This window comes from Diadema antillarum, unplaced genomic scaffold (genome assembly GCF_040938485.1).
Source record: "Diadema antillarum isolate AM-2024a unplaced genomic scaffold, OU_Dant_1.0 seq00000447_RagTag, whole genome shotgun sequence".
NCBI classification, from domain to species: domain Eukaryota; kingdom Metazoa; phylum Echinodermata; class Echinoidea; order Diadematoida; family Diadematidae; genus Diadema; species Diadema antillarum.
In genome coordinates, this window is record NW_027271421.1 from 535497 (window position 1) to 658981 (window position 123485).

Genomic DNA, 123485 nt, shown 5'->3' on the forward strand with positions numbered 1-123485 from the left:
TGATGCCTTGTAGGTTGTAACAAGAATCGGGATATTGAATGATAGAAATGATCAGACTTCAGTGAATAAAAATGAAGTAATGATAACAACAGTAACAATGGCGATTTCCTATACGAAAGCTCGATGTTCTCTCTGGCCTTGGTTCTTCCTCCATTCTATCCATTGTTACAGAGGAGGAATGACAGACATGTATCCGTTGCCATGAGCGACGGAGACCGGCTCATTGATGGTATCCAGCTCCTTATCGACATGGAGGATGCCCACAAACCACGGCTTTGGCGGGAAAGACACCCTGATGGCGGAAAAGAGGTAAGAAAATAGCCGATTCATGGGATCTTCTCACTTGAGAATGACAGTATGGGCTTATTCAACCGCATACCTCGCTATAGTGTGTACGTTTTAGTGATTCTAGTTTGTAATCAATTTGAATGCAGTATACATGTAAATTTTAGTTTCCTTTAGAGCTTCAGGTGGAGTCCACAGGTGGAGATGCACAATTTTGAATCTAGTTTCATATAAAATCGTCACGTCAGTTTATAACATAAACGTATGAAAGTTGTTTGTAGTAGAGGTGACGAAAATTTAGCTGGATAAACCATGTAGCTTTTCAAAAGAAAGTTTAGATCTCTCTGATAATGTTGACATTTGTTACTTTCTTGTGAGGATATTTGCTCCTTTACGGAAGCATTGCTCCACATTATTTTTCTTGAAAAAACAAATCACATCGGGATAAAAGTGGCAGTTGGAAGAAGTTCATAAGATATGTTGTTATTTTCAACCCAACAGGCTTACATGGTGGTGTTTTACCCAGAATTCCAAGTGAGTGCAGTCAAGAGCCCGGAAGTTGTCATTATGTTGGATCGCTCTACGTCAATGAAGGGAGAACCTATGAAAGACGCAAAGAAACTCGTTCACATGATCCTGGAAAATCTACCCCCTGGAAGTCGTTACAACCTCATCGTCTTCGGAAATGGTATTTGACATCCCCTAATTCCTGATCAAACTATTTGTTGTACCTTTTATTACGTTGTTGATGTACAGCAATGGTACATTTAACGCAGTCTTCCTTGATAATGCAAGGTGGATTAAATGATTTTCAAACGAGTTCAATTTCATTCCAAAGAATTGTTCATTACAGACTAAAAAAAAAAAAATGAATAAAAAAATTTGATTAAAAGTGTGTATGACTGAACGACACTTATCCTGCAATACATCCCCTGTGTCACAGATTTCGAAGAGCTGTTCCCCGCCAGCGTGGTTGCCAGTGACACAAATATCCGAAACACGGAAACATACCTGAAATCAGTCAGCTGGGAACGTGGGGCCACTGAGGTGTGGCGCCCTCTACGGGCAATGGCTCTCTTGGCGTCGGATGATGCTCGTCTCATCCGGAATGGATTTCTCATCTCCGATGGTCACGTGAGTAACGAGCAGGATACCCTAATCGAAGTGGCCACCAACCGACACATCAACCGTCTCTTTACCTTCGGTGTCAGGTAAAGGATATGGAATACGACTACTTAATATATATGATACAGAGTGAACTAAATTACATGTATATTGTTATAGAATAGAATAGTTTATCATTTACTCATTATTTATCTAGCGATCCACGTCCGACAAGCCTTGCTTCTTAGTGGATTACTATTTTCCACAATCGAATTTATTTTCCGCTCGCCCACGAAGTATTTATACAGTGTTTTTCCTAATTATTGTATATATATGTTGTTCTATAATTTGTCTCGTATATATTACATGAATCTTTTGCAAACGTTTGAACAATATTATTTCATCACATGTATACTTTGTACTATGTTTTTGATTTTCGATGATTGGAAATAAACTATGATTGAATTGAATTGAATTGAATTGAATTGAAATTGTGTCCAGGTCTACCGCGGCAAGGTAATTGTATAGTGAATCCAATTTTGCGTCGCTTACATCCATCACAAGCAAAAGGAAAGTTGCTTCTAGTCATGTAGCAAGAGAAATAAGTGCGGTATATAATTTGTCTTTTCGCAAAAAGGAAACAATGTCTAATAACTGATTAAAAACAAGAACTCTCAACCAGTCCTGACAACAGACAGACTCTCATAATCTTAGAACATGGCGAAGGCTCTAGACTATATGACAAATTTTTAAGGAGGTTGATATTGTCATCATTTCCATTGCAAGAATCTGATGCAGCTACATTGTACGCCTCAACTAATTTATTCAAGATGGAATCTTTTTCGACTTTAATATTGTAACGGACCAATGCTAAACACTTTCTTGGATGAAGCTCCTAAAATGGTATATCGAAATTCTAAAACGGAGGTAAGCATTGGTTTTTTATCCTGAGAAATCAAAGCAACGACAAAAGGAATAAAGTTGATCTTTTCTTAATCAAGAACTTTACCCAAACATGTTTTTTGTCTGTGTTAAGAATATATGGAGCAAGGCTGATTAATTTTGAGAGCATTTGAACCTTCTTGAGCTTATTATCGTTTCTGCTATTTAATAATTTTTACTCATTTCATTTCCTATTTCTCTCATTTTCATTATTATCATTATCATTATCTTTTTATATAGACCCAGACTTGCTAATCATGAGTACATAACATAAGGGGAGGGGAGATTATCCATTCGTGAAATCATTTTTAGTGTTGTGTCATATTGACATGGCAAAGTATGTTTTTCTCACTTGAATATCAATTAGTTTGATTATTTTCTGTTGTCGGTCACACTGATACTTCACATTGCAGCTCTGATTCTAACCGCCATGTGCTGCGAACCCTTGCCGACACGGGTGGTGGAGCCTACGAGCAGTTTGATCCGAGGAGCAAGTCAACTTGGGAAGCAAAAGTAGGTGACCAACTCACCATTCTATAATATGTTAGCATTAGTTTCGTTGCTGTTTCAATACTGTAACTTCCAATGAAAGGGAACATTTCATCAGTGGAAACCAAATGTTGAGTTTTAACTTATTGATAGTATTACAAGTTTTTGGAAACCATTTGCAGTCATGAGACAAATTCAATCTGTACGAAACGCTCCCTAGCAAACGATGTTTCATATTATCAAACAAAGACAATCTATACAAACCACGTGCATTGGAAGAACACAGGAGTCTACCGTATCGCTATAGGCAACTATATGCAACTTTGACGCTTGTTTGCATCCGTAAGCAGCGTGAATAGGGTGAGCTTGATTGAGCCATTGTTCATCATGAAAACATGAAATAGACCTGTGGTAGTGTAGGCCGATATACATAAGGTACAACGTCACAAACAATGACAAAAGGAGTCCCCTGAATACATGTACTATACTAACCGAAAATGTCTAAGAAGGTTAATTTCGCAGCGGGTGTTTTTTGTACAGCATGTTTTCTGCCCAACCTCTGGTTTACATGAATGTACTGAAGAGTTCTGCGAATGATTTTCTCAGGTGAAGGCCCAGGTGCGGCGATCGTGTCAGCCAGCGGCGACGTCCATCAGAGTTGACTGGAGGGCAAAAGGGCCGGAGAGTCACGTGACCCTGACGAGGAAGCAAGTCATTCAAGCCCCTTCACAGATCGCATCTCTTTTCACTGGCACCAGACTTGTGCTCTATGCTCTGGGACCTGACATTGCTGAAGTAAATAAAATCCTCACAGATGCTTATCACTAGCTGTTTATTCTTGATTGAACTCGAACTTGGGAGGGGTTGTTAAAATGTCAAAGATTTATATGCGATCATAAGAACAGTGGTATGGTTAGTTCATTCTGAAATATCGACCTGGGGCACGTTGCATAAAAGTTACTATTATGGTAACTTTGCCATCCAATGGTAACTTCCATGGAATTCTTGATTTTGATTGGCTGTTGAGTATTGTTACCATGGTAGTTACCATTGGATGGCAAAGTTACCACAATAGTAACTTTTATGCAACAGGCCCCTGGAAGAGGCATGGTGCACGGTGATTAATGGTTATATACCTGCCTACATAAGAAGAAGTTTATCTTTATGTCACGAACCACTGAAGTTGGACGATGATTATGAAAGCTAAAAGCCCAAATCTTGAAAGCAACTCGTTGTAAGTTCGGATTTCTATGGATTTCTTTCGCTCTAAATTGAAATATGTACACTGTATATATATTTTCTATCTCAATGAATAATCCATGATGAAGATTATAATTCAGTTGCATTTCCACAGTAGGTAATATCTTCCATAGATGTCAACCAGGATTCTTTTCATCTCTTCAGGTTGTTCTTAGCGCCGACATTGAAGGTCGAGAAGTAACGTGTAAGGTGACGTCGGAGAACTGCGCCACCAACGCCGGTCTGGTGAGTATATTATGCTATGTTTAGAAGCTGATAAGCTCTGTTGTCAGCATGACGCTGTTGTAGGTTTCCTCAAGCCAGTTTGACAAAAAAAAACAAGAAAAAAGGGCACACAAAACACTATTACCACCGCGAAAAAAAACAACCTACAATCGAAACGATCAAGACAAAGACTCAATGTAAAAATTTGGAGAAACATTTGGTCTTATGTCTTTCAACAAAGACATGAAAGAGTTGGATTCTGTACACACTGACGAGAGACAATACACTATAATTATAGTAGTTGACTTTCAATATTCGGCAATGGTAAAAGAAAAGAGGAAACTTCGTGTGCTCTAGAATCATTGAGAATTTAAATGTTTTGGATAGTGTAATGTGCTATGTACATAATGAAAAAAAAGAAAAAAACACTAGGTTGAATAGTTTACACCTTTATCTAGGCGTTAGATATGTATGCTATACCAAATGTGACTGTTCAAACACATCTTAGTTTGGTTACTACCACTGCATTTCAGTCATTCGCGATAGGAAATACGTGGTTTTAGAATGATCACATTAATTAAAAAAAAAAAACACGTAGAAATGAGTGATATTAAGCGGGATCTTTCTTGATTAGATCCCGTAAGTTTCTAAAGTAAAGAACCAGAGGTAGAGTTTACATGTCTTGCCGTTTTCCCTGTATACTAATTACTGTACAAACATAGCTAGCATCCACGTTATGTTTTCGTCTTCTGTGAAGTTTTAAGTGTGAAATTACCATTGGCAACATGCTCGAAAATATTTTGAGATGGTATTTACCTTCCAGGGCAGTTAAAAACCGACAACAATGACAACAACGACACAGAATAGTACATATAGCCAGTTCAGACATGTAAATGCATACTTTCTGTATAGCACTGCTGGACAATCGGCTTCCATTGCTTTTTAGACCTGATATAAATGATTAAAGGATTGCATCGCTATCTCCGCTGTATCGTTTATATCTGGAAGACGCTTCATCGCCTAGCAACGAGGGGAGTGGTCAGGGACTGGGAGGTTGGATCTGTGCACGCGGATAGGTTGGAAAATGACGCCATGATGGATGACGTCCGGCGAATGCTGGTCCAACTGGGCATCGAGTTCAACATCATTTCTCCTCTGACGAGTTTTGTCGCAATTGAGGAGCGATCTGAGGTAGAGCACGTGTAGAGACCTACATATGAAGATCTTTATCACTCTCTCTTGTTTGCGCCAACCTGATTTATACCGTACTCACATCGAGGACATTTCGTTTATTGTTATAATTCCCTATCATCTGAAATCATACTTTTACAATACATTACGTTATTAATGAACATCCCATACTATTTTTCCTAATTTATTTACCGTATTTATGGATATACATAACACACCATGATTTGCCATGATTTAGTCAATCATAATAATGCTCATTTTTAAAGTAATAAAGACAATATTACGTATACAATAATCATAGATTGGCAACAGTATTGGCACAGTATCTTTTCAATCGGCTGAAATGTCGCCAAGTAACTTCGGAATTCGAAGCCCATTATGCTGCATGAGGATATTCAATAGCCTATATGAAAAGACAAGACACAAGTTATTCTACTCATGGTTTATAGTTTGGTAATCTAGGGCCACCTTTCATCATGATGGTAACATCAGGCCCAAAAGACCAAATTTTAAAAAAGTGAAAACTCCGACAAAAATAAGGCAGATGAAATACAATGAATATAAAGAAGCAATCACAGTAACTGGTAGTCTATATTTATTCTGACAGGACGACACAAAGAAAGACGATCCATCGATGTCAAGTCTACTGGCCGAGATGAGTCCTGGGGGCCGTGACACGCAGCATGGAACGTGGCACAGCCAGCCTGCCTCCACGGGCACGGAATCGGTATGGTTACCATAGCAACTATGGCTCATCTTCCTCCGGGATGAATTCTGCGTCTAATAATGAGCAGTTCACTGGAAAGAAAGGGGTGCCCTTCCGGCTTAAAAGCTGATACAGGCATCGACTAGAAACATGAAATGAATTTGGGCTGAAGCAGGTCGAGGCAGTCAGCGGATGATCATTTTGAGGAGGAAATTTAATGTTTTATTCATTTATTCAAATATTTTGGGATTTTCAGTGAGGATCTTGTAAAATAAAGTATGCACATTGCGCGATAGATTGGATAAACTTTAGTTCCTGCTATCTCTGTTAACACTATTTCTTATCCTTCGTCATTACTAATGATATTAACATTATCGTTGGAGATATCAAGGATGATAGATGTTGAATAGATTTTTTTTTAATGATCTGTCTCAGAGTACATTGGATTGTAGTGATAATTAGTAGAGATGGGCACATCACACTTCTAAAAAGAATCGTAAAAACGTGTTCAATTTCCCCGTTGACATTGTAAATTAGATTATATGAAATATGTTTTTCTTGTAACTTTGGTCCTCAGAGTGATGTTATCACTAGACTGGAGGATATTCTGTCTCGAGCAAAGGGAGCCCAGAATACTTTCTCCTTCGTGACCGCTGAGAACCAATACCAGCGTGCGATGGAGCTCGCCTCGGAGTCTCTGCCTCCAACGCACCCTTGTGTCCAAGAGGTAACCCTTTAGATGAATTTTTGTCGTCATTTTACCATACAATTTCCACAAGAAAGACAACGAACACAGAAAATTGAAGATAAGGTAAATAATTTAATTTTGAAACAACGGTGACACGGGAAACCAAATCTACATCATGGACCCTGACCCGCTAGCCTGGTGACTCCATGAAGTGTGAAGGCTGGCCCGGCTATACTCGGATATATTCGAGAATTTCCGTAACGATCGACTTGTTTTAAACTTTATCACTAATCTCCATGTAAGTAGGGCTTACACACACAGCCAAAGAATCTCGGCTCAAGTTGACTATTGCCGATGAGCATACGCTTCGATGCACATATTCGCTGACTAGCGCTATTCGTGGTTTTCGAACGTACCCCGGTGGGTATTGAATGATTTAATTGGGCCATCCATTTCTTCCCATGTCTAAAACCTCTGCAAAAACCATCGTCAATGGCTTTTGTGGAGCATTCTGCAAATAATTTGGATCAATGTAGCGTTAGGAAGACTCGAATACATCCTGATTTAAACAAACTTCATTGATAGTGCAACGGTATGAAAGACGATATAAAATTTCAGCCATTCATATCGCACAAGGCTACTTATATGATCACATTAACTGAAAAAAAAAATGCTGAAAATAATGGTGCGATTTATCGCCATGAATGCATGGTTGTCTTATTACATGCAGGCATTCCTGGCAGTGGCTAACTTCTACCTTCACATCAAAGGCGAGGCGACCAAGGCTAAGGATGTTCTTGATGACATCCTCCAACGAGTCAAAACGTCAACATCCGCTGAGATTGATCGAAGGCTCCCTAACATGTCTAAGATGTTAGTATTCGAGTTCTGTGAGAAGGGGTGAAGACGCATGCGCAATATTCAGTTAAGCAGTCTGCTGTAGCAGCTAAAATATATGACGGCAAGCTTCCTTGAGAAGCCTTTGTGTTATCTTTTCAAATGATTGTGTCGATAAAAGCAGATTGCGGTTGGAAACTCCATAGAACATGTAGAATGGTTATGCAAACTGCCGGTCTGCCCGTTCGTAAGTTGATTTATATTTATATCAAGAAACACTGCTGTTTATTATGCTCTCTTTTGTTCCTTACGCTGTCTCGTAGCCTCTGTAAGATGTACCAACACCGCAAGCGTACGTCTCATACAGTTTGTTCGATTTCTGCGCATTGTGTATTTAGTAAAAAGGAGCAACTAAAGTACATCCAATTATTGGTGGCAGATTTAAGATGTGGTTGTAACATCAATTGATTTCGAAACCCCGTCCTAGCTCTTTTAAAAGTTTTATTCTGTTCGCTCTTCATCGCTAATGAACTGGCATAATTATATTTTATTGTTGTTATTTTTGTTAATCCCTACCACAGATGTCAATGTGTCATTGATGAAGGATTCCAAGGGAAAGAGCGGCAGCTCAAACCACCGGGTGAATCACAAAAACACGATCGCATGGTTCGCATAGAATCTCGAGAAACACAGCAGCCCTGCGATGCTCCGATACCATCGGCTAAAGCCATGGACGCTACACGGACTCTAAAGACGGAGGAGCTAGTTTCCCCAACACTCCGAGATGTTGATATGGATCAACTTGCAGATCAGCTGGAATTGTTGTCTCCAACGGAAGACACACAAAAATCATTTCTTGCACATGCAGAAGAGGCGTGTGCGCTCAAGGAATCACCTGTCGACGTCATGGAGCTTTCGGAGGAGGTTTACTCTGCCGATGAGCCTGAACCTGCCTACATGGTAGAATCTATTCAAGAAATTCAGCTAGTTGAAGATGTAATGTCTCCTGTCCTCTGCTTAGCTGAACCAGCTAGTAGGTCGTTGGCCTTTTCATATGAAACCGAAGCTGCATACCTTGAGCCCATGGAAGAACTTCAGATCTGTGAGGAGGTACAGGAAGTGTTGTCTCCTGTCCTGGAATCGAGCGTTGATTCGTTACCTTTGATGCTAGCAGAAGTTGAGTCTGTCACAGAGCTGAGGAAAGACGTGGCAGAACCTATGAGATTGGAGCAACGCATGGAGAAAAGGTTAGAGTTGGCAGAACCTGTAATGCTTCAAGAACGAATGGAGACACGGGTAAAAATGGCCGAACCTGTTATGATGGCGAAAAAGTTAGAGTTGGCAGAACCTGTAATGCTTCAAGAACGAATGGAGACACGGGTAAAAATGGCCGAACCTGTTATGATGGCGAAAAAGTTAGAGTTGGCAGAACCTGTAATGCTTCAAGAACGAATGGAGACACGAGTAAAAATGGCAGAACCTGTAATGATGGTGCAACACATGGAGGAAAAAATGGCGTTGGCAGAACGTGTGATGATGGAGCAACATATTGAGGAAAGTTTAGAGTTGGCAGAACCTGTAATGATGGAGGAAAAGTTGGCGTTGGCAGAACCTGTAATGCTTCAAGAACGAATGGAGACACGAGTGAAAATGGCAGAACCTGTAATGATGGTACAACACATGGAGGAAAAATTGGCGTTGGCAGAACCTGTGATGATGGAGCAACATATTGAGGAAAGTTTAGAGTTGGCAGAACCTGTAATGATGGAGCAAAAGTTGGCGTTGGCAGAACCTGCAATGCTTCAAGAACGAATGGAGACAAGGGTAAAAATGGCAGAACCTGTGTTGATGGCGAAAAAGTTAAAGTTGGCAGAACCTGTGATGCTGGAAGAACGAATGGAGACACGAGTAAAAATGGCAGAACCTGTAATGATGGTACAACACATGGAGGAAAAATTGGCGTTGGCACAACCTGTGATGATGGAGCAACATATTGAGGAAAGTTTAGAGTTGGCAGAACCTGTAATGATGGAGGAAAAGTTGGCGTTGGCAGAACCTGTAATGCTTCAAGAACGAATGGAGACAAGGGTAAAAATGGCAGAACCTGTGTTGATGGCGAAAAAGTTAGAGTTGGCAGAACCTGCGATGCTGGAAGAACGAATGGAGACAAGATTAAAGATGGCAGAACCTGTAATGATGGTACAACACATGGATGAAAAAACGGCGTTGGCACAACCTGTTATGATGAAGGAAAAGTTAGAGTTGGCAGAACCTGTGATGATGGAGGCACATATAGAGGAAAAATTAGAGTTGGTAGAAGCTCCCGAGTTGGATCAAGTACTTGATGCTACCCCAGCTTTGGAAGCCGATGACATCCTGCCAAAACAACAGAAGCTCGCTCCAGCCAAGGAAGATCTCGAAAAGACAGAGGCCTTCGACATAATCACAAGAATTTTGCAAGTAGGGCATCAGGTAAGGAGCAAGATTAGTGGAAAAAAAATCGATTTCAAATTGCAGAGTATATGCACCCATCTTAAGTCATTAACATTGGAACAAACAGAAGCAGAGCTAGAAATTCCTTCATGAATTGTATATTCCTAACAAGAATCAGTTCACGGAATAACCGTCATACTTTACTCTCTGTACGACCGAAACAATAACCATGTAACCATCTTATTCAGTACCATGGCTCACTCAGTGCAACTCAGGCTCCCATAATCATTCCTGAGCTGTTTTGTTTTGTTTTGTTTTATTTATTTCAATACGGTTTAAAAAAAACTATCAGCCTCAGGGCTGTTTTTCAGTGAGTCCGTATATATCAATATACATGGTATAAAACAACCAAAAATAATACAGAACAAAAGATAGCATACACAAATACGACAAGAAACATATTCACAAAACATCACGTCTGCTTCGAACAGCAAATGCTCTCTAAATATTTCATGACTGCAGAGGTTTTCCGTTTACTGCATATAGACAGTGCACATAATCTTGAATGAAAATACGAATCCAAACTTGATTATCCTGTACCATTCATGCAGAAGAACGTGACTTTATGTATAACTTTCACCACGTCCCGTCACTATTATCAGGACGAGCAGTCCCGCTGGTGTTGGGAGGTCGCTGACATCGAAGGAGAATTCGGCATCGACTGCAGCAAAGTGACCGAGGCACTTCAGCAGCCTGACCAATACCTGGACATGGATGACACGCTGCTTGAAACTTGTAAGTTTCTCTTCCCGCTTCTTCCCCTGTTAACTTATCAAATTCAACTGGGTCCGAGTGTCCGAGAGAGGGAGAAATCATGGACGAGTCGTTACAAATCAGCGAGTAGTGAAACAGGATCATATGAAAAATACAAACACACACACACACACACACAACACCACAAATCATACATTTCATTGAAGACTGCTGGGCACTTTCAGCTTGAATATAGTGTTTGTGGTATAGACTCTAGACCCAATAGCTAAAATAGACGTAAGATATAAGACGTTGTTCAAATGCACTTATCAGGTCATAACTTGAAAACGTCTTTTTGTATGTGTATGGGAGAATGTGGTCTTCCAAATGTTGAAAGCGACACCCTCCAATAAAACTGATTCACATTAGACTATGAAAGAATTTTGCCCTTAGTCTCACTACTGATCCACTTTACATTGCTCGCATGATTCGGCAGTCAACAGGTGACAAACAAAATGTACCATGATGTTCTTCCATCCTGTTTCATTGATAGAGCAAGAAAGTCATTTTGCCATAAGTCTGACAAGCGTCTTGGGTAACCTTAGCAGCAAAGGGTGACCAACTGTTAACTCCAAGTTTGACTCTCTGTTGTCTTCGTCCTGCTATAGGGATGTCAAGCCTCGGCCTCATCAAGAGGATTGTTGCAACTCTCCTTGTCACCGCCCTGCTCTCATGCCTGGAATCGACACTCCACTCAACCGACATCGACGTCGACAAGGTTCGTTTGTCGTGGGAGAAGACTTACCAACCGCCGTCTGAGTTATGTACCCTGGCTGTGAAGTGTGGTCTGGACGTAACCTGGAAGGACGCCCTCACCGTATTTCAATTGGAGAACGCCCTAGATGACATCGTCAATATAGTTTCAAGTTAGGCCTTTAATTTGGAAAAAACCGGCTTCCTCGTAGAAGGCCGATATTCTTATTTTTTTCTTACGAAGAACGTCTTGAGAGAAATAATTTTATGAAGTCAATGTTTTACATTCAGCTTTCTTGTAACCGTAGGAAGAGGTAGTGTAGTAAATATAACGCCACAAAATGCGACTATAAAGTAAATGTTGCAATTATGCTGAGTTCAGCTTTTTCCCATATATAATGTAAGATGTATATTGATGGACTGACATTGCTACTGCTGCTAAAACAATATGCATTGACATGATTCTGAGAATCTTCAGTTCAGCCAAATATAATTATTTTGTTTGGTTCTCACAACTCTGACATACAGATCCCAAGCATTTAAGTGTCTAGATTTATCACGTCGAGAGAGACAAATAAAGCCTATTCAAGGTAGTGATGTAGCAGAAGCAGTATGAACTAAATGACGTCATTTACTCGCATTCATGATGTCACATAATAGATCTAGGGATAGCATTGTTGAATCTTTGTCTGTTTAAGTATTGAAATCGTGCAACTGCTAAGCAGCTTCAGGATCCAGTGTTGCGCTGCTGATTTTCACATTTTTTCGTTTGTTTTTACGTATTTGCGATTCAGTCAGCATGATTCACAAAAGAGAGAAGGCAAAGGAAGGATGATACGTTGTACTGTTTCATACATCGTGTAATAGGACGTCATATATGCGTCCAGTCCAACACAATAATGAGGTGGATATAATATGCACCCAGTCTCTTTACAAATCTTCCCTCTAACCAGCATGGTTGGTCTTTGCTATGAGATGGTTAATTACAGTAGTACCGTATCTAGGTCATTACTGAAAGAAACGGTATACGCTGTACAGTGGACTCCCGTTATAACGAAGTCCTCAGGACCGGTAATTTTCTTTCGTGATATCGAAATTTCGTTATAATGGAACAAATAAACAATAAAAAGCAGAGAGAGGATAATGTTGCGGCCTGAATTTTTCTTTCGCTGTAACCAGAATTTCGTTATAACCGTATTCGTTATAACGGAGTGCACTGTATGCAAAACAAAATAGGACAAGGACTTGAAGAATGATCAAAGATATTTCAATGGCTGACCCAATGTTTTGTTGAAACTCAACTTATTGGTTGAAGGGAAAAAACACGTGCTGGACGAAGAAAGCTGATGGAATAAAAGCTAGCAGTACAACTGTAGCATTCAAGGAATGGGATCAGATCAGGAATCGTTTAATCGAATATGAAGAGAGTTTAAGGCAAGCAATCTTTGAATTTGCAACGAATCTTAAAGCATTTCGTGCTAGCATATTGCCTTGTAGCGTTTGAGCACCTTTGAATGCAACAAAATGTGTGACGTTTACACTTCGAGAGATTTTATCATAAAGAAGAATCTTCGAGTAATGTAAAGAAGGTGGCAACGTCTCGTACTCGCATCCACATTCCAAAGGAAACATGATTCCTGCATTTATCACTTATCGATGATTATCTCATTGATAGGAATGTCCTTGACCTTATAAATGACATTAAAAAACATTTCACACATGTCAATGATTACGTATATTTAGTTACTTTTCTACCCGGATTTTCTTACTTTTAAACCGTTACATTACACTGATATTGAATAATGGTGAATTCTGAATTGGCTGGCCTGACAGTTGAGAATTCAACGGAACTAAGAAACAGTGAATGGATTATCAGTGAATTCCTTGATTCCAGAAACAATGTTAACTTTAAATTAACTTTAAGCTGAATTACTATGGCCCGAAATTGACTGGCTACTTGTAAGGTAAAGAACCAAAAGAATATGACAATTTGCGTATATTGTGAGGGCTGGCGAAAGAAGAAAAAAAAATGTGTACAGTGTATAAGATACTTATTTCATTACGACCTGAATGACACTTTGATGATTTAGAATATATACTTTAATTTTGCTTAACTGAACATATTTTGCATAACAGCCACATCTTTATAATATAAAAATATAAATATGATATAATACATCAATTTATAAAGCGCAAAACCTATAGCCATAATTCTTCTGCGCTGAAAGCGCATCATTAGCAAGATTTGGATTTTGCAATTCCGTAGAGACGATTAAGAGTGATTTAAAGAGTTTGAAGCTAATAGAGAAGTGCAAGCGCGCCCGAACACTTCTGTCTTTTTTTTTTCTCTCTTTTTTATTATTATTATTATTATTTTTTTGGGGGGGTGGCAAAATCTCGACAGGGGCACATTTATGTGACGATGTGAGATCCTCAGTGAGGGAGCGAAGCGACCGAGCCTGGGAGGGTGTGGAAGGGGATACCCCCCCCCCCCCCCTCCCACGGTAGGGACTTTTTGTAAAAACAAAGTACAAAAGTCGCGTTAATAGAGCATTTTGAATTAAATTTCTAGGGAATAAAACATAAAAGAAATCACTGCAAAGGCATGGAAGGACTATAATCATAACTTAGGAAAACTATTCATTTTACTATAAGTACGGGCAGAGCGAGCGAGTCACTTTCACTTTGCCATTCGTCTGAAATGCATTCATTAAAAGCTTAAACGTGATCGCATTGTTCGAGCAATAAAAAAATATTCTTATACTGCTAGAAAGCAGAGAAGAAAAGGAAAAATGTAAGGATTATTAAAGGTATGTTTCAGCGGGCACTCTCGAGGACACGAGGCTACCATGTATACACTAAATTCACTCGTAAGGTAATATTAGTGTTTACACATATGTAATAATGTATATGTATATATGTTAGTGTAGTGTATTTTTTTTTTCGTTTTGCCCCCCCCCCCCCCCCCCCCTTTCCGGCGCCCTTGGAGAAGTGTGCCTCTGGATACTACCATTGGTCATACGTTCGTTAATGGTGATTGAAAAAAATAAATGTCAATTCAATTTCTCATCGACGTCACCTGTGAAGAAGATAATGAGGAGTATGATTTTGCTGTCTGTGATAAGATGAAGATGATTACAGTCAGTTATCTGAACACTGTGGTAGAATGAACGAGAGTCTTGACTCTTGAACAGGTTCAAATTGGTCATCCTAGGAATATCCATCTTGGCCCAGAGTTTCGAATACATGTACTATATATGCGATGTTCGCAGAGTGATAAAAAACAAACCCTTCAGGCAGAATTCTACAAGTAGCACGAAAGACGCTACTTAGTGAGTCAGACCATGTTTTTCATAATGATATCATTTGTTGTGACGAGGATAGCGGAGACGAAGGTGATATAATGATCGATGTGAGGTTTTTAGAGTGGACAGTGTGGCTTTCTGTGCCAATCGGAAAAGCGCGCAAAGGGTTAAAATCAACAGATGCCATTTTCCCCTTGGCCACTGTACCCACACTGATCTTTTACATCTATAACTCTTCGACGGAGACCACGTTGTCTACGAATTGTCGTATTGTGGAGTGGAAGTCACTACATACGGCGTATCTAATAGTGATACAGGTATCTAAATATGAAATTTTGCGTGCATTGAATAAGTGTGCTTGTGCGTGTATGTATGGGGGCTTATTCCTTTCTTTTTGCGTTTAGAATGGCGGCGGTGACATAGGCCCTAACCGGTATGTGTGTGTTGGGGGGGGGGGGGGTGCATGTGTGTATGTATGTGCGTGTGTGAGTGTGTTGTGATTATATGACTGCATTTTTTTACTGTATCAACAATGAATGGTGTGTGTAATGTCCCTTAACCACTGTCTCTATATTAAAATACCATTGGCGACTAATAAATCACCTGCACTTTTCTCGACGGCTACCATATTGTTATCTTGTCATTATCTCCGAGTGTTGTTCTTTAAAATGTTGCATCATGTCAAATATGAACACTATTGTCTTATGTATAATCAAAATACGATTTATCCCGTGCTTGTATGTTATCATAGGCCTACATGATTTCCACTTATTAAGGATAGTTATTATTATACATGTTATGATATGTCATTACCTTCTTAAAATTTGTTGTTGTACTATTAGCTTAACCCATAATATTCTGATAGGGATATCAATCACTAAATGAAGTGTTGAGACTAGAGTTTGCGTTGCCTCATCTAGACTGGGGTTGTTTTTTTTTTTGCAATAATTTGTTTGACCTCGTAGTAGTTCCTATCCTGTTAAAGAATACTGTATTGTGTGAATAAGTATAATGATGTTGGTATTCTAAACTGTCATCTAATACCTAGAGCGTCTGTTTGCTGGCAGTGGCTTGGTCGAACTTGCGAGAGATAAACTGCCGTGATTTATTTCTTTGGTAGGATTCCAAATTTGACTTTCCGAAATAGCAACTATCGTAATTGGGTATGGAGATTCGACCAGGAGAGAACACTCAAGCTGTGCAAACTTGGCCCGCTGCGGCCGGTATATGAACGACTGTCGGAGGTGTGACATCTAGCGGCTGGGCGAGAGAAACGGGAAAACGTCCAAATACCGAGAACTCACGAGGCGCGCCAAATGAAAATGAGGGTGTCTGCTAGCTGGAGATCTTAGGTTCAAAACAAGGCTGCATTATCACGCCGCAATAAACCAGTACTCTGTCTTTGACACTATTGATAATTTGCACCATATTGGCACAAATTTCGCACGAAGGAAAGTGTCTAGAGAAAGCACTTTCCGGTTTCAACGTTTTATGTTACTGACCTCAATACCACACAAGTCAAAATTAAAGAAGAAATCATAATATAGAAGTAAGACAGAAAGACAATTTGTATCTCATTACCAAGATATATATATATATATATATATATATATATATATATATATATATATATATATCAAGAGTAGAAACAGTTGTATAAACACAGCAGGATAAAATGAATACTTATTTATATAGTATACTTATCTAAACGCTTTGATAAAGGTCTTTGACCGAAACGTCAGTCCAATTTTTTGGCTCCTGCGGTGTTTATACGACTGTTTCTACTCTTCATATTTTGATGACTGTATATATATATATATATATATATATATATATATATATATATATATATACATGACTATATGACTATATATGACTATATGACTATATATATACATAGATAAAGATAAAGGTTTCCCTCTTTTGATCCTTAATAGTTCAAAAACTATATATCAGAGGACACAAATATTGATATGAGCAATACCACCTGAATAGTCTACAATTTTTTTTTTGGATGAAATGTAAAAATGAAAGCATAATTTAGTTTCCTTATTCAAGATTTATTTTGAAGTTAGGGTTCAGATTTTGCTCTATTTTCAATCCTCTGTACAAAACTTTAATTTTGCACAGGGGTCAATTGGTGTGTATGGGAGTGTGTGGTTAACACCCAGACAATGGTCCTGAACAATGGCCAGCCGGGTTTGAATGTTCTATTACATATTCATGAGAAATTCCATTATCACAGCTAATCTGTATTCATCCTGAAATGCAGTGTATGCAAGCACATGAAAAACATTATATGCTTAATCTTTTCTTGTCAATGCATTTTACCCTTTACCATGAATTCAGACTAACAGTGCCCAGTGTCCTGTGTAAAGTTCAATTTTGTACAGAGAGTTAAAATTTGATGAAAATCTTGAACATAACTGTAGAATTAATCATGGATCTAATGAAACTGATTCATGCTTTCATTATCCAAATCACCTCCAACTAAGCTGTGCTCTGTTCACACTTTTCAGCTTGTACTCATATCAATGACAGTGTTATCTGATGTATAGTTTTTGCACCAAAAGTGGGAAATGTTTTTTTGTAACACCAATACCTGTACACATACATGCACGATTAACCCAAGTGTAGCATACCGTGGTATCTGAAAATCTCTCTTTAAAAAAAGGGTGAGAAAAAGATACACTGTAATACATTTGAAATTCTCTCTTTTATAATACGGAGTGAAAGACATTATACCGCGTATACAACACACACAAAGTCGCAATCACTCTTTGGGGAAATTATGAGAAGGAAACATCTATACAATCTGAAATAGCTTGAATAAATGAACAGTGGCTTTCGTTCTCTACCCTCCTCAAAATATTATATAACCACGAAGGACTGAAGAAAGCGTTAATGCATTTTGAAGTAATGTGCGCGTTTTGGCGCCACTCTTGCGTAGAGCAGGCATATTAGATAGTGTAGAATATCAGATAATGTATGTACACAAAAGAGTCCTCGACCACCATGATTGTCGCCTGATGAACTCCCCCCCCCCCCCTTCCCTCTTCCCCGTCTTCTCGTCACTAGCTGGTGAATCACATCACTGTCTTCCCGCCTTCACTTCCTGGCCCTCATTGAAGACTGGACGCCTGACTTGGCACGAAGCTAACACGTTGGGATGATGCACCTGCCGTAGCTCACTCCTACCATTGATCGACTCGTCCGCCGATATGTAGCTATCTACGGCAGCTTGCTTCATGTCGGGCGAGGGTGCGGCCAGAGGGGACCGTGTGGGCGAAGCTAATCAGAAGGCTGTTGACGACTACGGCCAGCGTTACTCTTATTTTTCATTATTTTTCCCCATTCCGTCATGGGATTCTCATTTGGGTCATATTTGGTCTAGTATGATTAAGTTTCCTTTTCAGTCGCGACTGTCCTCTGCCTGTAAACTCATTCGCAGAGCTTCCTATGCGATACTTCTAGCATCACCCTGAAAGATTTCTGATTATCCCGTCTTCCAAATTTTCATGAGCAATGATGGATGGAAACACATGGAAAATGATGAGAAAAATATTGTTATTTCATTAAAAATGTTGACATTTATTTCTTAATCTTTACTAAGTTTTTAAAACAAAGCTATACATCTAAGGCACACACACACACACACACATTATACGTGATGTTACAAATCTATATTTAAGCATATCATATACAGTAGTATAATACTTGTACACTAATGTATTTTCTATATAGATCTAACACGTTTAATGTACTCTTCCAGTGGATTGATTAAAGGAATCAATTTCGCATGTTATAAAGTTATGATATTACATCGTGATTGCTGGTGATTTCTCGATTTTTAAGAGGGTATTCTGTAAGCTTACATGTTGGATGCGCATTTAAGGAGACCGCAAATGACAAACAAGATGAAGGGTAATAATTTACTTCCAAACTAATACTGGTGATATCCCTACCAAAAACATGATAACAAAACAGATCAGTATTGAAGGAAGTGAAAGATGTGTAGCGGATGCTCCTCTAGTCCCGTTCTCCTCTCGCTCCTTGTCGCTATTATAAAGCATATTATGAGTTCTTGGGACCCTTTTCTTCTTGGAACGTAAAATATAAGTAGTTACTATCGATATCATTACCGCAGCTGCGTTATCATTATCACTTATTTGAGATGTGGTATTATGATTCTTCACCGCGTTTTCCTCTAACAGTAATGATTAACTTTTATATTCTTTGACGTACAGTTTAAAAACACATTTTTACTGTCATTATTATCTGAATCAGTACAACCGCTATTTTAAGCACACATTGTGTATACTTAGAAAGTTTAAAGTTTAAAACTGTTCTTTTTTACATCTTAAAGATCAGGTTGATGAACTTGAACCACAGGGCACACTCTTTGACACTGTCTCTATCAATTGTGAGAGTGAATAACAAAGGGGGAAAATGTTATAAGTGATATTATTATCGCGATGTCGTTATAGACAATAGGAAGAGAGTTGCTCCAGAATGGAATCCGAAGTGAACTCTGCAAAAGACATGAGTTGGCACCTTTCAAAATCTGTTTATAAGTCGGTATATGATCATATACTACGACAGTGGTCTATTCCAAGTCCACATGAGTTTATTTATCTATTTATTTATTTATCATCCATTTCACATTTAAAGTACAGAGAAATATATATATATATATATATACATGTATATATAAATATATATATATATATATATATATATATATGATACATAAATCAAAGAAAGATTACAAAATGGATGGATTGCCCATTTCAGATCCATTTTCACAATGAAGTGAATTGTGTGAACTTTAATTTACCATAAAACTTGATCAAGTCATAAGAGATAAATTTAGGGTAGTCAATCGCAATGTGCTTGAGTTGATACTTTACAAAATTTATTGCACACTAATTCCTGTCAAAATGTCAGTCTGTGAATGCCCCCTATTGATGCATGTAAACTGGGCGAGCAGAGAGCCATTATATGCTTAATCCACAGCATGTCGTGTGTTTCTTGATACCAGTTATTTTTTTCGAATCTGTGATGCGAAAGGCTTAGATAATGATTAAGATATTTAAACAATCATGCCCGAAATCCAAAGGCAATTTCGGCACCCTCATGAGAATTGAGAGGTGAAGGGTAACAGTCATTTGGATTTCATGAACCAGTGATGTCACCTTTAAAAAATGTCATTCCACAAGGTGTTTTAAAAGCTCAACTTGCACCAGTACATAGATAGATGTTGTAAAAGGGTGACAGTCAAACATGTTGCGAAGCTCCTTAGAATCAGTCTAGCCCGTATGGGATTAATTGTCTTAACCTTTGAGGAACAATTTGAATAGCCACAAATTTCAAACTGAGATGGCGACAATCATCGTTATGTCTGGTTATATTTTTTATGAGTTTGAATACAAGGGATATAAAGAAATCATAACTGAATTTACCACTGAAAAAAAAAATCCTTCAAGCCAGCCCACCAAGGCGGACCCTAATCCTTCAAAATGTCACGTAAGATAACTGACCTAGTTTCTTCTTATCGGGATCATGATGTTCTGTAATTTGTATTCACGACTTAAAGTTGTCAGGCTTAATCAAGACAATTAATCAGTAATTACTGGGACTTTAGAATGAGTAATATATTCGAAATAAAGAAAACGTTCTAGTGTTCCATTTTGAACATATTCATCAATGTCGCCATGTGAGCATTCTAAATAACGAAAAAAAAACAACAACAACAAACAAACAAACAAATAGATGATGGTTGTGTTTCTATTGTTCCAATATTTACAAGAAGATGGTTACATTGACTTTTTATGACTTTCGGAATGGATGAAAATACTCTTTGGCGCTAGAACAGTTTACAAAGAAGATACAACTACAGTCAGTTTTCATAAGGTCATCCGTAAGTTTTTATCTTCGGTTTAATTCTTTGATGACTAGCAATTATATGACTAGTGAGCCGAAAAGTTCAGGCTAAGCCAGAATACAAAAGTCTTCAATTAAGTCCTAAAGTACCATCGAGAAAACAATGGATGTGTGCATTTTCCCAAATGTAAAGCCTATCGTCTTAAGAACGCCACAAGCTTTACTCAACCGCACAGACTTTTGTTGTAAATCATTTCTTCCTTTTTGTACAGTGATTGGCTGGTGATATTACAGATAATACAATCCCACATTTAGTCCCCTCCCACCCAGTTCACGCAGCGCGCATTGGTCCCGTTGCAACTACAAGTGAGCGAATCTTGCCACAGTCATCACTCCGTTCTGATATTTTTTTTTTCACGAATATGTTAGCATCTAAGTCAGATAGCACCAGCGGAGCCAGCTGCTATATAAGCCGAGCTCCACTCGACCAGCTCGTCTGTCTTTCGCCTAGCGAGGGTACAGACAGGGCGTTCTAAGCAGCGGTCGAGACCACCACAGATTAGCATCAACTCGTGACGACAGGAGCGGGACAAGCGACAGGTCTTCAACACACTATAGCCGGTGGTGCTAAGAAATCCCTATTCTGATTGTTTAGTTCTCATTGCAACACGAAACTTCGCGCTTAATTCGAATATTTTTAAGAATGCACGTAATGCGATAACATCAAATATATTCACGCATACTGGAAGATCATCTAGACAACTGATAAAGAGCACTGACAGCTAAAAAGTAGCTAATGAGTCCTCAGTAAGTAAGTTACGCCAAAGTTAGATCTTTATCGCGAACATTCTCCGCAACTTATTTCATCTGTACATTTCCAGCTGAAAAGGTGCATAAGGAAATGTCATCGATAGGAGTCTTTTCTTTCTAGGTCCTCTTAAAGACTCGCTCACTCAAAGAGGATATCATTCAACCTCAAGATAAGGACAGAGACAAAATTGAGAAGAAAGACAACGTTTTTGTTTTCTCATGTAACTCTCGGAGATCGACACAGCGCTCGACCATGGACGCTGAGGAATATCGAAAGCGAGGTGAGTTGCAATTCTGAATAGTCTCTACTTATCTACTTTCAGAAACAATGAAAGCTTTAACATTTCATCTGGTCTGCGGATCGCCAGCGGCATTATCATGTTTTTATCCTACTTGCATTCTGTCAAATTGTCTGTGCATTTCTCTCAGAATATCATATTGGTGTAAATGCATTTTCGATTCCTCTCTCCTTTTTTTTTTTTTTTGGCAAGACTGTTGAATGCAATGAATAGTTGTTGTTGTTATATAATTCATCTGCATTTGAAGTTAATCATTAATCACATTTGTTTGTTACACCTACTTTCGATTTGCGACATATGTTCGCAATGGTTTGATAGTACAACAATGCGGGTCTGTGAGATACAAAAGAACTGACGAAGTGTATAACTGATAAGAATTGATATTCTCTCTACAAGTTGGAAGGGCGTATTTACAAGCACTTCAAGTGAGTATTAATTATGATGTATGCCTATATTATAAACTATTCATACTTAATGAACATATTAAACATGTAACACTGAGTGAAAGCATGGCAGGAGTTATTGGTGCCCTTAAGTCTTCAAATTGAAGGAAACACTGCATGTGCTCCACTGGATTTTTTTTTCAGAATGAAATTTAGGATCTAGTGTTTCTTACGTCTGGACACGTGGCTGGAAAGTGAGAGTAGATGCTCTAAGGGACAATCCAGCAAACCATAGGGCGTGAAGCCAAGGTAGCCGCTCATGCCTGATAAAACAAATGTCGTAGGGAGGCGGGTATGAAGGGTGATCAATACCAATGAAAAGACCGTCAGCCAGCCAGCCATGTTAATGCTTCATACTCATATATCGTATCCCTACCACTCGGGGATTGCGAGAGCTGTTTGACACCCTCTCTTCTTGTAGCAAACTGTGGCTGTATGTGTAGAAATAAGATGACACAATTGCAGTTGAATAACTTGGGAAGCATGGTTTACATTTACGGTCTATGTCATGCTATGGCCTCCTTATCTTTTTTGTTCCACTGGAAACTGATCATGAGCATCTCGTACTTCGAACTCTCGAACTAAGATATATCACTTAGAAATGTCCTCGTTTAGGCAAATCATAGTGCCAACAAATATTGGTATGTTGTGTTTTGAGAAATTTCACACTCATGTAAGTCATGACAAAACTTTCAATAGATCTTAAGAGATTTTAACGCACAATTATACACACCGAAGTTTTTATCACGTATTCTCTATAGCACATGAGTGATTTATTCTCCCAGAAATATGATCATGTGACTGTCCTCATGTCGAAGTGTGATGGAATTCAAATTGTACTCACACAAAGGAAAACTATTCGATAGCTTAACCAATCCATTTCTCAAAAAGAATGGAATTGATCAATAGCCATCACCACATTTTATAAGACACAGTCCATTATCAATAAACAGGTAATTATTTTATAGGAGATTAGGTTCCGATATAGTATAGTTGAAGATCTAATTGTATCTAAATGGATCAAAATGGCAGGAGCACAGGATATGATTAATGCTTCGGATATGACCATGCACTTAAACGTTAAGTGGTTTAAGTGTCTGAAGGGCAACGTACAATGACCGAGAGTTATGGAGTTTATAATTGAGCACCACAACAACAACAACGAAAAAAGCAGAGCAGTGAAATTTAGAAAAAAAAATCGGAAGGGTTGTGGTAATCTGAATATCATGAGTGAGCTAATGTAGCGTCGAACATTACATTTTAAATGAGTCATTGTAGTGAACAGCCATTTTGTTAAATGACACCCCTAATACACTTCTTGTAAAAACAGTCTCTCTTTACCTTATTCAATTTATTACATTTCATATTACATAGTAATTGCAAGCCTTGTAACTTAAATTATTTTTTTCTCTCATAGACATTGATTATCATCTACGGATCTTATCTGTACTATCATCAGATAGATAGCATTTGCAATCATGAAAAAAACAACAATGGAAGCACGAATAAACCTCCTTAAAGTTAACAGGATGTGTATGGATCACTTTCGGAATATTTTTGTGATATTTTGACTGTTGAATAGAAAAATAGGAAGGGAGGAATATATAAGATTATGCACCTGTTTCCGGTACCCCTGCTACTGCCTTCTCATAATATCAAAATATGTTCAATGACTGCTGTTCTAACATAGATCGATATGTGTGTATCATATGACATTCTTTCTTTCTTTTCTTCCTTTTCACTCCCTCTCTCTACCTCCTATATTATTTCCTAGTTTGATACATTTAAGCGAACACTAAATGACACTAGATGTTATAAATCACACAATTTCATAATCAAATGGCGCCAAGGGCGTTGTGTATGAATGAACGATACCTGCATTCTGTGCGCGATTTATACATGTTTAATTGCCTTTGAATGAACAATACCTAACTCATATATCAGTGTGTGTGTGTTGTATGTGTGTGTTGTATGTATGTGTGTGTGTGCGTGTGTGTGTGTGTATTTGTGTATTTTAATTTGAGGATGTTACTTGGCATGCAGGCCTGAAGATTACATGCTCTAGCGATACGCCAGAATATATGCTGCCAAACATGAAAATTGCCTCAAATCAGCTTTAATCTGCGATCCTAAATCCACTCGGACGCGGTACGACTAATTTATGCTGAACGTCAGTCTGACGAGCTTAAATCGGTAATCTGTGTTAGGTTATAGGTCTCCCCCCCCCCCCCCCCCCCCGCCTCCCCCCCCCCCCGGTCGCAAAACGTGTAATAAGGGAAATTTATAATTGCACTTAAATTAAGTATGTATGAGTGTTTCCAAAAATGAAATCGGAAGTCACAGTGCATATCCAAACACTGATTAAGATACGAGTAGCATCATCCGTGATAGGACGTGGTATCGGCCTGAGGATATATCCATCTAATATTAAGGAACACAGATATAGCTCACAATATTTGCGATTAAATATAAATAAGCATATTGAGAAACAAATTGTGTACGTTGTATTCTCGACACCGCGATTTCAGTTGCTTCATGTTCAAATCTAACCAGTCTAAAATAGTTGACCATGATAATTCTTCAGTCGCCATAAGCTATCCCGCAAAATCGAATCCCCTCCTTGAGTGACCCTACCACGACATCCCACCCTTCCAGGTCTTTCGCCTGCATCCATGTAAAATACATTCAAGATTTTTTTTTCTTTTTTTTTCTTTTTTTTTTTGGGGGGGGGGGTCACTTCTCTAAATCTCAAGACCTAAATCCAAAGATGCCAAGGTGGACATTATTTGATATTACTTCGTGACTGCCTTCGTCATGACATTCACAACACGCTCATAAAAGTGATTAACTCCTACCAGATACCAACACGAAGACACATAATTCATCAAGATCGATATGACATATGATTTCTATATATATGTATAAGTATATATATATATATATATATATATATATATATATATATATATATATGTATATATTTCTCATAAGAAGATCATATGAAAGAAAACTAAGGAGAAATCAGTTGGATACTATAGCTTCGAGGAAACAAAGTTACACATCGTATACAAAGGACTACACCCCCCAAAATTTTGCCGCTGAATAAAAACGTGAACCATCAGAATGTGAAATCCATCGGTCGTAAGGGATTGTTTCAAAACTACAGCTGTACAAAGTATTTCATCTCGTCACAAGACTATTTAAGTCGACTGTTACAATACGACTTTAAACGAAGTGATAGAACTGGCAGAGTAAAATAGATGACTGAAATGACAGAAGTAGTGGCTATACGAATCGGTTCCATGACGTTGCTCCTGCAACAATTCCCATGAAATAAGATCTGCATGCTAGGCCAAACCCACAAACATAACCCTAACTCAAATCCTCACATCAAACTAAACCTCAAACACTAACACAACTCTAACCCTAAGTGCTTGGAGAAAGTAAGACTGGAGCAATTGTCGCAGGAGAATATGTGTCGCCGTACGAATCAATGTCATTGTTATATGCGTACCACCATCATCTCCATCAATATAAACAATTTACTCGTTGTCTTGAGCAATTTCTACTGTCCTCTGAGTTTTGGATTGATCGATGCTATAAGAGTACACAATAGATAAGGGAAAATGTATGGCTGGGAAGTTCAACGAGGTAACAAACACTGAAAGGTCCTTCCTGCTCTGTGAGTATATAGAAGAAGACTTCCATTTGTAAGTAATCATGGTACCCGATAGAATGATTCAATGTGAGGGAAAGGTTTATGTCACCTACATGGCAGGGACTGACAAAAAAGGGCGGTGCCTTGTGGTTCAAGGGCATAAAGTTTCAAGTTGATAAGCTGCTGAGAAGAATAAAGCCTTAAGGTAAGAGTGTAAAACATTGAGAAAACAGAAATCAGTCAGTTTTTCATCTTTGAAAGGTTGTAACTGATTCTAACATATCATGATTTAGTCATCTTCGTCTGCTCTTACCGTTGCGACAGCTATAGCTTTCGTAATTACATCATAATAATGTCATGGAAAAACTTCCGTTGTTCACTGCATGATCCCATGTTATACGTTACGTAAAGCTCTGTGAATCAGTCACAGCATGGTGCTTTCGTTAAAAGGAGATTATAACTGATTTTAAATAAGGTGCTCTCATTTACTGCTGTTATTACTGGTACAACCGTAAGCCCTTTCTTGTAATATCATGGTAGGTCATGGATTTTTTCCCCCTGCATGGGGCACTGATCCCATGTCGGATATTCGGTAAAGGAGAATAAGAAGATGGAAGAATCTTTTATGCGCATCAGAACCATAATGTTCAAAAAGTAGCCACTTGGACAGGTCCTTACACGTGCTTACGTCACTCTTTGAAGTTATCTTGATCACTACACTGCAGCAGAGGAATCTCTTGAAAAGACTCATCATACTAAGTGACTGGATGTTTGCTTGTAAAGCTGGTGGTATTTTATTTCAGTTGGCACTTGTAATATTGACTATTTGTGATGCCAGTTTCTACATGTTTTTTTTTTATTTTTGTTCTTGTATTAGCCAGTTCATTCCAATTGAGACCTTTCAGTCAATCACTGTCAATGTACGCACACACCATACTGTTGTTTGTTCGTTCGTTCGTTTGTTTGTTTGTTTGTTTTCACTTTCCATCTGACGAGAGGGCTGGGTATCCCATATTCAGCTGCATTAGCTGGTCTTCCACGGGGTCCAGTTGTTAGTACTTGGGGCAGACCACTTCACCGAATACACACACACACACACACACACACACACACACACACACACACACATAGGATATATGTATACATATATAAATATGTATATATATATATACATACATATGTTTGTAATAATAACAATAACAATAATAATAGTAATTGACTGTTCTTATATAGCGCATGACACAAAGTGATACTGCCCCTATATATGCGCTCAATGCTAAAGAACGCTATTATAGAATTTGTGGGAGACAATCTATGCTAAAATCATAATACACATTGATATACATGGTATTTCTGCAAGTATGTTTTGCCGTTCAATATTCTCAAAAGCACATGGAATAGGACATAACTTTGGATATTTGAAAGATTTTGTGAAAAATATGCATGAATATAAATCTTAACCCTCAGGGAAATTTGTAATTCACAAAAATTTTTCAAGATATCCTCTAAAACCGCAGAAAAACAAGATGATACACGTTATTTTTCAATAACAATTCATATATAGGATTTCACTTTTAATGAGAAAATCGAACACTGCGGATTAAATGGATGCAGAAAGATTAGTTTGAAGAAAATTGGATAATAATTCCGAAAATGATGATTTGTTCAGGTTTTGTCTAAAAGCAACTTCATTAAGTTTTTATTTCATAAAAGAATTCACATTCCCTTGACTTGCTAGAGAGATATAATGAAGAAAGTGTGTGCTGTTTCAGTGTCCTAGAAAGACAAAATTTACTTTATTTTTTGGCATTCATTGAGTTGACGTAATTATGTTTGGAGAAACTTAGCCTTTCTCTCAAAACTCAAGTGACGCTCAAATGACCATTTTGACATATGGCAAAAGCGGTATGGATGGGAGCTCTTTATTATTTCTGTGTCAATATTCTTTTCATGAGGGTAAACTTTTCTGTTGTTTTTGAGATTCTCACAAACTTGAATTTATGCGATGTGATGGTTTGATTTGTTATGCAACTTACTCATCTGGTATAGGTCGACTCTGCAAAGATTTTTTTTTTGCTGTTGGTGTTTCACCGTATTGATCCAAGCTGTTGGTATTTCTCTCTGTAAAGACAAGGAATACAATAGAAGGACTGGTCAATGAGTGTTTACAGCGGGAAAATATTACACAAAAATCGAACATTACTCTTCTCGTCGAAAGATGGCGAGATACAAAGTGTATTCGTTTGGTTGCACCATTCTTCAGAAACAACTGTCAGTTACGTTTACCTGTCTGTCTGTCTGTCTGTCTGTCTGTCTGTCTGTCTGTCTGTCTGTCTGTCTGGCTCTCTGCTTCTCTTTCTGTCTCCCATCAAGAATCCACGACTTTTGCTATACACGCTTTCCCCATGACTCTCCTATAAAGTGTCAAAGTTCACCAAAAGACTTTATGGACTGCTCTCCATAACAACATCTGAACCAACCAGCATCTCTACCTGAGCAGTGGGTGGGGTGGGTGTTCATGCTCATGGTTGGTTGGGTCAAGGGTCAATATTCCTCTAATTCCCCCCCCCCCCCCCCCCCCCCATGGCATTGCAAGCAAACATCACCTGCTGACTGTCGGCAGCACTCATGTTATACTTCCCTATGAGATACAAGAATTTCAGAAAAGGCCGTCCTCAACTCTCCGGAAATAACAAGGCCAAAATAAAATGTGCCGCAAGATGTTGCACCCGTATCTTTAGAAATGTTTCTTTACATTTTTAAACCGATCAAAATGCCATTACGCTGTGTTTTACATATCATTCATATTTCAGATTTTATTTTTTTTCTCCTGAAATCAGCTCACTAGATATTGCAAAGACTAAATAAGATTACAAAACCCATCACTAAAATTTACTACTAAGTTAAAAAAAATCACTTCCTGTGTCATTTTAGATCAAGATGTAATTTCATCAGAAATACATAGTGAGGAAAATTAGATTTTTTTTAGTGATATACATGTATACGCTGTATAAGAGATAATAACTGCACACATTAAATAGACGTTCATATTTCGTAGGACAACTAAAGATCCAATCTCTATCTAATTTGCATTTGCATATCCAGATATCTAAAAAATCAGATATCCAGAAAACCCATCTCTCTCTCTCTCTCTCTTATTTACTTTCATTCGCCACATACCTCTAAGTTTTCGTCCTGACAATTACGTCGCCGAATCGTTAAAGTGATGCGCTACAAAATTTAGCAACTAAGAGATCAATCGAACGTCATATTACCAAGTATACTTTTTTCTTATTTCCGGGCTGCCGTCGATGCAAAAGTAACTCCACCACTAGTAGGGCACCACCTTCCAGTTTGATGGCATTTCATTACCTTCCGAGATCATATGGACAGTCATAATCAAATTAGTTTTGAAATTTGCTGCTGCAATAACCCAATAAATGTATCCAGTTTCTCGAGGATTTAAGATAAGGGAATCGCACTTTTGCAAATGAAAAAGTGGAAAACACTGGAGGAAAATGCCAGCACAACGGAAGAAATGCGGCGGGAGGGGAAAAAATAGACAGCTGAATAGCTGGAAGGATAGGAAGATGAATAGCTGAGTATATGTAACAATATAGATTAATATGAAGATAGAGAAATTGGTATAATTGAAGGGAAACGTGTGTTCATTATGCGATGATGGCCGAAAATCAGAAGGAGGATACAAGAAATAGGAATTATTCTTCCAAAAGCTCGTAAGCCTGCATTGAAGCAAAGAGACAGATGAAGTATGATATAACACTTTGACGACTGTTAGACGGACTCAGCAAGAACTATGATCAAAAGTAATTGCATTACCATGGGGATGTGACGTAACGTGAGCTTAACGGTGTGAATCTCGCCAGAGCATATTTTGATTGCTAATTATGCGTACAAAATAACTGTATTCCCCTGAGCTTTGATTGTAGGAGTTTAATGAAGACTTCTGGCTATTTTGCATGTAATTATGTGCACGTGTTCCAGTTTAAATTCTCCCAATACAATAAACTAGACTTAACAGTGGCGGATCCAGAGGGGGCGCACCGGGCTCGTGCCCCCTCTTTATTTTTATTTTTTTGCTAAAACAAAAGAAATACAAAGAAAAAATGGGGGGGGGGGCGTGCGCCCCCCTTTAATTTTGTAAAAGCGCCTCCCCATTACTGAATTCCTGGATCCGCCCCTGCTTAAGTACACATATTATGACCACTGTCAGGAATATATTCACTTTTTTCTTGCCTACTCGTAAAGACAATTCAAAGAGATACGAAAGTGCATGCAAACACACAAACCTTTAAATGTGATGTCCTTTCATGTAATGACGATAAGAAAAACCCTCATCATTATTATCAAAGCGAAGAAGGAACATGCATGTCTGACACGAAAAGACGTTTTATGTACAAACAGCTATTGTATTAGTTCAGACCAAATTATCACTTAGGATTGGATGTGACAACTGATGTCATCTTTATGTGTTATGTATACACTAAGAGATATATATATATATATATATATATATATATATATATATATATATATACACTGGCGGGCCGAAAATTTTGTGAATAAAAACCTTGTTGGAACTACAAATGGCGTACTTGAGACTCCTTCTTCTTCTTCTTCTTGTTATATGTATATATATATATATATACATGTGTGTGTGTGTGTGTATGTATTCGATGATGAAGGACAAACAAAACGTTATTGTTTATTAGTGCATTGGTCTTTGTAATCTAGATCATTCCATTTACGTTAGATTATCACCCAATGTCCCATTGTGTATCTTTAGTTCCAGGCTGTATTACAGTAAATCGCTCCTTTGGGGCTAAAATTGCGTCTTGAATAATGAATGGTTGGATTCTAATGACTGCGATTTCCTTGCCCCCGTGTTAACGGCAAGAGCTCTCTCTAATTACCATCTTTCCCCATCGCATCGTTGTTGCTCCGTCCCTCGAGATGTCTATGGCGACACTAAATCCCCTCTATCCAAACACTGATCCCACGGAGGGTAGAATCAGAGCCGACACGAGGTTAATACTCATCTTCCTCAAGCTCAACGCAAACTCTGGTCATCTACACTGACTTACCATTTGTACAATAAAATGATTGAAAATGATGACTGTGAGAAGCAATGTTAATCTGTTGTAAGCAGCTGTTAAGTAATCCAAGAAATGATTCGTTTTGGAAAAAGACATGATTAAGCGTAAGCTTATATGATACAGCCTTTTTTCTGCAATTGCTCCCCTTATTGTATCTTTAAATGATTTTTCTTTATTAACAATGTACCGTGTAATTTGTATTGAATAATTGTCAATATTTTGTATTCATGGAGTTTATAAATTCTTCTTTAAAAATCCTACGATTTGTACAAAAGAAAAATGTATTTGTATATTACGCTTGTCGTAAAATTGCAGAAAAAAATAGATATCAAATATCAAAATTAAAGGTTGATTGACTATGCAAATCTGCTTCATCAACCGACTAAGATACTGAGTGCAGTTAAACAGCGATAAGATAAGACAAAGTAAGAGACGATTTAATGGACCAAACCATACGAAATCTTTACTCAGTGGGATCTGTCAGGGATCAGTGTTTCAAATTTCAGTAGAAGTATTTACATTTTGTGTCATATTCATACCATTATGCGTGCTTGATGTAAAACACACAAAAATAACTAACTGTAATGAGAATAACTTAGAAAGAAAAAATTGCCAGGTTCTTTCGTAAATATTTTCTGTGCCCCCACCCAAGGCCTTCCCCGAGCGACCTCCCTGCGAGCCCAAAATTCATCAGGCGGTATTATTTTGTTTTGTTCACTGAAAATTGATTTCAACTGTACTAGCTTCAAAATTCATACATCTAATCTTTGCTTGGGGTATGTCGCTTCCTGTATATAGCAGTTATGTATTCAAGTAGTCCACAATTTCTATTGCTTCTATACTGAACATGCGAATTGCTTTATTTTTTGACCACCTGATTTCTTCTATGTTCACATTCAATTCATTTTGCCCGTTGCGAATAAAAGTTTCAAATAATCACTAACTACGTTATTGATCGTTGAGCTTTTGTCTTCATTTTGCTACAAATCGTAGCTCTGTCATGAGATTTCCTGGAAGAACATGTTTTCGAGGAATACATACAGGCATAAACGAAGTCATATAGGAATACACATCACATAATTTATCTAGCTTTTGTGGTAATGCAGGAGTTTATCAGTACATTGTCACTCATTGGCTGCACTGTGTTACTTATACCATGACTTCACCGAACATTACCACAATTTTCTATCATCCTCCATAGAAGTAATGTACATAGATGTATATACATATAATGTATGTGTTATGTGTGAGTGTTGATGAACTCTAACCAAACTGAAACGAACCTTCCTAAATGACTGCAGGATCCCATCCATGGAATTGATATTTTAGCCTTGTTTCTGTTATTGATATCCAGTTTCATTTGGCACATCAAATCCTTGCTTTCTATAATTTTATGCTACATCCACGTTGCAATTTTTAGCAGAGCAGATCATACAAATAATTGTATATCATCCTACCCACAGTATCCTCCCTCCTACTTTCATGCTTAACCTGCTGGTACCTTTACGGCATGTAGCCAGTTCCATTATTTTTCTCTCATCCATCAAATCCTTTCCAGAGAGTGGGAACCCATTCAATCCATTGCGGTGTTGTGTTTCACGGATTAATTAGGCAAGAGTATGAGTTTGTCAGATGTCAGATTAATTACGAAAACAGATAAGAGGTAATTGAGAGAAAATGGCGCTGTTTCTATAATTAGCTCGAATGCACATTTCCAGCGACAAAGATTGCAATTGGACATTTAGAGATTACAGAGCCATTTATTACGCCATTAATTTTCAAAAGCACGTTTTTGAAATAGCCACAAATTGTTAATTTGCCTGCCGACAGAGAGGGGGGTGGGGGGGGGGGGGGAGGGAGGGAGAGAGTAGCGTACTCAGCCAAATTAGAAACATAAATCTCAGGCATCTACATTTTCCGTTGTAATAACTAAATTCATGTCTGTACTTCAGGAAACCAAATTTTTAAGCGGTGACAATTCCACTCGATTGAATCAATAAACCCGTTAATCTTGTGAAACTTCATTTGATTTGAATTTCACTTTACTTATTTGATTTCAATTCTAATTTATTTGATAAAATGTATATTTTATTGGCTGCTTCAGCTTCTTTTAAATAACGATCGTCTTCAAATGCCATGGCGAAGAAGACTAATGGTGTATGTTGACTCCCTCCCCCCCCCCCCAAAAAAAAAAATAGTGAAAGGATGATAGGCAAAATGCTAGCAATATTTCATTACGCCATACTATTATTGTTGGATTTATCGAGTCGTTCTTATCGCATGAAGATACGACCACAGCTACGCTTTCGTTGATACGATTTGGATGGGGAAATTAACATTTTACACAAAAAGGAATCAGCAGACTGGATATCTCGATTGAATACAGTCATAAGACTTGAAGAAAACATTAAAACACTGCCTCACGTAAAAACGAGAATTCTATGAGACAGAAACAAAAGAAATAGTTCAAGTGAAAATTGAATTATATTAGATATTTGCTGGGAATTTAAGTCAATTCCCCTTTTATTTTTTGTTAAAACAAAAGAAATAAAAAGAAAAAATGGGGGGGGGGGAGTCGTGCGTCCCCTTTAATTTTGTAAAGGCGCCCCCCTTTTACGGAATTCCTGGATCCGCCCCTGACTCCTAATAATCATGATCAATCTCGTATGCCGTTCAATTGCGAAAAGAAATCTGAATAGATTCCCACTATCTGACAATGATAATGTTATTATCATTATAAGAATCATTACTGTCCTTTTTGTTATTTATATCATCGCCATCATCATTTAGCAAAAGGACGACAATGAATAATGTGATGTAATATAACTACATCACATTTTTAAAGCAAATTTTACAACTTCTATTGCTTTTGCAGCTTTGATATATGGAAGGCGTTTAGGCGAACCTTATCGTCAATCCTTTCTTTCCCTGGAAGCCAATGCAATGAATATATCAAAGTAATGATGCTAGATAATTACGATGATGTTGATCGAGTAGCTCATACTGTCATACATTATATAAATTGCCCAACTTTGTAAGCTTTGTAATCTTCTTAAATGCATTTTTGACATCTTAGTCAAGAGACCGTTATGTAACAGATATCTAATCGAGTGATTTGAATAGAGGGGTTATGAGGTAGGAAAGCTGTAACCCTCTTAGCACAGATTTCTACAAGCTGAATGGTGGTTTAAAATCTGTATTTGTTTTCTTTTTTTTTACTGACTAGTTCTTTTATGGGGTTAATGGAAATAATGGATGGATGAATGGATGGATGAATGAAACGATAGAGGATTGGAAGGGTAGTAGGGTAGAAATATTATACAAAATATTATACAATCTATATTATACAATAATGTATAGTGTGCGTATTATCAGGTAACATAGCTAAGACTTCTGTTTTCACGTAATTATAATGTTCAATTCAATTCAATTCAATTCAGTTTTTATTTTCCATCCAACAAAGAGTGAAACAAAATATACTATAATATCAACCATGCGCAAAATGATCACATTGTTTGATTACTTACAATCAAAGAAGAAAGAAGTTGAGGGTGCAAGGGACTTTTCGCTTCAAATTCTTCCAAAAGCACCAAATTTGACAGACATGTAGCCCAGACAGCACTATTTCAATTTTTGGTGGTCGCTAAGAAGGGCACCCTCTGGGGGGCCATATTGGATTTAACCAATATGGCCGCCCCTGGAAGCGCCAGTTTAGGCGCCCATTAAAAATCGAAAAAGTATGACATAAATGACCTGTGGGTCAATTTTGGTGCTTTTGGAAGAATTTGAACCAAACACCCTATATTATGCCCTTAGGCCCCGACTAAACGCAATGTGAATCGCAAAGTATATATACTTGTAATATGATATGATATAAGTATAATAACCAATAACACCTGTGCATGCTTTGAAGGATAACAAAGAAGTAGGTATGGAAAAAGAGCGGTCCACTAAAAAGTAAGGCTCGTAATACATGGATTAATCAAAACTAAATTTTCCATAATTTCTGAAAGGTTTTGCTAAGATCTCCCTTATTGTGTGTGTGTGTCATTTTATTTTGTAGTTGTTGTTGCTGCAATTACTCGGAAAAAAAAGTTATGTTTGTGTTTTCACGAATTTTACATGACTATGAAAGGAAACGCTAAAGGTGCTTATGAGCAAGCTGTCACGATACTGACGACTTATATTTAGTCTGAAGGACTGTCGAAGGCAGCGAGAATAGAGTGAGTGCCTTGACTAGGTCACAGCCGCTGTCATGATGGAGGACGCGAACCAGAGACCCCACGATTTAAGACCCATGCATGGTCTCATCTCCATATCCATGAAAACGGCTCAGTACAACCCACTGAGAGTTATGTTATGATATGTTATGTTATGTTATGTTATGTTATGTTATGTTATGTTATGTTATGTTATGTTATATTATGTTATGTTATGCTATGTTATGCTATGCCATGTTATTAGTATGCAAGGATGTAAATGTGAGAAAGTATGAAAAAGAGCTGTATGTAAAAATGATTTACTGAATGAAACTTTCATGGGTAACAATAATTTACTTATATTTTCAAATAATCTTCTTCATTATTTAATTAGTTTCTTCGTGTAAAGTGGGAAGTGAGGGTAATGCTATGAACATTACTTTGACGAAAATGTTCACAATTTGTGTGTGGTTGGAATAGAGAACGACGGAATGTTGGAACTGATTCTTCGCATGTTTTTGTTTTTCAGGTAAGGAGATGGTTGATTACATCGCTGACTACCTCACGACGATTCGATCAAGACGTACTTTACCTGACGTACAGCCAGGTTACTTGAGAAACCTCATTCCAGAAAACGCTCCCATTGAAGGCGACAGATGGAGTGACATCATGTCAGACATCGAGCGGGTGATCATGCCTGGGGTAAGTCTCCAACTAAGGGATGTGATATGTTTTTAATGTGGATGACTGCATGTTGTGCAAGTACATATTATGTCATCACATAAAATATATATGTAATAGGTACACATATATTCCCACATACACAAATAGATATATTGAGCGGATGATTAGAATTTTTAAAATCTGGGACGGTATCATAAATATGCATTCATATACACATTACGATGACATTACTCTTACACCTCTCACTCTAATTTCTCTTGGCATCGTTCTACAATCTTAAGGACTACTGTAGTATTACCTTGACATGTACCCATGGGAGTATTTTCTTTGACTTCCTTAAACGTTTGCCAGGAGAATCATTTCGTGTCATCCCATTACCATGCCCACCCGCCGCGGCTTTTCCTTTATGCCAGGTGGCATTATTTCCCTTCCATACATAATTTAACGAAAGATGTTTCTTCTTATCTGGCAATAACCCGGCTGTTGGCATCATGCAAGTGGAATTTACCCACCAGCCTTATCATAAATCCCCCTTTTGGGAAGAAGTTTGGATCAGTCTGAACTCACTGCAGAAGCCTTCGTCATTCTTGGACGATCAAATCGTCGATGAATCGTGGTCGTTGTGCAGAGTGCTTCCGCGATAAATTGACGTCAAATTGAGAAGACGAGGATCGGTATGGTATCCAAGTCATCTATCCCTACCGGAGGAAATGCATCTACAGCACGGATTAGGGGCGTGATATCGGCGATGGAGGTTAGATTGAAAATATGAAACAATGACGTCATGCCTCAAAACGAGCAAAGTAAAACGGCCTTACAACATCGTCACATAACATGAATAGGGGAAGAGGCAATTTAACATTTACCCTACCTTGTGGTCCCTGCCTAAAGGTTGAGTAGCATCTCATGTCGCATCATTTTCATCACTTCAACATAGCATGGCTGGAAGAGAAGGATGTCAATGCAAACGAATAATGCTAAAACTTGTGGTAGCATTTAAAGCCTGTTTTCCTCTTAAAAGTGACGACAGAATTTAATCTAGTATTTGTTATTTTTGGAAAATTCTTGATGCCATTTTTCTAGATGATGGAAAGTTACCTTTACCCTTTCCTTTCTACTCTATTGGAGGGAATGGGTTTCCGCGCTGGTTGCAGACACACATAACAGACTTGTCATATTCTTGCGCACAATAATACGTATATCACAGTGCGCGCCTGACATCAGACAATTCAGAAATCTATACCAATTTCAACGATATCACTTCATTTATGTCATTCGCTTTCAATTTAGAAGTCGAAAGTCTGAAAGGCAGTAAAGAAAAAAGTGCAGACAAAAAAATCATTATATCAGTCTCCATGACGTCATTCAAATTGATTCAATCTCACTCTGCTAACGATTATTGAAGCCAAGATTGCTTCAAACACAGCATCATTCGGCAGATTGGTCCCGAGAGAACAGAAGAAAACTTTGATAATCTGTCACATAACCAACTGCAGTTTACCCAACAAATTTCTAAAAAGAATTCGTTCCTCTTCGTACTTTTTATTCTAAATGATGTCCTGCGGATAAGTAGAGGATATGCGGGAGTATCACTAAGATTAAGGTTGTATCGTCGCCAATGGCATGTGCCCACTGTCCTATTCTTTAGGTAATCTGGAAGATTGGTTTGTAAGTATTCCACTAGAAGATATAAACATAAAATACGAAATATTTGCAGACAACGAACGGATGTGCGATGGTTTTAAAGTCCACTGACATGCAAAAAGTGCTAGTAGAAAAAATCCCTTTTATCATTAAGTCTAGCATTTATTCATGCATATGTTAACCAATAATCAAAACATGTATACGTTTATTTGAATTTTCCAATAAATTTTGAATCTTATTCTGAATTTTTATTTTGAATTTTTGAAATCTTATTCTTCATATATCTAGGAATCACCAGTCTGCAGAAGAAGAGTATATAATAATAAAGAAAAGGATGGGAAAACTTTAGGAGGAAACAAATAGAAGAAAAGATATATAGAAAGAGAAGCGGAAAAACTGGCTAATCTGAGAAATGGAAGATAAACATAGAGAGAGAGGAGAGATGAATGCAAGTTTACGAATGTAAACAAAGCGGAAGATGTAAGAAAAACTTAGGAGAATGATAGACATATAGACAGGAGGTCCTCTAAGAAGTGAACCCTGTTCTTGCTTTGTCAGCCTAGTGATCGCCACGGGTTTCCATTTATGGGACCCTGTTACTATTTTGGACGAGATTTTCGACGGTGTATTCTGAGAGACAAAATGGTAATTGACCCCAATCACTATCAGCCTACGAGTCACCTTTCCTTCTTTCTTTAGCTTTAAGTACTGCCGGGCGTTCCAGCACATTACCGAGCTAATTTCCTGTGGTATCGGGGCTCTGAATCCCATAAGAGGTGCTACAATTACTTTGGCTGCCTATAGCAGACATGACGCCAAGAGGTGTAGCAGCCCAGGCATCGAAATGAAGACCATGATAGGAATGCTAACTCCAAAATGTGAGCCATCTCTTTGCAGGAGCAGTACACTGTCCTGGCGACACTGAGCTTCTAACTCACACCTTACAGTGGCTAATCGTGTTCATTTTGGCCTCATGGTGGCCAGTACGACAGACCAGAAATCCGTTCACCACCCACCCGGGAGACGTGCCGTTATTCTGGCATTATTCATGGGACAAATTAAGTACATTAGCTACTTTCTTGATAAGTTTGTGACAAACATGTACAAAGCTCGTTAGTTTTTGCAACCTCAGTTAAAAAAAAAAACACACCAAGAAACTCAATTTTTGATGATGACGTGAACAATGTTAAAAGCATTGATAGAATCATGACTACACACAGGAGGTTCATTTCATCAGTTCATCATTGACTTTATTTGGAAATAACATGTTTATTATGTCTGACATGTTACAATATAATGCTTAACCCTCTGTGTGAAACGTTTACTTCCGGGTCATAGGTTTGTGTGTGCACGTGTTGTGCACATTTAACTCATCGGCGCAGTAGAGTTAAAGCTTCTTTGCGGTGAAAGGCGATAAGATGAATATATAATCATACATACATATTAGACGAGACTTTTTCAATTACTGCAAATAGCTATGAAAGTCATACAGTATACTTAAAAGAAATTTACAAGAGCATTTTATGTGCTTAAACAGATCTGCATAGCACTGTTCTTATTTGGTAATTTTGGACGTATCATCTAGGTCACGTCGTTGAAGGATTTTTTTTTAATCCTTCCAATTTCGTGCCAATTTTTCTTTCAATAATTAATCTTTTGATGTGTGTGCACACTTTTGGTTTCTTCTTTTCCGCAACTGCATTATCAAGCTTGTATGCACTATATACTGTACAGTTTTAACTTCACTAAAATCTTTAAGTCAATGAAGAACAGCCTCTGCCGGATTTGAGTGGCCGTGTTGAAATAAATAGAATTATATGTATATATATATATATATATGTATATAATATATATATATATATGTATATACATTCATATATATATGTGTGATAAAAATGTGATAAAAACTTTAAATGCCATTTTAGGTTTTTATCACACTTTTATCACACATATATACATGTATATATATTAACATACATATATGATACATTCATTTACTTGTTTATCTACGAGTATTTATCTGTGTGTAAGCCAGCCTACAGAGTCATCACCTTCCGTGTTTGCTTGCTGTCCACGCCCATCCAGATTACTCATTGGCAGAGTCCTCACATGCACGCTTACTTCCCTGCTCTGACGTCATATCCGTCCATGCTTGGAGATATGTTGGCTGACGCGATTGGCAACTTGGGCTTTACCTGGGTACGTATTCAACATTTTTTTTTTTGGTTGATGATTTAATTACACCTTTGAATTAAAAACATCAAGAAGAAATAAGCAGAGAAGCAAGTGGATGAAATTCGCGGAAGGCCAACAGATCACTGAAAATTACACGACAATGTACAACACTTTGTTGTTACCACATCTTGCCGGTGTAAAGTATAAAGCATCTGCTGGCCTTCCTTTTCACAATCATGCCGTGTTGCCGTGTTTTTGTGTTTATGTCTATGTCTTTATGGGGTTTTTTTTCTGCCCTGTTTGTTCTACAGGGTCTTTATTGTTTTGAATTACCCATATTTTCTTTTCCATAAAAGTCGTTTCACCGTTTTCACGTTGATTGCATGAGATGTCCACAGTATACAAGCACTGCTTTAGTGGACCCTCATTTTTTTCCTCAGAAAATGGATACTGTAACAAGTTTGATTTGAAACTACGTAAAGATGCTTTAAATTTGTTAATTAAGTCAAATTTGCATTATACAGTCAACCATTGTGTACTCATATATATATGCATATATATATATATATATATATATATATACATACATATAAAGACGATGAAGACAAACAAGTTGACATAATGCATTAGATTCCAACTTCATTTATTTGTAAACCAAATTTTCGACCCTTGCACGGGTCTTCCTCAGGGTAACAGTGATATTTGTATTTGAAGCTCAGCACAGAAAAATAATAATAATAACAAAGAAACGACAACCAGGCGCGTTTCTTTGTTATCATTATTATTTTTCTGTGCTGAGCTTCAAATACAAATATCACAAGCAGGAAATCCTTTGCCAGAATCCGCACGCGTTACACTTGTTATTAAAAGTCCTTAACGAATTCCGTAGAAGCGTTTGTTTCAACTCATTTTTTTTACCTAAAGGAAAGCTAATATAGATTTTGCTGCGTATATCATTACACACATCATTATTCTGGGAAGAACTTCTCACGGTACCCCGGAAAATAGCGAAAGGAAACTGTTCTCTCAAAGAGCATGTCAAATTCTTATGGCTCCAAGGTTTTTACCCTCCCTGACAGGTGTTATTTGGTAAAAAGGTCAGTTATCCCGCCAAGTGACTAATGCTGACACAGAAAAGTATATCTCAAACCCTGTTCCAAGATAATTAACGACGGACGTGCCCGTGTGACGTGGAGATGGATGGCTGAGGGTTATGGAAAGAATAAACCTGATGAATAACTAATGAATCGTAGAGAAATCTTGCCTCTTGTGAGCTCCAGCGGCATCAATAACAGCTCACGTCTTTCCAACTGTTCTCATCTCATATTTTATGATACTTTATATCATTCGGTGACATAACTTTTGCTCCGGCCTTGCCCCATCCCCCTTTCAACCAATGTCTTTTGAAACTGTTGAAATTCATGGTAAATCCTTGCTCGTTTGTGTTTTCTTTGGAGTTATATTGCCATTCCAATACAGAATTTGTGCAAGAAAACACTAAACACGTTAGTCATAATGGTGGACGGTAACAAGGAAACATATTGCCTAAATGTCTAAAGACATGGCTAAAACTGCCAGTACCTTTGTTTGTTATCGTTAATCAATCCATGGAGTTGATACACATATGGACTGTTAACGAATGTCTTTCTTTAGTCCCATCATCACCATCACTACCTGATCAATATGCATCTTAATGAGTATATTCAAATGTGTGGACAATGACGATTGTCAATCGTGCATCGTCACTGACAAAAGAACAATTTCCCTCATTTCCATCATTGATTATTTGGCTGAGGTGCCTTTTCAAGATCAAATGCTTTCGAATAAATACCAAACCTCAAAACATTACAAATTTTGTGTTACGAAATTGGAAGTTACTAAAATGTACACTTGTCGACACACATGTAATGTTGCTTAATGTTAAGACATACATGTCTACGTTTGCTCTGAAACAATGTGCGAAAAATGTCAAAATTAGATCGCAAATTACAATCAACCAGCCAAAATATTTGCTTTGTCTTGTAAAGTACGTGTATGTCGCAAATGAGATTGGTTGAGCAATGATTTCCAAATTTATACTTCAACTGCCCATGACTATTTGTGATTTAAGAAAGTTATCATCTTCTGCGCATGTAGTTTCAGAACTACATGCCGTCTTGTTTCTATCCAGGCATTCTGTCGGCGGTAATGATGAGATCAAAGCAGGAAAGCATGCTTAAAATTATATAGTGACTCTTTTGACAGAAACAGGTGCATTAATTAATTAACTGAATGTCCATGTAAAATAAGTGCATGGTCAATCATTAACATCTCCAGTTACATAAACGTATCGTCGAGAAAAGGTTGACATAGAAAAATGCGGTTTATTACAGGCATCGAGTCCGGCCTGCACGGAGCTGGAGAAGGTGGTCATGGACTGGCTGGGTAAGTACAGGACAGACAAATTCATCAACATATCAGTGGTTTTCTCCACTTCATCTTTACTTTTCCTTGGTTATCTGTATCATATACATGCAGCAAAACAGACAGTATCTCTAGCAGTTCCTCATTTCTTCATGATAATATTTCGGATGTTACTTTGCATTGTTAAGACGTTAAATGTTCCGTTTGGTGGCGGCATAGTTGCAGTTATTCGTGAAAACCCTACCCTCACGCTTTTATCTCAGTTACTGTTACATGAATACATTGATGTCATGTGATACTTGTGTTTCGCCAAATGTTGGTTTTTAATCGATTGTGCGTTATTTCTCACTAAAGCAGCAGAGAGAACGATAATCGTCTCCTTACGTTCTCTGCATAATTCACATAATATGTCTTTAATGGTTATTGCCATGACAATTTCGAATGTTCGAGGGGGCTTTAACCGAATGCTTTACACGCATGCACAGTTTTATAGTATACAGTATTCTATGCTTAATCGTGAACATTGATGAAAGATGTTAAATTTTTTACACAGGTGTGTTTTGTCACTTCTTAGCTAATTAAAGAATAAAGGACAGGTGGACAGAGAGCAATGCAAAACAATCATTTCATTAAAACGTATACATTATAGCACGTTTCCCGATCGCCCGCGACATTACCCCCCCCCCCCCCCCCCCCGCCTCAACGTTAACAACTTGCTTACGGGAACAAGGCGTGTTATGTTTAACCTCTTTGAACAATGATATTAAGTTTAAAAATGAAAATTTTCATGAAGATAAAACCTTATATGCTATCTAAGACTGACGAGAACTTCTTGGCTAAGGAATGCTTGCTATATACCAAGTTGTGATGGAAAAAAAAAGATACGCAACATGTCCACTCAGCGCCTTTGGGTAATTCGGACAAAAGCAAAGCAGCGTAATTATGCATTATGCAATTACAACGAGTGGACATTATTGGTCAGTTTCACCAGAAATCATGCAATATTTCTGAGGTGGATGTGTAAGATGCCCTTAATTGCAAGGCATAATTTGTTCGAATCAAGGTACAAAACAAGACGCGACCAGCTGCTAGCAAATCGTGGGATCATGCAGGCAACTCAAGCAAACTAATTTGGCCCGAGATCCTTTGAAAAGTTTAACGTTCAAAAACGTGGCTCCACATTAACATTTCATCATCTCACCGTAGCATTTTTTCTTTCTTGTTAAACAAGGTTAACGAGTTCACCCAGAGGAATTCGAAAACGTTTCAATTTCTCATTGGTCTGATATAGAAGACAGTCACAATACAAAATTAGAGTAGGCTACATGATGGAAGGCTCTCATTTCTGGAAATCAGTGTATCGCGCTGCATCATTCATTGTCTATACAGGGACTGTTTGCAATCAATTTACCTCGGTTTGTCCTCTCCGTGGTCTCCATAGACTGCATTAACAGCAATTTACTTGTCACTAGCACATGACGTATAGCCCCGAGGTTTCGTCCTTTTCACTTCAGGTTTAGAAACCCTTTTAAACTTACGAAACCTGTATTAATTTCTTACGATTATTTTCGTGATTGTGTGTGTATGTGTATGTACGTGTTTGTGTGTTTGTTTGTCTGTAAGTGTGGTGTGTGTGGTGTGTGTGTGTGGGGGGGGGGTGCGCGTCTGCATCTGTGTGAGAGGAGAACGAGAGAGGAATGGGACATGCAGAGCGCACAACAATTTTACATATGTGATTGAGGATGCTGTGGAATAGTGGATAAGGTCCTGACTCCCTGGCCAATCGGAGGACCCAAGTTCGATTCCTTCCCAGTGCTTATATCCTTGGACAAGACGTTTTTACTCCCGACGTCTTTCGACCCAGGTGTTTAGATGGGTAATTACGCCAAAATATATGGCGTAATTCCGAAAGTTCGTTTTTCTTAAGATGAATTAATCCGAAAATGAAGTAAGGTTCGTTATTCCTGAGGTTCAAAATCTAACTTGATTTCGTTTTTTGGGATCAACGAACCTTAAAAAAAAAGAAAGATTTGATAAGTCGAGCTGAAAAAACCAGGTTCTATTTGAATATATTATGTATTACATCTGCAAAATAATGTTCCTTACACTTCACAATTTGTCAGCAAAGGTTTTTTGGGGATCAACGAACCTTTAAAAAAAAAGATTTGATGAGTCGAGCTGACAAAAAAAAACCAGGTTCTATTGAATATATGTATTACATCTGCAAAATAATGTTCCTTACACTTCACAATTTGTCAGCAAAGGCTTTTCGTGGAAATAAAACAACCGCACAAGTAAAATGTTTACGCAGCGGTGAAAATTGATTATTTGTCCGTTAATGAATCCCACGACGCAGACGAGTATTGACAGAATTTCAAACATCACGGAGACATCGCTGTTTACTCACATAAATGTTCTCCCACATAGAAATTGAACGGTCAACTTCATTTAATTTACATCTGTAGGTGGGTATACATTTCCCACCTTATCGGCAAACGTCTGTATAAACTATATAAAATGGATTTCATTCTAATCGAATGTGCTTGACTTTCATGATATTTGGCACTTGACACCTTGCATAAAGGGAGTACCAATCTGTTAGTGTATCAAATTTAATGCTCTTCATTTCATTTTTAAACTTTTATTTCCACTTTAAATGTATAACGTATGAACATTAATCGAGATGCCATACCATTTAACGCGTATCAGTCCTGTCAAAAATAGTGACATAAAAACCGAAATTATGTACAGTATAAAAACAGCAACGTTTGCAATAAACAATATACGACATATCAAAGCTAGTAAAGTAACATTAGAGAGTCTCCCCATATCACTGTGTGTATAGTCTTTGATATATATATAAATAAATGAATATATATATATATATAGATATATATATATATATATATATATATATATATATATATATATATCTTTAATCATTGTGCAGGTAACAGGTGTTGAGTGATCATGCAGTAACCATGGTAACCATAAAATTTCACACAGTAAAGAATTAGCTGGGCACCTATAGAGACAAAGAACTAAAACAAGAAATTCTGAAAAGCAAATGATTAAAGAGTCACTGAAAGCCATTAGGGTATGTTTCTTGAGTGGAATTATCTTTCGTCTAATAGAACATAGAATATGGAGAATTGGATGAATGAATAGTTGCTCTTAAGCAACTATTGTCAAATACTTCTCTGATCTTTTACGCCTTATGTTTTCTTATTTGAGACCGTTGTTAAATACTGATAAATTCAAATATATTTTTTAGATAAGTAATTCATGCGCGTCCGTTTTCTACAACTGACTTCTAAAATCGTTGTACACTGCAAAAAGTCCGGTGTTAAATAGTGAACACCGAGCTGGTGTTAAATTTTCGGTGCTCATTTATGGTGTTAAATTAACACCCCCGGGTGTCATTTCCAAATTTTAAACTGTTTTTTGAAGAGTTTCTTAGTAACTGCACTTCTTGTGGATTTTTAATTTAAACAAGACGATCAAGAATTTTACATTAAAATACTAGATTTTTGAAAAAATGTGAAAATGAATTTACACCAAAGTAACACCAGCTGGTGTGGTCTCTTATTGAAGCTGGACGGGTGTTAAACCATTGATATTAACACCAACAAATATCAAATCAACACCATGTGGTGTCATTTTTGAATTAACACCAGTACAGTGTCAAAATAACACCAGGTACAATGTCAAATTAACACCATGAAGTGTCAGGTGAACACTTTTCAACACCATCACAGTGCATTTTTAACACCTGTGGGTGTGGTCCTTTATTGAAGTTTGATCGGTGTTAGATTTAACACCCGTGGTGTTAAATCTAACACCGATGTTTTTACAGTGTAGAAGACAAAACACATAAAATCATGTTGGTATGTTGAATCATTCTCTTTTTGAAAAATAAATCCCAATCAATAGATGCACAGAACTGTAGTTTTGGTCTCCAGTATCATCATTACAGGAGAAATGCTGCGTTTAGGGAAATTTACCTACAGTCATTTCAATACTGCTTTGAGATGCAAAAAATATCTTGCGATTGGTTGTATCAAATTTCCTCCCGACTCTTTTAGACAACACGCTCATTTACGTGTAACTCAAATCTAAAGTGCCTCAGCTCTGTGCGGGATAATTCAGATAGTGAAGCGAAGTTGATGCAGTTTTGTAGTGAAACATGGCGAGAAGACGCCATGTCATTTTCCAGCTCTGCGACTTAACAAGGTTACGACAGGCCACCGCGTACCCCGTCTGTTGTATGGAGTTATATCTAAGGCCAAAAGCGGCACTGAGTTTAGTGCGCTCTCGTGTTCAATTGAACTCGACCACTATCCTGTCCTCAATCACCTGCATGCCTACCGAAACAAAAACAACGAGCGCTTGGTATTTATAGACGGAAATTGTTTCCTCGTCCATAAGTCGATATCAAATTAGGGAAGATAAGATGATGAAATAAAACCTTTCCCTGTGGTCCAGATCTTCTCTTGCATCATAATACAATAGTTTGGCTGCAAGAGTTGAAAATGATTTCCCCTCCATCGACGGGACGGTGAGCTCAAATGGTCTCTCAGCGCCGCATTCATAATGAGCGTGTTCAAACATGACCACGATGCTATTCTGAAAGGAGTAGAGTTGTGGGACCCAGTAATCGAATAATCTTTGACTGTATACAGACGGGTTATATTTCTTGCAGAAGAAGAGAAATTAAAACCGGCATTGAGAATTAGGACTGCTCCTTGCTCAGCGCCTCTATTTGTTCTGGGAAAATTTGACTGGGCTAATTATCTTTGTCACTTTTGAGACTAACTTTAGTCGCAAAAGTCAATAAAGTCAATAAATAGGGAAAGGAAAGGAAAAGAAGGAAAAGGGGAAGAAGAAGGAAGGGAGAGACAGAAAAAGAAAAGCTTTCCGAGTCCTACCGGTCCACTTTGATGGCAAATATCTTGCCTTTCCCTTCCTGTGCCTATGAGTCAACATATGCACAAGTTTTACACACAAACCTATGGACATGAAATCACAGCGGGTTAAGGGATGTCACCGATGGCTAAGGCAGAGGTTTGTCTCTTAACCCATATCAGTTCAGCTCTTTGCAGCCCTTTGCATCCTTCTTGCGTCATTTACAGTCAGGGGATCTTTTCCTGTCAAAGAATCCTCTTCCAATATAAAGTCGACATGAGGGCAAAATGCCCCATTACTTTTAGAAACGTTAACAAGGCAACGCACGACTAAACCCGTCGTTAAAAGAATGTTCAGTACTAATCTTCCCGACTGCCGGCATTGCTAGCTCTGTGAGACGAGTCAGATGCATTTCAAAGATTTTAAGGATTTATCATCATTAAAGTCTTGAAGATGTTAAGAGGGACAAACTATAGTTCAATATAAACTGATGCAATGGTCCTCCATTGATACCCCTTTCCCAAATGTATCTTAACATCATGCATGAGTGGACACGCTACTAAAAATTGAGTTCACAAACCCTGAAAAAAAAAACACCAAAAATGCGCACTTTTATTTTTTTTTTTCACAAGGGCCCGTGAAAAGACGCCGATAATCGTCATTTTTACTGCATGGCGTGCATGAAAAGGTGACCTTTTGACTGCGCATTGGAAATAATCCGCATTATTTGCATCCACATATTCCAGGTCCGCAATTATGCGGATCGATTGCAGCGTCGAAGTTGTGTGGGTTTTACTCTGATCCCACCCCGATTTCACGACCAAATAAAGCGGATACTATCCGCATAACTGAGTTTGTGAAAGATCAGAGTTCTGTAGAAGAGTCCATCGATATTCCAGCCTGTAAGTATTTTCGGATATGGTTCGTTATTCCGAATGCTAGTTAATCCGAAAACGACATATGGTTCGTTATCCCGAAGATTCGTAGTTCCGAAGACTCATTAATCCGAAAATGTAATAAGGTTCATATTCCGGTCTTTCGTTAACCCAAAAATAAAACAAGGTTTGTCATTCCGAAGGTTCGTTATTCCGAGGGTTCCCTCGTTTCCCTCTCTTCCTCCTTCCCTCTACCTCTCTCTCACTTTCTACCCTGAGCTTGACGGCAGGCACCAAATGAATTAATGGCTATACATGTTACTTTTTGTGTCTTACTGATCATATTCTTGTGATAGTTTTAATGCAACAACAGTTTATAGTGTAAATACCAAAGTAGGCTTTATATACAAATCATGTTCTACTCCGGAAACCAATGATATCTCTGTCACATTAATGGTTCACATTTTAGTATAGTTGTTTTTCCCTTCTTTTTTTATCACATAGGCATACCCCGCTTTTCTTATTTGGTACCATTATCTTCTATCCGTTCTCCGTTTCTTTTTCACAAACACTGATTACTCGGGGCTTACAGCCAAACAAGCTAGCTTTCATGTAGGTCCCGTCATACTTCTCTTTGTTCAACCCCATTTCGATTTTGACCAGTTATCATTACAATTACTGTGTTATTACCATGTATATTGTTTGTTTTCTGCACATTGTTTACCAGGTAAAAGAACTTGTATTATTATTTCTGTTGCAAAGTTCATAAATGAGAAGTATGAAAATAAATGAATTGAATTGAATTGAATTGAATTGAATTGAATTGAAGGTGTATTAAAACGCATCTTCTTTCCATTTTCGGATTAACGAACCTTCGGAATACCGCCATATAATGTTCTGATTAACGAATCATTTTTCATTTTTGGCTTAACTAACATCTAGATTAGGAATTTATGTGTTTTGGAATAACAAACCTTCCGAATAACCAATATATCACCCGCATTTTCAAACAAAAATGGGTCTGAGTCATAGCACATAGTATGTGTAAAAACTATCAAATCTATGGCGGTAGCACAAGGACACTCCCCGTTTGTTTGAAAACAATTTAAGCAGAATTTATCTTCTCTTTTCGGTCTTTATAATAATTACTTTTTTTGTTACCATGACAAAATGTGCATTGTTTCTTTTGGTTTTTATTATAATATCATATACTTTTAATTGCGTTTGATGAACTTTCTTTATCAAATGAATGAAAGTCAATTGACAACTTGTACCGCTTTGAATAATGTTTTTGTTTTCTTTGATGGAAATAAACTATTGAACTGAATTGAATTGAAGTTATTATCCTTGCGTGCGTGAACACTGACCATTGATTTATTCTATGCTTTAATTAATTTCAAAGTAGCGACACGTTGGTACCAAATAGTTTTTTCTTCTTTCATGTACATTTGCAATTTTGTCAAATGATGCCATATAGGTAGAATACACTGGTCGAAATCCATTTCTTTTAATACAATGTAGATTTTAGACATAAGTATGACATCAACCGCTTGTAAAGAAGCTTTTCAAATAGCTTAGAAAATGCAGATGAGATAGAAATATGCCTGTAGTTAGGTGGAATACGAGTGTCTCCCCTTTTTATGAATAGGAACAATTTCTGCAATCCTCAATTAATCACATAGATAATCACTTTGTTCAAATCAGAGATTAAAAATGCTACACAGAGGAGTGGTAAGACAATGGACAGATTTTTTAAAAAATCCTTCAGAATCAATGTCATCATAACAACGACGTTTTGCTTGCTTGAAACTCGATAGCAATCTTAAGGAGCTCGACTGGTTTTGGGGTCTTTGAAAAAAAAAGAATCCGAACAAGTTCTCTTTGGTAAAAAAAAAAAAGAAGCCAAACAAACAAAAGACACGCGCTTGATGGCTATAAACTTTAAGCAATAGGCCTATAAGCTTTTTTTTTTTTTTTTTGGGGGGGGGGGGATATACGGTGCCGTAACTGTCTGTATAATTTTCCAAATTATCCATTTTCTTTGAAACAGCATTCAATGTGTTACTCACTTCCTGTTATGCTGAAACTTCCATCACATGTGCCGTACAAGTGTTGCATTTTATGTAAAATGTAGAAATAAAGGTTAATTGTTAAGGTATACATGTATAATATTGCGTTCATGTTAAAGGGGGGGGGGAGGCGTCGGTGGGGCAGGAGACATTGCTAATCAAGAGGTGTATGTGTAACATCACACGAAAGACCTGCTGCGTATTACATTCCAGTGTGTCTGTAAGACAGAGCATAGTGCCAGATTAAGAATAACATCACGCTAGTTCGGTGCGCTAAACCAGCTGATATCGGACCGTCATGGAAGCCAGGTATTGCGTAGGAAAAGAAAATCCTAATGCGAGAACGCCAACTCCACTCAACGCTGCACTACACTACATAGAGAAGAGTCTGCCACCTGTGCGAATGAAATAAATCTGTCTTACCAGTTTCTGAAGTACGATGACTAATCATTTACAAGACATACCAAAATTCATCTTTATCATTGTTGTCATATTGTAGTTTGAATGAGCTCAACAAAATTACATCTTTTCAGTACACCATCACTTTTCCTTTTTTTTTACCGCTGGTTATTTTATTTCAACGCTAGGTTTGTAACTTGCCTTCATGCGTATTTCCGAGAAGCCTTTGCTATGACGTAAATATCAACTTTAGTTTGATTGGACCGAGTCTGCAGGAGTGACTAAGGACAGCAGATAAGAGGGAGAGAGAGAAGAAGAGACACAGGCAGAGTCAGCGCCTCATCCCTGCAATATCATGACGAATATTGTCATTCGCTTAATGCGTACACGGAGACGAGCACTCAACGACCCCCTAATCACATAGAGGCAGCAATTTCGGTCAATCATGATTCACGCTTCCCATATTTCCTCTCCGTTTACAGGCAGTTTTTGCCTATTTCAAACATGGAGTCAATCGTGGCTATTCCATGCTGGCTTAGAGCAAACATAATAGGATTACAAAGCTCAGTGCAAAGCGAGGTGACGTCATAAATTAACTTCATATACGACGGGATAGGACAGGGATCATTTTACACTCAGTCATTCGGAGAAAAACAAACAGAATAATCATTTTAGCTCATTTCACAGAAATCACAGTTGGCATCCAGATGTATTAGATATATATTCTGATTTTCACTTTTTTTTTCTGATATAGCAATTATAATATTCTATATCGATTATTTGAGAATGATTTCGAAGAAATTTCATATTTTGTAATGCCCAAATATTTTGATTATAGAAGATAAAGAAGGTAATAAGAACTTGTTGGGTGATATAACTGTAAATCATGATTCAAGATAAAATTGACAAGAGTATATGTTTATGTAGTTATAGTGTAAATTAGCGTTATAACGCATTCCTGTTACAGCTGAATATGAGAAAACGATGAATGTGTGGTGTGGTGCAACATAAATTGTTGTTGGTTATCTTTTTTTGAGGGGGCCTGTACATTTTCAATCTGATCCACATTTGAAACAAAATGATGATGCAGGAGGTATTTCTTTCAATTCTAGAATGGAGCATCATGGCACACACAACGACCTGAATAATATTTCATTAGATTTATCACTCATAAAATCCTAAGCACAAAGCAATAAAGGTTCCTTATAAATTATAAGTACTCTATAGCACAATAATCTTTCCCATACTTCAACACCAGCAAATATGAAATTCAGAAAAGCATTCAAAAACTCCAAGCTATAAGACTTTTCTACTCTTCCCTGGCAGTTTTTTGATTCCTAGTGAATCTCATTAAACGTGTAACATATTTCTTTTCATCACTTTTTGGTATCAAGTTTAAAAGCATGAAACATCAGTTTTGCCAGTTGTTTTACTTACACATTCACGTACACATACATGCACATTCATGAAGGGATGCTACGGTTGAGATAGGGCTTCTGGTTTCCAACTTTTTTATGACAGTTTGCTGAGATAATGAGAAACCTCTTGTGAAACATGAAAGAGCATATCATTCTAAGAGGAACTCAAAGTTTATTTGATGAAGATTAGTTATGAAATGGCCGAGATATCCAAAACAAAGCGATCTAGATAAAAGGTGAGTCCCACCTTTTATCAGGATTGCTTGTTTTACATTGTTTTGGGATATTTCAGCCATTTCAAAACCGATTTTCATCAGATAAACTCTTAATTCCTCTTAGAATTGTATGCTCTTTAGGATTTCATAAAGTGGTTTCTAATTATCTCGCAAAAAGTTCAAAACTTAATCCTCACCTCAAGCAATACTATACCATCCCTTTTAGACTTGAATGAAATAGGATATGCACTCTGAAATAAATTCTAAACCTTTTTAGTTCAATGAATGAAATCCTAATTTTCTACTTTTGATAGCAGCATTTTTTTTTACTTCTACTGTATGTAATTTTAATGCTGCTTTAACCTCATGCAATAAAAGCATGGTTGATGCCAAACACAGGCAAACACTCGCACATAAACACTTACGCACACACGCGCACACGCGCACACGCGCACACGCATGTAAACTCGTTTATAACGAATCTTTCTTTTCAATGTCATCCATGATTTCAAAAACAAAGGGTCTGATGTAATAGTATTCTACCACGCTTCAAAACTACCTGTAATCAGTGTAATGACCATGTTTTCAGACACATTACATAAATGTCTAATTCTAATCAGGTGTTGTTCTACCAGTCATTTATTTTAAGCTTTCTTATTAGTCAGGTCATTTCCAAGAGACACGTTACGGAGAAATTTGATTACTTATAATTTGTGATGTTGCAGAGCCTACGTTTTATTGTAAGTTGATCGTCAAAGAGTCTTTGTTGTTTCTGTCATCTATATATTCATGTTTATGGTATCGCGAACCACTGTGAATGTATTGAGTGTTGCAATAAATTCAAAAGACCCTTGTATGATGCAATATTAGCACAAATTTGTTTGCTCTCTGCAGCGGACCTCATCGGATTGCCCAGCATCTTTACACATCGTGATACATCTGGACCGGGAGGGGGTGTCATTCAGGTACAGACATTTAATTATTTTGTCTTCAAAGCTGTTGGTTTTCCACCTGGGAAAAAAAGAAGGGAAATGCTATCATTTTAAAGACTAGCGAAGGGCTGGACGCTATGCTGTTTGACTTCAACAGGATGTAGTCTCAACATTGATAACATAATATTCTCCAAGAAATAAGTTTGCGAAATATCTCAATTGTCAATGTTATGTTTCGATTTATTAGAAATAAACGTAATGTTTTCTAGTTTGAAGCATTCTTTTTGTAAGAGAGTCTCATGCACACGTCAGTTTTCGTCACTCTAGCGTGCGCATCGCTGACGTCATAGTACATGACGATGTTCCCTCTCAGCTATCGCATTCCCCAAATCAGCTGCCGCTCTTACTTGTATCCATTCAATAAATTGAGTCAAGGCACGACAATGCGACAGGATGAGGCAAGAGAGAAAAAAAGCCTTTTACCCCATACAACCATCCTCTAGCGGAAATTAACTGCCGAAAGAAACAGTATATAAATACCTTGATATCTTGGCTGGCGAGATTTGTTCATTTAGCCGTGGGAATAGGATAGAAGTGTATTGCAACGGTTAAAGCCGCGGAGTATAAGAAAGAGTGGGTTAATCTGTAGCAAGGTGTTTCTACGAGGGTATTCGCTTGTGTAATTCCACCAGCTGATTCTCCGGACATGGAAAGGGCGGCTTGCCCGCAGGCGTACGGGAATGACGCGGCTGCGCACGGTCGATATGTTTAGTGCGGCTCCGCTGGAATCGCTCCTTCTATAAATTCAACAATAGTCTCATCTCATTTTGTCAAAATTCTATGATGAAATAAATGATGAATACATCACAAATGTTTCGATGTATGCACAGAAAAAGCAACACGCAGAAAAGCCCATTATCATAAGTGTCCATGGGATATACTGTACATGCATATACCCCGACCGACCGAATGATAAGCGAATATCCTCGCAAGATACATGGCATCGTTGTGTGGGGATGTTGTTTCCTCTTCTCATTTCAAAATGAGGTCCTCTTACCTGAACATTCAGAGCTATATAGATTTGCTGAAATCTTCTCCGTATTTCTCTCTACCTATAAACCCATCCATAACTTTTTACAGTCATCTCTCAAGCTATACTAAATAGACGAGTCAGGTAACAGCAACACAGAATTCAAAAGGACATTCTTCTCGTGGCTGTTGTACCTACAGCACTCTGCTCTCAAAATATTGAAACCCTTGATTTCTTTTTTCTTTTTGCACATTTTCAATCTAGATCGTTTCCTCTGCACACAGAACCCAAATCATTCAAACGTAGACTAAGCAATTGGAAAACACCAAGATTTGATACTGCATGAGAGCAGGTGCCGTGCCATCTATAGGGTTTACAATACCTGTAATACATGCAATATCAGTGCTTAAGTTATAGTTCAAGGTTGCGTACCACTTATGTCTTGCTTTTTACCAAAGAGCCCATATGAGGAGAAAAATCTCTTTGCTTTATGCACACTGAATGTTTACAGGGCACCGCGTCAATTGATTAAAGTCATGCGTCGAAAATTACAATCCTTTCAGCGGGTAGTTAGAAAATGTATAGTGATGGTAGAAACATTATTATGAATAAATGGTGGGGAAAGAGAAGATTGATTGCCTCAGAATCGGAACTTGTCAATTTGTTAATTATATACTGCTTTATGTACTGTATCATTGAAAGACGATGAATGATGTTTTGCGCATTTTTCCCAGGGCACAATGAGCGAGGCAACACTTGTGTCCATGTTTGCTGCCAGACGAGAAGCGATTACACGGCTCCAAACCCGCCAAGAATACCAAGACATGGAAGAGGCAGTGATATGCTCCAAGCTAGTTGCTTACTGCACCGATCAGGTAGGATTCGACACTTTTCCTGTTCCGTTTGTAGTCCCTGCGAGTTTTATCTTATGCCTCCCTCAGAAGTGAAATGAGAAATATGTTCATAAATATTTATACTGTATGTATCATGTACATATTTCATGTATATACGACATAAATAGGGCCTACATATAGATAATGGGTTTACGTCCATGTACTTGCCTATAATATGTGATTTTGTGTGTGCGTGTGTGGAGACAGCGAGTTAAAGTGAGGGGAAGAGAGATATAAAGAAAGAAGATGTAGTTCATGTCAATTTAATTATCATTTATCACTTTTGTCCCTTTTGTAATCATTGTTAGACGATGTTATCGGTACATTGCACCTATTTCAACTTCCCACCATTTAGTTTCAATCGACTGGTTATCAAAGTTTGTCAGAGATAACTAATATCGCATATCGTTATCCTCCAAGCTTCATCTTCTTCAGTAGTATTCCTGACCCTGAATTTCCTGCATAGCTAATTAAGTTTTTGTTACCGAGCTTTATCATTGCAGCTTTTTTAAACTGTTACATCAATCGTCATGACATATACCATGGAATGTGAGAGTACATTAAAATGTACGAGTTTTGATTTGTGTGTTTTTTTCGGGCTTTTGTTTTGCTATACAATGTTAAAAAAAGTAAGTACTTCTTTATCAGTCTATGAGGTCTCCGTCTCCATAAAACATCAGGTAAACAAGCTCCATTTTTTTTTTGTAATCCTGTTCATATTTCTTTTTTGTTTTTCGGCGCCCCAACATTCCCCGTCATTTGTCGTTGGTACTAAGTTAGAGTATAATACTATGTTGTAGTGTATTTGTTATTCTGATGTATCTTCGTAAGAGAAATAATCAATTAAATGAATAGGAATGAGCCAACATGTTAGAGATATTGTAAATATGGCATGCTTTTTGAAATTAAAAGTCTTTTTTTCATAATTATTTGATGCATTCAATGACTTCTTAAATAAGTGTGTCCTTCCCACTACCGCAGGCTCACTCCTCTCTAGAGAAGAACGCAGTATTGGCGATGGTCAAACTCCGCCACGTTCCCTCGGACCAAAAACTCAGTCTGCGCGGTGAAGCGTTACGTGCTGCAATCTCACAGGATCGAGAGCATGGACTCATTCCCTTCTATGTGAGTCGACAAGGCCTTGTCACAATTTTTTTCCCCTTCTCATTCTAATTTTAACATCAAGGCCCAGCATAGCTTTAATTACAATTGACAAGATACCAAGGCCTCTGACGTCATCTTGGCAGAAAACAACACCGACAACAACAACAAATTTCTCTGTATGTAATTAAATGTAGTATTTGGGGTTAATGCTATTCAAGTCTTACGTGAGGTTATGTGCATACAACAATCAGAACTGATTTCTGAATGGATAATCTTGAAGGTAAGCAGGAACAATTTCCATCAGAGTTCTAGCTCTTCCATAAGTTCCATTAATTAAAGCAGAGGCAGACACGTAAGGTCAAATTTTACGCCTTTCATGTAGCGTTACTGAAAATTTGTTGCTTTTCAGCTGTGAAAATGACAGGGTACAGTCACATTATGTTGTATACCTACACGTATTGCCAGAGACAACAATCCTGTAGAGAGAACTGTGCTCCCATTTCACCTGATTTGAAAGTAGACGTCGTTTAGGTTAATAAGCATGAATCTGGGGTGGGTGAGGCACCCTCCTTAGCCTAACCTAACGGACAAGGATGATCTTCACACAAGTAACATAGATTGGCCTAAATTGATTGTAAGTGCTACGTTTGTGATGATGCCTGAAATCGCATCTGTGTCATTTTTCGTTATTCGTATCCCATTCTAGTGTGGTGGTCATAGTGAAGGTTATGAGAGGCTTGTAGGGTACATTGATTGGCGATGTCCATACCACTTTGGATGCACTCTTTCTCCCCTGTAGGTCTGCGCCACGCTGGGGACAACAGGTGCGTGTGCATTCGACAACCTGGAAGAACTTGGGGCAGTCTGTGAGTATTCGTCTGTTTTGTCCAATTCAGTTAAATGGTTTCTTCTTGTTATTGTGCAAATATGAAATAACAATCCATCAGCTCAAAGGCTGATACGGTTGCTTTACATCAGACTAATAAATGATATCAAAATAACCCTGATGATATATACCTACATGAGAATAAAATACGTGATATTGATCTTGAACAATCTTTCTTTACCTTCCACTTTCAACACGCCTCACTGGATGCATTTTCGTCACTTGCTGATACCTGTATACATTATTTACTTTAAAAACAGTGCATCAGGTACACTATATCGCAGAAGATATTTTACAGCACTGTGCTTGAAGGATTTGTGCGACTGATAGAGGTGTTGTAATAATGTACGCTTTTGTAGCAAAAACTGGAAATTGGTTATTTTACCGTGCAATACATATATATATATATATATATATATATATATATTACATATATATATATATATATATATATATATATATATATATTATATATATATATATATATATATATATATATATATGTACACATATATATATATATATATATATATATATATATATACACGGAAACTTACGTGCCAAAAAAATTCAGTATGTGCTCCTTCTACTTCCCCCTGGCCCGGCCTCTTACAACGCCTGTGGCTCATACTCCGCCGCCACCCCATCCCCATATCTTGGCACGTTCTTTACTGACCGTCTTTCCTTAACTTGGCTTGCTTCCCGCGGAGGAAGGTTGTGAACTTGTGAAGTTTTCACCGTACAGATGATTTGGCAAACTCTTTAGTAGTAGCAAATGACTGAACTGAACTGAACTGAACTGAACTGAACTGAACTGAACTGAACTGAACTGAACTGACCTGAACTGAACTGAACTGAACTGACGTGACTGAACTGAACTGAATTGAACTGACTGAACAGAACAGAAGCAACCATGTTCCAATTTATCTTTTCGTAATGTTCATGTTGCGTATTACTTTGGGCAATTAGAGAGAACATTGGCTGCTAAATTGTTCCTTCGTGTGTTCCGATATTAGGAGTAGGAATATATCAATATGTAATGATATAGTAATAGGCCTATATGAATACAACTATAGGGCGCAGTTGTAAAACTGAGCTTAAAACATGTGTGTACTGTACGAACGGTCAGGGTTAGATCGTCTAACAGTACAGGCAATTTCATAAAAATGTCAATATTAGGTTCTAGTCACACATAAACGAATGCCTGTCGCCGACCATTCTCCGACCTCTGAAATCACTGGTTGGGAGTTGGCTGTAGCGCGTCGTATAATTTATCTTTTTTTTTTTTTGATCTTTTTTTTTAATTGGCAAATGGTTGTCAGCGGTCGGTCGGCGACCGGTTTTGGTCGGCTAGATGTTTTCTATAGGTTTCATCGAAAACCTTTGGTCGACAAAAAGTTTTTATGTTCAATTGGGTCGGCAACCGGTCGCTGCCCGGTTGCCAACCTCTTAAAGAAGAAATCCAGTCCAAATATAAGTTAGTCTGATAAAAAAAAATAGACAGTTTTACGAGTTCAACGGTAAAAATTTGACTGAAATCAGATGAAAATAAGGAAGTTATGACATTTTGAAGTTTTGCTAATTTTTGCAAAACAATTCTTGTACAATGGATATGAATATGCAAATGAGTGAGCTAGCAATGTCATAACCTCACAATTTTCCATTGACCCTGTACAAAAAATGACGACAATTCAATGTCATTAAAGTCTGAAACATGACGTTATTCCTGGTTGAATAGGACTTGAGCCTTGGGCATAATTGCTTTTGAATGAAAAACTGAAAATGTCAAAATCTTATGTACAAACTATATGGTAAGTTGTCAGGGAATGACATACTCACTTTGCCATTTGCATATTCATATTGACTGTTCAAGAACTGTTTACCTCCAAAATTGCGAAACTTCAAAATGTCATAACTTCCTTATTTTTTATCCGGTTTCGATCAAATTCATACTGTTGAACTCGTAACATTTTACTCTTTCTTAGCAGACTAATTTATACTGCCTTTGGATTGGGTTTCCCCTTTAACGACTGGTCTGCAGTGATTTCTATCCCTTGTCATGAAGAGTTGTGGTCGGCAACCAGTTGCCGACCAATTGCCGTCCAAATAGAATAATCGCCGACCATTTGCCAAGTATTTGCCAACCAGATTACATGTATGATAATCACTTCTAAAAACATTTTTCTATAACAGTGGCTGCATCCACGTGCACACATTTTGTAATCCTGTATCTGTTGCCGCGCTGCAAACGAAAATCAGCAACCAATCGGCTTTCAATTTCCATTGGTCTTCATTAAGTCGCCAACCAGTTGCCGACCAGTTGCAAATCATTTGCAAACCTTTTTTTGAGCATTTGCCTATTTATTGTACTTTTTAGTTCGCAAAAAGTTCTCAAAGTGCTCTCCGAACGGCCGTCAAATTGTCTGCAAATGCAACGTTGGGCAACCAGTGGTCATGCAGCAGCCAGTCCCCGATCAAAAATTAGGAGGTTTGGTCACCGATTGGTTGTCGACGGCCGCCAAAAATTTTTGATTGCTAGAGTTCGGCGACCAGTCCTCGCAAATGTGTGAGCAGGCTCTTATCTGTGCATAATAGGTGTCGTTAACTTGTTCTCACCATCACAATACTTTAATAGTGAGCTTTGACAGTATAACTCGGAAAGCATTGTGAGGCTAAAGTTTTACCTAGGATGGGTCATCATCATTTTTTCTTTCTGTCTTTCTCAAGTTGGATCCGGCTCGTCAGGTATATGTAACTCGGTTCTCAAAGACTTTCATTTTCACCCATTTCCATTGCACTAGTTGTTGCGTTGCCCCTGTTGCGGTTCAGTCGAAAGTGTGGGATTTAAGGGGGACAATGCCGAATACCTATAGATTGATATTCGGTTGTGTGGTGTTCAAAAGTAATGATTGTTATTTGTTTTAATAGTTAGATATATAAAAGATATTGAATATCATAAACGGAGAATTTAATGAGAAATGGGGTTTTTGCCGAACAACTGCAAAGGAAACCCGGAATATGAACAAAACCCAGGAATTGTGCTTCCAATGTGAACGCCCCTATTTTGACAACAGTTAACAGATGTCTATCATTTCATTGGACACAACAGGTGAAAGTGGAAATGTTCCACTTCTCGAAATTATCCGGGAAACATCGTCTCCTTTTCCATATCCACGACTGCTTTGTCCTATTTGACATGTCAATTTCCATGCATCCACTTCTATGTAGGTGAAGAAGAAAATCTGTGGTTACACGTTGACGCGGCCTACGCCGGGACAGCGTTCGTCTGCCCGGAGTTCCGGGGCTATCTCCGCGGAGTCGAGAAGGTGCAGTCGTTTGCTTTCAACCCCAGCAAATGGCTAATGGTCCACTTTGACTGTACAGCGATGTGGTAAATAACGACTAGACCCGATCAGTGATGCATTGGGTTATGTACTAGACAACTTCCATCTATTTCGAGCTGTTTGAGACACTGGCATGAATGAGGTCGAGAATTCAGACGTAGATCGCAACGAAGTTTCATTCATAACGCATTAATCGCTGGTGTCATAATCTTTCCCGTTCCATGAACACGAAAGTTTCCAATCATGCACTTTTGCCCTGAAGTACTCTAATACCAAATCACTCGATGGGGACAGCTAATCATATTATGTTGATTCTGACATCAATATCCAGCGCTTATAATAGCGAGTTTTAAATCGGAGACGCGAACGATAAGACGACGCTAATAACATTCGGCCAAAAGTGGTGTTTAGCATATGCGCGAGACAGCTGTTTCCATCCCAGGAGGCTGCGTCGACTTAGCGTTCGCGTAGCAGATCTAAAGCTCGCTAATATGGCTGATGCTCAAATTGTGTTGACCAATTCAAACAGAAAGGACGGTCCTCGAGTAGGAGGGACTCAAAAACTGATATTGAGATGACGAAACTATTCTATCCTTCCTTTCTTATCAGACTCTATGACTGTATCATACAAAGGATTTGGGTTTTGTGGGAAGAGTAAGGGGAATAATGTGAGCCATGATTCGTATCACAGATTGTTTTTTCTCATTATCACGTGACCGTGTAGGATTCGTGACGGAAAGACGCTGGAGAGGGCGTTCTGTGTGAGACCTCTCTACCTCAGACATGACAAGCAGGGTACTGCTATCGACCTCATGGTGAGAATCACGTTTGCACAAGCTCTCATTTTATTCATTCCTTATGTAAGGAGTAGTCCTTACAACCTCTCTGCAACTTTTGATATGTCGTCAACAGCCTTTCCGAAAACAAGCGCCTTCCTGGTTGGAAAGCATCATTATGATAGATACATGTATGGCATTCAATGGGCTGTCTCGAATTCACTGTGAAGCCAAATTCTGCTTCCATACCTGTGAAGTGCCAGACGTACACGTGATATGTCGAAGTATAAAAGGCAAGACCAAACAGACGCTTGTCTTGTAGGAAACGATCGTTTGTTTGTGCGACAGTCTTTTATGTAACATTATATAACGGACTCCGCCTGTCTGTATTTAAATCAGTGTGGCTTGCCATGCAAAATCAGTTTGGACTGCTCTGGATGATTATGAAAACGTATTCTAATTCTTTCCTCAGCATTGGCAGATACCTCTCAGCCGGAGGTTCCGTTCACTGAAGCTCTGGTTCGTGCTCCGTTCTTTTGGCGTCAAGAAGCTACAGGAACACGTCCGCAGGGTATGTAACGAGTCACGGCTTACAATGCGCATCCTATTTCAAGCTGGGCAAAACACAACAAAAAGTTCAACAAAAGTTAGGCAAATATGTCAATCCTACGCACCATTCTAGAAATATTTGTACGTTTTGTTTGAGAATGGCCAAATTAGATTTTACTGGTAATAAACCTCACTATTTTAGATGGAAACCTCACTATTTAGGACAGTAGAACACCGCATGTCAAGTTGAAGGACACACAGACAATCTGGTCCATCCACCGTAAGAAGAGTGTACTTTTTTTTTTTGCATCATCTTCAAAAAACAGCGCGTAAAAGAAGTTAAAAGATTTTATACAAACCATTAATCCGACTCAGTAATTTCTTCTCTCGTTGTTTGATGTGCTAGGGTGTACGAAGGGCGCGCTACTTCGAAGAGCTGGTCTCTAACGATGCTGCGTTCGAGCTTCCTGCGGAGAGAATTCTGGGCTTGGTCGTCTTTCGATTGAAGGTAAAATGTCTTCTTGTCGGCACATGTAGGACTACTAGCAATCCATCATTTATAAATCTAACGATTATTACGTGGAACAGCGGTAGTTCGGATTCGGGACAATCACCTGGGCCCTGTTTCATAAAGCTGTTCGTAAAGTTACGAACGACTTAAGAACGACTGGTGATAGTTGTGATGTGCTATAATTATACTTATTAGAATTTCCATGTAATTCAGCACAAGAACTGATTAACAGTCGTTCTCAAGTCGTTCGTAACTTTACGAACAGCTTTATGAAACATCCCCAGGTTTGTCAACAGTGTGATGAAAGTCCTGCCGTAACTCGAGTGTAAATCAAACTTACAATATGTCACACATATCCTATTGAATGTTCATAACGAGTCATAGCGTCTTTACCTCTTGTCTCAAAGGGTCCCAACGCTTTCAGTGAGGAACTCCTTCGGCGCCTGAATCTAAGCGGCAAGATCTACGTGGTTCCTGCCTCCATCAAGGGTCTCTATGTCATCAGGTTTACAGTCACGTCTACCGAGACCACCGAGGATGATATCTTTAAAGACTGGCGCCTCATCCAAGGCACAGCGCGGGAAATCTTCGTCACCACGGACATCGTGGCCAACGTGCCTACCCGCATGGCTTCCTGGCCAGGTGCGCTAAATCTCACTGGCGGCCCCAAACAGCCTCGAGTCCAGAAACTGCGCTGGGAAAATAACAACGAACCAATCGAAAACGATGAAGAGAGGAAAGCGCCCTCGGCGGGTGAAAACGAGGAGGAGGAAGAGGAGGAGAATGAAGAAAGAGCAAGGAAGGATGTTGGACCAGTTCTCATAAAACCAGGCAAGCTGGAGGCCGTGGTTGCATGAAAAAGCATAGTTGCTTTAAAGCAGATGCACCCCATTCCCCGTACGTTTTGTTTCATCATTCTACCCGTCAATTTTTACTACTGTCTTGTGCGTAGTACACCTCGTTCTTATTTTGTTTTGTTTTTGGCTACCGGTACAGTCCTTACAGGAGATTCCTCTGCGTATTTGTGTGCCTAACCTTGCTTAGTAGATTTTTCCCCCTACACATTGTCTGGCTAGAAAGATGTGAAGACGGCCTTGTCATAATTACGATTTCCCGTTAGATGTGTGAATATCCGTTCAAGGCAAATGGTCAATTGAATTCTACTTAAGAAATAACAAAATACAATAGACTGCGCTACGACGATATGTATTCTGCATAATACCAAATGGCAGTTTGCTGAACACTTATCCGTATCTTAAAAACTGAGATATAGCTATTTTCGTGTGGTACAATACCAGGTCTGCATTTTATGTTTTCCCCTTTTATGCAACACCCCTAGCACAATGTGTCATTTTAGATGTCAGTTCAGTCTTTCCACCTTTTCTTGCAGAGCAAGTTGCTTTCAGAACCGTGTGAGACTATTGATTTTATTCATTCATGCGTGTTGGTGCTTTTATTTTCATTTTTCGTGTCTTCTAACTTTCTGAGAGACTGCTCCATCAGTCTTTCAGTATATGAATCATTTCTGGACGTGTGAATTTGATTTTTGGAAGACGAAAATGTTCTTCAAGAAAATGCAATAGTACCTATAAACAAGAAAATAATGCTGCAACAGGAAAATGTGATTCACTTTCAGGTCTTTCTTACTCGCTACTCTTGGCCATATCATATGCACCCAATTTAAAGGTACCTTAAAAGCAATGAAAAGTGATAAACTGTCTAGAAAGTTAACGCCCCTCATGATAATGGCAATGATAGTGATAATGATAATAGTTCTATAACAATGTATTGAAAAAATGGTAATAGTGATGATATCGTTTATAGTAATAACATTTTTTTTCAGTTTTCTCATTAAAATGTTGAGTGTTCATGAAATAGATTCGACCACCGATAATTCTCGTTCTCAGTGTTCATTTCATCCCAACAAAACATTATTTCATTGTTAAACTGACAGGTTTGGGAGATATGCAGCATCATACTTTGTAAAGTTGTTACATTTTCAGATTTGTATTAAGCACCACTTAATAAGCCAGTTCGTAGTTCCAGTTTGCGCATGAGCAGAAAAAGGTCATTTGTACCAAGAGGCACGTTGGTTTTTAAATTCACTGAGATAAGCATCTGTCATATAATGATTATTCATGTCACCCTTGTAAATGTTGCTTGTCAGTACATCCACCTAACAGCAAACCTGGTATTTGGCAATATGAATAAAAACAGTTTTTTAATGCATTCAAAGCAAAACAATGAAATAGATGCTTCCCCGATGGCTGATTGACGGACCATTCTGGTCACCTGGTCTATGCAAGTTCATTTATTATTTGAACACGAATTCCATGAATTGTTACGTCTGGTAAGCTTCCCGGTACGAATAATGTCTCTTTGAAAACGAGTAAAGTGCCTAACCAATTGAGAAAAAAGAAAGGTCATTTGTACAAACGTGCCCATGAGCTAATTACGAACTGGCTTATTGTCTCTGTAAGCACTGCATTGGTGTACCATGAAGTTTCGTGGTTGTCGTGTTTGTATCCATGTGATTCTATTTTTTTTTTTTTTTGCTATTACAGAATCCTGCAATATTGACTCATTTATTTTGCAACACTGTTTCTTCATCCCATGTGTGCTTTATAGATGTATGAATCTAGATGCTAACCTCGTGATTCGTATGCATTTCGTTGCACTGATTCTTAAATGAAACCTTTACAAAACTGAACTGAAACTTATTTGGGGTAGAATCTTTACCCTCTTCAATGAGACTTGTACTGTTGCGGAAAGCGAGGTTATTCAAGATGTAAAAGACCACAATCGATTACAAACAAACACACGCGTGTACACACATACTCTCACAAACACGAGATAAAGAACACACACGGAATATCCCTGGAACTATAAGAAGAAATCAATTGTCCATCATATTTATACTGTATTGATGTCCTCAATCTTGACGCACAGGGCGCGAAAGGAAGGGCTGCCTCACCAAGCTACTCAACTACCGGAAGAAGATGGGTCGTCGCGCAATGTCCGAAGAAGCGGAGGGCTATGGCTACCCTTTCAACGCCTACTACAGCTTCGAAGATACCTCAAGTGGTTTGCCGTCCCCCTGTGAAGATGACCCGGGCTTCGAAGTCGACGATGAGGTGTTTGGGAGCAACAGTCACATCCAGAATGGCTGTACCAGCAGTGAGGAGGCTCAGGAGGAGGAGGAGGAGGAGGAGGAGGAGGAGGAGGCAGATGCAGATCACAATGAAGAAAACCATGACGAAGAGGCTAAACTACCCACTGGCCCTGAAACAGACGACACCGGCGACAATGCCACCAAGGACAACGAGAGAGAAGAAACCAATCCTGAGGTGCAAAACACCGACCAGGACATCGACCACAAGCTGCAGCCGAACGACATGGAGAATACCAACGCACTTCACACCAAGCTAGAATGCGTGACGGCTAACGGCCAAACCCAGCCTGTTTCCATGGGAACGGAGAAACCCGTCAACGTTGGGGTGGCCAGTAAAGGTCGTTTTGGTGCGTTGAGTCAAACGAAGGAGAGCACATACAACGGTGTGGTTAACATCTGCCACTATCGCTCCACCAAGGGCTCCGTGGTGAGCCAAGGGGACGGGGAATAGTTCTGAATGCAGAAAACATTGCTATCAAAAATCTTAATTTGAAAGGAAAATATTTATAGATAGACATAGAAACTAACAAATATTCAATGTGTTACTGTAATCTCTTAGTATATCTACGAGCAAGATTACGAATTTACTTATTGCATGTCAACCCGAATAGTTTGATCATGTTACTATTATCAACTTTGTGTCTAGCGGTCCCTCGTGCGCTCCCATAAACATTGATTTTCCTGGCTGTATTACATATCTCTGATGGCCACTGTTGCGTGAAACGTCTGTTCTTATTTATGAAACGTCGAACAGTCAAATATAACTTGGTTTTGATTAATGAGAATTTAGCACCTAGGGATTAAATTTGATTTCTAAATTTTGAGATCAAACTTACTTTTTTCTTTATTCAGCAGGGCCAAACTTATTAATCTATTTACCAATAATCAATTGTTGGTAAGTTTGTCAGTACGTTTATCTGAATGGCGTCTGTATAGTTTAAATAACTCTGTCACACAGTAACACTTGAACGAGAATAAACTTGGATAGCTTAGACAAATTTGCGATAAAGATATCCTTTAGCTTTATAAATAATACGAGATGTTTAGTTGGATGGAAGCACTATAGTCATCCTGTATGTTGAATGTTTTCCTCGGTGAAATGGTGAATGATATCATAATTATTTATTACTTACTTTATCGGAGTTATAGCTTAATAGTCACTTCAGCTATCAAACCAGAGTATGTTTACCTTACCAAAGTAAGATTTGAAGCTAACTTATTTCCATTCTACTTTGTTAAAAAGAAACAAAATAGACGTAATTCAGACCGAGTCGAAGAAATTGAGGAAGATACAATCTAGCTACTCCATACTACCCGACTTTGGCATTTTCAGAAGATACATAAAGGCTTAACAACAAAGGTTAAAATAGGCTTCAGATATTTTGGGTTCCACATGAAAATGTGAAATACAGTGCTAACGTTGACAAATGCTGATTCAGATATTTGAATGAAACAGAGATACGTCAGTCAAATCAAACATTGGTTGTGGAGGCGAACAAAATTCAAAGTATTTCTCTTCGACTGTCACTGGGTTCTGCCGATTCATGTTCTCTTTACGACCGTCGAAGAGCGACTGAGAAAATTCTGTACGTTTTATCTCATCATCAGCGTTAGGTACAACAAAGTACATGATAAAGATTGATTGCAAAGAGAACAAAGACTAGTGTAGGACTGACATTGATTTTTTGTTTCCTTACACAAGGTTTGACAAGAGAATTACACGTGGAATGGATATTGGGAACTTCGAATCAACTTCACTGTGTGACATGATACCAGAAAAATATATGAAGAGTAATAATTGAGTTCAACATCTCTTTCAAAAAGAGCGAATACACTGAAGGCCTCATGTTCAATACTTAGAATCATACTTCAATATCATGATTTGTAGTTGTGCTCTGACACTTCAAATTTGTTCAATCTTGTTAATAGAAAAAAAATCAGACAAATACAAGTTATCAATTCTGTCGATTATAAGAGACGAAATTCTGGTACACGTGTATTAATAATCTCCTAAGCCAATGGTTACTCGTAAGCTAAGTAAAGATGTGTGTGTACGAAAGGCATTCAACCACATGGACGTAACCAGAAAAGGGCTAAAATAAAGTTCACTTTAGTACATCAGATATATTGGCGCAGTGACGAGTAATTTTTATGGCTAGTTAAATGTACCAATACCTGGAACACTTTACCAAAACTCCGTCTATGTGATACACAAGAAACTTTGAAAAAAGAACTTCAGGACAAATTGTTCAAATCATGATTGATATGTTATCGTTTATGTTGTAACGACGCTCTGATCAGTTGGCTGTAAGAGCACTTGGTAAGAAACAGCTTTTTATTGTTATTATCATTATTATCATTATTATTATTATTATTATTATTATTATTATTATTATTATTATTATTATTATTATTATTATTATTATTATCACTACTACTACTACTACTGCTACTACTATTATTATCATTATTATTATCATCATCATCATCATCATCATCATCAATGGTCGTACTACAACCAGATAAAGGGAAGTTGTGGTTGGCCCTAGGGTCAATTCATTATTTACATATATAATATAATATATTCTTTTTTCTTTCTCTTTTTTTTTTAAAAGCAGCGGCATGGTTGGTCAGGTCAACTAGAGTGAATGACCGAGCCTCTCTCCGTCTACATTTTACCTTCTCAAGGCTGATGACCGAGCCTCTCTCCGTCTACATGTTACCTTCTCAAGGCTGGTACAATGTCTTCGACTGATATCCCACTCTTCATTCTCTCTCCTCCTCTCACTCTCCTCCTCTGTAACCTTCTTCCCTTTCTCCTCCTTCCTCTCCCTTACTAGTCATCCTGTCTCTCCTATCCTCAATACATGCACCTTCAAATCTAAACCAAAGACCTATTATTTATCCAGCAACTTTATGAATGATGTGTGACACATTGTGGGAGCTGGGCGCCTTTGAATGTTTCTGCAGATAAATGCCGCTATATAAATGCCGCTATATAAATGCCGCTATATAAATGTCGTTTCATCATCATTATCATCTCACATTCTTCATCTTCTTCCTTTTTGTCACTTCCCTCCTATAACCTTCCTCCTACCACAAGGCAGAAACACAGATACCTACACAATGAAAACATTCCGTCAAGCTTGTTTTCCATACACAATTTCTTAGCAGAGAAGGGATGGCACTTTAAAACTCAAATACAGCTTCATGCTGATTACAATAAAGAACATTTTATTGTCATTCAAAACGTACAACATTGAATTTCCTGTGATAACATAGCATGAATATGAATGATGGCATCTCGAGAAAGAGAAACAATTTTGATTTCATCTTTCAATACTTGATGAAATGTGTTTGACAGTACATTAAATCCGTATCGGTTGTGGAAACAAAAGAGACTATACGTATATTGTTCTTATCTTGCACACATATTGAAAACTTTTCCAGACCATTTTCCTCAGTATCTGATGTAAAATCTCAAAGACCCAATCAGATTGTTGAAGTAAAAAGGACCTAGGTCTGTGTATCAGGAATTTGTGGGAATTAGACAAGACTAAAAAAAGAAGATCTCTTGTATTTATATTGCTGTAAAAACAATGAAAAAAAAATAGAAGAACCAAAGCTATATGTACCTCAACAATTACATCTGATGTTTTCCATATTTAACTGCAGCATACTTTTACTATCTCGACTTGCTTCCTGTACGTAATTTCTTCTTCTCAGTTTAGTCATCCCCAGAATGTGAACAAGAAAAGAATGTCATGATGACTGAAGACTCAAAATTAAAGAAAAAAATCCACTGAATTTCAGCAGCACCATGCATGCACATCATGAACATGGATGGTAGGTACACTTTTTGAGAAGAGACAAAAATAGCAGCTTTATCCTACATTGCCACAGTGACACATTCATTATGACCCTTGAGTACTGCTACAAGTTTGTTTGTACTGATAATACTTGGCGGCACTGTGTATACTACAGTTACTTGTACTCCAAACATAGCTGCTGATACATGCAATAAGAAGGAAATATCAATATTACAAAGACTTCAATTGTGCATCTAAAACATGGATTCTATCTTACATAGTTTTGAAAACGAGTAGCTCAATGACCTAAATTCAATGGGCACTATAACAATCTAGTGAGGAAGATTGATTGGTACTTCCCAAGAGTTGGTTGATATGGCAACACTTACCACCGATATGTATTCAAAATACATTTACCATAATGAAGATCAGATGTTGCTAGACTTTGGTTTTCAGCATTGCTGTTTTTCCAAGAGGAAAGAATCGGATCAAGCACAGCATGGCAGCACGCCTGAATAAAAATGTCTTGTTCATGCACAAAGTGTCTCTCCACTGACCCCTGAGTGTGCTTTCTTTGTGTTTAGGATGATCCCTGGGTAAATAACCATATCATGATACTTCATCCTTGTACCAAGACTACTGCACTTGTGAAGGCAACTCTGTGAGGTATCACCCATTATGTATGAAGAATGAAATAAGTAGAGAAGAGACAGAGAAAACCCAAAGAACTGCGGGGGGGGGGGGGGGGGGGGGGGGGGAGGGGTGTTACGAAAGGAAATGTAAAGAGAATCAAGGGTATTATACACAAATAAATCAAACATTTATGGGAATATCCCTTCTCAATCTAAGACTGCAACCACTGCTGACATCTTGTAAACCAGTTAAACCCACTGACAGTGTGACATATACAGTACACATCCTATCCCCACTGAAACACATGGCCTCACTGTTTCTTCCATTTCAAATAGTCAACACCTTTTCTGGCACTGCATTTTGTGATATGGCTGTGACATTTGTGCAACTCTGAGAAATCACATATTTAGCACAGACCTTGGCACATTAATATTGCTGATTTACAAGAAAGCCCAAATTTAACAATGTTTCTGGAATCACCAATTTGCCCTAGTTACAGTCGCTCTCTCTTGTTCAAGAAAAAGACATTTTCGAAATGTCACATGGGATGAATGGGTGGACAAAGTTATATAGCGGTCACATCAAGATTGTGAGATCATCATGTGTATCAAGGCATTCATGTCATTAAAAGAATAATGCAAGTGTCTATAAAATTAAGTGAAGAAAAAATACTAAGGGCTTAAAATAGGTGTTCTTATTTCCTCTGAACATTTGTTAAATGTATAGTATATAATGTTTGCCTATGAAGGTGTACAGTGGTTAACAGGATTTGAACATTAAAAGTCTCCTTGTAAAAAATTCACTATCTAATGATACAGTTCAGCAGTTTCTAAAATGAATGACTCTCTAAAGGAATGTGAAAGGCCATACCATAACATTCAGTACCACAACCTACACTGACATAAGTGTTTGACACACTTCTTCCCTACTAGATCATTTTATTTAAATTCATGAAATTCTTCCGTCGAGATGTTTTCATTGCAACTGATTGACAAATTGCCCTACATCGACGTAAATAAGCACTGAATTGATCAGTGTTATCAGTGTTTTTTTTATCATGGCTACTACTAAAACACTGATCAATTCAGTGCTTATTTACGTCGATGTAGGGCAATTTGTCAATCAGTTGCAATGAAAACATCTCGACGGAAGAATTTCATGAATTTAAATAACAAAGCAGTACCCGCTGCATGCTATAAGGATTAGAACCAACACTTGCTGTCGGGCGAAAGCTCGGTGGTCTAGTGGAGATGACGCCTGTCCGGTGATCAGGAGGTCGGTCGTAGGTTCGAATCCTGCTCGAGTATGTACGCCCATGTTTTTTTTTTTTTTTTTTTTTATCATGGCTACTACTAAAACACTGATCAATTCAGTGCTTATTTACGTCGATGTAGGGCAATTTGTCAATCAGTTGCAATAGATCATTTTAATTTAGCTACATTCAGCAATCCAGTCTGCAATGCATGTCAAGCAAAATGTTTTAAGCTCTGAAGAAATCCAGGCAATAGTGAAACGAGTCTGCAGCTATAACCTCACTACTTGTATACCAAACCAACAAATAAACAAGTGTTGGGGTAGGGTTTATGATAATTGAGAATGACCTCACTACAACAGTAATCTTGTTATAGCCATGCTTGCTTAAAGGCGGCTGTTCTGCTGTAGGATAACGCTGCAAAGGTTGGCAACATCTTGTTTAAAAGTAACTCAAAAGTGAGCTGATTATAATACAATTGAATTGTAGCACCACCTTTCCACTTTGAAGACACTTCACTCTTTACACGGTCAGCAAACAAAGAGTGCATAACAAGAACAAATAGCATGATGAAGCATTTCATTTGAGACTACACAGAGAAGAGAACACTGAATTACTGTAGTTATGCTCAAACTGCATTAATGTTAGTAATCAAACTGACTTTCGAGTATCATAAGAGGGGAAACCTTATAAAGCACGCTCAGGATTATATCATTCCAACAGGCAGCAAAGCTCAGCACTGAATATCAACCATGAGCTGGTGAAAGGACCATCAATCATGCGAGAATTCCCTATCATGATATGACAGGATGAAAACAACACTTCCACCTTATTGCAGCATTTCCACACTCGGTGCATTGCAAAGCAGTACTATTGCATCTTGTAATCACCTTGTCTACTCCAAAGCCAAACTACAACAACAGCCACTTTGATTCTGCAAGTTTCTCAAGTTCACTAAGTTCAGTGAAATCATTCATGAAAATAAGCTAGAAACAGAAAAAGTTATGATCATAATTGCTCAAAGACATTTTAACATAACTACAGCAATTCGACTTCAGCAGGCAGTTGACTTGGATGCCTCCACTTTATCACGCATTCACTATAAAGTCATAAGTACATGGCTCTTCATGGCATTGAGATGGCAAAACAACAAATCCATATCCAACCTCATTTCCAGTCACTTGAGTTTGAAGTTTCGCAAACCTACAGCTCTTTTTCTGTTTTCGTTCAACACTTCATATCATACCCTAGAAGGACCAACAGTAACAGTAATAAAATGCATGTAAATTGATTTCACTAGACCCTTTATTTTTAGAATAATTTGCATTTAATCACGTTTTGCTGTCTCAACATAACCACACTATTGCCATTGATACGGCAAAACAATGTAAGTCTCGATCACTGGCACGCGCATAATGTCCTACAACGTAAATACAAAAGTGTATGTGCACCCTTCTGCAGCCGCACGAGGCGCGCAGCCTATTACTGCGTAAACACGTAGGTCTATGGCAAAACAATATATCGCATGCAGATACGTTGTTTTGCCAAGTCCATGCCCGACGTGTGTTGAGCAGGGGCAAGCGTATCGCTGCTTACATTGTTTTGCCAACAGAATTTGAACAATTCCCACTAGGAGGGATTGTCACATCTCAGTAACGGGACGGGTTCTGATTTCAAGATCTGGTCAAGAGTTAGATACTCAAATGCTAAAATAAGTTGAAATATGTGACTACATCAGTTTTCATGAATTTTCGACATACGTTGTTTTGCGATCTCAAGGCTGTTCATTTGCCTTTGAACAAAGGTCATCCATCTTGATCACTAACCAAGGATTGACCCTATCTGCACACATGCAATATTTGCCATCCATTTATGTCCATAAAACAAAAATCACATATCACTGGACTTACAAATAAACAGTTATTGCCAAAGTATTACATCTGTAGCCAAACTTGTGTGATGATCTGCTAGTTATCTATATAGTCAATGCATCTACAGCTCATGTAGTATACCAAACCAAATTCTCAGGCAATCTACAGAACTGTTCCTCTTGAATCAAAGAAAAGAGACATGGCACAGAGAGACTGACAGACAAGCCACCCCAAAAACATAATAAATGCCTTCAACACTCTTGGGGCGGGGACATAAGATAGATGCTTAAAAGTATTTACTCATTGTTTATCTCATATTGGCCCCAATCATCATAAAATCATACATAACACATGAGCAACAATGCTATCAAATAGGATTTCTTCCAGATTTTTAAATTTTTTTGGGTTAATCTATTGATGCAAAAATTCTATGAACAGAAAAAGAGAAAAACTCTATAGAATATCTGACACCTTGTCTGTAGCTCATATACAGACTACAACATTTTCTTCATCTATATCAATGAAGAAATGACCTCCTACTGCACTTTTTTTTTTTCGAATGGCACACACACCTTGGTGATGTCTTCATCAACTGGCATAGATAGCCTGGAAAATATTTGTCAATAAACACATATTACTGCTCCCCCACCCCTATTTTGTGGCCAGAACCTTTCTGTTGGCCTGAGAAACATTGCTACAATTAAATGGGCTCGCTACCTTTACAACTAGGTCCATTTTGGACGGATAACTAAGAAATGCTGAAAAAGCTGGGGACGCAAAGAGATAATACATTGTTGGGTAGCATAATAATCTACTACATTGGCAATCGGCAGAGTACAGGTATATTTGGAGGTTGAAATTACAATGATTTCCTTTCAATGCTTGTGTAATCTGTAAAGAACAATACAGAAGAAATATGTGTTACCAGTACTCAAAAACTTTGCCTGGAACAATTACATGTTTAAGCTTTGAATATTCGAAAGTCATGTATTAGAACTTTAATACCAACCTGTGTCTTGTAAAAGAGCAAGAGTTCGATAAAGATTGTCCAAACGTGAGAGACGTAACAAAAACAAAAAGACACTCAGTAGTAAGTGTAGAATTCCTGATATTCTCATTTGTCTCACAAATTTTGCTGCAAAACATGAAGAGTGAATATGCAAAAACTGCCAGCTCTAGTACAAAAAGTCTCCACATTAACAGCTGAGCAGCACTCCTATCAAATTCATCAAATTATCCCTCTTTTCTCTTTGTTAATGCCCACGTTACTAGCTGCAATTTGATTGCCACTGCTACTGTACAGTCATAATTTACAGCATGTTGACAAATATTTGTACTACATATGTAAATTTATAATTAAAATCACATATTTACAATGCTCTCTGTTTAAGAGCAAGCAAGTAAAACTGGCAACATACTCCCAGGAGTAAAACAACAAAACTCACAAAAATAGATTTCAGAAAATCGATGGTGAGACTGCATTGATAAAACCCACAAAATATCATACAGTCAAATCAAATTTCCAAAGATAAACCTTTACTTCCAGCAGCTACATTACTTCCTCCACTTAATATCATTTCCACCGTTGGCTAAATAATGATGATGACATTCTATAAGACATCAGTCTGCACAAACTATACTAACTTTAATTGAATTTTTGTTCTTCATTGATACCAGTTTATATCAAAATATAAACCAGTAGACCAAAGATTGAAATCACCAAACTGATCATGTGTTGAAGGGCTGTCTACAGTCAAGCTGTGATACTGATATTGGGAACACACTTGTAACATGAAGTTTATGTAAGAAGACAAGACCAAGTCTTGAAATCAGAGTTAAGTTTCTACTCAGGGCTCCAAACATGATGCAAACACATTTGTAAGCTTTGGTAAGCAAGTTTGTCACAGTGCCTTGTCATCCACAGATGTTTGCACTATGAATTCATTTCAATTTCTCCTCTCTGCTATTAAGATCAGCTCGGCAGTACTAGTTCAGAGTATGACTGTCCCTGGAACTCCAAATCCTCTGTGACTGACAGCTTCCCGTCCACTTGTCATGACAAATCATGTTTCTCACCACTCTACGATAAGTGGCCAACATAGAGTCAGGCTATTTTATTTACGTATTTCAGATCCAGTAGAAATCACAGACACCTGAAATTGAGTTGCGGCAGTGAGAGCACAGGTAGGACCCTACTTCCCATATCGTCGAGTTGTGTAGTTTCGGATGAAGTAGCCTGGTGTACTCCAGTCACTGGCTGGTGTTGGTGTCTTGTAGTATCGTGAGACAGCACTATTATAGATTGGTAGTAGCTCTGATGCCTCACTGGACAGGACCTGTATGGGTTTGCACACACATAATGGATCCCTGGTAAAGTATGTCAAGCTAACATTGTAACACTTTGCATATTCTGTGTGTGTGTGTGTATATATATATATATATATATATACATATATATATATATATATATGTGACCGTGCACCTCAAAACGAACATAAAGTCGCACACACTGATTTTGCGTGAGGACTGAAAATAAGTGAAATGGGTCAATCTAGCCGAACTTGACTTTTTCATATTTTCTGAAAGAGCGGGTCTTCTTTTACATAATGTTAAAATTTGGTGTCATAAAACGGGCAGGAAAGTGTGTTTTTTAGCAGTTTATCTCAAACATTTTTGGTAGAATAGTGTGACTAGGTGTGTCTTTAGAATCCCTTTTTCATTTCTGAAAAACCTTGTCCACACTCTTCACTTTCAACTCTAATAACTTTTGAAAGGATAGTGCTACTGCTTTGAAAGTTGGCATTAATTATTGACAGAATGTGTTAATGAGACATGCTCAATTTCAGTTTAATCTAGTAATCCCTTCATTGTTGTTACTCTGGTGGTTTACTTCCTGTTTTTTGTCCCATTCATCGCACAGCCAGCACGGTTTGGTAAAGCTTAAGCGCTTGAATAGACACTGTACTTCAGAGCCTCTTTTCTCAGTTCACGCTTTTCCTGAGTTTGTGCTTTCTTTCCAGTATTTAGATAGGTTAGGAGATTCCATTTGATTTGGGTTATACATCATTTTAAAGCTTGAAGTCTGCTCTTTCAGAATATGGTCTTAACTAAAAATTCATGTCTGGCGACTTTTTGTTTGTTTTGAGGTGCAGAGTCACATATATATATATATATATATATATATATATATATATATATATACAATTATGTTGGTGTGTCCCTGGTTTGGCCATTCATGTGCTCTTGCTTAGGACAACTGATGGTGTACACACCTGTTTTGGATTTAACAAAGACTCACTATGGACAATCTTGAAGGCTGGAAAAGCACAAAGGCTAATGATCATGTAGACATTGGAATGGGTTGTTAATGTTATAAATTCACAAGGCTAGGCATCAGCACATACACTGTACCTAATTCCCTAGGCTTTATTCAATATGTATCCTTTATGTTCACCATTAGGTGCTTAGGAACAAAATACATACAAAACTTAACGACAGATCAGTCAAAGCTTAGAACTTTTCAAATATGTGACCACCCAGCTCAAAATTCGCAGAAAGTAAACCAAAATTAATTTCTACTCTTCTAGTACATTGTTTTAAAGATTGAGCTCTAAGATTTAAAATGATATACATGTATATCTTTTTTAAAGTGGATCATCCTAACTAACAAATTCCCCCCCCCCCCCAAAAAAAAAAAAAAAAAAGTGATCAAAATATAATAGAGTTAGGAGGTGCAATTTCACAGAAGCGGGGGAAAAAAGATTTAAAGATTAGGGTCACTCAGGTGTGCTGTGCAGAAGTATCAATGAAAACATGTTCTATTTCACAGTGAAAGCAATTCCTGTATGAAAAGAAAGAAGTATATATATGGTATGGACAAGAAAAACTGCTAATATCTTGATGTCAGTTTTACTTTAAGTCACCAAATTTTGACAGTAGGCAGAGAAAAGATCACTCTCCCAGATAAAGACAAACTTACAAAATCTGCATCAGTCACCCCAAGTGACATATTTTGGTCCATTACAGAGAATCCTTAACATAATTTTTGTGGTTTCGAGCTGGATGGTCACATATGCTCATTCTACTGCACATGACTTGATGTGGTTTCTGGTCTTCACATGATTCTATTCATTTGTAATACTTCTCTCTCATTCATGGAGGAAGTCTTGAGGTAATTTACAGAAGCTGACATCGCACACAAGTACATGAAACAAATAGTTCAATTCATCATGTCGCTTTACAAGGGTTTATACATCGAGTTGGCAATCATGCTAAAGCGGACTAAGCATTTCATTTATAAAAGCCTACAATACAAACCATTCACCATTTTTTTCCTCTTCTATTATCTCCTAATCAAATGATATTAACAGCAAAATGCTTCCCTCTTTAAAACATATACCACTCACTTTGCCAAGAGTAATGACATGGCACCATTTCAATGAACTTTGCTTATTCATCAATTCACAAACAAGAGTATCTTTGTACAAACTGTGATATTTCCTCAAATGTTCACATTTTACCATTTCCACAATCGTTCAGCCAAGCGTGAAAAAGTAAGATTTTTCAAGCTACTAAATATTTCATGTTCACAGTAGATTGTTGCACAAAGTCTGGCTCCTTAAGTTCTGATCCCCATTGCAGCAGCTTTTTTTTTTTTTTTAAACCTAAGTAATTACAAAAACATCCTCTTTTCAGAATTCACATGAGTCATGCAAATCATACCAGAAACTTGTAATATCCTAGAGCTGACAAGATGTTCAATATCAACGTCATACGGTAGCAGAATTAAATTTGTATAAGTAACACCATACTAGTCAACATAGGCAAACGTGTAATCACATATCACCGGAGGTAGTTATTGAACCCTTCCTAAATCCACAATAAGAACACTTGGTGAAGGGCGAGAGCTGGCCTCGAAGAATTACTATGAAAATCATACAGCTGCATCCTTACCTTGAGGTAGACCACAGCATCAGTGCCATAGCCATCCATGGAGGAAAGAGTCAGGTCGCCATGGAAATACTTGGCGTACAGTCTTGAGATGGGCAAGCCATATCCATAGCCAGCCTGGAAAAAGAAGATTATCCAGGTCAGTCATTCTCAATATCTACACATGGCCTGGTTCTCAATCCAACTTTAATCTATAAATGTGAGGAACAAACATTCCCTGGGAAGATTAGGAGGGTTTAGTGTCTGTTTGATAATTGTTGTCATTTGGCATTATTTTTCTTTACCAGTTTTAATGGATTTTCAACCTTTCATTGTGTTTAAAATTAGGGCAGATCTTTTGCTGTCAAGTTATCTGGTCTATGGACTACTAATGTGATTAAGCCATGATACTGTCTTTACTACTTCAACAAATTACAACAGATAACAGCTAATTTGTTTGTCTTCCTCTAAGAACCTCTTTAAGACCATAACATTCCAAATACCGTCAAATTCAGCTTCACAAGCATCTCACTAGGCTGCAAGTTGTCTGTTTAGCTATACCTTCTCAAGTTGTCTGATTGGCTATGGGTGCAGAAATAGCACCAAAAAGCCATTGCCATCAAGTGTGTTTTTTTTCTTTCTTTCTTTTTTTTTAAAGATGATATCAGATTGCAAGGAGTCCAGTATACAAGACATGCTTCACAGCACTGAGTTACAGTTTGTGTCATAGGTTCAATAGTAATAATAATCCTTTAATGTATTCATGTACAGATGTTCTTTATGTCTATGGCACATAATCAAGCACATAACTGTTCTGATGTTAGCCCTTAAGGTATCATTTTTCTTTTTCACTGCCTGTTGTAAACACATACAGAGTGACTATTTGATCGTCATGTGAGTTGTACCTTTATAATACTCTTAAACATATTTTCATCTCTCTTTCACTCATAGACCATTTTGGCACCTCCAGTCAAATATAGCACGCAGCAGAATGTGTTGTGCTTTTACAATGAAAATAAGAATACAAAAACAGCTCAGAATCCTGACTAGGCATGCACTTGCACTACATCTATACGTACATTGTATGCATAGTGCATGACACAGAGTAAAGCTAAAGCAACTATAATGGAGCCTATAGTTTTCATGTGACCTCAGTGGTGGTATTTACAAACAACAGCAAACCCATTGTGAGAGAAGGCTACGCCTGAATCAGAGTGAAAAGCAGGCATTGTCATAAATCTTTTTGAATGCCCATCTCTGCCTATGTTAGTACCAGCTGAAAAGTTCTCAACAGACTATGGGCTAGGGCATGCATCCCCCTAATGAGATATGACTGGATAGCTGCCAAACTCTGGGTGACTTACCAGGGGAGGGATAGTGCTAACACCAGGCTTAGGGGGAGTCGGTGCCGTTGAGTACATATAGTTGAAAAGCTTATCAATCTCACTCTTTGGGATTCCACCCCCTTCATCTGTCACCTGCCAAAAACAATGACACATCCAAAGATTAAACTGTGTTGACTCAACTTTCCTTATAATGAAATGTTTGGCCCTGCATGCAAACAAATTAAAACTTGTTTGTGTACAGTTGTTGCAGGTGCTGTAGTAATGTTTTGACACAAAAGGTAAGACAAGGATTTGTCTACATCACTAATCTATTCACGTAATCAAAATAACATATAACTTATAAACCTAAAAGTTATCTATGAAAAAAGATAAGAAACAATCTGAAAGTAGGCAAGTATATACTAGCACAGCACAGTGGAATATTCTCAAAATGTATGTTCCCAACTCACTAAAGTGGCCAACAAATGCACAGTATGGTCATACATGACAAGTCATTCAAATAAATCATAACTGAACTTTAATACACGAATGATTCACTTTCAATATGATATGGAACACTGTACTTTCTTAGAATAGCCCTAGAATGACCACAGATAGGTTCTCCCATCTCTGTATCTCATTGAAGAAGTAATCTGCATAGTGGAGGAACAGCTATACAGATCTCAGTATCATAATCACAAAAGATGTGGAGTGGTTGTATAAGAATTGTTTTTTTTAATATGTGTAAGAAAGAGTTAAGGCAAGACTGACAGACATATCAAACTGTGTGCTTCACATTTTGATTTTATGTTTTTAATAGCCTGTAAAATCACATATTATATATGTATATATATAATTCAACTTTTGCAACACATGACTTTAGTCAATAAAACCACTTCCACTAAAGTGTACATACACTTCCATGTATAAACTCTGATAATGCTTTTTTTTTCTACATACCTTGATAGTGACGTCTTCCTTGCCTTTTGTCACCAGTATTCTAATTGCTGGATACTCGCTGGCTGATGTGCCTCTGTGCTCCATCACTGCACGCATAGCATTCTGGAAGACAAAGTGAAGACAGTAGTCTCTAATATTCAGTCTTAATAGGGACAGTGATTTTAAAGCATTTTTTTTTCTTGACCATCATCATCATACACAGAAAACAGATTCTCAGCAGGCTTGAAGAGGAAAGCTGTCAAATTTTCTGAACAAAGGATTATTCTGAAACCACTTCATTATGGTAAAGTCAGTGATATAATTTCCATGCCTTGAACTTGATGTGCACTAAGGAAATTGTTGACAATCATGTGCTTTTCTTTCTCATTTTCTGCCACAGTTTTTTTAAGAATCTCCCAATGACAGGCTCATGGTACAGTAAGAGTTTTAACAAACTCACGTTGTCATGATCGCAGACAGCCAACATTTAGTTTACATGAGCTATGTCAGGTTATAGTTACGAGACACACCTGCGAAAGACTAAAAATCACTGGTACGTATCTCCATCCTCTGTGAGCACAATGAACTGATTGGCATCGAAAGATAACCATTTAAAGTACTTGGAGAACGTGTAGTGATTATTAAGTGCAACTATTGCACTTTGCATTGCAAAAAAAAAAAAGAACAAAGTAATCTGAACAAAATCCAAATATTATGTTAATATTATGCTGCTGTGTACGAAACAGGAATTCTAGTAAAAAATGTGAAAAAAAAATGGGTACATAGAAAGAATTATCAATTATTGATGTTTTGCGAGTAAGAAAGATGGGAAACTGTGTGATGTGTGTGTTGAGCAGCTCTACATTTTTTTGAACACAAAAATTTCTTGAATTTTCATTTTCTCACATATTAGAGCACAGAGAAAACTTAGCGGTCGAGATGTGAAAATTTTCCTATGAAGCAAAATTAAATTAGATTTAAAAAAAAAAATAAAATACAAACTGAATGGAGCTGCTTTACACCTACATAACATTGAGTTGATAATTTGTATTCCTCTCCAAACTTTGGCAGTTCATAACTTTGTGTGTCTGATTTTACCCCAAATTTTCATTGATCTATTCTATATCAATCACTACATGATAAAATGGAATTTCCCTTCAAATATTATACACAAAATGTAAACAGCAGCATATTTCTGTATCTGAGGTAAAGTTTCTGGTTTCTTCGCCCTTACACAGCATTGACTTGACACACAGTCTCATCTCCCATGACACATGACTCATGCCAAGTACAGAACCTGCAAAAGCTTTTTGATAATCACATGCCTCTATTATGTGTTAGCTTCAAAATGGGTCAGTCCACTCTTTCATATCTCTTATCATTGACCTCAGCCTTGATGTCTGGTTAAATTCTCTTACCTTGAGAAGCTCAAACATGATGTGGTAGAGATGGGAGGGTACATACACCATGGTGATATCATCACTCTTGTCCCGAGCTGTGTAAAGTAAAACAAAGACCTTACATTATCAGACTTACTCCATGACACTTCACTCTTACAAGAAGATGGATGAAATTATCCAAGTTGAGTATTTTGAGCATCAGTGCTTTAGGAGAAGAGTTTAAGATTCAGAGTTATGCCTTATCATCATCTATATAGGACATTTTAGCGGCGAATTAAAAATGCGTATTGTTGTCCGCTCAATTTTTATCATTCAATATGAGAGCATATTGAACAAAATGCATAGGCCAACGTATTAATTCTCCATAGGCTACCATTGTTACTTGCCGTTCAAGATCACACCATATTCAATTCTGTCTCGTCTATTGCGCGAGCGCTTGCTGAATGCACAAACGCTTGCTACTAGTGCGCATCATTTTGTTACGATTTACAAGCGCGCACACATCTTGCTAGTTGCTTGTTTCATACGCAGTTTTAGGGGCTTCCCCTTTTCAGCGCTGGGATGTGACTGCCAAGTCAACTTCAAAGACGTGTAGAAGCCCGGTAATTTTGAGCAGTTTATGCTTGCTCTACTTAATTGTATAGATGATAATAATTATATTGGATGGCCTTGATTCATGGAATACCAGGGAATATTGCACTCGTTAGAGTCAATATTGCACTCATCTTCGATTCGTGTAATATTGGCCTCGTGCAATATTCCCTGGTATCTCATTCATAGCCATCCAATATAATATAAATATCTTTATCCATTGGTGTACTCTGGCAAACGTTATATCTATCAACAGCCTTGTCATACCTTGTACCACATAAATCCTGATATTCAACTGACAAGACCAACATAGAATTGATTTGAATACTCCTGGGCACCGTTTCACGAAAGTTGTCAGCGCTGAAAAGTTGTCAGCGCTGACAATCACCATAGTAACAGTCAGTGACAAGAGCGTCTCAGCCAATCAAAACCGAGGATTTTACTGAAATAGTCAGCGCTGACTATTTTGATGAAACTCCCCCCAGATCCTCCCCAGCTGTATCCCAATCAAATCAATAAATCTAAAATGATGGTATCATAATACTTCATGTTTCACTATGTTTCACAGAGCATTTCATCACTATCACCCTTGCAAAACAAACTCAAAGCATATATACGTCTGGGCACGTAGACAAGTGACAAACTTGCAAAACATCAGGCCTTTGGTGCCGTCAATATAGAGACCTAAAAAGAATTCACTGTGGGCTCAAGAGAAATTTGACAGGAGCAGATAACAATATATCACACACTCTAGAAAATCTTTCACAATATGTTTCTCATGATATGCCTGTCACATGCTGTTAGCACATATTTCATTGCCACATTGCTTGACAAGCTAAAGAGCACTCAAACAGTGAACACATGTTCTCCTATACAATTGAAAGAAATACAATCAGTATTTCTATATTGTCACATGACCAAAATGCAAATGTATCACCATTTATGATTTTATGCTACATTAATATGAGTGCTTGCTATTGGTAGAAAATAAGAGTAAAAGAGGTAGGAAAGTATCTCTAGGTCATGCACATACCATCAATCCATCTCATGTCGATGTCAGGAGCGGCAAGATAATACTGATCGCACAAGAATCTGGCACTCTCGTAGGCATCTGGGTGAAAAGAACCAACAATCATCGTATTTGACTCATGACATTTGAACTTGGTACTTGATGTGACAGGACAGATTTCACTACAGTCATGGCAAGTTCATAGCTGCATCTCCATGAGTTTATTTTTTGAGATATGAAAAATGTCAGTGTAAACTTACAAATCTATCCTCAGCATTATCAGGAACTGATTTGCGGAAGAGAATCCGCGGGGGTGAATCCGTCCCCCCTCGATGTTTCGCGCTATAATTCTGTAACGCGAGAAGACCTCGTCATGAGGCTTCTTGACTTTCTTTGTTCAAGTCTCACGCAACTTTTGAGACCAAATTTGCAACGTCCGCGCATACTTTTACAAAGCCATGCCCATTTTTTTATTTTGGCATGTCGCCCTAAAGCGGGCACAATTTTGTGATTTTGCGTACATTTCCTATGGAAAACAGTGCTCTGTCATCAAAGTCATTAAAATTTTTACAATTGATCACTTTCATTGATTAATCTTATGCTAATTATCGTAGAAAAGTGGTCACTGACAATTTCCAATAAAAAACAAAGAAAAAACAAAGGTTGAAAAACACAGAAATACATAAGAAATTCTGAAAACAATAAAATTGATAAGAGTTGAAATGACTTTTGGAAGTTTTTGTGATGTACAATTGTTGAATATGCCAAAACAGATTTACAAACCACAAAAGTAGGCTCTCAATGCTTTTAATTGGGCTAAAATATGATCTTGAGCTTAATTTACATAATTAATTAACTAAAATTAAAAACTGATTGTTTCAAAAAATATTATGGCACAATCTTGTAGATTATGACATGGGGGTCACGCATGCCAAATTTCGTCACGATTGCACCTCTGATGGCCGAGATCTCAGGGGAAAGGGCAGAATCCACCCCCCTCCGGTCTTAGCATAGCCAAAAAAGCCCGGCCTGATTAGGGTTAAACAATTTTTTCTTTATTCTCTGAATGTATCAACACTGAGGACATCAGAGAGACAGTAGCATGACAATCACAGTGAAGCTAAGTCGATGTCATCTGACTATTACACACTGACACTGAGAATGCTATATACCGTAGAAAGCTCTTCTCTTCATCCTAACCATGAATGGTTTCTTTTTGAGACTTTTATTTTGTGAATGAGTAGAACAGTGCCTGCATATCACATAATGATTTTTTGATACTGGAGGGAAAAGCAGCAATATTGTTCATATGTCAAATGGTATAAAAAGGACCTAAATATACTGATCCGTTGATTCATCTTAACTTCTCTAATCACAATTATCCAGTGAGTTGTCTACACATGATAGAAAAGGGAACTAGAAGCACAAAAATAAAAGGGCAATTCATACATTAGGGGCAAAACGTGTTGAGCATTACCTCGTATCACTGCTACGACATCACATCTTGGGTCTATACTGCCTATATGCAGAGGGTGTGTCTTGGGTGACCTCCCAAACATCAGAGCTGGATGAGGAATGGAAGAAAAGATTGTGTTTATCAAATCTACGGTCCTGTACCGCCATATACCCAACACATACATTGTACCAGTGGTGGATCGGGGGGGGGGGGGGGGGGGGGTATTTTTCTTTTTAAAAAAAAATGAAATGTAACCAAGAAGTGGCATCCCCGCCCCTTTACAGAATTCCTGGATCCATCCCTGTGTACTTGTATTAAACAGTCTTTGCTGCTCATTGCTTGGGCACAATTACAACTTGCTCAAGCATATTACAAGTATTTGTTCCGCAGTTTGGACAGGAATACAACACTTTTAAAGGATGGACAAATAAAAAGCGAAGGGGGCAGGGGTACCATCACAGTCGATCCCCCTGATTTACCTCAAGCCTACAACTGCAGTCTAACAAGGGGGTGCTGCATGATATACAGGGTATTTAAAAAACCACAAACAATACTGCTGCTTCACATGTGCATTGAATTTTTGTCCTCTCTTTGACAAACATGCGATGCCAAATAACAACCCTTTAAAGATACCTAGTCTGCTGTATGCAGAGCAGTATGATGATTGGTGGAGAAGTTGAATTGATTGTTTGCTAAACCATTCAAACATTGTAAAAATCCACCATTTCTGCTTCATAGACAATTAGAAAACAGTAAACTACAAACATGTGATCATAGGTCTTGCTTACGTAAAATCTTTTCTGAAAGGATGTTTCAGCAGTTACACATGTACGTGTCATTTTTAACAAATTGCTAAATACAATGTGGACTTGAATAGCATCAACATTTTACTTTAACACACGATTGTGAGTTGCTCAAATTAGTTCATTAGCATGGTATCAGTAACTACACTTCTGATCAGTGATTACCCTGTATAACATCAAAATATGATCCAATATTTCTACATGAAATACATCAAAATGGAAATCATGTGTCATCTTGAATGAAAAACTGAAGATGGCAGTGCCTCAAGTCATGACAAGATAAAAGTAGAATTCGAGTGAGAAGTGAAGAGAGGGAGGACCTGTGTCAACTCACTGTGTTGGTTAATTAGCATCCTGATACCAATACGTGAGATGTAGAACCTGTCTAGGAAGTACTGAATGTTGTTTTCTTCATGCTGATCCACCTTGTAGCTCTCTCTCATTTCAAGTACACCCTGTCAAGGACAGCACATCTATTAGTACATCAGTTACAACACAACCAATGATGTTGTCATTTATGATATTTTTCAGAAGGCTTTGTAATGCAATAATCTTAACTACCGGTAAAAATTCTGAGATCAATGCTGGGAGAACAAAGATTTTCAATGCAGCTTGAATCACCTTGCTTGTCCTACACAAATATATTCATATACACTAAGAAGCCAGTAGAAGTAGCGCAATCATCTAAATCATTTGAAAACTGTGATAGTACTTTCTGTCACCACAAATAATGCAGTTACCATGACAACAGCTCACTGGACACTCAAAAAACATTCCTTGCACATAAACCTTCTAAGGTTGCTTATGTGCCAAGTTCAATTTCATTTCATTTCATTCATTTCCACTTTCATAATTGGTTTACAAACTTTGCATTAAAAACTAACAGACAGACAGACAAACGAACAAACAAACAAACAAAAATACATGGTGTCAAATATGATAGCGGCGGAATCATGAGAAGCACAAAGTAGGCTTACTGAAAATGATCCCTTAAGAAAGATCATGCTGTAAATATGTGTAATCATTTACAATGTACAGCATAATCATTTGTAATTGAACTGAAACAAACATAAATACAAAATGCGAAAGGATTCACAACTTCAAATGAATAAAAAAAGCTGGATCCATGTAGATATGAAAGAAAAGAAGAAAACTCCACATTTAACTATTCATCAACTTGTAACTTAATTGCATCAAAAAGATGTTGTTTATGTAATCTTTTAAATTGTCTTACAGTCTTACTGATCCTGAAAACTATATTCAAATTATTCCATAAAATAGTACCTTTATATAGTGCTCTGTGAAGTTTTCTCATGTTGATATTACAATATTGATGACAACAAACAAACAAGAAAAAACATGTAAATAATGTACATACCTGTGCCATTGTCTCAACAACATTCATGTGTCGGTTTCGTATTGTTACAAGTTGGTCTGTAAAGCTGTAGAGAATAAACAAGAAATCAAGGTGAAAATAACAGATTTCTATTACAGGTATATTGATTTGTTCACGAGAGATGTTTAAATATACTTTTTAGGAAGACATATTTAAAGGACATTGATAGTATAAGTACATGTATATGTGACCGTGCATCACAAAACGAACAAAAAGTCGCACACACTGATTTTGTGTGAGGACTGAAAATAGGTGAAATGGGTCAACCTAGCTGATCTTGACTTTTTCATATTTTCTGAAAGAGCACGTCTTCTTCTACATTATGCTAAAATTTGGGATCATAAAACGGGCAGGAAAGTGTGTTTTTTCAGCAGTTTATCTCGAACAGTTTTTTTGTAGAATAGTGTGATAAGGTGTGTCTTTAGAGTCTTTTTTTTCATTTCTCAAAAACCTTGTACACACTCTCCCTTTTCAACTCAAATAACTTTTGAAAGGATGATGCTAAGTACTGCTTTGAAAGTTGGCATTAATCATGGTCTGAATGTGTTAATAGAGCATTTTCAATTTCGGCTTAATCTGATAATCTCTTCATTGTTGTTACTCCAGTGGTTTACATCCTATTTTTTGTCCCATTTATCAGACAGCCAGCACGGCTTGGTAAAGATTGAGCGATTGAATAGACCCTGTACTTCAGAGCCTTTTTTCTCAGTTCACACTTTTCCCCGAGTGTGTGCTTCCTTCCAATATATAGATAGGTTAGGAGAGTCCATTTGATTTGAGTTATACATCATTTTAAAGCTTGAAGTCTGCTCTTTTAGAATATGCTCTTAACTAAAATTTCATGTCTGGCGAGTTTGTGTTCGTTTTGTGATGCAGGGTCACATATGTGTTTATATTTCAGTCATAACTCAACCAAAGCATGAACTGCATGTGTATCTTTAAACAATTGAAGTAGCGTGCTTTAACATGTGAATTGTGAATCAAGAGGTGCAATGTAAAGTATAAAGTTCAACAATGCTATAAATATCTTTATCTGACCTGGCCTTTGGTGTAGGTGTTCAATATACAAATATGTAAATCAATAATTCTCATTAAAAAATAATTTGAACTTGCTTGTCATGTGTACAGACAAGCACAGCTGAGAGTAAAGGACTTGCTAAATAACACAAGTAAATAGTATGTTGTCAACACGTGATGTTGGTTGGTTCTCATGGATAAGACATTTCTCTCTATTTGCTGAAATGCAACAATTCATATCTGGTGCTTTCACTTCAATCACAAACAGTTGAATTGATTATGATTTGTAACATTACCAGTGAAATACCTGGACATGGATGCATTTTAATAATGAATGTGTTTATTCAACAAGGATGATTGACAGAACTACAGTATGTGAGGCATTGACTTACAGTTTGGCCATTTTACTCAGAGTTAACCCATTGGAATGGTAACAATTATGCCATCATTGGACGTATATGTTGCATACCATTCAAAGCATTTAATATTATCAGTAAGCTACACATTTGTATTGATGACTTTCAAATGCATGTAGAAAACAGAGCTGTATTACAATAAGTTAAACATGCTCATACTATAACCTTTTACCACATGAAAGCACCCATAACACATGAGTTGCAAATTTTCCCATTTTCTCCATTACCTTGATATTTGTGCTTTATCCTCCTCTGACAGGTCGGTGTAGTCAAGCAATTCTGTGAATGTTTGCTGATACCTGTATGAAGATAAACAAATTACAGTACACAAGTTGTTTTAGAGGACCAAAAACACAAAATCATCATTATATTTCTCACCACAATAAGAGAGTGGTTTCACTCCTGGATGAAAACAAGAAATATTCATCATTACATATTGCAAAATTTGACATCATTGCAGTCAGCCTGGTTTCAATGAATTTGCTTGCTTATATTACCAGGGATAAAACTGTAAAGGAGTGTTACATAGTCAAAATGTAGCAAGCAACAAATTTGGAGCATTTTTATTTCATGGCTAGTATCATGTCACATGAAATGCACAAAAAATGTTCACATGGCATTCTTCCTAAACTTTTACAGTGTCACAAATTGGAAATACTAACAGCCCTCATCTGTTGGCAACTTGCTGCACAATTATCACACAGGATACAACTTCGAACGTCCTTCACACCTCTACACTTTCAAATTGCAAGTGTTCAGCATGCCACAAATAGTTGTGTACAATTGGCAATGAAAGGTTATATCAACGTATATGATGTGAGATCACACTGTGATATGTTGCATGCATTGGTACACCCAGTAAGCACTTTTTCCCCCTTTTTTTTAAATATTGAAGTATTCTTTTCTTTTAAAAATGAAAAAAAAAATGTCTATATGCCTTAAGTTGTACTAGATAAAAACGTCATGCAACCACAGCATGCTGGTAAAGTTGGCAGAGTATTATGCAACTATCATAGAGGCATTCATTTATTTACACTGTACATACTAGCAGTGCCAGTTTGTAACAAGGACATATAGTTTATTGACATTGTGTCATGAGTAATAAATTTAATAGTGCTGACACATGGTTAAAAACAATCAAATGGCCACGTTGGAGGCATACCGCAAGAACAGGACATTTCATCTACTTTTGGCCAAGGTCTAGATTTGCTCAGAGATACAGATGTACACTCTAATCACAGATAACAGATAAATGCAGTACAATGGAAGAGTACACTTGAATACAGACTTTAATAAGCCAACAAACTTTGGACTCCATATCAATCTGCTCACAGTGACATACATTGCATACTAGAGTTTACACTGTAGTATTAATACTGAGTGAAATAAGGCCACCAAAGTTTGGTTAAATACAGCTGTACGTATCTTTTAGCATAAAATTGAGGTTCAAGCAGTGTGTCATCAATAAAAGTACTTTGACAATGTCACTCTTTATGTCTAGGTCCCTATGGGGGGGGGGGGGAATGAGCTGGAAGCAATGCTTTTCAGAAGCTCAGTTCTCTTAAGACGTGTAGAAAAGCATGTCATACAATTTTTTGGAAGTGACATTTCAGGAGCAAATAAACAAGTTCAAAATTACAAGTACCTGCTGTAAAATGATACAATATTTGTTCTTCTGATAAGAATTCACAAGGTGTTCTTCACCTATCTTTTTAAAGTCATCAAACAAGTCGTACATGGTATTAGACCTCACATTGCCAAATACATATCTTATATTACTGTAAAAGTGGATATTTTCGCGCAACTAATTTTTCGCGCTTGGCCGGGTAAGAAGAGTTTCGCATGTTTTAAATCCCGCGGAATCAAGACATCACGCACAGGAATATATGGCGAGCAAAAATATTCGTGTGCATTTATTTTCGCGCTAGTTTCTGGTTGCGCAAAATGCACGAAAACTTCAACACCGCGAAAATTTCCACTTTTACAGTATGAGGTACTAAGGGGTGTGAGGGGACTTTCAACTCACCATCCTTGCACAGTCCTGACAGACGGCATCTGTAGGAGTTTCTCTGGTAGAAGATTGATTTCCCTCATAATATTAGCTATTCTCACTGGTAGTTCTTGCCGTAGAAATACATACGACTTGGCAGCATCTGAGCTTTGACTTTGACCTGTGATGAGGAATAAAAAGGAAACAAAAAATGTGTGAGGTTGATGAAAATTGAGAAAGATCACAGCATTTTGTTTATAATCAATGTTGTTCATAACAATCTTGACAGGAAATACTTATGGACAAATACTCTTAATTTCTGTAGTGCAACTTAATCCAGCAAGTACGTATAATGTAGCAATGTATATTTTTAATACCATCAGTAATGTAACCACTTTGTTTGAAAAAAGGAGAAACTAGTGTCGTCTTCACACCGTAGTTGCAGTTTTCATCCAATAATTTCTTAACCTGAAATGACATGTTTCCATCTCTGCAGTGAAAGTACCAGCTCAAAGGCCTACTTTGTTATACCAGCAGTTTTAAAGCTTAATCCATATAAGCATGGCATCAAAAGTCACTTGTAGAAAATTACATCATTTTCGGCAGATTGTCGCATTGTACAGAAGACCTTTAACATTTTCTTTCTACTTTGCACACTGCCCATACATGACTGTGTTGATACAATGTATTCTGAATAGCATCACGCGTCCATATTGCCGTATTGCCCATACCACAGGAAGATAATACCAGGTATACAAGCTACAACTTGTTAAGCCAGATGAAATGGACATGGTAACATGCCCAATACAAACTTGCTTGCATACAATCTAGTACACTATCACAATTCACACAATGTGAAATGATTACTATTTACCATTCTATATGTACACATTAGGTTGTATACCACTAGCAGGGTGTTTACTGCTTCAAGCTGAACTGGTGTACAACTGTACTGCATAATTCGGAGGGCCAGGGAATACAAAAATTGGTATCTTGAAGAACTCTTCAAGGACATTCAGTCAATAACCCTATGCAGCAGTCTATACTCTGTACCAGCCATCCACCAACAATTTCTCATTGTACAGGTAGAAGCCTGTACACACTTTTACCTGCACATCCATAGATTGGTCATAAAAATTATGTACAAAATGTACAATGCAGCGGATACTGTGACAGCCACTGACACTGTATTGACAGGTACATCTATTCAACACACTTGGAGTTGGGGGGGGGGGGGCGGGCTTGGGTGTCTGTAAATTGGTCCAAATCCAGGAAACTGAACTACTATTCTCTTGAGGAAAGTATTGAATGGGAACACCTTGAAAAGCAACTGTTACAAACTGTACCAATACTATAACTGTCACAGCCTGTCCACATGAATACTGATTACCAGTAGATTCAATAGTGGTACACTGTACAAAAAATAAATGTACACTCAAACACATACCAGTGTAGGCCTACTGTATGCTATAAGCCATTATTTTCGTGTGTACAGATATTTTCGCTAATTAGGACGTCACACACATTTTCCTATTGAAGATGCTGTTTTCGCGAATTGACACCAACGTTATCTTTACATGAATTGCTACCCTAGTGCATGACAACATTTTCGTGTGTACTACTGATAAATCCTTAATCCAACTGTGATTCACAAAATCAACAAAAATTAAACCTTCATGAAAATAACGGCTTCAGAAGCATACAAGCATATCGTTGCTGGGGTGACAAGACCTTGTACCATATCTGAAATTTTGGTGAAAATGACTTTTTTGGATTAATGGTCAAATAATGGGTTAAGTGGTATCCTGTCCAAATCCCAACTGTCTCACTCCAAAAATGAAGCCACCACGACATGTCAAAGGAAAGGCTATCCCATTCCCTATAGTGCTTTGGCTGCCATGTTTTTTGGCTCTCCTGAACATTTGACATTTTATACGAGGTCTTGTCACCTCAGCGACGATATGCACTGCTCCATCAAACACACCTCTAATACTGTACTGTAAAAGTGAATATTTTTGCGCTGCTAATTTTTCGCACTTGGCCGGGTGAGAAGATTTTTCGAGTGTTTTTAATTTCGCGGAATCAAGACAGCAACCACTCGAACATATAGCATGCAAAAATATTCGCATGCTTTTATTTTCACGCTCATTTCTGGTTGCGCGAAACTTTTACAGTATGTACATTGCAAACACTCACACACTTTTAACGAAAACTTTAAATATCTTTATACCAACTAGTATGCTGTCATATGCCCTACAAGGTGGATATTATTATTCAACAAAGTTATCAAAAAACTTCGAATGATCAATGTCAAGTTTGCAAGAATGAAATTTGAGACCACTGAAAAAAAAAATGATACTCAGTACTGACACAGCATTAATAAACTTTGCACATTGTATGCCTATTACATGTACATGTACTGTAGTACCTAGACGTAGTATTGCAAAACCCAAAATATGATCTGCAAATTGGAGCTGGGCTTCTTTGAATTGTGGCATAAAATTCCACAAACTGCCACTCAATGCATTGACAGTGTAGACAAGAACATTTGCATGCATAGTTTTGTAAATCTTGCCTCCTTGGGAAATTTACGAAAAATTTCAGGTTTTGCACAGAACCTCCTTGGTTGTCCCAACGCTATAGTGACAGTGCAGGGCACAAATTTCAATGGCATTTTACTGGCAGAAAGACAGTCATAATCTGTAGAATCATTTGTGTGTGTGTGTGGGGGGGGGGGCATATTACCATCACACAATAGAAGCAATCTGTGGCTTACTTCCTGTTACCTGCCTCTCCAACACAAAATCAGAACTTTGGGTTTGTTTTGAAAATCAGTTTGGCATGAACTGCACAGCCAAATCATTCAACGTCACCACAAGTGCTGTATCCGGTACCTCAATACAGTATGTGTGTGTGTTTATAAATCAAATAGCAAATCTGTGTAGGCCTATACATACATGTACATGTACAGTAAATATTATGTACACGGAATTGTGTTACCCAGTCTGCATTATGTATGTAGAAACTGTAACGCTACTACATGTGTAGTACACTCGTATCGGGGCAATCTGGTACAATGTGAGAAAGTATGCTGATCGCGGAACTTGCCACAGTGATGAGTTTACACCCATTCACTAAGTTGAATCATGCTCAGTCATGCATGAGAGTTACATAAACTACGTGGTATCATTGGACAGAGGACTAATTGGACTATCTAACCATGAAAAAATAATGTGTAAATATTTTAGTTTTCTGAAAATTTGCCGTTGAAGTTGGGTTTACTTTTTTTAGAGACACACTGTACAACACTTATTTGGAATATAGCTATCTGATTGTTGATTGCCCATCACGTGACATTTAATAAAACGTTCCATCGCACGCTCTGGCTGTCAGCCGTGCAATTTTGTTTGAGCAAAACTGGATAGTGCATGGATGACGTCACCCATTTCCATTGACTCCCGTGTTAAACTCAAGATTGACTCAAAGATTTTGTTCCATCGCACGGCTTTGATGTCACAATAAACAAACATTTGCCACGCGCACTCAACATTTACAAGCGCGCTTCCAAGTGCGTACTTTTGTCACTCATATTTGTGAACAACTTCGTTCCGTGTACGTACGCGACGTGCGGCTACTCATTCGTCTTTCACAGAAAATGGTTGCCATTTCTGTGCTAAATTCAAGAATCTGTGCAGACCAAATCTGTTGACGTTCGAGGTGTTGTATAAAACAAATAGTGTATGGTCTTTACTAGTACAATAGAACAAGATTTAACACTCGGTGAAAGATAGGCTCTCTTTTCAACTCGGCTTTACCTCGTTGAATAGAACGCCTCTATCTTTCACCTCGTGCGAAATCTTGTACCATTGCACTCATGACCATTCACTATTTGTATACGGGTACTGCAAACATTGTAGTATGTCACACAAAGGTCACTGACAGTTTCCATTTCCCACATACACGCTGGCCATAAGGATACACTGGGTGATTTCAAGTTTGGTGCTAGTGCTACAAGTATCTCAGCACTAGCATTGGCGATAAAGTCGAACTTGAAATCAGTCGGTGTAGGAGTTCGACCTCAAAGTTATGATATATTTCCGGTTGCTGGTGCTGGGCTCGGTGTTGAATGTCATCTGCTAAACCGAGCTTCACTGTTTGTGTTCAGCGATTTATATGTTTTTTCCCATCGTTTAACACTAGCCCCACGGAATTATCATTTTTGTCATTTCGGGTTCAGTACTGGTGTTGGCATTGCTGTGCGAGACCCACATTCACTTCCATAATAACGCGCAAAGTCTATGCTGATGGAATGTTCGCCTACATGGACATAATGCACACGAACACTCCAGACATGGCTATACAAATGTAAATCTAAGCCTGGGAGTGGGAGCACAATTAAGATAACTGTGTTTGAAAGAAAGGATGAAATTTGAGGCATTTTGATTAGTCTTCCTCATTACGTGTCTAAAAACTGAGCAGTCATGGCTACATCTTTTGATAATGGACTTCACCTCTGCACCATCACTTTATTCATCGCACAATTCCTGCGGACTTCGTGGTGGTACCAAATGCTAGCATCTAGTGTTGGGATCAATAATTTTATCGGTATCGCTTCGTTAATCTGACCGTCAGTATTAGAGCTCGATATAAGTCTGTTATTTGGGGGCTTAGCACTAGCACTCCAAATGTAGCACTGAACTTAAACTCACCCAGTGTAGATCTCATTTCATTACTGTGGTTCTCAAAAAATCTTTGGAATACCACTTGCCAGTTGCCACAATGTCTCAGAAGTCCAAATTTGTGAATTACAGAGTACTGTATCATCATCACAAAATACATTGTATGTCACATTTAGAATCTAATAGTACAGAAGTATGGACAAGTCTGGGACACAATAATAATAAAATGTATTCTCCATGAAAGCTGTATAAAAAAAAAGAAAAAGAAGAAATCTCTGTAATATTCAGCTTTGAAATAAGAAAGCTGCAACATACAATACATACAATGTATCACATTACATGTGTTACCTTGCATGTCACAGTTTGCTGGGGTAACGGACAAGGCACTGTATACAGAGACTCCAACCCAAAGCACCTTCTGATCTGGAAATTCTCCCGCCTGAAACCCCTAGCAAACGGGAGACTCCAAGTTGATGTGTGCGAAGCGCGAAGTTCCTAGGGTTCTACAATGTAGATGCTCTCTGGCGCTATCTAAGGCTTATTTTTTCAACATACAATAGCAATAAGTAAGAAATCCTTTCCAACGGGAGACACAGAGCCAGGGTGGGAGAAATTAAATCTCAAGCAAGAGAACGGGAGATATTGCAAAAATGGGTTTTTGGTGGGAGATCTCCCGTCGAAAACGGGAGAGTTGGAGTCTCTGTGTATACCTGACTGTACAGTGTATCATACACTTGGAACTTTGAATGACTATAAACCAACAGGGTGATCTCTTCTAAATAAGTAGAAGTTCTGAGTTCCAGAAGAAACCTCCAAATCAAAAGACAGCTTGGATGACATTTTAATACCGGGATAATACTTCTGCCTTTGACTGTCCAGCACATCATCTTATAAAACACTAAAAGTGAAAACTGTTGATATAATTAGATAACATAATCAAAGAGAGTTTAATGTCCATTGCCAAAAGTGAAGTGAACCATGCCATGACTACCAGGCAGCGCGAGTCTGGCTTCATTTCAGTCATGGTTGTTCTCCCACTCCTCCCGTCTTGTGGGATAATTATGCTACATGTACAGATAATATCCATGCCCATGACTTTTTGCATAAAGTGTATAAAGCAGCTGTTGAACGACAAACAGGGATTAAAGGTCCAGTTTACCTTTGGGAGTAGTGATTTGAAAAATCACATTTGATGCATACAATTGTATGTGTAGGTCTGTTGTGTATATCACAAAACATCCTGCCATCAACATTTTCACAATAAAGCCTAAAATATAAGGAGATATCAGTATTTTTCTCAATAAACTGTAACTGTAGACGGTTTAGTCTGAAAACATTTTTGTTATAACTATTGTTCACATTTTGTGTATCTAACATCAATTATACAGATTCAAATTTTTACAATGGTTGTTTCTATCCCTAACTCACATTTTAGAACTATTTTAAAGCACTAATGCTGGGTTTCTGTTTCATCTGCAAATGGTAAATTATGCCTTTAAACACTTACAGTAAGTACAACTGTAAGATTCTTTCTCTAAGCATGGTGTCAGCATTGGTCATTCCATTCATATTACTCTCTCCTGTGTGGACACAGCTCTCTCAAATCTGCCTTGTTTGTTTATCATTTGGCAACCACCCATAGAACTGAGGGGGCTTGGCATCCAGAACGGTATTTGATTGGCTACTGGGAGTGGGTGTTGCCACAATCTGTATGATGAAAGGCTCCAGTGCAGATATACAGCTGTACTGGTACTATAGTATGTCTGGTACTTGTACATGTGCACGTACGCCACTGCTAAAGACGGTATTTACAGTACAACTGTATTGCATTCAGTGCTACAGTATAAGGGCATTGTAGACAGTGTCAACATACCAATCTCACATAGCATTAGTGGTTTGTTGGTGATTCTCATTCCATAGGGAAAGGACAAGGGTAGCACCACTGAAGCTTCACATTATGAGATTGATTATATAAAATATTGTTCTTTTTTAAAGGTGTGACATCGCTGAATATCTATTTGTAAAGCAAACAGGTACAATGTACAAACTAGATACCACATGTATGATTAAAATGGTGAGCTATGAATTGGAGCATAATACGAGTACTAATGTCTGTTCAATACTCAAAGTAAAGGCAATTTGTTGGCTCAGAGCAGGGAGGTGTCTCACCTCCCTGCTCTCCCTCCCTGCTCAGAGTCATGCTGTTAGATGGTGCTCCTGTTTCAGGGACATACATTGTACACTATGCATAATAAAGCTCGGTGTTGTAGTCTTTTATTGGTGGTGTACATAGTAATACTCCATGTCTGAGTGGTCTCGTGGCATCTTGAAATGACAGGAAACAAGGGGTGGTATTCTGAAAATCTTCCTAAGTTTCTTCCTAAGTTTCTTCCTAAGTCAGAAACTTAGGAAGTGCCTAAGAAAGACAAAATTGGTATTCTGAAATGTCTTCCTAGGCACTTCTTAATGCAAATTAAGCCATCCTTATCCCCACCCACGTCCTTTCCTAAGCCAATACGAAATGCCGTATCATAAGGAACTAACCAATGTCTGCCAATGACAATCGCATATTACTGTGACGTAGGGTCAAATACACGAGTGCGCGGCATGTCCCCTTTCTCATGCTCATTTCGCGCATCAAAGTACATGTGCGCGCAATGACTGACAAGCGCGCCTATCACGATGCTTGCAGTTTGCTATTCTTAACAACGTACTTAGGACAGGGGTGGAGCTTTCCTAAATATTTTCCTAAAATTCTTTCCTAAGTGCATTCTAGAATACCAACTTCTTCCTAAGTCAGAAATTTGCATATTCCCGCCCCCTTCCTAAGTTTCTTCCTAAGTCTACTTAGGAAGAAACTTAGGAAGATTTTCAGAATACCACTTAGGAAAAAATCCTGACTTAGGAAGAAATTTCTTCCTAGGAAGGATTTCAGAATACCACCCCAGCAGTTCTGCCACTGTTCGGTGGAATAAATATTATAAATAAGAATTGACTGTGTTGAACTATTCATTCCTGCCTGTGCATAATCAATGTTGTTTGTGATGGTCCTACTGTACAGTTACATTGTATGCCTACAAATTTGTATGATAGGATCCCACTAAAAGACTAGGAGATATGTTCCTGAGAGACTACACTGTATGTACAATGTCTGGCTTCACGGAATCCTCTCCTAAAATGTTATCAAACTCCTCCGGAGAGACTGATTTTTCTGTCTAACTGGATGTCCCATGCTAACCTCAACAACCTCCTCATTGCCAGACAGGCGTCTTTATCCACCAGATGAAGATCACTGAACTTCCACCCGACAGCCAGTGCTGGTTCTAATCCTGATAGCATGCAGCGGGTAGGGTCTACTGCATATTAGTCAATGACATTCTTGCACTGAGGTTTTTTTTTTTTTTTTTTATGGCAACTGATTGACAAATTGCCCTACATTGGCATAAATAAGAACTGAATTAAGCAGTGTTTTAATAGTAGTAGCCATAATAATAATAATAATAATAATAATAATAATAATAATAATAATAACAATAATAATAATTATTATTATTGTTATTATTATTATTATAAATCATTGGGATACATACATATGTACCAGGGTACTGTAAAAGGGCTGGATTTGTACAATGAAAAAATATTTATGAGTAAACTCGGCCTAGAATCTAGCACATATATAGCGGGTAAACTTGGCCACTACACGACTAGGGAGCCACTCCAGTCACTTCCGAGTATACTCTGGAGTGATGAGACTCATCTTCAACAGGTTAATAAATCAATACCCGGTAACTGCCTTCTGCCCCTGAAGTCCAGGATTGCCAAACCATCTAAAGTTACAGTTATGGTTTGTTGAGAAAAATAGGGAAATAATAATTGATAGTCCCTTTTGTTTCGCTGATCTCCACACAGTCCACACAGTTCTAACGCAAGATGAGTACGCGTCAAATAAAAGTGCGTTGCACTGTGGACTATCATGTGACCTAGGTCACTTGATAGTGTGCGTTGCACTGTGGACTATCATGTGACCTAGGTCACTTGATAGTACACAGTGCAACGCACTTTCACTTCGGTGCCGCGCGGTGGGCGCAGCAAATTCATTGTTTTGTCATCTACACACACACGTAGCCTAAGCCCTAAGGATACCTAAAAACAGTTAAAACGGTTTCAGATGTGAAATAAAATGGGAATTTCGAGGACCCTAGATGTGGAATATAAAACAAATAATCAACTTTTAGTTTCAGGCAATGAGACAAACTATCACTTCCTCGGTGATCTGAATGTGTAAGCTATCTTTCCTCAGCTGCGCTTCGGAAAGATAGCTCATCCAAATCGCCTCGGAAGTGATAGTTTGTCCCATCACCTTCACCAATATACTAATGATGCACAGGATAGAGTGTGTTAGTGAAGGTGCGGCGCGCTCAAGAGTATTGACAATGGTGCGACATGCACGAGGCGCAGCCGAGTGCATGTTTGCAACCGTTGTCAATACTCGAGAGTGAGCCGCACCTTCACTAACGCCACGAAATAATCCTGTGCATCATTTGTTTTATAAAATGGGTCGAAAACTAACAGCATTATTCACGTACCTTTGTGGGTCAATACCAGTCAGCTACATGTTGCACTCGCTCAAAAGTCAAGATGTCCGAAGACGTTCGTCCCAAACATTTACGCACGTCGCACTCGGAAATCCCGCACATAAGTACTGTAGCTGTACGTACGTATAAGAGTATACGTACGCCATGTACTGTTATGCACAAGAAAGGCCGCCGGCTGTTGTGGCAGCCCGCGGCCCGAACTAGAAGTTGTTTACAGGATTGACAGCGCGTATAGTAGCGCGTGACGCACTTGTAACAACTGATTGAGTGCGCACTGCTAGTGTAAAACATTGTGACGTACGTCAGGCCAGGGAGGTGGAAGAGAGACTCTTCTTAGTGCATACCTGAAGAAAGTAATGCACGCACACGTGACTCATTTCAGCGCTTCCAATTGGCTACATTCTTGAACCCATTTTATAACGTTGATTATTTGCTTACTATGCTGTATAACGTTCGTTAGACATTTCTATTCATTTATTTAGTATTGATTGTTTAACTAACTTAGTTAGGTTACTTACCGGTACTTAGTTAGAAATTAGAGAATCTAGAGCTAACTTTAACTGTCGACTGTCACTGTTACGTTAAGTGTTAGAATATCAGTCCAGATGAGCAAGCCAAGGCAATAATGTTTAAGAATTACTCACCAAAGTCAATGAACTGTTTAATGGACAGTGGAGACGGAGAAAACTTTGAATAGTATTCCATCTGTGCCTGCATGCTACTTTTCGCCAAGGCGAAAAGGCGAATGGTTGCTCGTACCATACCGGCAGTCAGTCCTTGCTTGTCCTGATCCGTGTCCACGGGCCCAAAACCAGCAAGAGATGCGACTGCAGCTGTGCTCGTGACGAATAGGCTCGATAAGATCTGGGACAGGGAGGTGTAACGTTAGTGTGTGCTGCTGTGCAAGTGTGGTTCAAAATGAAGACAGTTTGTTTCAGGTGTGGCGTCAGAGATCAATTTATAGGTCCACTCGAATAGCATCCATTGAACATGACGGCTTCAGTCCAGAAGTCTCGCGATCAAGACAGGGTTGTTTTGGCGACTTAGCTAGATCTTCGTGATGAGGAGCTCGAGATTATCCAGAGCAGACGCCAGGTACAGGTAGGTGTCAACGCAAACGGGGCCGGGGCTCCAGACGGCTAGGGTCATACACGTCGGGCTTGGGCATGCACCGTACGCAAATAGCGCTGAATCTCCGCTCTATCATGACGATCAACGAGCACAGCACGTACAAATATACGTGGAATATTACAACCCACGTCAGTGATCACAACATACCGGTTGCGATCGTCACTGGAAAAGTGCGCGCGTTCGCAAGCTGCATTTTTCCGTTTTGAGACGTAGCCAATTTTAAGCCGAAATAATTGACTTTATAAAGATACAATTGTTTATTAAGAATATAAATATGACATTAAAAAGTAATTAAATTGAAGAAAATGTATTTATTTCTGCATACTTAAGTCTTTAAAAATAATATTTTATCGCATAGAGATATCCAAATATCAGTCTTCGTGACAGGTATCTACTGACGTCACGGAATTTTCCCATGGTCAGCTGTGCAACAGTGGAATTTTTTTTTGAAGTTCGTTCGGCAGTCAGCTGTGTGTGTGGATGGGATGGGGAGCAATGAAAAGAAGGGAAGGATTGCGTGGAGTGGGGTTGGGATGGGAGTGACAGGGGTGGGGCAAACGTTGTGGGCAAATAAGATCGAGGACACAATATTGTGCCCCCCTAATGTGCTAGTGTGCCCCTACCAGATTTTCATTTGACACTCCTTCGCCCTTAATCCAATTGCAACCAAATTTGGTGCACGACTTTTCCTAAAATCTTATTGCGAACATTTTGCTATATAACTTAGCTATATTTGATATCGCTGTTGCCATGGCAACCATAAACTGACAAACATGTCAGTCAGATTTTGCATTTTATTTTTCTGTTCCAATTTCAATTATCAATATTACATTGTATGGAATGGGTGTTTCTTGGCTGAAATTTGCGTAGGTTTTAAGGCAAAAGGTGAAGTAATATGGTCCCGGAATGTTTTCTTATTATTTCCTTTGTTTTTATGTGACAAAGGCATAAAACAATATATAAAGATATCATATCTGGAGATAATTGAAAACAACAGTATTTTCCAAAGATTGGCCTTCTATTTTGTGCCATTTTGATGCCTTTACCCAAGTTATGTCTGTGATATTAATTTATCATGAACAATCTGCAAACTCAAAATTCCAATATCATGCAAATATGAAATGTGATAACAATTAACGTACAAAAGATACTTTATCTCTTTGCCACGTATATCCCAAACATTTCTTCATTATAATGTATTTCTTTAAGTTGTTATGAATAGCGCCCCCATGTGGTGACCTTGAGAAATTTCAACCAGAAAAAAAAAAAATGATAAGATTCCTCTTGCTTATCATGACATGTGTGACAAATAAAAATATGACAATCACTGGTCTATAATAAGATATACTGAGGATATCATGTCGAGTATGAGTTGCTCTATCATATAGGCCTACGTGCCAAATATGACGATACATCACATAATTAAAAAAAAAATTACATGGGGTGGATGGGAGACAATTTTTGCCCCCCCCCCCCCCCCCCCCCCCCCTTGGGCCTCGGAATTGTCAAAATTATAGCTTTTGCTGAAGAGGGTTAAACTGAAAAATAGTATTAATGGATCAGAACATCCGTTGCAGTCGCAGCGGGCTGACATTATCAATCAGCATAATCAAAATCTGTATAAGTTAGTAAAAATACATTGAATGAAAAGAATATCAAACATAATACATCTATAAACTGTATATTGCACATGAAAAACACAAAACAAAACAAAAACAAAACAAAACAACGACATAGACCGTCACACAATTTCGAACACCACTATTCGACTCATTATTAATAGATGATCATCATTATACTCAACCACCATTTACACTATAGGTCTTACTATACCAATCACTATCACATTAACCTCCCATTATTACACAAAATATTAGACTAATATCAATAGAATTGTTCAAACATAGAAAATAAACAATAAGAAACTTTATGTTTTATATAATATGACACAGAACATAGAAGCAAATATTGCAATCAAACTCAAAGGTCAGAAAAGTTTCTGGCAGATAAAAATGAAAAGAAAATGCGTTTACTGTATAAAATAGGTACGCATGTTGTGTTTCTCATACTGTGTGTGTGGGGGGTGGGGCTATTGCCGATATTTTAGAATAGTCAGTCCTCGAAAAATAGGTATTCCTCCATAACTTAGCATATGCTGAATGTAATGCATTATTATTTGCGTGCATTCATCAACATTGTATTGAACCCCCACCATTGACGCGAAACATAGCTGACACAAAGTAACAAAGAAATTGTCTTTTACAGATGCACATCTCGTGTCCGTTAGGCCTATATACAGTCACCGAGAGGCGCTGAAAATGCATGGCTGTCCATCGAAACTGACAATTAACATCAACAAAGTTGCACAACGTCCGTTCGATAGTGAATTGTTGATATTGTATTTGTTTGCAATGGACTCAGTCTTTTCCAGAAATATTACAAGGAAGTAAGTTTGGAAATCTGGAAGAGTATACAATGCTATAGCGGATGTCACGGTTAATACGTGCGATTAGTCATGCCACTTTCGAACTACAGTGCACTGATATGTTAGAATTCCGTCGTCTTAATCCTAAAAAGGCCGGGGGGGGGGGGGGGGGGAGGGGTTGAATCAATCCCCCCCCCCCCCTCCGTCATTCCGAGACCATTCCGCAGTGTGAATTGTTTTGACCGCGCCGCTCGCTGACTTTTTCCTTTAAAGTTTAGTACTTTATAATGACGCCATGCACTTTCGCGAAAATCGGGCATACCGACACTGCACGACCTTTTATGCATGCTTGTCAGCTCAAAAACTTGATTTTGGGTACAAAGTCCATGCAAGTAGGATTTTCTCACCTTATTCAAAAAGATATTATTATTTTCACTTTCAATGGCTGAAATCAATTAAGTTTAGTATAGTTATGCTTAAAATAGGTTTTGTATAAAATATTTTTTTGGGAAACAAATAAAAAAAATGTCGAAAAACAAAGAAATTCTTAAAACATTGGAATACATAAGAAATTATTTTTGATATCATAATCTTATTAAGTAGGCCTACATTGTTATGAATGCTACAAAGAAAAATATCACTAAAAATTAGGACAAAGCTTTATTTTCTGAATTAGAGCAAAAAATATAATTCCATGCATATGAATTCATATAAAATATAAGAAATGAAAAAAAAAATCTTTTATAGTTTGGTAGAATACGCGACAGGTAATGTATGTGCCAATTTTCATGGTGATTGCGCGATCAACAGCAGAGATGGGGGGGGGGGGGGGGGGGTGAATCAACTTTCCCCGGCTATACGACCAGCTGACGACAGAACAGCTCAAAAAGCCCAGCATATGCTTAAAGCGCCCGTGAATTTGAACCCGATCACACTGCATCCTAGAATTTGGAACTGATTAGCAAATCGCTGTGCACCAAGAATACACGAAATAAAATTTTCCAACCTGACAATACAATCATATTCTAATTTCAACTGATGAGTAATGTCTTCCTATATCCCTGTCGAGACCAGGGCACCGTTTCATCAAAGTTGTCAGTGCTGACAAGTTGTCAGCCTCTGACAATTGCCATAGCAACAGTCTGTGACCAGAGCTTCTCAGCCAATCAAACCAAGAATTTTACTAGAATTATCAGAGACTGACAACTTGTCAGCGCTGACTAAAGTGATGAAACACCCCTGATCAAACACTGCACATTTTTCATTTCCAGTCACAATCTCCTTTATGTTATATCAGGGAGGTGCACCTCCCTATGGGTATTAACAGCTAGTGCACTTAGAAAGTTTCTCCAAAAACAAAACAAAAAAAAACAAAAAATGAAGGAAAAAAAATATGATAGTTATACACTAACTTGTATTAAATACATTGTACTTTGGAGTCCTGCATGTAATAACAGAACACGTGAGTTAGACTCACCGCGCGACTCAGACTAAATTGCGCCCTCAACTGTTCAAAGTTTTCAATGCGCTCACCACATCGGTCATGATGTCTGACAGCATGTATTAGGGAGCTTTATTAGATTTTGGACGCGCGGACGTTCAAAGGAAAAAAACATGATCTGAGCTTGCGCAGTAGCGCGCGTAAAGTCAATCTATTTTTAGCTTGCGTCGCCTGAGTTGTTTACTACGCGTACTGGGCTATTTTCACGTCCGCACAGTTTGCGACGCAGAGAGCTTCTTCATGCACTGATCATATGGGGCGCGATTTTATTTTTTATACGTTGCGTCCCAGCGTTATCTAAAGCTACTTTTCCACACGACGCAGGGAGAGGAGAACGTCCAGCGCAAGCGTCGGCTCAAACGTCCGCGCGTCAAAATCTAAAGCTCCCTCGATTCTGTGACGCGCTATGTGTATTTTTGGCATGGGCGCAGCCATAGTGGGTGTATCAGCCGACCCCCCGTCCGCACTCCCCCACCCCTCTCCCTACATTAGCACGCGCGCAGAATGAAAAACTGCTTTAGCCAATAGGCGTCTCGTACTGAGTGCGCGAATGCTTGCTAGTGCGCGAACCTTTGTTACAAGTGCGTGATAAACATGTTGCCCGCGGGTGGGGGAGAGCAGGGGGGGGGGGGGGGGGTCGGCTGATACACCCACTATGGCTGCGCCCTGTGCCGTAAAATGTCTGCTGCCCTCAACGAACACGAATCGGTCAATATATGATGAGATATATCAATGACAGATTTCTCGCTCTCTGTGGAGGTGAGTAGAGGTCAGTGGTGTATGCATGCAGTGACACCAAGGAGGTAAAGGCTAGCCTAGTACTTTCTTGGTTACACTTATTAGATTACTTTGTCTTTCTTTTTTCCTCCTTTTAAGCATCGTTCTACTTAAAGATCTTCTTTCTTTCTTTTTTTAGAAGAAAGCGCTGGATGTGAAAAATATTATGATGAATAAAGAGAATTTGTCTATTTATGAACTTTTGTACAACACAGTCTCGCCGATATAGCGATGACGGAAATATATTTTCAAGATCATTATCACAATTAAAAAACAAAGATATCTTGAAAATAAATAATGTAGGCCTATTGACAAATACTACAAAATTGCATGATTTAAGGCCGATCAATTATTTTAAATTCAACACAATAAGCTTCAAGCTTTGTTTCCATTTGAGTGTTTGATTATGGGAACATCTATGCCATGTAAAAAGATCGAGTTAAAAGCTCTTGGCAAAAGTGACAAAGACTGGGACAATGGACTGCCAATGAAGTCTAAAAAGCTGTAAATTTTCCTCATCTTATCAAGATAATGGCATCTTCTTGTTTGTTAATATTGCGCCTGATATAGTTCTATAGGGGTATACTAAATTCTTCTGCTGTATACAAAGATTCTAAAATGAATGAAAGTTACTTCTCAACCATTAAAAGAACAGGTCCACTTGCTCTCCTCATCGTTAACTCTATAATGCATAAATAGTAATGGGTATAGGCACGTGTAGTGAAGTACACGTCTGGCAATGACAGAATAGTGTAAAGAAAATATAAAAGGAATTTCACGAATCTCATCGTCTTTGAAAAATTATACACATCACCTTGGCCGCCATGCTTTCATGACGAGCTTCAGGCCAATTGTTCTTTCAAAGTTTAAAGTAGAAATGTTTATTTCATGATTTTTGTGTGTATTTGTGCATTATTGAATGTGTGTATGGACATGCGTGTGTAAATGTGTGCGTGTGCGCGTGTGCGCACAGTATTTGCAACGTTCTCTCGGGTGTGTGTGTGTGTGTGTGTGGGTTGTGTGATAGTTATGAATAATTATATTGTATGATACAATATATTTGGCATGTTTGGTGAGATTATGTAGGATATATAGATGAATATCTGTTTCGGTTGGGAGAGGAAGACTAGTTGGGTTTTTATGAATGATTTCATTCTAGATTTGTATAATGTATTTTTTATGTATATGCTGTTGTAACTTGTAAGGGAGTATGAGTTGATTCAATACATTCAAGGGATATCATTTTGGCATATTTATCATGTCAATATTTTCTCGTGAAGAATAATATCAGAGGGATTGATTCAAAATCGAGTTATTTATGTTGAAGAGAGATTTTTTTTTTTGCAGTATTAATTGAAAAATGAATTTAATCGTGTTTTGAATTGTATCTGAACGTTCTTTTTGTTACGTTACATCGAGAATGGGCTGATTAAATTTGAATGAAATCGATGGATATCAAGGAAAAAAAAAAGAAAAAAAAAAGGTAATCTGCAATGGCCGCCTACAAACAATCCGAACTGTGGAGCTATAGGATCAAAACATTTTATGGATAAAAACTTTAAAACGGGTTGTGTATTTTTTTTTCAAACTTTATTTGGTTAAACTACTAACCTCCACATGGATGGATTTTGTCTGGGTGAATTTCCCCTTCACGAAAAACGTTGCTTATTAAGCCCTTTTTACACTTGTGTTTCTTAACCCCGGACTTTCTCTGACTCAGGACTATCGTTAGTCCCGTACCAATTTTTTCACCTTTTTACACTCGCCAATTAGTCCCTTACTAAGCTCTAGTCCGGGGCTAAGGAGAAAATTGACCTTTTTACACTCGTATTTCTTAGTCCGGTACTTCCCAAACCACATGAATATTCATGATTACGCTGTGCACTGTACACGTATACACGCACGCACCGGCAGCACTGTTTGATTACCTCGTTTCTGATTGGTCAGTGGGGGTCGGACTTCGTCTCCTTCGCTTAGCCCAGGATTATTTTTTTCGGTCCGTTTACACTCGCTTGCTTGGCACCGCAATTGCGGTGCTAACCCTTTGATTTTGCAGGGCCAGATAGTACCGGACTATCGGTGGGGCTAGCCCATCACTTTGGCAAAAACGAGTGTAAACAGAGAGTGGGCTAAGGATAGTCCCGTACCAACGGTGGGGCTAAGCCCCCCCCCCCCCCTTAGCCCCACCGTTGGTACGGGACTAAGCAAAACTTTACAAGTGTAAAAAGCCCTTTAGAGGTCTAAATGCACTGACCAGTAACTACAAATAGGACTATATTATCATGGACTTAGTCTAAAAACAACAAGAGACATGCAGACCCAAGTGACGCTGAACAACCAGTTCTTGAAGAATCAGGGGCGGATCCAGGAATTCCGTATAAAAGGGGGGGGGGGCAAAAGAAAAGATATTTCTGGTGCCACTTCCGGGTTTAATCAGCTTACAAGCAAAAAACAAACAAAGAAACAAACAACAGTTGTATCACAAAACATGCTACCGTATGAAATTTCGCAATACTAGGAGATATCAGTATTTTTCTCATTAAACCATAACTGTATTGACGGTTTAGTCTGGAAACATTTTTATTATAACTGATGTTTACATTTTGTGTATTTAACAATATTTAACATCGATTATATGGGTTCAATTTTTTTTTTTACAGTGGTTGTTTCTATCCCAAATGTTTACATTTTGTGTATTTAACAATATTTAACATCGATTATATGGGTTCAATTTTTTTTTTTTTTTTTTACAGTGGTTGTTTCTATCCCAAACTCATATCTTAAAATTATTTTCAAAGCACGAATACGTGTAGGGCCTACATTGTGCTGTTTTTTTTTTTCTTCTGCAAATTGTATACCTTTAATCAGCTGACAGGCAACCCCCACCCCTCCCATCCACCACGTAGTCGAGAAACACATGCGTTGACTCTCTGAGTATGTTTGCAAAACTGCATGATAATTTAAGTCGACATCGATACTAGATAGTCAAATCAAGGTTAAAAAAAAAGATTGTGGTGATTAAAATTTCTTTACCACGGATTTCAAACTAAGTCATGTGACATTTCCATACATTCAGTTTGAACAGCTCCATGAGAAATTGTCTCAAGAACATTTCTATCTTCCGGTGAATGTCAATATTGTGAAGATTTTGTTTGCACGCTTCTTGGTCGTTTTAATTTTAGTTTTAGTTTTGGTTTTGTTTGTTTGTTTGTTTGTTTTGTGTTTTGTTTTGTGTGGTTTTTTTTTTAAACCATATTGTCCGTGGTTCATCATTGAGTACATTACAATGATCAACCTCTCACAGCTGATGGGCAGTGATGATGCAGAGTGGTGCGGTCGGTGCGGAAGCAAGCCCTTTCATATTTGCTGCCTCCATTTTGTTTAGAAGACCCAGGGGAATGGCATAGCAATCCATGACTGCTAGAAGCAGCGAACGCCATTGAATCGTACGGAAACTGCGCATGTTTCATCACACGTGTGTAAATGCGGGCATGGCAGCTAATGAAATACACGCTACCGAGACCTTTTTCCTGAAGTTTCTTTGTCATATGGTGACTTTATCTACACATTTTCAAACAAATAGAACTGTTAACTGTTATAGACTGCAAAGATGAGTGAGAGTGAAAAATCTCTGGAAGATTTCTTCGCGAAGAAGAGCAAGAAGAAAGGAGGGAAAGGGAAGAGCAAAAAGTTCACCACCAGCGATGAGATCGCAAAGAAACTCGTCGAACAGGACGTAGCGCCCAGTACGGGATCAACCCGGTATGGCCAGTCATCTAGTTCCACAGATTCAGGTTCTTCCAAGAAAAAATCTGAAGAAAGCAAAGACGACAAAGGCAACGACCCGGATATGAATTATCGTTTTAAGGTGAGAAACAATCCTATGGAACTATGGTCACAATGGTATTATGAATTTAGATTCATTTTATACTGATAGTAGTGATACTAAAAATTAATTTTGATTTTGGAAATTGGAAATGAAATTGTCATGATTGTCACTAGAACTTAGAAGTAGTAGAACTAGGGCTCCCTACTGTAAGATTTACTGTGATGTGTATTGAAGTGAGGTCTGTAATTTAAACTTACAAGTAAATTTATGCTTGTGCATGTTAGTGTTATAGTGTTTACTTACAGGTTATCAGTGTTTATGTAGGCCCAAACAAGTGTTGAATAGACCGTCGTCTAAACCCAGTCCGGAAAACCCCCGTCTGAGCACTGCCCTGCCTCATCAGGCCCCCTGGAAGGCCTCATGAGGCCTCTAGTCAAGAAGCCCCCCATTCACTTTTTATTCATCTCACATCTGACGTATAAATTGTCGCAACTTTGCACGGTGATTTTTTTGTTACACACACATGTCCACTATCCATGATGTCTAATTGATGAGCCATTGAAAAGAAGAAAAAATTCTGTTTGTTTTTTTTTCAAAAAATTGAGTTTTAATCAACCGATGATGCAGAGCGACCCATCAAAACACGGGGCGCCAGCGTGTTCGCACAATGCAAGACTATGGCCTGATCTGACTAAATATTTTGAGTGCTTTTTTCTGCGGCTCTCGCCTCTCCGCGCATGAATCAGCCTCGTGAAGCTGAAGTGAAGTCTGACATCTTTTTACAAAAAATCATAACGAGAAAAATAATATCAGTATTAACCAGATCTTGAGCATATATTCCAAATTACTATTCCAAACTGATGCTGATAGAGTAGATGGGTACGTACCATACTCCAGTTTGTTTTCCGGAATCCCGTGAGGCGACGTTACATCACATCACGCATCCAGCACATACATACAGACAGCGCGCAAGCTGTGAGATTTTGAGATTGAGCACGCACCGGAGGATACAGGATACTGTACTGTAAAAGTGGATATTTTCGCGCGACTAATTTTTCTGTTTTTAATTCCACGGAATCAAGACATCACGCACGGGAACATACAAGGTTGTATGGCAACCAAAAATATTCGCGGGCTTTTATTTTCGCGCTGGATTCTGGTTGCGCGAAATGCGCGAAAATTTCAACACCGCGAAAATTTCCACTTTTACAGTATACAGGATACTGTATCCTCCTGTGCGTGCGCAAGCTCGCTCTCAAAATCTCACAGCTTGCGCGCTGTGTGTATGTGCTGGATGCGTGATGTGATGTAACGTCGCATCGGGGGATTCCAGAAAACAAACTGGAGTACCGTAAGTACCCACCTTCTCTATCAGTGTGGAATAGTAATTTGGAATATATGCACAAGATCAGGTTAGTACTGATTTTATTTTTCTCGTTACAAAGTTTTGTAAAAAGATGTCAGACTTCAACTTCATGAGGCTGATTCGTGCGCGGAGAGGTGAGAGCCACAGAAAAAAGCACCAAAAATATTTAGTTGGATCAGGCCGTAGTCTTGCATTGTGCGAACGTGCTGGCGCTCGTGTTTTGATGGGTTGCTCTGCATCGATTGATTAGAACTCGATTTTTGAAAAAAAACAAAAACAGAGTTTTTCTTCTTTTCATCATGGATAGTGGACATGTGTGTGTAACAAAAAATCACCGTGCAAAGTTGCAACAATTTATACGTCAGATGTGAGATGAATAAAAAGTGAATGGGGGGCTTCTTAAGGCCCCCTCGGCAGGCCTCATGAGGCCTTCCGGGGGGCCTCATGAAGGCGGGGCAGTGCTCGTACGCAGGTTTCCCGGACTGGGTTTAGAAGACGGTCTATTCAATACTTGTTTGGGTCTACATAAACTGTAAGTAAACACTATAACACTAACATGCACAAACATACTTGTAAGCTTAAATTAGGTTAAATTAGGTTTAATTTATCATTTTTAAATTTTATTTGAACTTCATTCCTAGCAACAAATGATTAGAAATTGGGATGAATCATGATGGAAAAAGTGATAATGGTGGTAGAATATAGAAAGTCTTCCATTTTGCATTTATTCTCTTTTAATGTACATGTGAACGTCTATAAGTTTTAATCATAAATGCTGAAAATGTTCTGTTATACTTTGTCTTACTCGAGGCAGTGTAATTTAGATGACTTCGTCTTCTTGCTTGTGGTCTTTCTGGTCTGTCAACTCATATACGGAGGCTGCATCTGAGAAATTTAGCCAAGACCCTGGCAGCAGGAGTGAGGCTATCTGAAGGGCATCCATCCTCCCGCCAGGCAATGAATGGTGCAGTCGTCCACCAGGTCGTCTGCCCTATGTACTTCCCCAAAGTCTCATACAATCTGTCTAACTCTGAAAACTTTCACTGGTGCAGGCAGGCTTGGAAGCGCCCGACTCCAGTGCGGAGTTAGTTCAGGCGATACCAGCCCTTTCGTAGTAGGTTGTAGCCAGGAGGATGGGATGTAAATGGCAGCATGTTGGTGAGGCTGCCTGCAGGCTGTTGTTTCTACCATTTGTTGTTGAGCCAGACCTTTCAGCTGAGGTTCCTGTTCTCTGAGGAGAGGGCTTGCGCAGCCCTAACAAAAGATTTCCTGCTTTAGATGCTGTCTAGGGAAGCCAGCATACATCTTGTTATGGAGGGGGTGGTGATCTTCTGTGGCAGCAGTAAGTGCTGCTTTTCCTGTCCCGGCCTAGCTTCTAAGGGGATGGGGTGGAATGCCTGCTAGCACAGAGAGCTGGTGGGTACACTGTAGGAGTTGATTTCAGGCAGCCTGTGACGGTGCGGAGAGCAGAGTTGAGTTGAATGTCCACTCTCTGAGTGTGGCAGCTGTGCCCCCAGACAGACACACAATATTCGGCTGGAGGGTAAACAAGGGTGAGGGCAGTGGAGCGAAGGATGGTAAGATCGGCTCCCCAGTCATGGCCGCATAGTCTGCGCAGTAGGGATACTCTGGCAGATGCTTTCCCAGCTATATTGTGTGCGCTCCAAGGTAAGTTGGAGTGGCACAAAAAGGGAGGTTGGTTCCTTGGAGTTTGACATAGAGTTGGCGGTCTGCTTCCTTGTTGTTCAGGTGGAACACAGAGGAGATGGTCTTTTGTGCATTGAGTTTCCACTGCCTTTGCGGTTGATGCATTGTTCAATACAGCCCCATGCACTAGTGCAGCACTAGTGTGGTTGTAACCATGGCCCGTGGCCGGAGTTTCTGCTGGATACAGCCTCTTGCGAGTGTGACAAGCGTGCTGCGTACAGCCCACACATTAATGCACAATGCAATTTAGCATACAATCAACACCACCAGCATAAGATGAAATAAACAATTTTTGTCGAGCCCACCGGAGGTGAGGGGAGACTAAGGGATCGCCTGCGGCGTCTGTCCGTCCGTCGTCCGTCCGTCCGTCGTCTGTCCGTAACGCTATAAAAACTTGAATAACTCTGTACTCTTGGCTTCAATTTAAATTAAACTTGGAGGAAAGATTGGTCATACAAAGTTTTACCTTTTACCAAGTATGAAGGTCACCTCAAGGTTAAAGGTCACAGGCAGGGGTCAATGAACTTTTAGGGCCCAATGTTAAGTTTTTAGGCGTGTTTCGATTATGGGCCATAACTTTTGTTGATCCGTAAGTGTATTTGTGACCAAGCTTGGATGGTAGATGTACCTTGGGGAGTTGATGGTCACCACAAGGTCAAAGGTCACAGGCAGGGGTCAATGAACTTTTAGGGCCCAATGTTAAGTTTTTAGGGCGCGTTTTGAGTATGGATCATAACTTTTGATCCGTAAGTCTATTTGTGACCAAACGGGGATGGTAGATGTACCTTGGGGAGTTGATGGTCACCACAAGGTCAAAGGTCACAGACAGGGGTCAATTAACTTTTAGGGCCCAATGTACTTTGCATTTAATTATGACTCCCATCTTGTGATCCATAGGTCCATTTGTGAACAAAAAAAAAAAAAGGTGTTGTATGTTTGTGGGCGAGACACATTACGGCACTTGCCTTGTTTATGCAACTGATTGACAAATTGCCCCACATTGATGTGAATAATTTGTCAATCAGTTGCATAGAAATCCTCTTGACGTAAGAAATTCTTGAATTTTCATTTAAGCATATTAAATTTCTGGATATACAAGCTTGTATGCTACATACAAAGTACATGTACACCATACAAAGTACATGTACACCGTACAAAGATGTGTATTTTAGGTTAATGATGTCATCTTATTCTTTCCTTTTGTTCAGGATGATGATGAGTGGACAGATTTTCATGATGACTCACAGAAGGATTACAGCGGGCTGAAAGTTCAGGCCCTTCAAATCACGTGAGTAAAGATGTAGGAATGTAAATTATGTTATAGTTAGAAACGTTAGGGGAATCATGAATTCTGATTGATGAATTATTTGAGTAATGTGTCTAGGGCCAATTGTTTTTGTCATTAATCGAATTGATGCTTAAAAATGTAATTTTTCACGTCTTAAATGTACCTTGATGTAATTGACATTACTTTACTCTGTAAACATACATACTGTGTATGTGTTACACTGTATGTAGGTTATAATGGGGCAAGCAAGTGATGAAAGTTTGGCAAATCATGGAATGGTCAAGAGCCCTTTTGGGTCACACCCAAAATTTTAGTGCCAGAGAAAGTTGATATGCAAAATCATATCAAATGACATCACAGGTTTGAATGTTACGGTACAGTACATGTAGTACAACTTAAACCTTGTTTAATAAAATAGTGTATTACACTATTGAACTGTAATAATGCTGGATGAGTAATACTTAATTATCAGATAATAGAGGTAGTAGGGATAAGAGTGACAGCTATTCATTCGTATTTCCATTTGGGGAAGAAGTTAACACCTGCCATCAAACATGATGTGTTGATGTCATTCACCTTGTCACCGAGTGATATTCTAACCCATTTCTTCTGCAATTCTGCCAGAAACGTCAACGCCCCCAAGTGAGGTTTCTTTTGTGCACCAAGAAAGAACGGATGGGTTAATAATCTGTGTGCACGAAAGCAGTCCAAGTAGTACAAATGTATTCCTTTGTTGAGGGTCAAGTGCATGTGCCATCGAACAATGGCAAATATCAAATGGAATTGAGATTATGAATCGAGCATGTGCTGATGGGTTTTCAAACTCTCTTGTTACAGTGTATACACTATAAGGGCACCCAAGTGTGGTCAGCAAAAGTCAAAATCTAATGAGCTCAGGCCCTATTGCTATGTACGTCTACATAATGAGTTTTATAGCCAGTCAAGCACACTTCTGTACAGAAAAACAGTTATAGAAGGAACTCTAATCTCTGGATCAAAATAGATTTCCTGTTCTGTATAATAGAAATAAGCCTGAATTTACTGTAAAAGTGGAAATTTTCGCGATGTTAAAAATTTCGTGCATTTCGCGCAACCAGAAACTAGTGCAAAAATAAAAGCACGCGAATATTTTTGCTTGCCATATGTTCCTATGCGTGATGTCTCGATCCCGCAGAATTAAAAACATGCAAAACTCTTCTTACCAGGCCAAGAGCGAAAAATTAACCGCGCGAAAATATCCACTTTTACAGTAGGCCATGAATGCAGACACTCCTACAGTGTATATACATTTTAGAAACCTGGTATATCAGCCGTTATCAGGTTCCTGTAAGGAATGGGTTGAAAGTTCAGGCGTGTACAAAAGAGAGAGAGCTGGTTGAAGTAGATTGACATTTGTGATGTTTTTTGATCCACAGAGATGACCCTGGTGAAGGAGAGGAAGATGAGGAAGAAGTGGATGAAAACGGAGAACCAATCAAGTCCAAAGGTCAGGGACAAAGTGGGCCCTGGAATAAGAACACTGAACAAGTTCAACCATCTCAAGCAGTTGCTGCTGCCGCTGCCCAAGAACCAGGTAAAGTCTCGAAGCTGCATGATGTTTGCCATCTACCTACCCTTGAGTCTAATCATTTAAGAACTTCCACTTACTGTAAAAGTGGATATTTTTGCGCGACTTATTTTTCGCACTTGGCCGGGTGAGAAGATTTTTGCATGTTTTTGATTCCGCGGAATCAAGACATCAACCACTGGAACATATGGCATGCAAAAATATTTGCGTGCTTTTATTTTCGCGCTAGTTTCTGGTTGCGCAAAATGCGCGAAAATTTCAACACCACGAAAATTTCAACACTGCGAAAATTTCCACTTTTACAGTATCTCACCCAAATTTCTACAAATTTACCAGATGAGAATGAGAAGGGCATTAAGTTGCTGCTAAGGCCATAGTGTTAGAGGCACCTTAACGCCCTTCATATGCTCACCCAACAAATTATTTAAGCTCACTTTTGCCTGGTACCACATTCTTTACTCTTTTTTGTTATCATTCAGAGTGGGTGAAGGAAATGTGTGTTGATTATGAACAAAGTGTTCACGGAATTTTTGTGGAAAATGGGTATTAGCTCTCATAAGAGTTGTGCAATCAGTCGTAACTTCCAGAATACAGTCATTTTCTTTTAGACAATGCAAACGAGAAAAATGTATAAAAAGCACACAAACAGAAAAGGTGCAGATTGGTGGGAAGAAAAATAGAAGTTAGGGTGACTTGTTCTCATTGCAACTTATGGAGTGAGAATATTTGCGTGGTTGATTTCTCTGCAGAACCTCCAAAGGAAGAGCCCAAACCAGCAGCATCGACTGGAAAGTATATTCCACCCAGCAAACGAGCTGCAGCAGCAGCTGCTAGTAGCCAGGCTGCATCTGGACCAAGTGCTGCAGCTCTAAGGATGGGGCGCAAGGGTAAAGCCCCGCAGATTAACAGTGAATTTGAATTCCCAACACTAGCTGCAAGTTCAGAACTGGTAAAGCACAGGTGAGATACTTCAAGAAAAAGATCAGTCACATGACACGTCTATAGTGATGTACTAGGAAGGGCAGTCTTTTCACCATTGATTCCATGGTCAGTGTTTTGCCAACCATGTCACCATGCCCAAACCATGCTCATGGGAGATTGTTGAGGGTTGGTCTTTTAATATTGCATTTTCAATGCAGGACCGCTATTTGTGACTGTGCATCCAGACAACATGAGTGTTCTGCTCCCTTGCAGAGAGTTGTTTAGGGCCCTGAAATATCTACTTAACGTTGTATTCAGTCAGCTTCATGTTCATATCAAGGAATCACAGACACATGGAAGCTTCATGTTGTGGTTAAATGTCGAAAGACTTCTGCTAGTAAAACTGATACAGTGCACTCCTGTTATAACAAAATGCTCGGTACCGGCAGTTTTCTTTCGTTACAACAAAATTTCGCTATAACCAAACAAATTTAATATATAGCGGAAACAAGGAAGCCAAGCATACTAGTATATGATATTCTGTTTGTTGAATACTCGTCATACACTGGAAAGCTATGTGAACAATAAAACAAATAGTTATTCAATTCTCGCCATTGCCAATGACGTAAAAAGTACCCGGATGTTGATTTAAGCGTCATTTACGGTGCATTATGGGATAGTCTGGTAGCAAAGTCACTTCCGTTCGTACGTGCGTGATACGTGACTAATGCTATTTACACACACAACCGACTGTATTCTACATGTACTTCCGGTTTTTATGCCTCCGCCACGAAGTGGTGCCGGAGGCATTATGTTTTCGGGTTGTCCGTCCGTCCGTCCGTCCGTCCTTCCGTCCGTCCGTCCGTCCGTCCGTCCGTCCTTCCGTCCGTCCTTCCGTCCGTCCGTAATAAATTTTGTGGACAGGGTAACTATCAAAACCTTTTAAGGTATCCTAATGAAACTTGGCATGTATGTGTATTAGGGGGTGAAGTTGTGCCTATCAACTTTTGGGTGCACATGGTCAAGGTCAAAGGTCAAAAGGTCAAGGTCAAATACGTAAAATTTCACTATTTCCTCCATATCTATGCAATGCCTGAAAGATATTTTCTTGAAACTTAGTGTATACATGTATTACCCAATTAAGATTCTCTGGTGAAAGTTTTGGGTCATGAGGTCAAAGGTCAAAGGTCAAAAAGTCAAGTTAAAATATTAAAACTTCGCTTTTTTCTCCGTACCTTGGAAATTGTTCAAGGTATCTTCATGGAACAGAGTATATAAACATGTACTGACTGGCAGTTATTATCTAGAGAATCTAGGGTTCATAGGGTCAAAGGTCAGGGGTCAAAGGTCAAGTGCAATACTTCAAATTGTTACTATTTCCCTCATATTTATGTAATGCCAGCAATTTTTTTTTTTTTACACTTGGTGTATGCATGTATAACCTAGATTATCTGGAAATTTTCTTTTTCTCTTTTTTTTTTTTTGGGGGGGGGGGGTGGGGGTTTGCCTCAAAGGTCAAAAGGTCAAAGATCAAGGGAAAGTGCTGAACTAACTTTTTCCTCCATATCTCAGAAGTGGCTCAAGTTATCTTGAAACTTACTACATATTTATGCATGTTCTGCCTGACAGTGATTATCCTATGAATTTTAGGGTCAAAGGCCTAAAGAAAATGGTAACAGTGTACTTTTCAATACAGAAATTACACTTTTTCTCCATACCTTGAAATTTACAGTATTCATACACTTATGAATGGGTCAAAGTCAAGTTAAAGTCCTTGAATCCCCAAATACATGCTCTCCTATTCATCTTTCTAGGTAAAGGAAGGTGAACATTCAACACATTTGTGACAAACATGTAATTTCAATATTTTGCCAATATTGTGAAAATGTAATTATGCATTGTCCACATGTACTATAGACCTATTAGGAGAATCATGCATTATGGCGGAGGCATAGCAGTCGCCTTAGCGACATTTCTAGTCTCGACTTGAATTTCAGCTTTAATATGATTTGAAATTTCTCCATTCTTAAGAAATTGCTGTTAATACGACTATGGGTTGTTACTGCGAAGCTGCCATGTGTTGTTCACACGACAATAAATGAACAAATTGTACAGAAATAGGTCCCTTACTGGCATGCGAGACGTGACGTGACCGCGTGGAAGAATTTTGCGGGTTCACAGCGCAGTACGTGCGCGTGCGACTTACTAGTAGTAGTCCTTGCTTGGAAGAAATTGCTTCGGAGACAGGATACTCGTAAGTTTGAGATCACGGTTCGTCCCGATTGTGTTCGCAACGCTTCGACAGAGAACAAATAAAAAAAGATGGGCATTCCATGACGATATCCAGGTGCGTGAATATTTTCCAGCATATTTTCAGCGTATGCAGAGATGACTGATCAGTGATGTGCACATCGATCGCATGATCAAGCAGTACGATGCAACGATATGTGTTTGCTTAAACTTGTATGCGTGCGGTGGTGCATGCTAATGCAAGGCCGGCTTAGGGCAATGTGGGGGCAGTGTACGAGTATGACAGGCCTGGCCACAGGCTGGCTCGGGTACAGCCGCCTGCTGTACTAGTATCCGTGGTCGGCGCAGCGCTATAGGTAAGGTACACGTAGGCGCACGCTAACGCTGTGCAAAATATGCCCCGCGCCGGAAGTGCCTTTGCCCAGGAAGTGCACTAAATCTTGACGAAAAAGCCACATCCGGGTACTTTTTACGTCATTGGCGATAGCGAGAATTTCAGATTATTGTATTACAATAACGCAAGTTCCCCTCGGAAACTGTGCGTGACACACCAAGCGAACACACAGTGATGTGACGCTTGCCCATGCAGAGACACAATGCTTGTTCCGCTACGTATTTTCGAAAGCGATCCTCAGATCGTTATAACAGAGCATTTTTCTTTTGTTTTTCTTTGTCAGTGGCGCTCGGAAAAGACTTCGTTACAATGAAAATTTCGCTGTAACCGTGTTCGTTATAAGCGAATTTTGTACCATAGACTTTAATGGCGATAATTTTGGGACCAGAAGTTTTACTTCATTATAACGAAATTTCGTTATAACCGTGTTCGTTGTAACGGGAGTGCACTGTAGTGATACCATAATACTGATGATGAGCATGGATATGGAAGTTCAGGCAGGCCTCTAGCCATATCTAACAAAGATTGTAACTAGACGAAAAAATGTGGTCTCTATTATATATAAATTCACCAATGTATGCCAATGTGTATGTGTTTGACACTAAGAATGTTAAAAAAAAAAAAAAAATCTGCTCCAGCGTATCTCTGCGAATGCCTATGTATAGCTAATGAATACAAGGAATTTCAATCATTTCAAACTATTCTAGCATTATCAATGGTGAGAAGATATCTTCAAATTTTCAAATTCTTAGGGCATATGTTGGCTCGATATGCTCTAACGGCCGTCAAAGTAATGTCAAAGCTCTCTTAGATGCAGTTTAATAAAGAGTCAAAAGTTGTTGAGGTGTGCTCAGTCACAAAGGTTATGCAGAGGAGCTGATTTTGGTGCTTGAACCTCCCTGAAAAATAATAATAATGATAATAATAATAAATCAAACTTTCTCTTCATGGCCTTACAACAGGATATTAGGTCCTCTCTGATTTGGGAAGTATTATTGCCTGTTGAGATTCTCATAACAGAATAGTGTCTGTCTGATATTTTTGGAATCTCCTGATTTTGATGTGTAAATGTTGTATAATTACAAAAGCTTGTGGCACAGGTGTGTCATGTTGGTCCACTACATGGAAGAAAAATCCCCTGGTCGGTCATGCTTGCATGAAACCCAAATCTATAGCAGATAATAAATATGCTCAGCTGCCAATGCCAGAATATTGTAAATTTAAATGACATTGAGGTGGTAGTCACTCTGTAATGAACAATTACTGTAATAAACACTCATGAATGCATTGATTACACAGTGTGCTTTCTTCCATCATCAACTTTCAGTAACAAAGGAGAGGATGCAACATTCTCCACAGTAACACGGGGAGGACAGGCTGTGGACAATGCCAGCAGTAGAGGCCCTGACTTAGAGCTAGGAAACCGTTATGCAGCCCTTGGAGGAAATTGACACTTTACCCGGAGGGAGAGGAACTAGGCTGGTGTAATGTGGCCTAGAAAAAAAAGACATTGTCAAATAGACTGATATTTTTGTATCGTGGTGAGGTGCTAGAGACAGTGCAGTGAACACCTTCAGAGATGCTGTTGAGAACAGGCAGAGTGTGATGAGGAGGAGGAGCATCTGTAGAGCGTTTCTTGTCCTCGGCTGCTGGGAGAAAAGAAGACATGACTTTGTGCTCTCCAGATTAACCATTTTTCCCCAGCAATGAAACCAGGATCTCTGGACCAGCACAGAACCACACTCCTGTACGTTTTAAGTTTTTTTTTTGTTTTTTTTTTTTGTTTTTTTCGAGCACAACTTCTTATGTGTAGAGGGAATGCCCTTGGTTAGGGATGTTATGATCTTTCCCATTTCCCCCATCAGAATTTATTTCATTTTGAATATTGCCCATTTAATGATGAAGTGAGGAAGCAGTATTAATTTTAGTATATCAGGAGGAATACAGGTCTTCTTGATGAATTCAATATTTGAGATATTTTCATTTCAACAAAGCATCTGGTACATCCCTCTCCAGAAGTATATTTCCAAGGACCCAATAATTTCAATCTCAAATGGAAAATAATAAGAAAAAAACTTAGAAAGCAGGGCACTAACATTTCAATATCCTGTGGAATTGATCCAGATTCTAGTCTATATGAATATGACCACCCACCGAAATGTGAAATATGAAAACCTTGGTGGAATTGAATTCTTACCTGAAGCTCTGCACTGAAGAGCACTTATTGCTCATGTGTGGTATATTTCACACAACTCTTTGACCTTTGTTACCCAATATTTGTAGAAAATTAAAATTTCAATGTGGAAGGAGCAAATTATATCATTTATGGAAGAGGGGAAGTCCATGCATTTGATTCAGACAAATTGCAGTGATTTTTTTAAAGCTTCTTCATTACTTGATAAAGCAGCCTAAACTATTGTCATAGATCCTGTCTCAAACATTAACCCATTGAGGACGAGTCGCGAGTATACTCGGGCAAGTGTCTATGGAAAATGAGTGTTATAGCAAAATCAGCCTGTCCTCAACGGGTTAAAATCAGGTAAAGAGTGCAAGTATCTACATACACTGTACATACAATTGACAACGAAGGCACAAATCCTAGCAACTAACAGAACATCATTTCTACCTAAATTCATTGTTGTTTGTTAGTGCAGTGTCCGTCTTTACACCTGTCGTTTGTTTTTTGTTTTTTTGTAGGTGGTTACAGATGGACTGCACCAACTCACATATCATACTAGCAATCTTGGGCCTGACATATGAAAAGAACTTTATCTATTCTGCATCTTGTAATCAATTTTATTATTGTTATAAAATCTCCGCCCCTTCAAGTAAGAATTTATGATGCTTGTAGTAAATTTGGATTAAGATCACAGAGAGATATAACAGGAAATGGAAGTATCATTTCTGATGATATATGATACATGTGTTTGTTTAAAAAATCATCAGGAATTGAGTGTGCTGTCATGCTGTACAACTCTTGATCCAAATCTGAGATGTTTTCTTGAGTATCTGTTTGTTTTTCATGGTAATAGTCCTTATTATCTCATCTCACAGTCAAGTGTCTTCAACAGTAATTTCAATTACATTGTGTCATGGTAAATATTGCAAGTACCAAGTACTGAATATTAATAGTTTGTTGTTGTTGTTTTTTTCTGGGGGGGGGGGAGGGGGGTGTCGACAGGTGAATATGCAGGTGAAGTATTTTGACGGTAAACAGGATTAACTTTGAAGAATGAAAATATGGTCAGAGCTGGTGGGAGGTGTAACATGACAGCTAATTCACTCATGTATGTTGGCTCTTATGTGTTTTGCCTTCCCTACAACTAATGCCAATATGTTTTACGTATATTGTTTGGGAAAAAGGCAGTTTAATGATCTGAAAGTTAGTTGAATATTTGTCTATGTTGATACTTTCGGCATGCCATGCTGGTATTTATGTTGATGCTCTACTCCCATTCAAGTCAAATATTGCATAAGTTACAAAATTATCTTCACTCCTTGTGGTTTTATTAACATTTGTTGTCTTATGTAACAAGAAATGTTTTAAATTGGTCAATCTGTATCCACTCTCATGCTCGGGAGTGTTTTGGCCCAAATCCTTTGGACGAAACTGGCCCACTGCCAATGGCTACTTCAGCACACATCATACAAGTAACTTGTATGTACTTTTGCAATACATGTATGTGGGAAGGGTGAAATGAAGTAACACGTGATCATGCATTATCCCCTTGCAGCTCTCATACATCCATCACAAGTATTGTACTGTAGGAATCTTTATACTATCTGTACTAGGAAGAATGTAGATTGCTCCATTTTTGTTTATTGTGTAGTCCAAATACAACTTTATTCCTTCTCAAAACAAGAACAGAAACACATTTCATTTTTGGTACTGTTAAGACTCATCTCATAGAGTTTTACATTTTCTTTTTGTCCAGAAGTACACATGTACTTAATGGTGGAGAAAAAAAGCTACATGTATGCCTGCAGACAAACACTTCATATTACATTTGCACTTGTCAAAAATGTCTTTTATGTCTCTGAAATCAATCCTTGTCACTCTGATCATTTGCCTGCTTCTTGTTGGACATTTAGAAACTTCATCAATGTCTCATGCTACATGCACATACAACATGCGACACTGTTGCATAGTGAGAATATGAAGTGTACATTGTTTGCTAGAAGCCTGGCCAGAATCGAAACAATCTATACTCTAGCAACAGTTATGATTTGCTTTCTTCTCAACTGTATTCTGCAATATAGGCCATGATGTGATACATGTAAATGGTGATATCATTGCAACATCCATCCACAAGTACTAGAAGGAAGAAATTGAGTAGATGGGGAGAATAAACTTTGCAATATTTCCCCAGAAAAGAACAAAGCCTCAGGGAAGAGTTAGACGCAAAGGGATGGAAACTTGAGGAGCATTAAAACTTGATACAATTTGTAAATGAGTTCATCATTGTACACCATATTATGTGGCACTATGAAGTTAACCTTGTCTTGTTTCACCAGCCTTTAACCAAAGGCCACCCCTAGCCACCCTCCAGACCGGCAGTGTTTGAAGCACATGATGGCAAGTTGGGTGTACAGTTCAGGGTGCCTTTATCCAAGGCCACAGTTCACCTTACACAAGTCAAAAATGACAACATGACATGTACAGTGGGTGAGAGCTTGGATGTCGTATATCTTTTTGCTTAACGCATTGTCAATCGACTCAAGTACAGTGTACGTGTATTACACAAAAAAGCCATGCTTCAGTCATTCTTTTTTTTTATTCTCAGTGGCTTTGACTTGTGTCAGGTTGACTGTATTTATAAAACTCTCTTTACTTTATACTATTCATAGACAATTATTGAAATGTAATTGTATTAAG

At 38.3% G+C, this 123485-nt stretch overlaps 4 protein-coding genes across 4 annotated transcripts in view; 3 read left to right on the forward strand and 1 right to left on the reverse strand.

Moving 5' to 3' along the window:
* The window catches only part of LOC139732789 (protein mono-ADP-ribosyltransferase PARP4-like), a 25505-nt gene extending 13682 nt beyond the window's left edge, over positions 1–11823 (forward strand). Inside the window, exons 15-27 of the mRNA XM_071643633.1 lie at positions 172–309; positions 787–973; positions 1229–1496; positions 2745–2844; positions 3427–3615; positions 4225–4305; positions 5293–5475; positions 6083–6202; positions 6759–6908; positions 7600–7742; positions 8288–10178; positions 10802–10934; positions 11561–11823. Of these exons, the coding sequence (XP_071499734.1) occupies positions 172–309; positions 787–973; positions 1229–1496; positions 2745–2844; positions 3427–3615; positions 4225–4305; positions 5293–5475; positions 6083–6202; positions 6759–6908; positions 7600–7742; positions 8288–10178; positions 10802–10934; positions 11561–11823 (3846 nt within the window). The remainder of the gene's footprint in view (positions 1–171; positions 310–786; positions 974–1228; positions 1497–2744; positions 2845–3426; positions 3616–4224; positions 4306–5292; positions 5476–6082; positions 6203–6758; positions 6909–7599; positions 7743–8287; positions 10179–10801; positions 10935–11560) is intronic.
* Positions 11824–21880: 10057 nt separating this feature from the next.
* LOC139732790 (aromatic-L-amino-acid decarboxylase-like) lies at positions 21881–65794 on the forward strand. The gene is made up of 15 exons (XM_071643634.1): positions 21881–21924; positions 35889–36061; positions 39773–39886; positions 42235–42286; positions 53041–53111; positions 54843–54983; positions 55983–56126; positions 56905–56971; positions 60220–60382; positions 61060–61150; positions 61584–61682; positions 62067–62168; positions 62579–63002; positions 65121–65479; positions 65537–65794. Exons 1-15 carry the CDS (start codon positions 21897–21899, stop codon positions 65792–65794), a joined length of 2286 nt encoding a protein of 761 aa, XP_071499735.1. The 5' UTR covers positions 21881–21896.
* Positions 65795–73446: 7652 nt separating this feature from the next.
* LOC139732798 (pyruvate dehydrogenase (acetyl-transferring) kinase isozyme 2, mitochondrial-like) lies at positions 73447–100553 on the reverse strand. The gene is made up of 12 exons (XM_071643641.1): positions 100098–100553; positions 90216–90360; positions 88417–88488; positions 86739–86802; positions 85695–85815; positions 84579–84665; positions 83126–83203; positions 81520–81596; positions 80123–80224; positions 79202–79315; positions 77862–77975; positions 73447–75244 (listed from the first exon to the last, which is right to left on the reverse strand). The coding sequence occupies exons 1-12, from the start codon at positions 100213–100215 to the stop codon at positions 75101–75103; spliced, it is 1236 nt and encodes a 411-aa protein (XP_071499742.1). The 5' UTR covers positions 100216–100553; the 3' UTR covers positions 73447–75100.
* An 8241-nt stretch (positions 100554–108794) lies between these two features.
* Positions 108795–120939, forward strand: LOC139732772 (protein CDV3 homolog). Its single transcript, XM_071643616.1, has 5 exons — positions 108795–109155; positions 113398–113477; positions 114893–115050; positions 115794–116004; positions 119937–120939. The coding sequence occupies exons 1-5, from the start codon at positions 108898–108900 to the stop codon at positions 120058–120060; spliced, it is 831 nt and encodes a 276-aa protein (XP_071499717.1). The 5' UTR covers positions 108795–108897; the 3' UTR covers positions 120061–120939.
* The last annotated feature ends 2546 nt before the right edge of the window (positions 120940–123485 follow it).

What these genes read in the sequence shown, in the direction of transcription:
- LOC139732798 (XM_071643641.1), bottom strand. Translation starts at nt 100,215, where the DNA reads ATGGTACGAGCAACCATTCGCCTTTTCGCCTTGGCGAAAAGTAGCATG. An exon ending in TTGTTGAGACAATGGCACAG is followed by an intron (nt 85,816 to 86,738) that starts GTATGTACATTA and finishes TGTCCTTGACAG; the next exon opens with GGTGTACTTGAAATGAGAGA. An exon ending in TTAGCACTATCCCTCCCCTG is followed by an intron (nt 77,976 to 79,201) that starts GTAAGTCACCCA and finishes TTCTTTTTCCAG; the next exon opens with GCTGGCTATGGATATGGCTT.
- LOC139732772 (XM_071643616.1), top strand. Translation starts at nt 108,898, where the DNA reads ATGAGTGAGAGTGAAAAATCTCTGGAAGATTTCTTCGCGAAGAAGAGC. An exon ending in ATATGAATTATCGTTTTAAG is followed by an intron (nt 109,156 to 113,397) that starts GTGAGAAACAAT and finishes CCTTTTGTTCAG; the next exon opens with GATGATGATGAGTGGACAGA. An exon ending in TCAGAACTGGTAAAGCACAG is followed by an intron (nt 116,005 to 119,936) that starts GTGAGATACTTC and finishes ATCAACTTTCAG; the next exon opens with TAACAAAGGAGAGGATGCAA.
- LOC139732790 (XM_071643634.1), top strand. Translation starts at nt 21,897, where the DNA reads ATGGACGCTGAGGAATATCGAAAGCGAG. An exon ending in TGAGGAATATCGAAAGCGAG is followed by an intron (nt 21,925 to 35,888) that starts GTGAGTTGCAAT and finishes TTTGTTTTTCAG; the next exon opens with GTAAGGAGATGGTTGATTAC. An exon ending in CGGGAGGGGGTGTCATTCAG is followed by an intron (nt 53,112 to 54,842) that starts GTACAGACATTT and finishes CATTTTTCCCAG; the next exon opens with GGCACAATGAGCGAGGCAAC.